Genomic DNA, 132,883 nt, shown 5'->3' with positions numbered 1-132,883 from the left:
TTGGCTGCTAATCAGATTTCATTTGTTCACTGGTAGCGGGAGTGTGAGACATATTTTACTGTTGTTTCTCCTGCTTATTCTTTTCTGTGAAGTCTGGTTTTCTCAGCCTTTTTTAAAATGTTTATTGAAACATACTAATTATAGACACCAAGAAAACGTTGCCATGAGAACATTACAATCCTGAAGCATGGATAAACAATTGTGTATTACAGTAGCAATAACTAATACACTTACTTCTTTCGAGCTGAGCCGGCAGACGCTGAGGTGCAGGAAGATCCCGCAATGACAGCGTCTGCTGGTTCTGTTCAAACTAAATAAGTGACGTTGATGCCGGGTGGGGGTGGGGTGTCTTGTGTCGATGCTGGGGGGGGGGTCCATTGCCATTGCCGGGGGGGTGGGGGTGGGGGGCCGTTGCCGATGCTGTTGCCGTAAAAAAAATAAAAAAGTTGAAAAACTGAGTCCTCTGTTTGCCCTTCTTCAGCGGGCCCCCCCTGACGATTTCGGGCCCTAGGCACGTGCCTTCTGGGCCTATCCTTTAATCCGGCCCTGTGTGTGGGGGCCATATTTTCATCCCTCCAGTGGTCATCTGATCAGTTTAGGTATCGTTTTGGCCTTTATTCATTTTAAAAACAGGTCTAGCCCAAAACATCCAAATTGTGCCCTGGACGTTCTGTAAAATGTTTATCATTGTATAACATCCAAGTGCTCCGTCTGCCCAAAACATGCCCCCTTAAGATTTAGATGTGCTGTATACAGAATGACCAGAAAGAATCTAAAAAGCCAGTTTCAAAAATTCCCTCTTGGACATTTTGACTAGTAAGGTCCAAGTTCCCAAGAGGAAGGGCTGTGGTGCTCTGGTTGAGTTGCTGCCTTTGCACCCAGAGGTTGTGAGATCAAACCCTGGTGATGCTCCTGGTGACCCTGGACACGTCACTTAATCCTCCAGCCCCACCGCTTTGAAATGCCAAAGCAGCAAAAAGGTGGAATACATAGGGTTATCAGATTTTCCCGATGGAAAATCTGGACCCATGGCCATACCCCTAGGCCTTCCCAGTTCCACCTGTGTCCTGCCCCCAGCCCAACTCCCTTAACTTGTTCGTGCATCAGGACAGCATTCACAGATGCCATCCTGATGTCGGAAGCTTTTCAAAACCTGGACAAAGTACCAGGTTTTGAAAAGCCATCCAGACCCTTGGACATGTTCTGAAAAGGCGTAATGAAATTTTTTCAATCACTGTGCCCCAGCTTTGGAACTCGCTCCTAACTCATTTCAGAGAGGAGCCCATACTCGGAAAATTTAAGAATTCCCTGAAAACTTTTCTCTTTAAGGACACGTTTGAAACCTAAATCTACTTTCCTCAGCATGTCTAAATAACTGATCAGTTAATTATTCTTCTTTCCTCTATTTTCTTGAAATTTTTATCTAGTCAGTCCTCTTCCCTTTGTCTTCTTCTGTATTGTAGTTCTTCCCCTCTATTCCTTTTGTTCCTGTAAGTTACATTACATTACATTAGAGATTTCTATTCCGCCATTACCTTGCGGTTCAAGGCGGATTACAAATGGAATGTCAGGACATTAGAAGTAATTAGGGAGTAGTTGTCCATTGTGTGTCATGTATGTATTTTTATATATTTCTCTGTAGGCTTGGTACCCTATTTTTAAAATTATGTACAGGGCTTAGAAATTTGTATAAGCGTTTTATCAAATTTTAAATAAACTGTAACTGTAAACTGTCTGGTAACCCTAGGTATACAAGTCCCCATTCCCTTCTATATATTTATGCTGTTTTTTGGACATCTATGTTTTTTTAAAATGAGCTCCATAGGTTTTAATTTTCCAGATTCTCAGATCACTCATATCAGAGGTCACAAATTATATGTCTTTGCATTTACTAAGGGTCTTTCTTTGAACCTTGTTCCCACTGATTTACAGTGGAAACTTTTTTGACTGATATAATCATTCCTCACTAGAATTCACACTTGTGATAGAAAATGTGAACCCTCTAAAAACCACAAAAAAACACTCAGGGGATTTTCACGTATGCGCACTCCTACCTGCGGTGTCCTACAGCGCACGGAAAATGGGAGCATGCAGGTGGGAGTGCGCATGCGTGCTTAGGGCTTTATTATATTAGATTTTACTGAAACTGGATATTACATTACATTACAGATTTCTATTCCGCCATTACCTTTCGGTTCAAAGCGGATTACAAAAAGAGTTATGGAAGAAGGGTTACAACGTTAGATCAGAGAAGGTTTCCAAGAGAGGGAAAAGTAGGATCTGGGGTTAGGGAGGGGATGGTAAGAGGGGGGTTAAGCTTTATCATGGTATTAAGCTTTATTAAGGGATTTCTTGAAGAGTATAGTTTTTATTTCCTTTCTGAATATCTTGTAATCTGGGGTTGTTGTCAATAGGTTGGAGACTTGGTTGTCTATCTTCGCTGCCTGAGTGGCCAGTAGTCCGTTGTATAGTTTTCTCCGTTTTACTTCTTTGATTGGGGGGTAAGTGAGTGGGGTGTGTGTTTTTCTATGCCTGGTAGAGGTGGTTTGGATGAGGCGGTTGTTTAGGTAGGTTGGGCTGTCTCCATTTATAGTTTTAAATAGTATACAGTAGAATTTAAATTGTATTCTTTCCTGGATTGGAAGCCAATGAGAATTGATGAATGCCTCAGTAATGTGATCATGTTTTTTCAATGAATAGACGAGTCTCAGAGCTGTATTCTGAATTGTCTGTAGTTGTTTAATCATTATTGCAGGGCAGGGGAGGTAGAGGATGTTGCAATAGTCTAGGATACTTAGGATTAGAGATTGTACTAGGAGCTGAAATTGTGTTTTTTCGAAGAATTTTTGGACTTGTCTAAGGTTTCTCATAACTGCGAAAGATTTCTGTATTGTTTTGTTAATTTGTGGTTGCATGGTGCAGCCTTTGTCAATAGTCATACCTAGAAGTTTTAGGGTGGTTTGCAAAGGGTAGTTGATAGAGTTGATTTCTAAGTTGGTTATGGTTGGGATTTTGTTATTTTCTAGGAGGATGAATTTAGTTTTGTCTGGGTTGAGTTTCAGTTTGTGGTCTTCCATCCAAGTCGTAACTGTAGCTAGAGTTCTGTGTAGTGTGTCTGACATTAAGAGCATTGGTTGGTCAAAAGGAATGAGGATGGTGATGTCATCAGCATAGCTATAAGAGGATAGGCCTTGTTTGTTCAGGTAAACGCCAAGAGAGGCCGTATATAGGGGACCCTTGTGGAATGCCGCAGGGATTGGACCAAGGTTTGGATTTTTCTTTGTCTGATTTTACTTTGTATGTTCTGGATTTTAAGAAATCTTCAAACCATGAGTATACTTTATCTGAGATGCCTATTGAGTCCAAGATTTGCAGTAGGATGCCTATTGAGTCCAAGATTTTGCAGTTATGGTCTGCCAGGTCAAATGCCGCCGTCAGGTCCAACTGTATTAGCAGCATTTTTTTTTCCAATGCTGAGGTGTTGTCTTGCTGTGTCGATAAGGGAGCCTAGTAGTGTCTCTGTGCTGAAGTTAGTTCTGAAGCCGGATTGCGTGGGATGGAGTAAATTATGGTCCTCGAGATAGTTGGTGAGGAATTTGGCTACTAATCCTTCTGTTAGTTTGATATATAGAGGTATTGAGGCTATTGGTCTGTAGTTGGATGAGAGGTCTGTTGGTCCTTTTAGGTCTTTTAAGATTGGGGTGATGATTTCGCTGAGGTCATTCGGGAAAATGCCATCTGTGAGCATGGTTTGTATCCAGTGTAGGAGTAAGGTACGGAACTTAGTGCTCGCTGATGACAGGAGATATGGCGGGCAGTGGTTGAGTTCACATGATGCGTGGCTGTACTTATTGTAGAGTTTGTTGAATTCGGTCCAATGTATCTTAGGGAATTGGGACCAAGATCTGTCTGCAGCACAAGATTCATTTTCTGTGGGGAGTATTGTGACTTCGAGTAGGTGGGTTGGGTTACTAATGAGAGTAGCTCTGGTGTTTGTAATTTTATTCTTGAAGTGTTCAGCTAGGAGGGAGGCTGAAGGGGAGGAGTTATTGTTAGTGGTCAAATAGGGTATGGTGTTAGTTAGATCTTTTAATATTTGGAATAGTTTTTTGGTGTCTTGGGTTTCCGTGCCTATTAGGTTGGTGTAATGTTTTTTTCTCTTTTCTTTTAATAGAAGTTTGTATTGTTTGTTAATTTTTTTCCAGGCGGTTTTCGTGTGATCTTGGTTGGTTTTTCTCCATTTTCTTTCCAGACATCTACATTGTCTCTTGAGTAGGAGTAATTCTTCGTCGAACCAATATGTTTAAGGTTAGGGAGTCTTTGAGTAAGATTGCTAATCCACCTCCTTTTTTTTTCTCTCTGCAGGTCACTGTAATTTTGTATCCTTGAGGGCAGACTTCTGTAATTCTTGGGTCTGTGTCCGATGTTAGCCAGGTTTCTGTGAGGAAGAGGCAGTCTAGGTTTTCGTTTTTTATCCAGGTTTTTATAAGTTCTGTTTTTGGACCTAGGGCTCTGACGTTTAAGTAGGCACAGTTAAGGGTGGTGGTTTCTGTTTGGTGGTTGTGAATCGTTTTAGGGTAGATGAGTGAATATGGATTATGGTGCGGTTTGGTCTTGGGTTGTGTTGCTCTTCTTCCCCATGCTGGTGTTATGGGGTGTTGAACGCTTGTTTGGTGGTTGGAGTTTCTGTCTATTGGAACTCTCCTGTTAGGGTGAAGGGTTTTGATTGCAATTGAGCTAATGGGAATGTTGGGTAGGTTGTTTGCTTCTACCTTACAGCTGGATATGAGAAGGATTATTAATAGGATAATCTGGGTGTTTGTTTGTGGAATTAGCTTCATTGTGGAGGTGGGGCTGCTGGTAGAGGCAGTGTAGTTTTCAGTGGTTAGGTTGTTTGCTGTGTTTAGTGTCTGGGTAGGGTCCGTGGGGGGAGGTGTTGAGGACCGGCGAGAAGGTAAAAGAAACTAAAACCGGCAAAATCAAACTTTTAAACTGTTGGGGAGATCCCGCTGAGCCTTCCAACTGGCTCAGCGGTGCACCGTCAGGAGGGGAGGGGGCGGAGTTCACTCCCACACCCAGAGTGTGCCTTACTCTGCTCCCGCTCTGCCCTGAGTGCTCCCGGTCCGTGGGGGGAGGTGATGAGGTCCGTCGAGAGGTAAAAGAAACGGAAACCGGCAAAAACAAACTTTTAAACTGTTGGGGAGATCCCGCTGAGCCTTCCAACTGGCTCAGCGGTGCACCGTCGGGAGGGGAGGGGGCGGAGTTCACTCCCACGCCCAGAGTGTGCCTTACTCTGCTCCCGCTCTGCCCCCAGTGCTCCCGGTCTGTGGGGGGAGGTGTTGAGTTCCAGCGAGAGGTAAAAGAAAAAAACCCCCAGATAATTAGAATTCCCTATTCTTTATCCCACCCAAGCTTTTATAAAACTTCTTTATTACTTCTGATAATTTTCTGAATCACCCAAAATATAATATGAATAGGTAATCATTACCAAGATTAAAAATATATTTAAACAATACTGATGAACAATGGCTCTTCTTCCAATTTACCCTGACACTTTATAACTTCCACCCTTAAAACCCAAAGTAAAATCCACTTTAAATCAAACAGTAGTATACCATAACAAATACCAACTTAACCAGCTTCAAACCACCAGACAACTCTCCTTACACAGCTGTCTTCTCACAAAAAGCACTCCAAACTGTCAAACCGGCAGTTTAGGACTTTTAGAAGCACTGCTGACTTCTTCACTTAAAAATCCAACCTGGTGCAGTGCTGCTGCGGCCTGCAGCCACCGACAGCCGCCATGGCCTTCAGCCACCGACAGCCGCCATGGCCTGCCGCCGCCGACAGCCGCCGTGGCCAACATCCGCCTCGGGGGATTCTCGCGCATGCGCACTCCTACCTGCGGTGCCCTACAGCGCACGGAAAATGGGAGCATGCAGGTGGGAGTTTGCATGCGTGGCTTAGGGTTTTATTATATTAGATATATCCTAAATAATTGAACGCTAGCCGCGCATGCGCACTTACCTGCGTGCTTCCGTGATCCCTGATCTGTGATCAGTAGGTCCGTGGCCAGCAGGAGTGCGGATGTGGCGGCCAGACAATCGGGAAAGCAGAGAAACAGCATAGCCAGCGACTCCCCCCTCCCGCCCTCACTCAGCGCCAAAACCACCACCGGCAAAGCCTCCTCCTTCTCACTGACTCACCTGCGTTTAAATTGAGAAATGCGCTGCACCGCGCTAACGCTGGCCTCGCCGTCTTCTGTCCACTGCGGCCCGCCTTCTCTGACTACTTCCTGTTTCCGCTAGGGTTGGCCGCAGTAGATAGAAGACGCCGAAGCCAGCGGTAGCACGGTGCAGCGCTTTTCTCAGAATATAAACGCGGCGGCTGGGAAGGGGGCGGTGGGAAATGCTGCTTCTGCACAGGGAAGGCCGGGAAATGTTGCTGCTGTACAGGGAAGTGTGTGTGTGTGGGGGAAATGCTGCTTCTGCACAGGGAAGGCCGGGAAATGCTGCTGCTGCACAGGGAAGTGTGTGTGTGTGGGGGGGAAATGCTGCTGCTGCACAGGGAAGGCTGGGAAATGCTGCTGCTGCACAGGGAAGTGTGTGTGTGTGTGGGGGGGGAATGCCACTTCTGCACAGGGAAGGCCGGGAAATGCTGCTGTACAGGGAAGTGTGTGTGTGTGTGTGAAATGCTGCTTCTGTACAGGGAAGGCTGGGACATGCTGCTGCTGCACAGGGAAGTGTGTGTGTGGGTGGGGGGAAATGCCGCTTCGGCACAGGGAAGGCCGGGAAATGCTGCTGCTGCACAGGGAAGTGTGTGTGTGTGGTGGGGGGAATGCTGCTTTTGCACAGGGAAGGCCAGGAAATGTTGCTGCTGTACAGGGAAGTGTGTGTGTGGGGGGGAAATGCCGCTTCGGCACAGGGAAGGCTGGGAAATGCTGTTGCTGCACAGGGAAGTGTGTGTGTGTGTGGTGAGGGGGGGATGCTACTTTTGCACAGGGAAGGCCGGGAAATGCTGCTGCTTCACAGGGTAGTGTGTGTGTGTGTGGGGGGGAGAAATGCTGCTGCTACACAGGGAAAGCCGGGAAATGCTGCTGCTGCACAGGGAAGTGTGTGTGTGTGTGTGTGGGGAAATGCCGCTTCAGCACAGGGAAGGCCGGGAAATGCTGCTGCTGCACAGGGTAATGTGTGTGTGTGGGGGGGGGGAGAAATGCTGCTGCTACACAGGGAAAGCCGGGAAATGCTGCTGCTGCACAGGGAAGGGTGGGAAATGCTGCTGCTGCACAGGGAAGTGTGTGTATGGGGGGGAAATGCTGCTTCTGCACAGGGAAGGGTGGGAAATGCTGCTGCTGCACAGGGAAGTGTGTGTGTGTGTGTGTGGGGAAATGCCGCTTCAGCACAGGGAAGGCCGGGAAATGCTGCTGCTGCACAGGGTAGTGTGTGTGTGTGGTGGGGGGGGGAAATGCTGCTGCTGCACAGGGAAGGGTGGGAGGGAAATGCTGCTGCTGCTGCACAGGGAAGTGGAGGGGACGGAGAGGGAAAGGGGGCCTGGGAGCAATCTTGGTTTGCTTTGGGGGAGGGGAGACCGAAGGGGGCCATGGAGAGACAGAAAGACAGGCAGGCAGGCAGCACATTAGAACGAAAGACAGAAACACATAAAGACAGCAGGCAGGGAGAGAGATAGAAAGAAAGAAAGACAGACAGGGTGCCAGAGAGAGAACCAAAAAGAAAGAAGGACAGCAGGAGGGAGAAAGACAGAAAGAAAGGAAGAGAGAGACAGGGGCAGGGAGAGACACAGAAAGTAAGAAAGAAAGATAAACAGACATATATTCTAGCACCCGTTAATGTAACGGGCTTAAACACTAGTATATATATATTTGTACATACTACATGTGTTGTCTTTTTAATAATTTGTTTATTCCCATAGTTGGTTGATTGTGTCCCTTCCTCACTCCTTTTTTTGATATTACAAGTCACTTGGTCTCCCATTGCCCCTGATATATGAGATAAATAGATCGTATAATCGCTTTTTTATGCAAGTGAAGCAGTTGATTCGGAGTGTAGAGCGGAAGTTTGGAAGCCATGTAGGCCAGTACCATGTTGTAGAAAAGTTTGTAGGCCATTACTAGTTCTTTGAATATACATCGTTTGTCAATCGGCAGCCAGTGGGCAACACGCAACGCCAGGGTGATTGACAGCTCAAATGTGGAGATTCTTCAGGAGTCAAATGGTGGCATTTTGTACTTGTAGTTGATGGAGGTTTTTTGTAGTGCGCCCATCTAGGAGCGCGTTGCAGTAGTCAATACGGAGAGGACAAAGGCATAGAGTAGCTGAGAGAAGTCTGGTTTCGAGAAGTATCGTCTGATTTTCCGTAGTTGCTGGAGGTAGTAGAATGAAGCGGATTCTACTTGGGAGATATGGTCAGAGAGCAAGAGGTCATCGTCAAGGATCACCCCTGGGCTGCATATTTTGTTTTTGGCTGTCAGAATGCTCCTCCATGTCTGATGATCCCATAATTACGATAGAAGATTAAAATCACAGAATCAAGGAATTTTTAGGTACCATAGCCCCATTAGTAAGATTACCTATACTATTGGAAAAACAGTCATCATGGTTTAATAATAATACACTTTGTTTAAAACAAAAGTGTAGATGACTGGAGTGTGTTTGGAAGAATACTATGGATTCTATGAATTATGGAATACTAAATACTTATAAACATCAAGTAATAGATACAAAGAGCTTATTATTAGGCCATGGTTAGGAATAGTTTTTAGATTTAAAGAAATAATTTAGGATAGTTGATAATATTGGTCAAACAAAAGTACTAACCTCATGAAATTCTCATACTATTTCTTCATCGACTGCAAGTGTTTGTTATTTTATGAAAAAAAATAATTAGCATAAAATATAAAATTAGTTTTTTCTACATCATATGAGAGCTGATGAGCTAGGGGAGCTTTTTCTCCCTTTCCGACAAGCAGATGTATATTTGCTGAAAAGAAAGTTTGAAGCCTCTCATTATAACTTGGATATATGACCTAACATATTTCAAAACTTCTCCATCCTTTTAAATTTGACTTTTATCTTGACTAGAGGGTTTTATCACATTCTATAAGCATCAGACCAGTGTTGGAGCATTTAACGCTCTGGGCTGCAGTAGAAACCTCTACTGTGGCTTAGTTTAATAAGGGGGAGCTACTTATACTAGTCCACTGTACAATAAATGGGCCGACATATATATATATATATATATATATATATTAAAAAAAATATGTTCTGTCTAGATGACGTTGATAGCTATATAATACAAAATAATTAATACAGTAACTGACTGACCCTTTGTTTTTGTATGGACAAGAGTTCCATTATAAAGGGTATCAGTTAAAAAGAAGACACTACATCAGTTACCAATGACAAAAAGCAAACTGTTGATTAAGAAATTGTTTATTGAAGTTCTTAAAGTATTAAAGACTACAAATCATTCAACAAAAGTAATATTTAATAAAATGCTAGGCTGAGGCCTATAGTTTTACTGTCAATCATGAACAAGTGCTCAAATGTATGTACTGTATTTATATATGATGCTAAACTCTTGAGGGGACTAGCATGCATATTCATTCACAAAAAGGGCCCCAATAGCTGTGTGGTATGCACTCTCCAATCACCTAAAATATTTAGTATAAATCAACACAAAACAGTCATCTAGGTTAAGCCGTAATGGGAGTACAAGGGGTACTGAAAAATTCTCAGCCTAACCAATGAACTTCGTAAACTCTGAGCATTATTTTGCCACTGTAGCTGAAAAGAGTGTTATCTTATTTTGTTAAGTGCCAATCTGTAGAAACAAAATTTTATGTTTTGACATTGTTTCAGACCATTGATTAAACCAGTGGTTGGCAAACCGCGGCTCACGAGCCGCATGTGGCTCTTTAGCCACTTGAGTGTGGCTCGCGGCTCTGCTAGCTAGAGCAGGGGTGCCCAACCTGCTTCCCTGCCCTGTAAAAAGGACGATAAAACCAACCTTCCCCACCCAATGTCAATGGAGAGGAATTTCCTGGCCAGCCAATCACTGCCTGGCTAGCCCAGAACATCCTCTCCGACATTAGAATTGACGTCGGGTGGGGAAGGTTGGTCGGCCCGGCGCTTCAGCATCTTCTTTACAGGGAAGGGAAGCAGGGAGAGCTCAGAACTTGATGGCGGCCTGTTCCCCGATGGCGGCCTGTTCCCCGATGGCGGTGGCTTGGGGGAAGGCAGGGAGAAAGAAAGAAAGGGGAGTAGGGAGACAGAAAGAAAGAAGGGATACGGGAGACAGAAAGAAAGAAAGAAAGGGGGGTAGGGAGACAGATAGAAAGAAGGGAGACAGACAAAAAGGGGGCATGGAGAGAGAAAGATAGGGAGACAGATAGAAAGGGGGCATGGAGAGAGAAAGACAGAAAGAAAGAAAGGGGGCATGTAGAGAGAAAGAAAGAAGGGAGCAGGGAGAAAGAAAAAAAAAAGTTGGGGGGAGGGAATGAGGTCTGGAGGAGAGGAAGCATACAGGAGGGAAGAAATATTGGATGCAATGTCAGAAGAATGAAGTACAACCAGAGACTCATGAAATTACCAGACAACAAAGGTAGGAAAAATTATTTTATTTTCAATTTAGTGATCAAAATGTGTCTGTTTTGAGAATTTATATATGCTGTCTATATTTTGCACTATGGCCCTCTTTTACTAAACTGCAATAGTGGTTTTTAGCGCAGGGAGCCTATAAGCATCGAGAGCAGCGCAGGGCATTCAGCGCAGCTCTCTGCGCTAAAAATTGCTATCGTGGTTTAGTAAAAAGGGAGGGGGTATATTTGTCTATTTTTGTATATTTGTTACTGATGTGACATTGCATACAGTCATCTGCCTTGACCTCTTTGAAAACCCGCGGAATATAAATGATAATTAACATTTTCTCTGCGTACAGTGTGCTTTGTGTTTTTTTAAATTTTATTGTTGGTAGATCATTTTGACTTGGTCATTTTAAAAGTAGCTTGCAAGCCCAAAAAGTGTAGGCACCCCTGAGCTAGAGAATGACACGTCACCGATCGGGCATCTCCTTCCCTCCCCCTTACCTTCATGGCAATTTTCTATTTTTTTTGTCTTCCAGCTGCCTGAGCCGGCTTTCATCAAGTCGCATGTGGCTGCCGAAACTTCTCCTCTGAAGCAACCGGGAACAGGAAGTTTTATCAGAGGAGAAGTTTTGGCAGCCACATGTGGCTTGATGAAAGCCAGCTCGGGCATCTGGAAGACAAAAAAAAAAAGAAAATCACCATGAAGGTAAGGGGGAGGGAGGGGAGCTGCTGAAATACATCTAGTAATCCATGCAGGCTTGACTGTACAGGAAATTATTTTTGTAAAATGATGTTTTGTTATGTGACTGGCATTATTTAGACTTTAATTTCTATGCATGAATAGAATAAAAATGACATAAAATTGCTTGCTTGATTTTATGCGCTTGCACTGAAGGGAAGTAGAGAGAGAGTGGACTGAGGACGCTGAAGGGAAATGGGAAAGAGAAGTGGAGAGTGGGGGGAAGATGCTGAAGTGAAATAGGGAAGAGAGTGGGGAGAAGACGCTGATTTATAAATTGACAATTGTACAGGATATTGTTTCTTTTTATACTTTAATAAGTTCAGTATAAAACTATTCAAGGCTTGTGTGGATGGGATCAGATGGTATGTGGAGATGGGGACTGAGCTCATATGGACGGGGACAAATTTTTTCCACGTGTCATTCTCTAGGCTCTGTCACGAATCGATTTCGACTATGTGTGGGCGAGCGGGGTGTCATTAAATATGTGTTTTGTCATATTTATATTTTAATGTAAAAAATATTTTTTTGTCAATAAATAAGATTATTATGATATCTGATTTTATTGAATGTTAACAGCTAGTTTGAAACGACTCCTAAAAACATGGTTCTTGAAAAGAAATTTGGCTCTCAAAAGAAATCTTAATCGTTGTACTGCTGATCTTTGGCTCTTTTGTCTAATGAGTTTGCCTACCACTGGATGAAACCATATCCATGTCATTCTCTTCTTGGTTGGGCTGAGAACTTTTCAGCACTCCCCTCGTTTATTAGCCTAAGTGATTTGCATGGTTCACTGGTGGACTGTACGCCGCTGTATTACATTTGAACATGCCCACCCGTTGTATTGTAGAGATTCAATATATTTCTAAGGGGAGCAGTATCTACCATAGAAGAGGATTGCTTTAGTTGTGTTGTCTATAATTAGGAAAATGAAAGGATGGTCTGCAATGAACTGAAAGCGAATTGGTAGACTAAGTGGAACTATAGTTATACCGGTGGCAGCAGCTGCTTCTGTGCCTTTTTCATCGACTTTAATGACGGTTTTATGGACTGCCTTAGAAACTTTCAGTCCAATTTTGTTGGATATACCAGACAAATCAGCTTTATTTGAAAAAAGATCTCTCATTCCCATTTCTTGTAAATACAATTTGAGATCATAAATCTCCTCAAGCTGGAAGGTAGGAAAATACACATCAACGTCAGTTTCCTGTAGTGCTGAGGTCCATTCTGCTAATTTTTTGGAGGTTAGTCCATTCTCAATCTATAAAAGCAAAGGAAGCAAAACAAATTAGTGTAATGTTGACAAAGTAGTGAAGGTCCAGATATTTTTTTTTACCATATATTTAAGAACATATGAATAGCCTTACTGGGCCAGACCAATAGTCCATCAAGCCCAGTAGCCCATTCTCACGGTGGCCAATCCAGATCACTAGCACCTAGACAAAACCCAAGGAGTAGCAATATTCCATGCTACCGATACAGGGCAAGCAGTGGCTTCCCCCATGTCTTTCTCAATAACAGACTATAAACTTTTCCTCCAGGAACTTGTCCAAACCTTTCTTAAACCAGTTATGCTATCCGCTCTTATTACATCCTCAGGCAATGCGTTCCAGAGCTTAACTATTCTCCTATTAGTTTTAAAAGTATTTCCCTGTAACTTCATTGAGTGTCCCCTAGTCTTTGTAATTTTTGACGGAGTGAAAAATCGATCCACTTGTACCCGTTCTACTCCACTCAGGATTTTGTAGACTTCAATCACATCTCCCCTCAACTGTTTCTTTTCCAACCTGAAGAGCCCTAACCGTTTTAGTCTTTCCTCATATAAGAGGAGTTCCATCTCCTTTACCATCTTGGTCGCTCTTCTTTGAACCTTTTCTAGTGCCACTATATTTTTCTTGAGCTAAGGAGACCAGAATTGAACGCAATACTTCAGATAAGGTTGCACCATGGAGCGATACAGGGGCATTATAACATTCTTAGTCTTGTTAACCATCCCTTTTTTAATAATTCCTAGCATCCTGTTTGCTTTTTTGGCTGCCGCCACACATTGGGCAGAAGGTTTCATCGTATAGGAGACACCAGAGTAAGTTCGTGGAAGATAACATTAGCTGAGACTAGTTACCTTTTAGGGGTAATTAAAGTTTAAAAGAAGGGGTAAGAAATGGGTTAGTTTTTGGTGCTGATGGGCAGGGAATTAGAATGCAGGTTGTTGGGAATGAGGAGATAAAGGGTTGAAGGTAGATGTAAACAAATGGTGATTGGTTGAGCTAAATAAGGAGATTGGGGGAGGTGTAGTTTGGTGATTGGTCAGGTGTTATGGCGGGTTGGAGTGTTAGTGTGAGGAAACAGGGAAGTATAGGGTAGGTCTAGGAAAAATTTATGACTGAGAAAAAATTATTCCTTAATGTCACAATTCTCAAAACTTATATAGGGTGGTTTGAATTGCTTTAAAATTTTGGTATTGGTGTTTGAGGTGAGATGGGGATGTCCAGTTCAGGGTTCTGCCTTAACCTGTGAGGGGTGAGCTAGTTTGAGGAAAACAATGAAGGATAAGGTTTGGGTTATATTTAAACTTTTTAGTACTAATTTATTTGTTCGGGGATGGTGTTAATTTCTGGGTAGGTTAGTTATCATTATTGGGGACCGACAGGGTATGAGAAGGTGCCCAGTTAGGGTGGGTTCGGCTTTTACCTCCAGGTGTGTTGTCCGGCTGTGTTTTTTCTTCTGCAATGATGTGTTCCGGCGTGATCAGAGGTGGTAGAGTGATTCGAGGTGCGACAGTGGACACTTTATGGAGCTTGGGATTCCTTAAAGTGCGGGCTGTGATGTTGGCTCCATGTGGTGGGGGTAGTGTAGTGTCTTGCCATTTGGGCTGTGAGAGCTGGTGGGGCGGGTAGATTACTGGCTTTTGGGGCCTTTGCACGCTGCTGTTTTGCAGTGCTTGTGATGCCAGTGTTTCGCTCCTTTGCTTTGGGCTTGTTGAGTGCGGCCACATTTTATGTATTTATTTATATTTTGGTGCTACAATTTTTTGTTGGCGGGGAGCTGCCTAGCTTTGCACGCTTTGAGTGCTGCTGCATGCACAGAAGACATCCTGGGGGGCCCGGGCTGTGCCTTTGCGCATTTTAATTTTTCTGCATTTCTTTATACTTCCTGTGCTTTGGGGAGCATTGCTTGCTGGGATCAGGTAGGATGACTCCTTTGGTGGTGTTTTTAATTAGGTACTTGGCCACTTGTAAGCCTGTGTGGGGCAGTTTTCTTTTCTTGTAAATTTTACTTGGGGCATTTGTTTTTGTGTGTGTGTGTGTTGGGGGGGGGAGCGGGGTATGGTTGGAGTGTGTGCCTATGAGGGAGGTGTCAGCAGGGAGGTTTCTGTTGTGTGGGTGGGAGGTTGAACGGTGTTAGGCTGGGTGGTGTGTATGGAGAGAGGAGTGTTCTGTTTTGGTTGTTATGGTTTGGTGGGTCTGGGTGCTTGGCAGTACAGTATTCCCCCGGTCATTCGCCGTCGGTGGTTCGCGGTCCCGGTCATTCGCGGTATTTTCCAACCGTGAACCGCCGACCAGGAGCGGACAGCTGGAGAGGCAGGAGAGAGCAGCCGGAGCACCGGCGAGTGAAAGAAATCACTTGCTGTATGTTCCGACCGCCTTTTCCTGCACTAAAATCAGGCCTTACCAATCAGGAGCTCCTGATTTGTAAGACTCGACTTTAGTGCAGGAAGAGGTGGTAGGAGCATATAGCGAGTGATTTCCTTCACTCGCCGGTGCTCCGGCTGCTCTCTCCTGCCTCTCCCGCTGCCCTCTCCAGTCTCCCCCACGAAAAACCATATTCGCGGTTTTTCAAGATTCGCGGGGGTTCCTGGAACGGAACCCCGACATATATCAGGGGAGTACTGTATATCGTAAGATGGTCTGTGTTTGCACAGTGTGGGGCAGATATTGGCACCAGGGACAGTTCTGGGTGGTCTTACTGGGGAACCAAAATTGGGACCTCATATGAAGTAGGACTTGTAAAGCTTGAGGATTAGTGTGCCCACTGGCTGCTACTATTTTAATACATATTGCTGCCGGATCATTGGGCTATAAACTCAAGGGGCCTGTTCAGCTTCGGGGGTGATGGACATTGGTGCATAACAATGGGTTGGATCTTGGGTGTGACAGTATGTTGTGCTGTTTTGGTGGGCAAGGCACTGGGACCCCTAGAGGGATATTTGGGTGCATATGGAGGAGTATGGTTGGAGCAAGGATATTTAGAGTGCATAGGGAACGGGAGGCTCAGTGGAGGCAATGGAGGTTTTATTGCTCTGTATGTGATTCTGATGTGCCCTTTGTTAGTATGGATTATGTACTATTCTGAAGTCCGCACCTTCCAAATGACTTTTGGAAGGCTTCTAACAAGGTCAGTGGGTTCATAATTCAGTATGTGGGGTGGAGAGAGATGATAAAGATGTTTGTTTATCTAAGTGGCATATATGTGGATGTGGTGAGTATTTTTTCCTTTGTAAGGAAGATCCGATATGAAGGACATTGGGGAAAGGATTCTTACTACTACTATTTAACACTTCTATAGTGCTGAAGGGTATTCACAGCACTATACATTTTGACATCAAATATGCAGTCCCTGCTCAGAAGAGCTTACAATCTAATTTGGACAGACTGACATGACATAGAAGTTGGGGATGCAGAACCCAAGTGTGGTCAAGATCGATGGCATATGATTACTAGGGACCCAGCCTTGAAAAAGCTTTCTGCAGCGAAACATGTTGGCGAAAGAATGTCCCTAACAGAGAGAGACCACGAATTAAAAAAGCTAAGTTAATACATTTATTTATAAAATATTTAAAGCACTGATTAAAATGAGAGTGGATTTTAAATATATTAATCTAATATAATAAAGCCCTAAGCACGCATGCGCACTCCCACCTGCGTGCGCCCGTTTTCCGTGCGCTGTAGGGACCCGCAGGTAGGAATGCGCATGCAGAGCCTGTCGGCTGCCAAGAAGCGTCGAAGGACCGGCCAGGTAACACACCGCGACTCCCCCTCCTCCACCCCCCCGCCGCCGACCCTACCCGCCACACCACTAACACGGCCACGACTCCCCTCCCCCCGCCGACCCTACCCGCCACACCAGATACCTCCATTGACCCTCCCAGCCGACCCGTCCACCGCTACACAGCCAACAAACCTGGTAGCTCCAGCAGCGTCCCAGGCACATTAAACACGCTGCTTCGGCTCTTCTACTGGCCTAATTTCCTCTGCTGCGTCCCTGATGACATCATAGAGTGCGCTTGTTTTCATATCCTTCCATAAAATCCTGTCATTATAAGAAGTTCCTTGAGAGAACCCTCTCATTTCAAGCCGCTAAATTTAATGTATGGCGTCTTTTTTCAACATCAAGTGTGTAGACCAAAGGACTCAGGTACTGCACACTGCAAACAAAATCAATATAAAAAGCTTCCTGATGTAGCATAGCAAAACGCAGACTGTGTTGGAGCCGTGAACTGACCTAAGTGGTCTACTATTAAACAACTTTTGTAGAGCCATAACATTTGCCACTCCAGTAGAAGCAAGTATCCTTGCTCCATTCAATGTGTTTTGATTAAAATTCAAGCACCTTTCTAGCGACATTGTACCGCTGCTGTGGCACCTTGCTGAAGAGCTTATGAGCACATTTAAATATTTAAAAGCCTTTAAATGTTATATAAAGATACTATTTGAGAAACTTGCCCAGTATTGATGAGAGGGTTTTTTTTGTGTTTTGTTCTATATATATCTTTAGCATTAACTTTACATATTCAACTTCCTTCCCAAAATCTATCTACTTTTCCATGTCTTCCCTTCCCATCTATCCATGGGTACCAACTCCTCCCTCATTCTTCTCTCTTACTCCCATCTATCCATAAGAAGCATTTCTTCTTATCTCTTCCCTGTCGCACCCATCGCTGTGCACCAACTCCTCCCTCTGTCTCTCCTTCCCCTCTATCCCTATGCACCATCTCATCCCTCTCCTATGGTCAGACATCTCTGTCTTCCCCCTTCCCCCTCATATGGTCTGGCATCTTTCTCCTCTCCTTCCCAAATCCTGGAATCTCTCTCCTCTCCCATTGTCTGGCACCTCTCTCTCCTTCCCTCCCTTTTCCCAAGGTCTAACATCTCTCTCTCTCTTCTCCTTTCTGCAGTTTGGCATCTCTCCTTCCTGCAGTCTGGTATCTCTCTCTGTCCCCTCCTTCCCTTCTATTCCATGGTCTGGAATTTCTCTCTCCTTCACATTCCAGTGATCTGACATCTCTTCCTTCTTTCCTTGCATCACTCTTTTCTGGAATCTGACATATCTTCCTTCTTTGAGTCATCTCTCCTCCATCCCAGTGTAACATTTCTCCCTCCCTCCTCTCCATCACTATCATGTCCAATCATTCTCCCTCTTCCTCATGTATACCACAATCTCATTTCATCCCTTTCTCTCCCTCTCCTGTAGTCAGACATCTCTGTCTTCCCCCTTCCCCCTTTCTATGGTCTGGTATCTTTCTTCTCTCCTACCTTTGTTGTCTGGTGATTTTGGTTTTCAAATAGAGAGTTGCGCAGGGACAGAAGTCCCACCTGTCCCCACCAAAGTCCCACCCGTCCCCACCCATCCCCGCGAGGAATCCCCTCCGTCCCCACCCGTCCCCGCGAGGAATCCCCTCCGTCCCCACCCGTCCTTATAAACTACAGAAATAGTTAATTCATTTAATTATGCTACTGAATTAAAGGCTCTGGTAGAACCCATTTACAAATAAGCAAAAAAACTTTGTTAATTTGGAAATATTAATTGGGAAGAATACATACTTTGTAAATGGGTTTCTACCAGAGCCTCTAATGTTTATAAATTTTTATCAACACAACTAATATACTACTTTATCCTAAAAAAAAAAAAAAAAAGAAATAGAATTTTTTTCCTACCTTTGTTGTCTGGTTTCTGCTTTCCTCATGTTCTCATTCAATTCCTTCCATCCACTGTCTCTCTTCTCTCTGCGTCTTCCATTTGCTCTGTTACTGTGCCTCCCTTTCTCCCCCCTTCCAAATTGGTCTGGCACCCATCTTCTTCCCTCCGCTCCCCCCATAGTCTGGCATCTCTGTCTTCTTCCCTGCCAGTGTCTTCTCCCCACTCTCTCTTCCCCATTTCCTTTCAGCATCCTTCTCCCCCCCATCTTCCCCATGTCCTGTCAGCGTCCTTCTCCCCCTCTGTCTTCCCCATGTGCTTTCAGTATCCTTCTCCCACCTCTGTCTTCCCCATGTCCTTTCAGCGTCCTTCTCCCCTCCGTCTTCCCCATGTCCTTTCAGCGTCCTTCTCCCCCCGTCTTCCCCATGTCCTTTCAGCATCCTTCTCCACCCCTTTGTCTTCCCCAGTGCTTTCAGCGTCCTTCTCCCCCCTCAGTTTTACCTTAAGTGCCTTTTCCTCTCCACTCCACTCCACTTTTCCTCCCTTTCTCCCTCCCTGCCCCTTACCTTTGTGACGCTTACCCGCCCGAATGACAACAGAACAGGCCCGGTCCAACAAACCTCCCTGCCCTGTAGCCGCGAATCTAAATTACCTTACTGTAAGAAAGTAATTTAAATTCGTGGCTACAGGGCAGGGAGGTTTGACGGACCGGGCCTGTTGTCAGTCAGTCGGCGGACCTGGCTGGCTGTGCTGCACCCAGGATGGACCGCCCCCCGCCTTGTACCACTGCCTTTTCCCTGCCTTCCCTGCCGCAGCACACAGCCGAACGGAAGTCTTCACGATGTCAGCACTGACGTCGGAGGGAGGGAGGGCTTTGCTTAAGCCATCCCTGCGATGTCAGCGCTGACATCAGGAAGACTTCTGTTCGGCTGTGTGCGGCAGGGCAGGTATGGAGACGAGCCTCGCGGCTGAATACATCCAGCCCCGCAGGAACCCCGCAACCCTCGGAGGCGTTCCCACGGGATCCCCGTGACCCGAAGGGGAAACCCGCGGGATCCCCGCGGGATTCCCGTCGTCCCCGTTCCCGTGCAGCTCTCTATTTTCAAACCTTCTTTTCCCAGTCTCTGGCTGTACTTCCTTCTGTCTGTGCTTTTACCTGTGTATCAATGGCCACCTTATCCATTTGCTGTTTTTCTCTCTTTCACTTTCAGCCATACATCCATTTTTAGCATTAACTTTTAACATTCAACTTTCTTCCATTTTTCTGCTTTCTTCTCAAAATCTACTTTTCCATGCCTTTTCTTCCCATCTATCCATGTGTACCATCTCCTCCATCTTTCTTCTCCCCTACTCCCATCTATTCATAAGAAGCATTTCTTCTTATCTCCTCCCTGCCGCACCCATTGCTGTGCACCATCTCCTCCCTCTGTCTCCTCTTCCCCTCCATCCCTATGCACTATCTCATCCCTCTCCCCTGGTCAGACATCTCTGTCTTCCCCCTTCCCCCTCATATGGTCTGGCATCTTTCTCATCTCCTTCTCATAGCCTGGAATCTCTCTCTTCTCCCATGATCTGGCATCTCTCTCTCCTTCTTCCCTCTTCCTGCAGTCTAACATTTCTCTCTCTTTCTCTCCTCTCCTTTTCACAGTCTGGCATCTCTCTTTTCTCCTTCCCTGGTTTGGCATCTCTCCTGCCCATTCCAATGGTCTGATATCTCTTTCTTCCCTCCTTCCATTACCCTTCTCTGGAATCTGACATCTCTCCCTTCTTTGAGTCGTCTCTCCTCCCCCCAGTGTAACATTTCTCCCTCCTCCGACCACCATGCCCAATAATTTCCCTCTTTCTTCCTTTCCCCATGTATACCATCTCACTTTTCCTCCCACTCCACTTGCCTATGTCCAACAATTCACTTTTCTCTTTCCTCATCTACCAGCAGCATCTCTTTCCCTCCCTTCCCATCACCACACCCATGCATTCTCTCTTTCCGTCCCTTCCTAACCCCCAGCCCATGCAGCATCTATCCTTCCCTGCCTTCCCAAACCCCTTCCAGTCCATGCAATATCTGTCCTTCTTGCTTTCCTTCCCCCCCCCTCCGCAGCCCATGCAGCATGTGTCATTCCCATCCCAACCCACCCCCAAGCTGGAACCTGTTGTACAATCTCTCCCCTGTTCCCCACTCCCCCACCTGCCACCTTCCCACTACTGTAATTTAAAAGTTTCAGGCAACTGGTGGCACAATGAAGCAAGCCTCCCGCTGTCAACTGGCCCTGGAAGTGTTCTTTCTGCAGCGTCCTGCCTACACGGAAAGAGGAAGTACTGCAGAAAGAACACTTCCGGGGCAGGCTGACAGTGGGAGCCTCGCTTCTTGTGCTGCCAGCAGCCCAAAGATTTAAAATTACAGTGACGGGGAGGTGGTAGGTGGGGGAGTTGGAAGAGCCATACTTCTGATTGCCAATTTTTCAACGCCTATGACCTAACCTTCATTGCCTTAGGTACAAAAAAACTTAGCCCCCCCCTTTTACAAAGCTACAGTAGAGGTTTCTACCACAGGCCGGTGAGGTAAATGCTCCAATGCTTATAGGTAGGGTTACCAGACATCCGGATATCCCCGGACATGTCTTCCTTTTGAGGACATGTCCGGGGGTCCGGACGGTTTTTCAAAACCCAGCACTTTGTCCAGGTTTTGAAAAGCTGTGTTGGGCAGGGAGGAAGTCTGCGCATAGGAAGCCCTACACATTCTGTGAATGATGGAGCATTTCCTACGCTGACCTGCTGTAGAAACCTATACCGCAGCTTTGTAAAAGCCAGCATTAGATTGTGAGTCTACTAGGGACAGAGAAAGTAACTGCATACAATGTGTACAGTGCTGCATATACCTAGGAGCATAATAGAAATCAGTAGTAGTAACATTTTTAAGGCTGAAATAAAAATGTACTTAGCACATGGGAAACACTGGTGTAAGGGCATACTAAGGCCACTTCTTACCACAGCTTAATAAAAGGACCCTTAAATTTTCAGCTGAAAACATATCTTAATTAGGAGTTTAAGTTAGGCTTACAAATTTAGACCTACCATTCAATTACCTTGATTTATGAACCTAATTTATTTGCCTAGGACCAAATTCTTTATATAGCACCAAAGCACCACAAAAATGTGCACTAAGACCCAGAATCTTTAAAACATGCCTAAAGTAAGGTGCCTAGATTGGTGCACCTAGGCAGTCTAGGTGCCTACTTATTTAAAAAGCTTAATTGACGCTGATAACATGCAATTAGCACCTCCTAATTGTTTTAAACTAAAATTAACTGGATGGCTGGCGTCTAACTGAGTAGGTAGTTTAAGGTGCCTCCCAGAAAATAGGTGTGATTAGGAGGCGGATCATGGGCGTATTGTGAGTTTGTTTTGCATATAGGTACCTGTTTGGACTTAGGCATCGGTAAGCATCTAGCTTAGGTGCCAGTATTTAGGCCAAGAAAACCCTGGACTAGATAGGGTGTGCCTAAGATGACATGCACTATATACTTCATTCCCCAGTGCCTCTTATAGGATTGGGGCCTAAGGGCTTTTCTATCAATGACACTCTGAGTTGGGTGCTATTTATAGAATAGGACTAAGCACTAATATTGCATCAGTTGAAACCTATTATAAATCCCCAAACCTAAATTAAGTGTGGATTGGGTGTATTCTGTAATAGTATGCTCAAAACGTTAGAATGCCCACAATCTACCCTTGGCCAAGCCTGTTTTGTGGGATCCTCGTACTAGAATTTACATGTACAGTACCTTTTTATAGAACATACCTAACAAGATATGTGTGCAAATTGTAATTATTGCCAATTCGTGCCAATAATTGATCATGCTCAAAAATAGTTGATAATTGGCTTGTTATTAAATTAAATTATGCACACATACAAATTTGTGCTCAGAATTTTGTGCGCCTTATATAGAGTCTGGGAAGTAGCACTCAGGCAGGAGGGAGTGAGCATCTCTCCTGCCGATTGTTACTTGTGTTGGGGCTCTCCTACCCGCTTTGTCTGTTGCTGCTCTCCTGCGGGCTCAGCTGATCGCAATAGGGGAATCCCCAATCAGCTCAGCTGGCAAAACTCCGGCTCAGTTGATTGGGGATTTCCCTGTCACGATCAGCTCAGCTGGCTGAGAGAGCAGCGGTGGCAGACAGAAGAAAAACTCTTGTGCAGGCGCCAGGCACAGTTCCTCCCCCCTTTGACCAGTTGTGCTCTGTGTAAATAGCATGCAGTGGTATAGTAGGGGGGTGGGGGGCGTGGTCCGCACCAGATGTGGTACCCCTCCTGCTTTCCACCACCCCCTTCCTTTTCTCCCGTACCTATTTATCTTTGGCATGAGCAGTCACAAACTTGCTGCTCACGTTGGCTTCGGCGCTCTCTCTGACATCACTTCCGGGACTTGCACCTAGGAAGTGATGTCAGAGAGAGTGACGGAGCCAATTTGAGCAGCAAGTTTGTGGTTGCTCGTGCCGAAGAGAAAAAGGTATGGGAAAGGGAGGCATACGTGAGGCAGGGGGAGGGGCGCCACTGCCCCGGATGTCACTCACCCCCGCTACGCCACTGATAGCAGGCATATAATTTGCAGGCTCTTCATGCAGAGCATCACCCACTGCGGAAAAATTGCTCTCGCCATGGTATTTTTTTACCCTGGCATTGGAGCATTATACATAGGGGCCTGAGGCAGCCGTTTTAACAACTAGGCCTCTCCACCAATCCTTAATTAGTTAATGTGTAGCCCAAGAGCTTGTCTTGACGGGCGTAAAGTAACACGGGTTCTGGGAGGCATGTGTGTCGCCTGTTGAGACAAGTTGGGGGGGAGAGTGTTGTTAGGTAACGTTAGAATAGAGTAGGGCAGGAGTTATTCGCGCCGAAAGGCTGCGATGGGATTAGTCTGGGGACTAAGTGATGGCATGGAGGGATGTTATAAAGCCGGGACCTTGGAGGACTCGGTTCCTTTGCGGGGTCCTCCAGGGTGGATTTTTTCCCCACCTACCCACCCATGTTTGGGTGGCTATAGGGTAGCTCGGGAGGGCGGGTCTCCCGAGCTACTGAGAGCTATTTAACCTCTTCATAAGAGATTTGGCTGAGGGGCTTCGAGGTAAAATTACATTATTCGCCGATGATGCCAAACTATGCAACATAGTAGGCAACCGCACAACAGATGAAAGCAGAGTGCCCGACAAAAGCTCAATGCCCGACAGTATGACGCAGGACCTACTCCTGCTGGAGCATTGGTAAAAGACTTGGCAACTAAGTTTCAATGCCAAAAAATGTAAGGTCATGTACCTTGGCGGCAAATATCCATGCAGGACTTACACCCTAAATAGTGAGATCCTAGCAAGGACTGTAGCAGAATGTGACTTGGGGGTGATTATTAGCAAAGACATGAAGACTGCCAATCAAGTGGAGAAAGCTTCATCCAGGGCTAGACAAATCATGGGCTGTATCCGTAGAAGTTTCGTCAGCCGTAAGCCCGAGGTTATAATGCCGTTGTACAGATCCATGGTGAGACCCCATCTGGAATACTGTGTACAATTCTGGAGGCCGCATTATCAAAAAGATGTGCGGAGAGTTGAGTTGGTTCAGCGAATGGCCACCAGGATGGTCTCAGGATTCAAGGATCTCCCGTATGAGGAACGACTGGGTAAGTTGCAGCTGTACTCACTCGAGGAACGCAGAGAGAGAGGAGACATGATCGAGAAGTTCAAATATGTCACGAGCCGTATCAAGGTGGAAGAGGATCTCTTTTTCCTTAAAGGACCCACGGCAACAAGAGGGCATCCGTTGAAAATCAGGGGTGGGAAATTTCATGGCGACACCAGAAAATATTTCTTCACCGAAAGGGTGGTTGACTGCTGGAATAATCTTCCACAACAGGTAATTGAGACCAGCAGCGTGTCAGATTTTAAGAAAAGATGGGATTGGCATGTGGGATCTCTTCATGGAGGTAGTTAGGGGTGGGCCATTAGTGTGGGCAGACTAGATGGGCCGTGGCCCTTTTCTGCCGTCATTTTCTATGTTTCTATGCAGGGGCTCATCCGGCGATGAGCGGTGGGCAGGCTGGGAGCCGTGCCTTGGGATCAGGTGACCCGGTTAAAGGGGGGCATGAGGTCATGCCACCACCTCAGACACTTGCTGTTTGTGGCGGGGTCGGGGGCAATATGTTGCTGCGTACACTGGGTAGCTCAGGAGGAGCTTGCTGATGTTGTTAATTGATGTTAAATTGATAATGGACGTTAATATATGCAATGTTAATTTATTTGGCATGGTTGATCAATAAATAGAGCTGCGGCTATGTACCATAATTGAGTGTGCTGTATTATTAGTTGGTGTGGGCAAGAGGAAGAGGTGTGGGGTGTGGGGCGACAGTTGGGACTATCCAGATCCCGCTGTTACTTTTGGTCATTATACAATACACAAAATTAAAAAAATTGTTACCTTTTCCAAGCCAGTGGAATCATCAGCAAGTTCATCTGGAAGTAGTATAACCATGCTTAATTTCTTCTCACAATAAAAGAGTTCAAGGATCTTCATGTGCATCTCGGGTATGGAGGCCACTTTAAATTTACCATTCTGATACATCATTTTCACCAGCTTGCTCTCTCTCTTTAAAACACGCAGAAAAAAAAAATAACATTGTTAATTTTTTTTTTATTCAGTTATTCTAGGATGTATAAAAAAAAAACCCACACTAAATCCTTAAACAAGGCTAGAGCACAAGACGAAAAATCCAAACTGGATCTAATGGAGAGATTTTTTGAGGATCTCAAGCGCTCACAGCTAAAAGCCCGATGTATCTTACAAGCAGAAGCAGAGGTCGCAGGAACAACCGCAACAATTATTAAATCAAAGGACATCAGATTCAACTATTATTAACATCTCTGATCGTGTATTGACTCAGGAAGAGGAAAAAGTTCTGTCTAAGGGGCTAGCTTTTGTTCCTACAGCCCCGTTTGATTATTTTCAATTCCAAGTTGACTTGGAAAGATTTATAAGATCTTTATCTTTAAAAAAATTCTTTTATGATAAAGAACCTCAATGTGACAGATCGATAGTGACGAAGAAATCTACCTGGTGCCCTCCTGGCCCCCTGGACCCTCTCTTATATACTTTCAAACAACTGGTACTACAAGACGTAGCTAAATTACGATATAAAAAAATTGAAACTCATAATTTGACTAAAGATGAACATTATGCTCTACTTAAATTACAACAAGATCATTCTATAGTGATTAGTAGAGCAGACAAAGGCGGAGGAACAGTCATCTGGAATATGACGGACTATCGAAATAAATTGACTAAACAACTGTCAGATAGTACCACCTATGCTCTGTTGGATACAGATCCGACTCCACAATTGAAAGCTACAATTCTGGCCTTAACCCAAGAAGGGTTCGATGAAGGATATGTGACAAAAAGAGAATTTCAATTTCTAAACAGAGAACATAGTACTATCCCATGGATATACTTACTTCCGAAAATACATAAAAGATTAGATAAACCTCCTGGAAGACCAATCATCTCTTCGATTAATTCTATTCTCGAGCCTCTTTCCACATATGCTGATTACTTTTTGAAACCTATTGTAATGACAGGTAATTCTTACATTAAAGACACATCTCAGTTTCTGTTATGGCTACAAACTTTTGAGCTAGTTAATAAATCTATAACCCTGGTGACTTTGGATATAGTATCGCTCTATACATCATTACCTCAGGATAAATGTTTAGAAATTGCACATAAGGCGCTTCAATCTAGATGCCGCCCTCATCAAAGCCCCACTGCTTTTATTATGTCATTATTAAAATTGGCATTAACAAAAAATTTTTTTACAGATGGCAAAGATCTGTACTTACAAACAAAAGGGGTAGCCATGGGCGCTACTTGCGCTCCATCTATAGCATGTCTATACATGAAGCAGTATGAGGAAACGTATCTGGCATCTCACCAGTGGAGTCATTATATACTGGGTTGGAAAAGATACATCGATGATGTTTTCATGATCTGGCAGGGCTCTATTAACCAGCTACTAGAGTTTACAGAATGGTTAAATACCAATGATACCAATATTCAATTCACCAGAAATCAATCCACGGAAGGTATCAACTTTTTGGATACGTGGGTGAGTGTTAGTGATAATCATTTTGAAACCAAACTTTAAACCCACCGACACTACCAGCTTGTTACATTATGACAGTTGTCACCCTACTCCACTCAAAAATAGCTTGCCACTAGCCCAGTTTTTGCGTTTTAGACGCATCTGCACCCACAAAGCTGATTTTAAATCTTCAGCTAACAAATTAGCCAATAATTTAAGACACAAGGGGTATCCAGAAAAATATTTAAGAAAATCATACCGAAGAGCTAAATATAATCACCAAGAATGGTTATTACAACCTTCCAGTAAGAATAATTCTCAAAAAAGTTTCTCTACGGGAGAAGGTACTTATCCAGAATATGTTGAAGAAGTTCAGACTTTTGTACTTAGCTACAACATAGAATCCGAACATGTGGCGAATATCATTCATAACCACTGGAGGATAGTTCAAAATAATTCCTGTTTTGAAAATTCGAAGTTACGACTAACATACTCGAGGTCACGGAACTTAAAAGAATATCTGAGATTGCAACCCGATTCAGTACAAAAAGATCTTAGTAGAACCGTTGGGTTACACTCGAGCTGTGGGAAGTGTCAAGTCTGCCCTTTAAACATCCAGGGTGCAGTTTTCGTGAACCCTCTGGACCATAGAAAATATGAGTTAAAACATGTTACTACCTGTAGATCTGACCATGTGGTTTATTTAATCATATGTCCTTGCCAAAAAATCTATGTAGGTAAGACTACCAGGCAGTTCAATATACGTATGGCAGAACACAAGTCTTGTTTAAAACTTAAAAGAAAAGAGGCTCCGCTCGTAGCACACTGCTTAGAATATCACCATGTCTTTAAAGAATTAAAATGTATTATCATTGACTTGGTACCGGCATCTATAAGAGGTGGGGATAGGGGGAAAAAATTGTTACGATTAGAACAAAGGTGGATAGATCGCCTTCATAGCCTGCAACCATCTGGCCTAAACATAGCCATTAATTGGCAGGTTTTTATCTAATAGGTAAGCGTCACTAAGAATAACATTGAATTAAAACTAAGGGTTAAATTCCGGATATGACATCAGCTCCAATGTCTAAATGGCTCTGAATTTGAATAGAGTATTCTATTCCGGATGTGACATCAGACGCCTTCATATTTAACCCTCGAAGCCAGGTAGATTTTCTGAAGACGGCGAGAGATAAGTCGGGCACGTTGTGCCTCTGTACCATGGAGTCTTTCATTTGTTAGAACTGTTGCCGAGATAAATAGGTATGTTTAAAATGCGTAGTCCGACTGGCTGCTATAGGTTAACAACAACAAAGAAGTTTAGCTTAAAGTTTAACAACTGACGTAGAAAATGTAATACTTCCTTAGTTTTCGCAAGTCTGATATATTTGGCATTTCTATGAAAGTAGTTGCTATAAATCTTACTTCTAAACTATTAGAAAAGTGTTCAGATTTGGCTGAATGTTTATTAGTATAACCAGAAGTATCGCCATAGAGCGTTCATTAATACAAGCATTTAACACTATAAATTATTTATTATATTAACTAAGTTTTAAATATTATTCTGTTTTATTTTATAGTGCTACTGTTTGCACTTTCCCTGATGAAGCTCTTCTAAAATTTGTAAGAGCGAAACGGAGACCTTCCGTCGTCATCATGTCATCAAGCTAAGTACTCTATGACTTATACAGTGGAATATAGGAGTACCGGCTGTTAACCGAAAATCAGAATAATTAATAAATAATAAGTTTTTTCAAAAAAAGAATTAAAACAAGAATAAAAGAACAAAAAGAATGTTTTTGATAAATAATAAAGTAAATTGGAGAATTTAAAAGGACCGATGATAGCTCACTCTATGGTTATCAGCTTGTAAGATACATCGGGCTTTTAGCTGTGAGCGCTTGAGATCCTCAAAAAATCTCTCCATTAGATCCAGTTTGGATTTTTCGTCTTGTGCTCTAGCCTTGTTTAAGGATTTAGTGTGGTTCACAAAAATTTAGAGGTTACTTAAGATTTCAAAAAAAAAAAACCCCAACAACCTTGTTCACGCATCTAGGCCTTTACTATGAAATGAAAGCTTCATTGTTTATCTGTGTTATTTTATGAAACACAGTGCTATGAAGATTTATATACATATAAGTACATGATATGTACATATTCTGAGATACAATAGCATAAAAAGTAAGAAAATTTGATTGCTATCATATTTATTTATTCATTGTATTTGATATACTGTACTACTCTTATAAACAAGGAGACAGTGGTTTACAAAGACTCAGATCAAAAAGTCTTAAAATAACAGAATTTTCTAAACAAAAGCCTAACTTCAAATTCAACTTTAAAAAATGAAGACATAAATGATGGGAAAAAGACAAAGGGGAATAATATGGAATTGGCCCATGTTAAGTTGGTGTTCTCTGGTTAACTGTCCAAAATATATCCCCCAGGCAGACAACTAATATGTTATTAAAAATAAAGCCTCATCATAAAAAAATAGGTCTTGAGGTTCTTTTATATTTATGTATTTGGTGATTAATTAATATATTTCTGATGGATTATTGTGTAATTTTTCAAAAACGAATAAAGATTTATTAAAAAAAAAAATCTAATCTAATCTTCTATTTGTGTGTCACGCATATAATATGCAGGCTCAAGGCGACTTACAGAAAGAAGAAGGTAAAAAGAGGGCAGAGCAGGAAAGGAAGGAGGGGAAGGGGAGGAGAAGGGGAATGAGACTAACAAGCGGGAAGGATATAGACAGAGATTCAATTAATGTTCAGGTGTCAAAGAGAAGGGTTTTTAGTTTCTTCCGGAACATGGTATAACTAGGCTCTGTTCTGATAGTTTCTGCCAGGTCATTCCAAGTTTTCACTCCCAGGAAGGTTATCATAGAGTGAAATATACATTTGTATTTGAGATTTTTTGTGGTTGGAAGATTTAATTGTATCCTGTTCAGGGTTCTACGAGAGGCAGACCATGCCGTTGAGAATAGTTGGATAAAAGGAGCCGCTGAATTTCCATGGAGGATGCGATGAATGATGCATGATAATGAAGGGAATAGACTTATTAGATAAAGGCAGGTTGTTCACCCTCTCCAAGGTAGGGAGAACGAAGGACACTCTCTAAAGTTAAAAGGGGATAGATTCCGTACAAACATAAGGAAGTTCTTCTTCACCCAGAGAGTGGTAGAAAACTGGAATGCTCTTCTGGAGGCTGTTATAGGGGAAAACACCCTCCAGGGATTCAAGACAAAGTTAGACAAGTTCCTGCTGAACCAGAACGTACGCAGGTAAGGCTAGTCTCAGGGCACTGGTCTTTGACCTAAGGGCTGCCGCGAGAGGGGACTGCTGGGCACGATGGACCGCTGGTCTGACCCAGCAGCGGCAATTCTTATGTTCTTACGTCCTTATGATGTTTTGAATTTTATTTCTGATGGGATGGATAGCCGGTGTAGTTGTTTGATGAAGGTTGAAATAGTCATAACTATCTAGACTAGCATCTAGGCTCAGGTTATGTGATAAGGAATTCTATGTAGTTCTTGAAACATCTGAAAACATCAAAATTTTACTATTCAGAAAAAGAACTTCTTTCAATCCAGAAAAAAGGTGAAGAAGTGCATCTTTTTGTCCTGATGAAATACAAATGTTACAAGATGTGTTGAACACATAATAACTTCCTCTTGAGAATTCTCTAATATATTTGAAATATCCAAAGGACTTTCAGACGTTGCTGGAGGCAAAGCTTCAGAATCAGAAGAGGAAGGCTTTTTTTGAGAAACTGGCAGAAAATATACTTTATGTAGAGGAGGAAGTCCACCATCGGGATATTTAAAAACTTCTTTCAAAAACTTGTGAAAAGTTTCCTTAGGTGTCATAGTCAGTGTCTTAGGGAAGTTTAATAATCTTAAATTCAATTGTTTGGTATAATTCTCCAAATTTTCTATTTTTCTCAACAATAGTAGTTTGTCCTGGACTATAGTTCCACAAGTAGATTTTACTCCCTGCACCGACTGTTCTAAGGAACTAATTTTTTCTCCCTGGGTGTTCAAGTCCTCTTCAAATTTTTTCAACCTTAAAGTTTAAGCCTGAGCAAGAGGAAAGATTCCCAGACATACATTGTAAAGGTGCTGGTCCCGCGGGACTGAGCGAGATTTCGCTTCCTAGAGCCGATGCTTCCTTCGTGTCTGGCTCAGCAGGAGCACCTCAGGGTGAGGATGTGAAGAAGCCCATGAGTACTCCCTGCTGTGTTAAGGTAGGTTCGGGCTGTCGGGCTGAAGCAGCTACTCTACCTCATCTCTTTGGCATAGCAAATTATTGCTCAGAATGAGCTGTAAAGCAGGAAAAAAAAAATCTCCTCTGGCAGAAGGGAAACTCAGAGCGTCCTACCACTACGATGCCATCTTGTCTCCCCGTATCTGAGATAATTTCACGGTAAGAGGGAATAACGAAGTGATTTTGGTCTAAGGATCTAAGGGCTCACGTTGGACAATAGGGAGTCAAGTATATATAAAGGTAGAGAGTGATTCAGTGGTGCGTATTTTCAAGATGCTGAAACATGGTACCATGTTTGGTTCTATATGAGATAATAAACATCATTTTTGGACACTGTACCCAGGAAGAAGACAGCGCTGGGGCCCCCCCTGGAAAGATTGGCAGCGTTGGCCTCCCCCCCGGGAGATCAACAACACCGCCCTCCCCCCGGCATCGACATCAACAAACCAGAATAAGTGACATCAGAGGGGGTGTACCGGCAGATGCAAGGAGTTGCAGCAAGGTCCCGCGATGACTGCGTCTGCCAACCATCCCCTCTGACATCACTTCTTCCCTGAGCAGAGCCAGCAGATGCAGTCATCGTGGGACCTTGCAGCAACTCCATGCATCTGCCAGTCCACCCCCTTCAACGTGACGTTCCTGGAAATGTAGACAGCGGGATAGTTCCTATTCAGTTTGCTGGAGTGTGGTCCGGGACTTTGCTTTCCACAGTGGTGATGGCCGGGGAGAGGGTTGGAGTTTGGTCCGGAAGTCGCTCACTTCCTATCGCTAGCAATTATACCGGTCTCCGCAGCACCAGGTGGACAGAGCCTGAGCCGACGCTGGGAGGAGAGAGGTGGAGTGGGCCAGGGATATTCGTATAGTTCTGACCTCCTCCCCATGCTCCCCACCACTACTAATGACAATGGCTTCCCCTTCTCAGGGCAGGTCCAGGAGAAAACTTTGCTTTTAGAAAGCTTCGGCGAAGGTGAGGGGAAAGGAGGGAGATGGCCCAATAACAGGAAGAGGTGCTTTAGGTTTAGGAGGACAGACGCTGAATGGAAGGGGGTGGGGGGTAAGTGAGAGAGTGGCACAGACACTGAATGGAAGTGTGTGTGTGTATGGGGGCTGAGTGAGGGGCACAGATGCTGAATGGAAGTGTGGGGGTGAGAGAGGGGCACAGATGGTGAATGGAATTGTGTGTGTGTGTGTGGGGGGGGGAGGTGAGAAAGGGGCACAGACACTGAATGGAAGTGGGGGGAAGACATTGAATGGAAGAGGGGAACTTGTGTGCCTAGGGGCCCTTGATGAATTAATCCTGCCCTGATCGTGGCAGCTTAGCTGCAGTGGCTATGCTCGATTAGCTTTTTTCCAGTGGTGTACCTAGCATATGTGACACTTGGGGACCATCATTTTTTGACACCCCCCCATCTGTAAGAAAAACATGATTTTTAGTAACAAGCCACAAGTCACACATGAGTACCTAGGAAAAGGCAGCATCTTACATATGCAGCAAGCAGTACAACATCAATATACCCATTGTAAAACTAAACAAGCCAGACTAGTACAAATCAATCCTGCAGTCAATTCTAACAAAAAACCATGTCTTTCAAACACACAGAACACAGAAAACACCTTCGCCTAGTATGGAATATGTCATCACAAACTAACCCCTCTCCCCTTTACAAAACTGTAGTGTGGATTTTAGCCATGGTGGTAACAGCTCTGACGCTCATAGAATTCTGAGCATCAGAACTGCTACCACCACGGCTGGTGCTAAAAAACGCTCCACAGTTTTGTAAAAGGGGGGATAAAATAGAAATACATAGATAAAGGTTAAATTGAACCAGTAAGAAGCTGGACTCTGCATACAGTGCACCACAGAAACAGTGACACATGTCTCCTAAGGCAATAAATAAATATAAAAATTTTTTCTACCTTTGACTTCTGTGGTTTCTGCTTTCCTCATCTTTTTGTAATTCTCTTCCTTCCATCCACTGTGTGCTGTCTCTCTTCCCCTATATGGCATCTTCTCTCCTTCTATGCCCCTTCCAGAAACTGTATGCCTCCCCCTTCCATCTCTCCTTTCACCCCCATTGGTCTGGCATCTCTCTCCTCTCCTTCCCTCTCCCACACCTCTCCTCTGCAATCCGTTTCCCTTTTTTCCCTCATTTTCCTTTTCAATTTATTTTCTGCATCTGTCTAGATTACGTTCTTACTACCCTCTCATCAATGTCCTTTTCTACTGTCTACCTAAAACTTGCCACCTCTTTCCCTCACCCCTCCAGTGTTTCCCTAACTCAATCTTTTTCTCCCCATCATGTGCCCTCCTTTTATTTATCCCCTCCTTCCATTATGTACCCTCTTTCTCCAACCCTCCCATCTAGTACCTTCTCCTCTCTCTGTCCACTTCCATCCAGCGTCTGCTCCCCTCTTTCTCTCCTCCCATTTCCTTCCTGCATTTGCTCCCTTATCTCTCCCATCTGCACTTCCATCCAGCATAGGCTCCCCACTACTATCCAATGTCTGCCCTTTCTCTCACCATCCACCCCTCTTCAATCAGCATCTGCCCCCTTTCTCTCCCTCCAATATCCTTCCCCCTTATGTCTCTCCCCTTTCTCTGTACATCAGTTCTATCAGTACCACCCTTTCAGACCACCCTGCCCCCTTTCTTTCCCTCCACCACTCTTCCATTCCAGCAATCCTGCTCCTTTCTCTCCCTTCATGCAGTAAGGTCCCACGATGATTGTAGCTGCCGGCTGCCAGTCCACCCCACTCCAACGTACTTGCTCTGGAGTGGACTCAGCAGCCGTATACTGGAAGGTCCCATGATGACTCGTCTGCTGACTTTGCTCTAGAAGAAGTAAGTTACGTCGGAGGGGGTGGACCTGGCAGACGCAGGGAATTTTGACAAAGTACCGCAATGACTGCGTCTGCCGGGTCCACCTCCTCTGACGTAACTTACTTCTTCCGGAGCAGAGCCGGCAGACGAGTCAGCGCGGGACTTTCCTGCACATCAGCACGGCTGCCCACTCTGCTGCAGAGAAAGTAAGTCAGAGGTAACGTGATCATTTATTTTTTTCATCAAAAGGGGACATCTATTAATTGACTGTGCATCCTGTCTTTCATTTCTTTCTTTCTGCACTCAGGCCCAACAATTGTCCCTTTCTATTCCCTCCCTCCTTCCTTCCCATGTCCTTAATGCCCCAGTGCCTCTTTCCTATGTCCATAGTGCCCTCGGCGCCTCCGTCCCGAGAACGGAGGAAGGAGCTCTATGGGAGTCTATGCTGACTGAGAAGCAGTCAGAACCACTGGCAGTGAATGACTGGGACATGGAGGAGGACCAGGTTGGAGGGGGGAGGTAGGATTGTAGCGGCGTGGCCAGAGGAAATGAAGGGCAGGAGGACCCAGACCTGGCCAGCTGTGCACCCCCCCAAGCCGTGTACCCGGGGCTGACATACCCCCCCGGCCCCCCCTTGGTACGCCACTGCATTTTTCCATTTCATCTGTCTGCTTCTTCAGGAGCCATCCTTTAAATTTTAGCTGCCAGCAATTTTTATCAGAGCTCATATCTCCCTGTGCGAATCAAATAAGAAACTGCTAGATTTGGAGCACCATTCCATAATAAAGATTCTTACAAAAGAAGGGGAAAAGCCAAAGGAGATCCATGAACACATGACTGCAGTTTATGGTGAGTCTGCTCCATCATCCTACAAAATAAAATTTTGGAGCAAGCAGTTTAAGTGGGGTAGAGAGTCCATTGGAAATGACCCTCACACTGGATGGCCTGTGGAAGCAACAGAAATGTGCATGAAAGTTGAGGATTTAATTTTGTCACACAGATGAATTAAGGTTTCCCTAATAGCTGAAGAAACGGACATCTTGAAGGTACAGTTTGGAAAATAATTAATGAAAAGTTGATCAAGTTCAAGGTTAGTGCAAGATGGGTTCCAAGAATGCTGATGCCGTGTCAGAAGGCCACGAGGCTCCAGTGCTGTCAGGAGATCTTGGAGATGCTCCGTGAAGACCAACTCCCTCTTCTATTAAACTGCGCTAGCAGTTTCTAGCACAGAGAGCTGCGCTGAATGGCCTATGAACCCTATGAGCGTCGGGAGCAGTGGGGGCCATTCAGCGCCATTCCCCGTGCTAGAAACTGCTAGCGCAGTTTAATAGAAGAGGCCCCAAGTGAATTTTTTTCCATCATTTGGTGACTGGAGATGAGATTTGGGTCTATTACAGAAATCCTGAGTCCAAAATGGAGTCAATGCAGTAGATACACAAATCATCCCCTACCGCAAAAAAGTTCAAAACAGAAAATTAGCAGGCAAAGTTTTAGCAACTGTCTTCTGGGATGATGAAGTACTTTTGCTTCTGGAATTCTTGTCACAAAACAACCATAACTGGGGAGAGTTACACCAACACAATGATCACTTTGCTGAGTCAATTAAGGAGAAAAGATGAGGAAAATTCACAGCAGGTGTGCTGCTTCTTCACGACAATGCCAGTGCACATGTCATGACAATTACAGGCTGCCATCTGGGAATGTAGGTTTCAGCAGCTGTACCATCCACCCTACAGTCCTGACCTGGCTCCCTTGGATTACTTCCTGATCCGAGTTTTGAAGAAATCTCTCCGTGGGCAGTAGTTTTCAAGTGACGAAGATGTCAAGGAAGCTGTGACATCCTGGTTTGCAGGTCAAACAGAAGAATTATTTTCAAGAGGGTTAAAATCATTGCAGGAAAAGTGGATGAAGTATATGGAGCTATCAGGGGACTATATTGAAAAATAAAACAAAGGTTTTTTGAAAATGCTTTTCTTTCCTACTAAGGTAGATAAATTATTGAACACCTCTCTTATGTGCATAAGTACTAGACACAATTCTGAAAACAATGCACCTAAATCACATGGGCATAACAAAAATCTATACCACAGCAAAAAGGAAATGTAGCCCCACGTGTAAAAATATAAAACAAGAAAGGAGTGGGGAAGGGACACGATCAACCAAACTTAGGAGCATTCAATTGATTGAGAATACAAAAATAAAATAATGCGTCTACACCACTGGTCCCCAAACCCTGTCCTGGGGGACCCCCAGCCAGTCGGGTTTTCAAGATATCCCTAATGAATATGCATGAGAGAGATTTGCATATAATGGAAGTGACAGGTATGCAAATCTCTCTCATGCATATTCATTAGGGATATCTTGAAAACCCGACTGGCTGGGGGTCCCCTAGGACAGGGTTTGGGAACCACTGATCTACACAAAGGTATGCAGGTCTAACATAAGAGTTTCTCAATCCTTATGGAAATGGACCCCAACATGGTCTGTGTTTCGGCTGTAAAAGCATTCAGCAGCGACATCATTCGGCTTTAGCAGAAGCTCGCAGCATTTTCCGGTCTTACATTTGGACTCAGATTAAGCAGCAAGCTCCTAACAAGATGGTTAGAGCAGTGGTTCCCAACCCTGTCCTGGAGGACCACCAGGCCACTCTGGTTTTCAGGCTAGCCCTAATGAATATGCATGGAGCAGATTTGTATGCCTGTCACTTCCATTATATGCAAATCTCTCTCATGCATATTCATTAGGGCTAGCCTGAAAACCCGATTGGCCTGGTGGTCCTCCAGGACAGGGTTGGGAACCACTGGGTTAGAGCATTGCATTAGTATTCTATAACAGCTGTCATAGTGGAACTGGAAAAGATACACTTCTCCCTCCGTATTCGCTGTGTTAGGGGATTAACAGAACCGCAAATATCTTTTTCATACGTTATTCGCTGTTTTCTATTAAAAACCATCGTGAATATGGTGAAACCGCGAATAACATGGTGGGAGACCTGGCCTGTTCCTGAAGGAGAGGCAACACATGGTGAAGAAAGTGCTGGGAATCGGCGATTTTCTCTGTAAATGCTTGGAATCGGCGATTTCTCTATGCAAGCTGACGTAATTTGGGGGGAGGAGCCAGCAAGCTAAAAACCGCAAATAATCGAAACCGCGATTGCTGAAACCGTGAATATGGAGGGAGAAGTGTATAGAGATTGGCGGTCAAAATGATTATGGGGATGGAATGACTCTCATATGTGTGAAAGCTAAAAAGGTTAAGGCTCTTCAGCTTAGAGAACAGAGGCTGAGGAGAAATATGTTAAGAGGTCTAGAAATCGAAAGTGGAGCGGAATGGGTGCACACAAATTGCCTGTTTACTCTTTCAAAAAGTTCAAAGTCTAGGGGACTCTCTATGAAGTGACAAAGTAGCATATTTGAAACACATAGGAGAAAATATTTTTTCACTCCAAGTATAGTTATGCTCTGGAATTCATTGCCGGAGCACGTGTACAAACAGTTAATGTAGCTGGGTTTCAAAAAAGGCTTTGTCAAATGTCTGGAGGAAAAATCTAGAAACTGTTATTAATGCAAACCTAGGAGGAGCTACAGCTAATCCCTGAGGTAAAGTAGCATGGAATCTTGTTAATTTGGGGGATACTACCAGGTACTTCATACCCGGACTGGCCACTGTTGTGAACAGGATACTAGGATAGATTGACCTTTGACTCAGGACAACAACTCTTATCTTCTTATGAGATCCACTGTAGGTTTCCAGTCTTAATCTTTTTGTATTTTCTCTTCCAGCCAACTCCTTTGGAAACCACACTATTGTTTTTATTTTCTTTCATAAGTTAACAATTTGTACCCATATTCTAACCACTTTTGTTATAGCTATTGTCCTTCTACTGCCCAAATGTCCTCCTAAAGTGCCAGGGTTTCCTTAAGGTGCAGTTAAATTCACACATTGTTATCAGAAGCGTAGCCACGTTTGATATCATAGGGAGCAGGCCTTTTGCAAAACAGGCATCAGTGTGAAGATGAAAGGCCAATCCGCATAGGCCCCATTTTATTCAAAATCTGTTTGGGGGAGTGGCTGCTCCCCTTGCACCCCACCTAGCTATGCTTCTAATTGTTATATAAATACCTTATTCAGATGGAACTGCATTTCTTTTGTATTTTCTTTTTTAAATTCCTTGTCCCACTTTGCATTGAAGTAGACGGCATTCACCACGACAAGACTGGTTTCTGGTTGAATAGAACCTTGAGTGAACAGGTCCTTAATTTTACCTTGGAAAAAACCAAACATTTTTAAAGTTGCTGTGTGTATGTTTTCAATAGCAGTTCAGTGTTTCATGGCATGAAAAAAGACAAAAGGCTATAAATTCTAGGACAAACGATTTCTTATACTATTTCAATTTCTAGAGTCTTTTCTGCACAGTAGCAACAAGGCAAAGTAAGTTTAAACACATTATGTTATGTTATATTCCACCGAATCCTCACAAAATAGAGTTCTAGGCACATGCAACAGATACATGCAATGTAAAATAAGATCTCTAAGACCTAGATTCACTAAACTCATCTTTCCGATCCGATCCGTGGGCAATCTGTGGCCATCTTGCCGAGCGACCGATTCACTGAAGAGTCCCCATGCAAATGATCTGATCGGACGCACGCCCACAAGCGATCCCATGGATTACTGTAGAGCGATCGAGACGTATGCGCAGGAAGTATTTCAACTTCATGAGCTCCGCTCCCATTCTGCGTTTAGGCAGGGACCCGGGAAAGCCCCGCCCACTCTCTATAATATCCACCCAATCAGCACTACAGGAGGAAGGTTGCCAAGTGGAATGCACTTCATTATATGCTAGCAGTTATCTGACATAGTTAAAAATTGCTTGCCCGACAACTCAAATTACTGTTGTTTTAGGACTTTTGCTGTGCAGCCAGACTACGGAATAGAACATGCTTTAAACCCACAGGTTAAAACTGCGGGTTAAAACCGTGGGCTGGCAGAGAGCAGAGCGCTTTTTGCACAAGGGATGTGTTTTATTTTGATGGCTTCAGGGCTGCAGGGCTGGGAGTTCAGGGCGGCAGAGAGCAGGACAGTTGGCAAGGACATGAACGACTGATCCTCAGCAGTCGCTTCTTTTTGGATCGGCCAGCCCAATCGATGTTCCTTATTCTGTTTAGTGAATCGCTGCTATCCTACTTTGCATGCCATTTCCCCTCATTTGCATGTGTGGATCGGATTGGGCAGAAGGTTAGTGAATCAGGTCAAGGTTGCAAACTGGTTGGGACATGATCGGTAAGCTTAGTGAATCTAGCCCTAAGACAGCAGGCTTCTACTAATATTATGTTTACATAGAGTAAACATTCAGTTCAAAGTCTAAATTTCCTTAAGCCCCTAACAAGGGCTTCTTGAACAGCCATGTTTTTAAAACTTTGTGAAACAGTGCACATGTGGTAGTTGTCTGGTATTCAATGGGGAGAACATAAGCAATGCCTCTGCTGGGTCAGACCTGAGGTCCATCGTGCTCAGCAGTCCGCTCACGTGGTGGCCCAACAGGTCTAGGACCTGTGCAATAATCCTCTATCTATACCAGGGGTCTCAAAGTCCCTCCTTGAGGGCCGCAATCCAGTCGGGTTTCCTGGATTTCCCCAATGAATATGCATGAGATCTGTGCATGCACTGATTTCAATGCATATTCATTGGGGAAATCCTGAAAACCCGACTGGATTGCGGCCCTCAAGGAGGGACTTTGAGATCCCTGATCTATACCCCTCTATTCCCTTTTCCAGCAGGAAATTGTCCAATCCATTTTTGAACCCCAGTACCGTACTCTGCCCTATTACGTTCTCTGGAAGCGCATTCCAGGTGTCCACCACATGTTGGGTAAAGAAGAACTTCCTAGCATTCATTTTGAATCTGTCCCCTTTCAACTTTTCTGAATGCCCTCTTGTTCTTTTATTATTCAAAAGTTTGAAGAATCTGTCCCTCTCTACTCTCTCTATGCCCTTCATGATCTTATAAGTCTCTATCATATCCCCTCTAAGTCTCCTCTTCTCCAGGGAAAAGAGACCCAGTTTCTCCAATCTCTCAGCGTATGAAAGGTTTTCCATCCCCTTTAACAAATGCGTCGCTCTCCTCTGAACCCTCTCGAGTAACGCCATGTCCTTCTTAAGTTCCATACTTTTGCAATTTGATAGTTAAATGATTTGCCTTATATTTTATATTTTTCAGAGTAGGGAAATATAGGATCAGGTGGATGGAATTACGATGATCGACAGATCTTCCCAATATCTTAGTAAATCTGGGGAAGCTATATGGAGCATCTCCATGTAATGTTTTGAATGCCAAGCAACATAACTTGAACTGTATTTGCTTTTCTATTGATAATTAGTGTAGCTCTATAAGTGGCGGCATGACGTGGTCAAATCTTGATTTGTAATATATAAGTTATCAGCTGAAGTTTTTTCATTAATTTCCTGGAAATACATGAAAGCAGTGCATTGCTGTAGTTTGGTATAGAATGCATGGTCAAATGTACTAGTATCCTACAGTGTTGTTGGAAAAAGTAGGATCTGATCCTTCTTCATTTCTGTAGTGTATGGAAAGATTTCCGGACTATGTTGGTAACGTGGTCTTCCAAACTTAGAGAACTGTCTAAAATGACTCCCAGAACTTTTGAGGTTTTCTCAGTGTTGAAGTTGGTGCCATTTGTGAGAGCAATGGAAAATGGCCAACCACAATAGGTGTTGGTTTTTTTTTTTAAATTCTTTATTTATAGTTTCCAACAATTTTACAAGAAAAATAAACTTCTTGTCAAGCAATACAATATGAATTTGATACTAATACAAGCAAAATAAAAAGTAGTATAATTAATTATCCCTCGTTAGCCAACAAATACGGGGGGTGGGGGATTAAGCAGAAAAATAACAACTTGAGGCTTATAAAAGGAAAAATATTCAAAGAAAGGCTATAACACTACACTTTACTTGCTATCTCTTTTAACACTGGTTCAACTTCAAGCCATCTTTTTCAGTTCCAGGAAGGATTTTAACTGATCAGGAAGAAAAAATACATATTTAAGTTGTGCATATTTTACAATGCACTTACAAGGGTATGTTTAGTTTGAATGACATAGTGTGGTGACCGTATTAGTCTACTCTTCAGGATAATATGTAGAAATAAAACAAAAACGTAAAGGAAAAATAATACCTTTTTTTATTGGACTAACTTACCACCTCCTTTAGAAAGCCACGCTAGCACTCAGGTTGGAGGTCTTACCGCTGCAGCTGTCGCTAAAAACATTAATGCAGCTTTGTAAAGGAGGAAAAGTTAGTCCAAAAGAAGGATATTTTTTCCTTTATGTTTTTATTATATTTCTACATATTACCTTGATGTTTAGTTTGAGATTGTACTGTATTAATCATCTTTGCACTTTAGTTAATGCTTTTGATAGCATGGTGGTCATGACTGCTTGATTCAGGCCTGCAGAAATTAATAGGGAAACATTACCTGCATATAAAAAGAGCCATTCCCCAGGTCTGAGAGCAATCAAATTTAGTGTGGACTTAAAGATGTTGTATAATAGTGGTGAGATAGGAGATCCTTGTCGTATACCGTAAGCCATGTCAAATGCCGCTGAGACATCAAATTATAATAGCAGCATTTGTCCTCCCATACTTAATACTGATCTTACCCTAGATACCTAATCAGTCAAGCATGTTTGTATACTGTGTAGATTTCTGAACCCAAGTTGGGAGGGTGACAGTAGATTCCAGTAGTTTCTTAGTAGATACTTTGATTTTTTTCTTGTGCATGAAAAAAGACTGGGACTTGGGTGTGATGGTATGTGATAATGATCTTTAGGTGACCAAACAGGTTGAAAAGGCAATGGCAAAAGCTAGAAGGATTCTAGTGTGCATAGGGAGAGAAATGGCCAATAGGAAAAAAGGAGGTATTGATGCTCCTGTGCCCATTTAAAAAAAAAAAAAAAAAGGTTAGACAGGAAAGTGTCTGGTCTTGAATAGTCGCTTTTTTTGGATCGCTAAAAACGATCACTTTTTTAGTGCATTGGGAAGTCATGTTAGAGCATCAATCGCTCTACTAGTTTACATGACATTTCAATGATAATGAGCTTATTTGCATGGTCAGATCGGGGAATGAGCGATTGTGCAGAAAACCACTGGTGAGCCGCTTTCTTCATCGGGTCGGTAAAAGTGATCACTGCTAAAGCTGTTAAAACAGGTGTAGTGACGATCGCTGGCTTTAGTATGTGAATGGAGTGTGGGTTCTCCTTTGTCTGGTTGAGGTGGTTTGGATTAGGCAGTTGTTCAGGTAGATTGGGCTGTCGCCGTTCATGGTTTTAAATAGTAGACAGTAGAACTTGAATTGTATTCTTGTTTGTAGTCTTCACATATTGAGGAAAGTGAGATCCTGCTTCCGCCAACAACATTTTGCTGTCCTTGAACAATCAATCATTCTTTCCAGACTGGACTATTGTAATTCCATCTATCTAAGTCTAACCAATAAAAATCTTCAAAGATTTCAGCGAATCCAGAACACTGCGGCTAGGTTGATCTTCGCCAAAAGCAAATTTGACCATGTTTCCCCGCTTCTGTCAAAACTTCAGTAGCTTCCGGTGATTTCTAGGATTCACTTTAAATGTACCTGCCTAATATTCAAGATCCTACATGGCATTCTTCCTCCCCTAATTCCACTATCCTGGAATTCTTCGAGACCTGACACTACCAGATCCGCCCATAAACTCAAACTATCTTTCCCTCGTTAAAAGGCGTCATGTATGCAGGTAAATTAGGGAAATCCCTTTTCTTCAAATTCATTGAGATTTGGAATAACCTCCCTGCCCCGAAAGCATCTGAAAACCTGGCTTTTCTCCAAAACATAAAGCTATCTATTTAAAATGTAAAGCTAGCTATCCTCTTCATAACCTCTAATTTCTTATTATGTTCTTCCCTCATTTATTGAATTTACCTGTAAACCTTGCTGAGCTCTATCTTTATGGAGATGATACGGTATACAAACTTAAGGTTTAGTTTAGTTTAGTTTGTATTGGTAGCCAGTGTGAGTGGAGGTACGCCTCGGTGATGTGGTCATGTTTCCTCAGTGAGTAGATGAGTCTCAGAGCTGTGTTTTGGACTGTTTGTAGTTGTTTAATCATGGATGCAGGGCAGGGGAGATAGAGAATGTTGCAATAATCTAGAAAACCCAGCACTAGGGCCTGGATTAAGATCCGGAATTGTGTTTTGTTGAAGAATTTTCACACTTGTGTTAAGTTTCTCATGATTGCGAAGGATTTCTGTATTGTTTTATTGATTTGTGGTTGCATGGTACAGCACCTGTCTATCGTCATTCCCAGTAGTTTTAGAGTGGGTTGCATGGGGAATGTGGTTGAGTTAATTACTAGGTTTGTTATGGATGGGGTTTTATCATTTTCGAGGAGAATGAATTTTGTTTTGTCTGGGTTTAGTTTCAGTTTGTGGTCTTTCATCCATGTTGTTATTGTTTCTAATGTTTTGTGTAGAGTCTTTCGTGGAGGGTTTTGGTTGATCAAAAGGGAGAAGAATGGTGATGTCGTCTGCGTAGCTGTAGGAGACTAGGTCTAATTTGTCTAGATAGGTGCTGAGGGGCGCGATGTAGAGGTTGAAGAGTGTGGGGGATAAAGGGGATCCTTGGGGTACGCCGCAGGGGTTTGAAGTGGGCTGCTGTTTAGGCCTACCTCAAAGATGACCTCACACGCTATATACTGATTTCAATAAGTATATATTTATTTAGTCAATCAATAACAGCTTACAGCAATAAAGTATTTAGCATATAGCGTAACAGAATAATGTGATCCTCAGGCCTGAGGGTCCTCTGGTGTCTGTTCTAATCACTTCCTCTTAAAGGCCTGTTTTTATACATTTCCTAGTGGCCAACACCACGTTGGCCTAAATCACATGATACATCCTTATTGGCTATTTTCCTATGCATTACTGCATAACTACATTCATTTATTGGCTGGTTTACCTGCGTCATGTTATACGTTCGCTCTGTTTACCGTAAGACCTAACCAATTCCGAGCATCAAACCCCCTCCCAACTGTAACACATTTCTGACACCTGCCATTAGATGATAATTCTTAAGAATTCTATCTTCTGAGAATTCTATCTTCTGACCATGGTCTGTGTTTACCTTTTCATGATATCTGGCTGGGTGGGCCCTGGTGCCAAACCGCAGCATTAGGACCTGTTATTTTCTCTCAAGCTTCACTGACACAGTAGTTAACTTAGCTTAAAGACTGGGTATTTCCCCATCCTTGTATGCCTTCTGGTAAATGGTGTGAAATATCTTTTCACAGTTAATCTACTGTTTCTATCAGCTGCAGAGATAGATAAGGTAGATGTCAGTTGCAGGGAGAGAGACAGAGAGAAAAGTTTCTGTGAGCTTTGGCTTTTCTTAGTTATCCTACTTCACCTGTTCTGTCTTCAGGACTTAAAAGGATTTTCCCATATCAGAATGTTTCCATGATTTCCCTTCTTTCCATCTTCCTCCTCCTCTCAGGTTGGACCAGGGTTCTGACTTTTCATTGCTTGATTTTACTCTGTAGGATCTGGACTTTAAGAATCCTTGAAACCATGCGTGCACTTTGTCCGTGATTCCAATTGTATCCAGAATTTGTAGAAGACTGTTATGATCTACCAGGTCAAATGCTGTGGTGAGATCTAGTTGTATGAGGAGCATTTTTTTGCCTGTGCTGAGGTGTTGTCTAGCTGTGTCCAGGAGGGATCCTAGTAGTGTTTCAGTGCTATAATTGGTTCTGAAACCAGATTGTGTATGGTGGAGTATGTTGTGGTTTTCTAGATAGTCGGTGAGGAGTTTGGCTACTATGCCTTCCATTATTTTGACATAAAGTGGTATTGAGGCTATGGGTCTGTAGTTGGATGCTTGATCTGTTGCTCTTTTAGGGTCTTTTAGGTCTGGGGTGATGATGATTTTGCTGAGGTCTTGTGGGAAAAGGCCGTCTGTGAGCATTGTTTGCGTGCATTGTAGGAGGAGAGAGTGGAATTTGATGCTGGCGTTTTTAGTAGATATGGAGGGCAGTGGTTTAGGTCACAGGCTGCATGACTGCATTTTTTCTGTCTGCTGCTGTTGATTCTTTGTCTGAGGGGGTTATTGTGATCTCATCTAGGAGTGTTGGGTTTCCAATGAGGTTAGTCCTGGCATTAGTGATTTTATTTTTAAAGTGTTCAGCTAGAAGGGTGGCTGAGGGGGGAGGAGTGTTTTTGGCCAGGTAAGGTTTGGTGTCTGAGTTCTTTCAGTATTTGGAATAGTTTTTTAGTGTCTTGGGTTTCTCTGCTTATTAGGTTGGTGTAGTGTTTTTTTTTTTCTTTTAGTTGTAGCTTGTATTGTAGGATGAGTTTTCTCCATGCGGTTTTCATGGGTTCTTGGTTAGTTTTTCTCCATTTTTTTTCCAGTTGTCTGCATTGTCTTTTGAGTAGAGTAATTCGTTGTCGAACCATTTGTCAGATCGTCTGCCGATTCTGGTTTTCGTTTGTATTGGGGGCTAGCTCATTTAAGGTGGCTTTACTTAAGCTGCTCCATTGTGATCTGAAGTCTATGGGTCAGAATCTTGGATTAATTAGTCTGTTTTTGACCAGAATTTGGAGGGGTCGATATGTTTACGTGAGTTGTAGGTTAGTTTTTGGAATTTTGGTTTGGATTTGCTTTCAGCCCAATTGATATTGAAGGAATATGTGTAGTGGTCTGACCAGAGTAATTGAGACCATTTTCCATTTGATGTCTGAAAATCTGGGAGAAAGGGCTGTTGCGTCATGAAGACTGCGATGTCAATTTGATGACCTTTTTCATGAGTGGTTTGTGGATCTAGGATCTTGTATGTTAAGGTTTCGAGAAAGGATAGTAGGTTTTCTACTTGTTTGGAGGAGTGGTCTTCGAGGTGGAGGTTTAGATCTCTAGGATTAGGGTGTAGGATGTCGTTAGTGAATTTGGGTATATGAAATCTTCAAACTCAAGTTTTGCTGTGTTCCAATTCCCTGGTGTTATGCAGCATAGCATGCAAGTTATGGATCCTTTAAGCGTGGAGCATGAAAGTTGGCATGCTAGAAGGTACGTGTTCAAATCCAGACTTAAAACCCACTTTTTTGAAACTATGTTTATCCGACCCTAGCAACTTGTAAAAGCACACATATCTATGGTCATTCTCTCTTTACTCCTCTACCTCTAAGTCAGGGATAGGGAACTCCGGTCCTCGAGAGCCGTATTCCAGTCGGGTTTTCAGGATTTCCCCAATGAATATGCATTGAAAGCAGTGCATGCAAACAGATCTCAGGCATATTCATTGAGGAAATCCTGAAAACTCGACTGGAATACGGCTCTCGAGGACCGGAGTTCCCTACCCCTGCTCCAAATCCTTTGTGTTTTCCCACCTGAGATACATTTATAAATCACTTTTGTCCTGCATGTCTGACATATTTAGATTATAAGCTCTTTGAGCAAGGATGATCTCTTGTATGTTTGTTGTACAGCGCTGCATGCATCTGATAGTGCTTTAGAAATAATAAATAGTAGCAGTAGTAGGATGGAGTTGGTCCAGAGGAAGGCAATTAAAATGGTTAATGGTCTATGTCAGCGATGGCGAATCTATGGCACGCGTGCCAGTTGTGGCACGCGAAGGCCTTGCAGCTGGCACGCGGGAAGGTCCGCAATAGAGAGCTGCACGGGAACGGGGCTGGATGTACTAAGTCGCGCGGCTTTTCTCCCTACCTGCTCTGCTTGCAGCACAGAGCCGAATGGAAGTCTTCCCGACGTCAGCGCTGACGTCGGAGGGAGGGAGGGCTGACGTCGGGAAGACTTCCGTTCGGCTCTGTACTGCAGGCAGGGTAGGTAAGGAGGAGTAGCCTCGAGGCTACCAAGGGAGGGGGGCGGTCCGCCCCGCCCCGTGTGCAGCACAGCCGGCCAGGTCCCCTTACTTTTGTGGCGCTAACCCGACCAACCGGGCCGCCATCAGGGCAGGCGGGTGCAATGCCCAGCAAATTTAGATGCCCGCCCGACTGTCATCTGCCGAATCCTGCTGCCGCCACTGCTTAATGCACAGCCTGAAGAGCCGCCGAAAAACCCGCCGGACTTTAAACAAAAAAACCCCCCAGCAAGCGACTCGAACCCGGCTTCCCTCCGAAACCGGAAGTTACGTTACTTTGGGCCTTTCTCGCTGCCAGGTCCTGCCTACTTTCTGTTTCCGTGAAGGCAGGACCCGGCAACGAGAAAGACCCGAAGTAAGCAAGAGCAGCAAGTTGTAAACTTCCCTCTGTCGCTGCCCTTTGGGAGATAGGTCAGTGACCAAGGGAAACTTGCAACTTGCCTTTGTCTGTAGCGAATCTGCCGGGTGTGTGAGACGGGGGGGGGGGGAATGGGAGGAGTAATGCTGCTGCACCCAATTAGGGGGGGAGGGGGAAGAGAAATGCTGCTTCTGCTGTGCCCAATTGGGGGGGAGAGAAATGCTGATGATACTGCTGTACTCAGTGGGGGGAGGGGGAAGAGAAATACTGCTGTACCCAATTGGGGAGAGAGAGGGAGGAGGGAGAAGGAAGATCAGGAAAAGGAGGAAAGAGATGCAAAGACCATGGGACGGAGGGAAAGGAGATACCATACCATGGAGTGGAAGAGAGAGATGTCAGGGCATATTGGGGGGGGAGGGGGAAGCAGGGCCAGATTAAAGGATAGGCCCTGTAGGCACAGGCCTAGGGCCCGAAATAGTCAGGGGGGCCTGCCAGTGCTGTGCTTTGGGGCCTCACCCTTGCTGGATTCGCTGGCAGCAGCAGCAGCCTCATCATCATCCCGGGCGAATCCCAACCCGATCCGACCCTCCTATCTCTCCCTCCTTCCCTCATCAGTGACGTGCCAGAGGGAATCACGGCAGGAGAAAGTCCTGAAGCAGCATGTTTAGAGTCTCGTGATGGGAGGGAGGGAGAGTTAGGAGGGTCGTGGGGGGGAGAGTAGCAGTCTGCCCCGGGTGTTCGACCTGGCGTCATGAACTTCTTCGGCTAACATCAGCATTTACAATTCACTGCTGTTGCCAGCTTCAGGCCTTCCTCTCCGCCGGGTCCTGCCTACTTCTGTTTCCATGAAGGCAGGACCCGACAGAGAAGAAGGCCTGAAGCTGGCAACAGCAGCAAATTGTGAATGCTGCTGCCTGAAGAAGTTCATGACGCCAGGTCATGGGTGACAGAAGGAGGAAAGGGAGCAGAGGGGGAGAGACTTGCTGCACCCAACTGGAGGGAGAAAGAAGATGAGGGAGGGAATGGAATGAGATGCCAGGGATTGGAGGGAAGGGAGGGAGGAAGAGATGCCAGGGCATGGAGGGAAGGAGGAAAGTATGCCAGACCAAGGGAAAAGGAAGGAGGAGAAGACAAAGCATGGAGGGGGAGGGAGAGATGGAAGAAAAGGAAAGGAGTGAGATGCTAGAGAATCAGGGAAGGGAAGATACCAGACTATGGGGTGCGAAGGAAAGAAAGGAGAAGAGAGAGATGCCAGAACATAGAGGACGGAATGGTGACAGAGAGAGAAAAATGGAGAGGTGGCAGAGCTGAAATCAATCATGTACAAAGGAGAAGAGAAGGGGCACAGGATAGACAGTTTATTGAAGGAGCATAAAAAGAGGGAAGATGCCATATGGAACGGGGAGAGGGCAGACAGTGGATGGAAGGGGCTGATGCTGTATGGAAGACAGAGCGGACAGAAGCTGGCTAGAAAGAAGAGTGAAGACAAGATGATTAAAGCAAAAACGACAAAAGGTAGAAAAAATTGTTTTGTTGCTTTACGTAGAATCAAGTAGTATTGTATCTATTGATTAAAGTTTATAAATAGGAAATAGAAATAGGGCAGTTTTTTTGGGACTAAACCCTTTTCCTCAGGTCAGGACAGGATACCATAACAGCAGGGGTGCCCAAATGGTCGAGTGCGATCGACCAGTAGATCGCAAAGGCAATGTGAGTCGATCGCGTTGCCTTGGCAATCTTTTTCTTCCTGCCTCCCTGAGCCAGGCCAGGCGTGTAGAAGCGCCGGACTCACAAGACTTCACTTCCGAAGTCAATTCTGACGTCAGAGAGGAAGTTCTGGGCCAGCCAATCGCTGCCTGGCTGGCTTGGAACTTCCTCTCCGTCGTTAGAATTCACATCAGACGTGAAGTCTTGTGAGTCCGGCGCTTGTACATTCTTGGCCTGGCTCATGGAAGCAGGGAGAAATCGGCATGGTGGCTTAGGGGGTAGGGAAAGAATCGGGGAAGTGGAGAAATTGGCGCGATGGCTTGGGGGGGAAGGGGGGAGAGAGAAAGAAAGAGACAGAAAGAAAAGGGGAGGGGCAGAAAGAAAAATATTGGATTTATAGTCAGAAGAAGGAAGTGCAAACAGAGACTCATGAAATCACCAGACAAAAAGATAGGAAAAATGATTTTATTTTCAGTTTAGTGATCAAAATGTGTCTGTTTAGAGAATATATATCTGCAATAGTGGTTTTTAGCGCAGGGAGCCTATGAGCATCGAGAGCAGCACAGGGCATTCAGTGCATCTCCCTGCTCTAAAAACTGCTATTGCGATTTAGTAAAAAGGGAGGGGGTATATTTGTCTATTTTTGTATAATTGTTCCTGAAGTGACATTGCATAGAATCGTCTGACTTGACCTCTTTGAAAACCCACGGAATATAAATGATAATTAACATTTTCTCTGCATACAGTGTGCTTTGTGGTTTTTTTTTTTTAATTTTATTGTTGGTAGATCATTTTGACTTGGTCATTTTAAAAGTAGCTCGCAAGCCCAAAAAGTGTGGGCACCCCTGCTGTAGAAGCAAGGGCAAAGTGGAAATGTCCAATCAAGATGGTGCACAAAAACAGTGTCTTTCAACTCATCTGATAAATCCAATGGTCTTTATTAATCCAAAACAAAATCGTACATCCAAAGCAACTCAATGACTCGACATGATCACGTTTCGGCCATCCGGCCTGCATCAGGAGTCTTAGAAGTCTTTGGGTAGCAAGTAGTCTTTAAATGGCAAATGGTCAAAAGTGAAACAATCATACCATTGCTCCAAGTCTGTAAATGCTGCAAAACCACACAACCTCATGTTCTTTACAGATTTTACTAACCACTTTGATGTACTAAACAAAAAATTGCAAGGCATGGGAAAAACAGCAGAAAGCATGTTTAGTGACATCAAAGCTTTTGAGAGAAAATTGCATGTTTTTGAAAAAGACCTTGAGAGTGGACAGCTAAAATATTTTCCCAACCTAAAAATACATTTGGATAATTCTACAACATTTGTGGACAGTCATAAAAAACACCAGGAAATCCACAAAGCATATTCCACCATTGTAGCCGAAGCAAAGGAGAATTTTAGTAAAAGATTTTCTCAGTTCCGTAAGATGGAGACAACCCTTTCATTTATAACTTCCCCAGAAAAGTCCACATTTGAAGATCTTGATCTTTCCTGCTTACAGTGGTTGGATATTCAAAATTTGGAAATGGAGCTACTGGAATTTCAAGAAAGCTCTATCTGGAAAAGTAAATTCAATGACCTGCGTGCGGCTCTTGAACGTATTGAGTGTGAAAGGGTGACAAATGAAATCACTGCTAGCAGTTCTGAAAATGAAATCCTAAAAGCGTGGAATTCTCTGCCAGACAATTTTAAGTCCATGAAAGCACTTGGGATTGCTCTTCTTACTTTGTTTGGGTCATCCTATGCTTGTGAGCAGCTGTTTTCCGCTTTGAATCATATAAAATCTGATGCTAGAAACAGATTAATGGATGACATGAGTGCTGCATGTGTTGCTCTGAAATTAACGCACTAGAAGAGAATCTAGCAAAGGACATTAAGAAAAGGGATAAATCCTTCTTCAGGTACATCAGTGATAGGAAAAGAAACACAAATGGGATAGTACGCCTTAGGAAAGCAGACGGGACTTATGCAGAATCAGATTCCGATAAAGCCGAACTACTAAACGAATACTTCTGCTCAGTCTTTACCTGCGAGGCGCCAGGGTCCAGTCCACAGTTGCAAGCAAGGCATAGCTCAGATGACCAGTTCTGGAATTTCGAGTTTACACCCAGCAGCGTCTACTGCGAACTATCAAGACTCAAAGTGAACAAAGCCATGGGACCGGACAATCTACACCCCAGGGTGCTTAGAGAGCTGTGTGATGTCCTGGCAGAGCCATTGTCTGTGCTCTTCAATCTTTCCTTGAAGGCGGGAAAAGTCCCCTTGGACTGGAAAACAGCCAATGTAATCCCACTCCACAAAAAGGGCTGCAGGACAGAGGCTGAGAATTACAGACCGGTGAGTCTCACATCCATAGTGAGTAAACTCATGGAAACACTAATTAAGCATAAATTAGATACAATCCTAGACGAGAAGAATCTACGGGATCCCCGCCAACATGGATTTACCAGAGGCAGGTCCTGCCAATCCAATCTGATTAGTTTCTTTGACTGGATAACAAGGAAACTGGATGTGGGTGAGTCCCTGGACATCGTTTACTTGGACTTTAGTAAAGCTTTTGATAGCGTTCCGCACCGCAGACTATTGAACAAGATGAAATCAATGGGACTGGGAGAGACGTTAACTACATGGGTCGGTGATTGGCTAAACAGTAGACTTCAGAGAGTGGTGGTAAATGGTGCCCCTTCAAAAACGTCGGAGGTGATCAGTGGAGTGCCTAAGGGCTCGGTCTTGGGCCCGATCCTCTTCAACATATTTGTGGGAGATCTGACTCAGGGGCTTCAGGGTAAAATCACATTATTCGCCGATGACGCCAAACTATGCAACATAGTAAGTGAGAACACTTTACCAGACAGTATGACGCAGGACCTACTTCTATTGGAACATTGGTCCTCGACTTGGCAGCTAAACTTCAATGCTAGAAAATGTAAGGTCATGCACCTCGGCAGCAGGAATCCATGCAAAACTTACACACTAAATGGTGAAACCTTAGTTAGGACCAAGGCGGAACGTGATTTGGGGGTGATCATTAGCGAAGACATGAAGACCGCCAATCAAGTGGAGAAGGCTTCATCAAAGGCAAGACAAATGATGGGTTGCATCCGAAGAAGTTTTATCAGCCGGAAGCCCGAAGTTATAATGCCATTGTACAGATCCATGGTGAGGCCTCATCTGGAGTATTGTGTACAATTCTGGAGGCCACATTACCAAAAGGATGTGCTGAGAGTTGAGTCGGTTCAAAGAATGGCCACCAAAATGGTCTCGGGACTCAAAGACCTCCCGTATGAAGAAAGGCTGAATAAATTGCAGCTATATTCACTTGAAGAACGTAGAGAGAGAGGAGACATGATAGAGACGTTTAAATATATCACCGGCCGTATTGAGGTGGAGGATGATATCTTCTTTTTAAAGGCCCCTCTGCCACACGAGGCCATCTGCTGAAAATCAGGGGTGGGAAATTTCATGGCGACACCAGGAAGTTCTTCTTCACCGAAAGGGTGGTCGATCGTTGGAATGAATTTCCACCTCAGGTGATTCAGGCCAGCAGCATGAAGGATTTTAAAAGGAAATGGGATACACATGTGGGATCTCTAGAGGGGTAAATTCAAGGGGGTAGGGTTGTTGGAGTGGGCAGACTTGATGGGCTGTGGCCCTTTTCTGCCGTCATCTTCTATGTTTCTATGAGCCAAGGATTGACAAGTTATCAGCATGCATGCAACAACAAAAATCACATTAATTTTTTTCAGAGCATGCCCAATGCATATGTTTACATGAAGCAGTATTTTCAGTTTGCAGTTAAGACACTTTCTAAGTTATTTAAATATTATTTAAAGATGTTATTTAAAAAAGGGACTTTACATGGCCCTGTTGTATTCCAATCTGGAATTTCCAATAAAAACAGCCAAGCCAAGGAATAAAAACCTCAGCCAAGGAAACAGATTGCTAATCATCCAACTTGATCTCTCAGCGGCTTTCGATCTAGTGGACCATTCCATACTTCTCCAGATTCTAGACGCAATAGGAATCTCAGGTAAAGTGCACAACTGGTTCCAAGGCTTCCTTAAAACAAGAACATATAGAGTCAAGTCAAAAGAAATACTATCAGAACCATGGTCTAACCACCCCTGCGGAGTGCCACAAGGCTCTCCCCTCTCTCCCACACTTTTCAACCTATTCATTGCTTCCCTAGGCAGCACCCTAGATGCCCTAAACATAACTTCATTCAGCTATGCGGACGACATAACCATCCTCCTTCCATTCGACATCCACGACCCCATCTCCACAGGACACCTGAAAACTACAATGGAAACAGTAGAAAAATGGATGACAAATCATAAGTTGAAGCTGAACACGGACAAAACTAATTTCCTACTACTAGAGAAGGACAAAAAACCATCCCTAACAGAACTGGAAGTAAACTCAACCAAGTACCCAATACAGAGTTCCCTCAAAATCCTGGGAATACAACTAGACAGATGCTGCACTATGCAAACACAAATCCATAAAATCATCCAAAAAGCATTCTTCACAATGCGAAATCTGAGAAAAATAAGAAAATTCTTTAATAAAGACCAATTCAGGATCATTGTCCAATCCCTCGTGCTAAGTATGGTAGACTACTGCAACAGCCTTTACCTACCTTGCCCAATCAACACAATAAAAAAACTACAGACCGTCCAGAACACAGCCCTCAGACTCATATACTCACTCAGCAAATACGACCACATTACCAAAGCATACATAGAATCTCACTGGCTACCAATAAAAGCAAGAACACAATTCAAACTCTACTGTCTCCTATTCAAAGTAACCCACGGCGCAGCACCCAGCTACCTAAACAACCGTTTTCACTACTATCTCTTATCCAGAAGAAGGAGAACACAGAACATTTTCACCTACCCTCCTCTCAATGGTACTCGACGTAAGAAACTTTATGACAACCTACTAGGAACACAGGCAGCTAATATTGACTCCGACATCTCAAAATTACTGATCGAAATTACAGACATAAAAGAATTCCGAAAAGAAATAAAAACACTACTGTTCAAAAAATATCTCCCATCAATCTAAACCGCCACCTAATGAGTTCCCAACCAATTCCATTGGGAATTAGAATCTCTTTATTAATAATAATAATAATAATAATAATAATTTATTCTTGTATACCGCCCAAACTAAACACCCCTACTGTCCATATCATCAACATTAATTAACCAACATCATGCAATCATCAAAACAATAAATACACCTCCACTTATAGGCAAATGATGCTACTCTCCATCCGAAGAAACTTGACTCAGCTCATGTAACATCTTTTGTAATCTAGAATATATTGTAATTCTTATTCTCCACCAGTTGTAAATTGACTCAGTTGCTATGTAACATCTCCTGTGATATTGAATGTACTGTAATTCTTCACTATTACCTGTAATTAACACTTCTCCTGTAATGTAATTCTACTGGAAATGCCCAGATATCTTCTTTATTGTAATCCGTGGCTATGTTACATCTGCTGCGATATTGAATGTATTGTAACTCTTCACTGTTACTTGTAATCTACTCTTCTCCTGTAATGTAATTCTACTGGAAATGCCCAGATCTCATCTTTATTGTAATCCGCCTAGAACCGCAAGGCACAGGCGGAATAGAAATCCCTAATGTAATGTAATGTAATGTTTAATTGAAAGCTCTTTTGTTTTCTTTACATCATATTATTAGAAATGTAATGATTTAACTATTTTCTAATTTGATTGTAAATTTTACAAAAAAATATGTATAGACTCTTTGGGAATACACACCGAGTCTTGACACAGTTAACAGTTTAAAAAATTTTTTTTTTTTTTTACTCAGGATACATTTGACATGTTATGTGAATAATACATTTAAAATATATTGTGTAACTGAATCAAATTCTTCCTAAATTCATTAAATTGAATGAAATCATTAAAACATTATAAATTGCCAATAAATTGAAATGAAAACCAAAGGATTGTGAATCAAATTAATTCTCTGACAATACAAAGATTCCAACCTTTAAAAATGATGTTACATAGTTCAGGCAACTTTATAAAGAGTTTTTAGATACTAAAATCTTGTTATTAAGGTTTAATTGACGTGCTGGCACTTTGAGGAAATTCTTTGGTTTTGTGCGGCAGTTTGGGCACTCGGGCTCAAAAAGGTTAGCCATCACTGGTCTATGTCATAAGGCATACAGGGACAGATTAACCCCCTCTTCTATGAAACTGCGATAGCAGTTTCTAGAGCAGAGAGCCACGCTGAATGGCCTGCACTGCTCCTGACACTCATTGAGTTCCTATGAGCATCGGAAGCAGCGCGGGCCATTCAGCGCGGCTTTCTGCGCTAAAAACTGCTAGCGCAGTTTAACAGAAGAGGGGGTTAAAGATCTCAATATGTATACTTAGGAGGCAAGACGGAAGAGAGGAGATATGATTGAGAAGTTTAAATACCTATGTGGCATAAATACACATAAGGCGAGTCTCTTTCAACTGAAAGGAAACTCCAGAGTGAGAGGGCATAGCATGAGGTTAAAAGGTGATAGGCTCAGGAGTAATTTAAGGAAATACTTTTTACAGGGTGGTAGATACATGGAATAGTCTCCCAGTGGAGGTGGTGGAGACAAAGACTATGTCTGAATTCAAGAATGCATGGGACAGACACGTGGGATCTCTTAGGGAGAAGAGGAGATAGTGGATGCTGTGGAAGGGCAGACTGGATGAGCCATTTGACCTGTATCTGCCATCATGTTTCTATGTTTCTTCCTAGTAAAAGTCAACATATAAAGCATTAAGTGGTATAAAAATTGGCAATGAAAAATGCTGAGTGGTATTCTCTAGTTCTAAAGTTTGTAGAATGGCACTTATGCCCAGGGCCTGCGCCTAATTTTAAGCGTATCCAGGTTTACCAACTAAAATGTGGTGCAAATCCTTGAGCTTAACGTAGGTGCAGATGCTCTTATTCTATAATCATGCCACTTATTTGAAGAATGCCCTTCGATCTGTCCATGACCCTACCATTTCTGCGCTCTGTTTTTGGCCCCGCACATAAATTTTAGGCATGGATCTGCCACCTAAATTTACACATTTAAATAAAATCCAATTAACATTAATAGTTGCTTGTTATGAAACTAATTATCAGTGCTAATTGGCTCGCTGTTCAAATAAGCTGCACATACCCAAACTTGTAATAGGGGGGTAATACATTACATTACATTAGAATTGGGAAGAGTCTTGCAGTGTTAATTTGTCTTCAAGGATTTCTTGAATAGCATGGTTAGTCAAGTTAAACTACTTTATGTAATCCCATAGGTTAATTCAACATTTTTAAAGCAAACACGTTAAACATAAACATACTCAGAACAAATATTTATGACTGACCTTAAGATAAATGTTTTATTCACTTGTTTTACCAATTCTAGGGTTTGTACAACTTACGACTTCACTATTAAACAGTTACATAATACAATATACATAATACTTAGTAATCAGGTGCATTTTAATTCTCATTCATCTTGAGTAAGCAGACTTGTTTAAAAGAAACTAGCTGTCTATCAGATAATCATGAATGGTCATTTCAAACCTCTGCAATTATTCTTTCAATGGCAACTTATCACTAATGACTACCATGGAAAGTTCTTTAAAAATGTTTGTGTTAGAATGCTGGATAGCGTATTTTATTTTGCATTCAATTAGCACAATAGTAATATGAGAACTGCTTTAGTTTTAGGAACCGCATTATCAGTGTGCTCCTAATTTTACTTTTCATTACTTTTATCCATAAAACACATCCCTTACCGTTTGTCTCGGTTTCGACCCATGTATTAATCTTCTTACGGACTTCTTCTGAATTTTTAAAGTCAACAGTTTCGAGCATTGCCATGTATAATTTCTGAACGCAGCTTAGATATTGCTGTAGGAAAGATAAAAAGAGTATCAAGGATTATTTCTACGAGAGAAATGCAACCGGAAAATTTGTAATCTTGGGTGTTTTCTAAACAGACTTTATTGCCCACTTGTAATGTGATTAACAAAGAGGCAGTGGTGTGCAGTGACATATATAGCAAGGGATTCAGGAGATGAGCTAAACCAGGGGTGACCAACCTCGGCCCTTGCCAAGTCAGGTTTTCAGGATTTCTTCAATGAATATGCATGAGATGTATTTGCGTAAAATGGAGGCAGTGCACACAAATAATCTCATGCATATTCATTGCAGAAATTCTGAAAAGCCAACTAGATTGAGGTTCTTAAAGACCAAGGTTGGACACTCCTATGATAAACATTAGTGCAATAGCACACTTAACCAAGGCTTATATGCTCACTGTTTGTGCTGAGTGATGTCAAGTCTGGGACGGGTCTCTTTCTGAGAGCCACTTATAACATTTGCTACTTCTTCTTTTGACTTCTGTTTTGATGTGAAGAAACTTAAGTTCTATATCACTACCACCTTTCTGAAATCTATCTTTCAGAGATTCACATAGACTGATATTATCCCTCCCTTTTATAAAACCTTGGCACGCTGAATGCTTTGTGCTGCTCCCGACACTCATAGAGTTCCTATGAGCGCTGGGAGCAATGCAGAGCATTCTGCACGCTGGCCTGTCCTAAAAACCGTTTGCGCTGTTTTGTAAAAAAAAATACTTTGAGCAATACAGACTTTGTGATATTTAGAGGCTGAAGCAGCAAATTGTTGTAGACCCAAACAAGAGGCATAAGAGAGAAGCAGACATATGACATGTCACCTATTCCTCCTTCAGGTCATACTTAAATAAGAGTGACAGTAGACAATGCAAAGTCATTGTCACTATGAGCCAAACTGATGGTACAGATGCCTGAAACATCCATGAAAAATGACAACACTGGAAGCAGAAACAGTTAACAAGATTGCAAACCCTGTGGCTTTGGGATGAACTGATGGCCTGAAACATCCATCAAAATGTTCATAACACATGAAAGAGAACCAGTTAACAAAATCTCAACATATAACACCTGAGAGAAGCAAAAGAACGGGCTCCTAATCCTTCCCTCCTTTATGTTACTGCATTCTACATTTCACAATGTAGCCAGTGGTTACAAATAAACAAAAATTTTAAAAGACTATTTTTTAAAAACATCGTTCAACACTATAGTACTGTAAATGTGGAGGCATGAGCTTTCTATAGTATCTCAATGCATAAAGTTGGTTGGCTGCACAAGTTAGGATGCTTGCTGTGAGAAGACAGTTGGTGAGAAACCTAAGACAAGTTTGAAAATTAAGAACATAAGAATTACCGTTGCTGGGTCAGACCAGTGGTGCGTCATGCCCAGCAGTTGGCTCACGCGGCGGCCCTCTGATCAAAGACCAGCGCCCTAACTGAGATTAGCCCCACCAGCGTAAGTCCTTATTTAGCAGGAACTTGTCTAACTTTGTCTTGAATTCATGGAGGGTGTTTTCCCCTATGACAGACTCCGGAAGAGCGTTCCAGTTTTCTACCACTCTCTGGGTGAAGAAGAACTTTCTTACGTTTGTACGGAATCTATCCCCTTTTAACTTTAGAGAGTGCCCTCTCGTTCTCTTTGACAGAAAACAATTCATAGTCCTAGGTCTGCTAGAGTACTGCAACATTCTCTATCTCCCTTGCCCTGCAACCATGATAAAACAACTATAAACAGTACAAAATACAGCTCTAAGACTTATCTACTCACTGAGGAAATACGACCACATCACAGCAGTATACCTCGACTCACACTGGCTCCCAATGCAAACAAGAATACTCTTCAAATTCTACTGCCTACTATTCAAAGCCACAAACGGAGACAGCCCAGCCTACTGGAACAACCAACTAATTCAAACCACCACAACCAGACATAGGAGAACCCAAGCACCATTCAATCAAAAATGTCAATTGGAAAAAAATGTACGATGACCTCCTAGCCACCCAAGCAGCAAAACTTGACCACCAACTCTCCAATTTACTGATCTCGACCATAGACTACAAAACATTCAAAAAAGAAATAAAAACCCTGCTATTCAAAAACTACATAAAGACCAGGGGTCTCAAAGTCCCTCCTTGAGGACCGCAATCATAGAAACATAGAAATAGACGGCAGATAAGGGCCACGGCCCATCTAGTCTGCCCACCCTAATGACCCTCCCCTACCTTTGCCTAGTGAATAGAGCCCACGTGTCGATCCCATTTGGCCTTAAAATCAGGCACGCTGCTGGCCTCAATCACCTGCAGTGGAAGATTATTCCAGCGATCAACCACCCTTTCAGTGAAAAAGAATTTCCTGGTGTCACCTCGTAGTTTCCCGCCTCTGATTTTCCACAGATGCCCTCTTGTTGCCGTGGGTCCCTTGAAAAAGAAGATATCTTCTTCCGCTACAATGCGGCCCGTGAGATACTTGAACGTCTCGATCATGTCCCCCCTCTCTCTGCGCTCCTCAAGCGAGTATAGCTGCAGTTTGTCTAACCTTTCTTCGTACGGGAGATCTTTGAGTCCCGAGACCATCCGGGTGGCCATTCTCTGAACCGACTCCAATCTCAGCACATCTTTGCGATAATGTGGTCTCCAGAATTGCACACAGTATTCCAGGTGGGGCCTCACCATGGATCTATACAATGGCATAATGACTTACGGCTTACGGCTGACGAAACCCCTGCGTATGCAACCTAGGATCTGTCTTGTCTTGGATGAGGCCTGCTCTACCTGACTGGCAGCCTTCATGTCCTCACTGACGATCACCCCCAAGTCCCGTTCTGCTACCGTTCTTGTTAGGATCTCACCATTAAGAGTATAAGTCTTGTATGGATTATAGTTGCCTAGGTGCATGACTTTGCATTTTTTGGCATTGAAGCTGAGTTGCCAGGTCCTAGACCAGCTCTCCAGTAGGAGTAGGTCATGCATTATGTTGTCGGGCATTGAATCTTCGTCCGTTGTGCATTTTCCCACTACATTACTTAGTTTGGCGTCATCGGCGAATAAGGCTATTTTACCTCGAAGCCCTTCTGCCAAGTCTCTTATAAAGATGTTGAATAGGGTCGGTCCCAAGACCGAACCTTGTGGCACTCCACTGATCACCTCCGTCATTTCTGAGGGGGTGCCTTTCACCACTACCCTTTGAAGCCTACCACCAAGCCAGTTCCTAACTCATTTCGTCAATGTGTCACCTAATCCTATAGAACTCATCTTGTTCAGCAACCTGCGGTGTGGTACGCTATCGAATGCTTTGCTAAAGTCCAGGTACACGATGTCCAGGGACTCACCAACATCCAGCTTCCCCGTCACCCAGTCAAAGAAGCTGATCAGGTTGGATTGACATGATCTCCCCTTAGTAAATCCATGTTGACGGGGGTCCAGTCGGGTTTTCAGGATTTCCCCAATGAATATGCATGAGATCTATGTACATGCACTGCTTTCAATGCATATTCATTGGGGAAATCCTGAAAACACGACTGGATTGCAGCCCTCAAGGAGGGACTTTGAGATCCCTGATAAAGACAAACTAACATAGCAAGATTCATCTCAAGCCCCATTTGAAATCCACTTCACCTTTTAGCACCTCTGAAAATGTCCAGACAACTCCTAATGTACTCCTAAATGTCCTGACAACTCACTCATATGTAATCCGCCTTGAACCACAAGGAAATGGCGGAATAGAAATCACTAATGTAATGTAATGTAACTGCCCTTGTGGAGAAGAGAGGAAGTACATTATAAAGCTGATAGGTGTGTGAGATATTTCTGACTGGAAAAGGAGGAGTATCTGAGTTGTTTGAGAGAAAAAGTGATTGAAATGAACAAAGTTCATACGCTTGTAATGAGTGAGAGGAATCAAAGTGATTTTTCTCACTTTTACTTCATTTGTACTTCAAATAGGAGACAGAGGGTAGGAGTTCCTATTCAGAAAGCAGTTTGTTTAGCCAGGGAATGTAAGCTTGGGAAGATTTGACAGTTTGTATTAATTTCTGAGAGAAGGGAAAAATACTCTGTTTCAAAAGGTCTGAATCTAGTTATTTTGAAGCCTTTTTGAAAAGCTCTTTTCTGCTGACATTTATAAAACTGAAGAGCAGATTAACTTCCACTACATTTTAGAGCAGTTGAAAAAAAAAAAAAATTGGGTCATAAATGCTCCTCAAGAGAGTAAAGAAAGAAAACTTTCTTAGGACAAGTATTGATTTAGGAAAAACTTTGGAGTGATAAGAAAACTTGGACTTTTCTATATTTAAGAGAAATAAAAATATTATCTCATCTCTTTTCTGAGTTTGGAAAATGGGAGTGTGAGAGTGACTGTGAGTGGGTTCCTGAGCAGCCAAAGCCAACAACTCTATAGGGTTCTAAACAACACTGCTCTGCAGACTTCAAAGCCTCTCAAATAGAAAGGATAGGGAATTAAAGTGACAGTATAGTCAGGAATTCTAGTCAAAGGTATTGAAATTATTTTATTTCTTTAGTTAACTTTTTTCAGTAAAGTATCCTGTTAGGCAGGCTTCTGCCCTAGGGCAGGGGTGCCCAAATGGTCAATCACGATCGACCAGTAGATCGCAAAGGCAACGTGAGTCAATTGCGTTGCCTTTGCAATCTTGTTCTTCCTGCCTCCGACGTCAATTCTGATGGCGGAGAGGAAGTTCTAGGCCAGCCAATCGCTGCCTGGCTGGCTTGGAACTTCCTTTCCGACGTCAGAATTGACGTCGGAGGTGAAAGCTTGTGGATCCAGCGCTTGTTTTCACCAGGCCTGGCTTGGGGAAGCATGGAGAGAGAATGATTGGGGAATTGTAAAAATTGGCACGATGGCTTGGGGGGGCAGGGGGGAGAGAGAAAGAAAGACAGGGGGGATGACCAGCTTTGCTGGCCTGGGAGCATTAGGTCACAGTTTTATAGCCCGATGTTCCCAGACAGTAAAATAACCCCAGCAAAAAGCTGGGATTTTTTTTTTTTTTTTTTTTACTGTGTTTGGCTCAAGTGCAACTTGTGAGTCTTATTATGTTTTCTATCTCATTATAACCTAACCCACAAAAAATTAACTTTTGCTCTAGTGTTTTTGGTCAAGCAATTTTAGGGCCTCTTAAATATCACCATTGTGTGACAACTGTGTCTCCATTCTCTCACCCTGGGGCTATGAATTCCAGGGAGCAGAGCACTAATTTGGGAATCAAACTCCCCATGAGCCCCTTGGATGCTCATCACACTTTTTTCTGATCAGGAAGTGCAGATAGGAGGGGTGAAGAAGGTGAATGCCAAAGGACTATGATCACCACTGTAGAGGGGTTACAAAGCCTCAATCTGGAAATTGTAGTATTAGTGGAGTGTAACCATTCTGCATGTGCTAAAAGCAGAGATTTTTGCTACTTTTCAAGCAGGGGGGTCTAGCCACAGGGCGGTCCTGGCCTGCCCAGTTTGGGCTCAAGCCATCTCACCCAGTAGTGGAGGACTTTGATTTCACAGGCTGAAGTTTTCTCTACTCCTCCGTATCCCCCCACCTCTCTCTTTCCCTCCCCTCTCACCTTCCCAGTTTGTGCAGCAGCCTCTCTCTTTCTCTCCTCACTTTCCCAGACCATGCAACCTCTCTCTTGTTCTCCCTGCCCCCTCCCCCCCAACTCATGCAGCATTCCTTCTTACAGCATTTCTATTTAGGTTGCCAGCTATAAAATGCTGGCAGCTGATCCAGAAGTCTTCCCTCTGATGCATTTGCGTTTTGCATCAGAAGGAAGGCTTCTGGATCAGCCACTTGTAATGTGTGGGAACCATTGCTGGCGACCTGAAGAGAAACACAGTAAGATGGAATGTTGTAAGCAGCTTGCTTTGAGTGCTGCCTTCTGCTGACCGGCTGCCGCTTCGGGTAAGGAAGGGAAGGGGGTTCACAGCTCAGTACCACCACCTGCTTCTGGTGCTTCGGGGCTTGAGGGAAGGAGGGGATCCACTGCCACGCTGTTGCTTTGGGGTGGGAGGGAGGGGGGAATTGAGATCTGTGTTAGACAAGATTTCTAACACAGCACTCTCAATCAATCAGAAAAACAGTTATCCAGCATCCACCAATCTCCATGGGTGCTGGATAACTGAGATTCTACTGTACTTTCATCGAAAATTCACTTATATATTTAGCAAAGGCTGCTAAGCATTAACTGGCCAATATTCAGCACTATTTGGCAGGCCAGGAATGTCTCCTGGCCAGCCAAATAGAATATAGCCAGCTAGCTGCTGTTAATGGGAGATAGTTGGCTAGTCACTGATACTCAGCGGGAGGTAGCTGGTTATATTCCATTGAATATCCCGTTCCCTAGATTGGCTGGTGAATGCGCGACAGAGATGGTCACCGGCAATATTCAGTGGCTGGTCTGTTAAGGGTAGTGGCTAGATAGACTGGCCTAAAAAGCAGGTCTATCTTCGGCCGCTAGGCCTTAACTGGCCAGCTGCTGCATATCGGTTTGGTCTGTGGTGGCGAATCTTGTCCCGGATATTCAATGCCAGTGGTCAGACACGGCCCTGTCGTTGAATATCTGGGATTGCCACAGACTGCAGGAGGTAGCCGGGCTATTTCCCATGGTCTCAATATCAAGCCCTATGTCCTGTTGAAACGTGAGTACCTATGGCTTTGCATTGCTGGCCTATTGCTGCATTTTCACTGTCGCAGCTAGGGTTGGGTGAGAAAAGGAGAGCAGCAACTCTTCTGCACTCTGTGAGATGGACCATAAGAATATAACCAAACAATTAGGGGAAAATGAAGATACTGACTATTTATTCTTTATTTTTTTGAAGTCTTTTTTATTTCATTTTGGAGTCATTTTTTTTTTTTTTTTGGTTTGTTTGTTTGTTTTCACATTTTGGATTTTCTCACTTGGGGATTGAAAAGCTATTTTTAGCAATGGTGCCACCAGCTCACACTGACCAAGGAGGAATTGAACTTTTACAGCTATCTGAGATAAGTGGTTTTTTAAATTAAAAAAAAACCCCAAAACATTGTTTCTCTGGTGGTTAATAAATTGATATAAATATATTCCCCAGAAAAAACTTGAATCCAACCAGTACGTTGACCAACTGGTATCAACTGGAATAAATTTGACAGAATTTTTAGAGGATAGTCATGATATGATCTAGACTCGGTCCACTCTGGTAATAACCTGCATGAGGCATGAGTGAGATGGATAAGATAATGTTAATGAAATTATACTTTAAAAATAGATTGACAAAATTTTGTGGAGACTTGGTGAGAATTTTTCCGGATGTCTCCAGAGCCACTCAATTAAAAAGAAAATAATTTTTGAAACTAAAATGTAGGGTGATTGCTCTGGAGACTTCCATCTACCTAAATTGCATGATTCGGAATTTGTGTTCTGGAATCCTATACAGTTACAACAATTTCTGCTGGCTAGAGAAATGAAATGAGTACTGTTTATCTACAACAGATTTTAGAGGAATAAATAATTTGGCCCTAGATATTATTAATTGAATCAAGGTCCATTTTATGTACTGGATTCAGTTAATTGTTTACCTATCTAAAATAATAAAGCCCTGAGCGCGCATGCGCACTCCCACCTGCGTGCTCCTGTTTTCTGTGAGCTGTAGGAACCCACAGGTAGGAGTGCGCATGCGTGCGGCGGCGCGGATCCTGTCGGACGCAGCGGCTCTTGCAGTCTGAAGGATGTGAACTGGCCAGGGCGACATCAGCAGGTGCCGGAACGGACTTTAATTGCTGCCTCCCAGGCTTCTGCTCCTGCTCTGGCTGGGCCCGCGTAAACAAATAAACAAACCGCAGAGCTCGCTTTGGGTCCAGCAAGGGCTGCGGGTCCTGAAACCTTCCGATTCAAGCAGCGTCTGCAGCACTCTACACACGCTGCTTCGGGGCCTTCTACTGCAGACGCAGATGTTTTACATGGTCTAAGTCACAACGTCCAAGTTCCGTCTAGACTCTGTTGTAAAACTTTCGGTTATAAATGCTGTACGACTAAGTCTAAGCCGGCCCACGTCCCGCCCAACTCTTGCCCTTGACACGCCTCCCGAAACGCCCTGTTTATCTTTGGTCATTCAGCGGCACTATGAAGGCCTAGGTCGTTTAGAAATACGTCCAAAACCCGTTTTTACTATCAGCACTTGGACGTTTTTGAGAAATGTTCATCGAAGAGTAGACTTAGGCCGGTTTTTGGACGTTTTTCTCTTTCGAGTATGAGCCCCATAATTTTTATCTATTAAATACAGTGAAATTTTTCTACGGTTTTTGATACTTAGAGATGGAACCTAAGAACATAATAATTGCCATACTAGGGCAGACCTCAGGTCCATCAAGTCCAGTATCCTGTTTCCAGTGGCTGGAGAAAAAGTCCATAATCTGCTACTGAGAAAGACATGGGGAAGCTACTGCTTGCCCTGGGATCGGTAGCATGGAATGTTGGTAATATTTGTGTTTCTGCCAAGTACTTGTGACCCGGATTGGCCACTGTTGAAAACAGGATTCTCAGCTAGATGGACCAGTATGTCTATTCTTATGTTCTCATTGCAGCTTAGTAAAAGGGCCCCTAAGACACCATATTTCTACAGCATAGAGGAATTAAAAACTGCTGTAAAGGTCTAGTTGTTAGATAAGTTGCACCCGGCTTACCTCTACAAATGGAAAACTGTTTTGTCCATAAAGCTTGTTGGCGATGCGCAGCTCACAATCCTGATCACTCTTGAGAAGGTTTGAGAGCAGTTCATGGAATTTGGAATGGACAGTTCCTTCCTGGCCACACTGTTGCTCCTTTTAATAAGAAGAGTAAAGCACGTCAGCTTTAATATCATGTACATTTACAATTTGTATAAAACATATTTGGTGAACACTGCACTTCTTTTAGAGGTCATTATCAAAACCCTCAGGGTGGTAGAAAGAACCTAGGCAATTTTTTCATGTAGACATTGCATCAGCTTTCTGTGGGTTCTTTTTTCAGTGAAAGATAACACGAATTGAGCGAACAACAAGCATGATTGCCTCTTCTGACCTAATTCTTCCCCGAGACTGTCTTTTGCTTAGGTATGAAAGTAGGGTTATCAGATGTCCGGATCTTTTTGAGGACTCTGTTGGAAATCCAGGTGGATTTTCAATTTAACAACTTTTGTCTGGGGAAACCGAACATCTAATAATCCTACAGCAGCTCAACTTATCTAGAGTCCTCCTCACTTCTCCCCCCCCCCCCGTACATCTATGCAGAGTCCATCTTCCTCTCTAGCCCCCCCCTCACACACCTATCTAGAGTCCTCTTCCCTGCCCTCCCCCCGGGATCCTGTGCTTGGTCACCCGAGCGTCAGTGAACTAAACACACTGCCTTCGACAACCCGCAGAGAAAAAACTTCTGCATTGCCGAAGGGGGTGTGTTTAGTTCACTGATGATGGCCAAAGAGTTACAGCAGCGCCGGGTAAGTAAGCACAGGATCGGGGAGAGGGGGTGAAGAAAGATGCTGGACCACAGGAATGGGGAGGGAAGAAAGTTGCCCTAGACCTTCAGGGGAAGAAAGAGAAAGGCAGATAGAGATATCAGACCATGGGAGGAGAGGGGAGAGAAGAGAGAGATGTCAGACCAGGGAAAAATGAGTAGAAAAATAAAATCACTAGACAACAAAGGTTGGAAAAGTGATTTTATTTTCAATTTAGTGATTTCAGTTTTCAGAATTTACATCTGTTGTGTATATTTGGAATTGTTAAGGAAAAAATATATTACATGCAGAGCCTGGCATCTTTGGGTTTCATTTGTGTATATTAGAACTTTTGGTTTGTGGTCCTATATTTGCATAGGATTAATCTGTGTTCTGCACATGTGACCAAGGCCAGGCGTTACTCATGTCATGGCCCCATGTAGGAAGATATTTGTCGGCAGTTTGTCCGTGTTTTGGAAGACCCCGAGCTCAGGGCTGCATCTGGAGGGCTTCTGCGCAAGTGCGTTAGTTGATGTGATGACATCACATGCGTGCGTGCATGAGCATGATGTTATCGTATCGATGTCCATGCATGCGCAGCGGCCCTCTAGACACGACCCAAAGCTAAAAGAAGGAATCATGAGATTTGGTGGTGGGGGGGGGGGGCGTGTCTTTTTTTTTTACTTGTAACAATTTTTTATTGAGCACATCAGAAATAGAGAAAAAAGACAATGAATACAACAGAGAACACAAGAGTGCACCAAAAGCCATATAGCAGATATACCCTAATCCCCATAGCCCCCACCACCACCACCATCCAACCCGCCTTCCCACTCTCCACCCTCCACCTCTATACAATAGTAACCAGAATAAACAAAATTAGAAGAAACTGCCAAAGGAATCCAACCCAGAAGAGAATACAACATCGAATACAGTAGCGAATGCTGCTAGCAGAACAAAAGAGTTACCGACAATAAACTAGTAGAAAAAGAACAAGCCACCCAACCAATCCAAGTAAAGAGGTCTGAACAAGAACCATGCAAAAGTAGAATCTTCAGGGCCCTGGACTGATGAGCCCCAAAGGATCATATAATGGACCTCCCAAAGAAGAAAGAAAGAAAAAAAAAAGGAAAGGAAAATAAATAAAGGGGAGAGAAGCTGGGGATAGGCCACCCCAAGGCCGCAAACCCCTAACCACTCAGTATAAATCAAATAGGCAAAGTATTAAGAATCAAACTGCAGGTTTGAAGAGACAAAGAGTAAATTTAAGGACCCCACATCTGCAAAAAAAAACTTCGATTGGCGGAAAGAATGATGCGCCCGTCTCCTCTCAAACAATATCAACGAATGCAAACGGTTACGCCAAGCCCAATAAGAAGGAGCACGATCCGAAACCCAGCCCCCCAAAATAATTTTCTTAGCTACTAAACCAGCCGTCCTAAAAAATAACCAACCTACCCCTGGGGGAAAGCGAAAAGCCTCATGTTTATCTAACAGAAACCCTGCCGGAGTAAGAGGTATAGAACGACCTAACAGAAGCTCCAAATAGCGAATCACCCATCTCCAGAAAGCCTGGACCATAGGACAGCTCCAAAAAACGTGGAAAAAGGACTTAGGAGCACTAGTACATTTCTCACATTGCGCCGACTCTGCTAAACCCAAATGAAATAGTTGAACTCGTGTACAATAAGCAGAATGCAGCATCTGAAACTAACACTCCTGGAGCTCAGCTGAAACCGAAAGGGTTGGGATACGCTTAATAAGACATGCCAAATCCAAATCAGTGGGCTGCAAGCCCAAGTCTGGAGCCCAACGAACACACAGGGAGTCTCACAACCTGGGCGGGGCAATACAATACAACGCCTTATGTAACGCCGAAACAGACAGGCCATCCTCCGAAAAGGGATCAAAAAAGGCACGGAGCTTACCTCCCAAACCCAACTGCAGACTCTCCACCTCCAAAGAGCGCACAAAATGATCCAATTGTAAATAAGCAAAAAAATCAGCTCCGCAAATCCCATTGCGGAGCTGAAAAGTGCGCCAAGGTGGATGTGTGCCTTCCGTGGTAAGGACGTGCTCCAACACTGTGAGACCCAACAGGGTTCAACGTCTGAAGGGGGCAGATGTCCGGCCAGGCAAGAACTGAAGATTCCCTTGAAGAGGCAGCAAATCAGACACTCCCGGGTTCGCCCCCAAGCTGATTACCAAAACCCTCCACGGTCACGTAAAGAACCCAGTAGAAGACTCGATTTCAAAAGGGGAGAGAAGATCGAGGAGCATGTAACAAAGAAGATAAATGCCAGGGATGATAGAATGCTAATTCATAATCCCCCAAGTAGCGAAGTAAGCAGGCCTGATTGTATTTCTGCAGATCGGGAACACCATGCCTCCCCGTGACCAAGAACCCAGCAAGTAACGAAAAGCTATATGAGGCTTTTTTCCCCTCCCAAAGAAACCGAGAGAGAAGCTGATACAGCGCACAGAGATCCTTCTGCAGAAGACTGATGGGCAGCACCTGTAGAATATAAAGCCATTGAGGAAAAATAACCATATTAAAAAGGTGAATTCGACTGTGCACCAAAAGGGGAAAAAATTTCCAACCATCCAAGCAGTGACGTGTTGTTGCAAATAGCAAATGCAAATTAGCCTGTTTAATGGATGAAACTGAAGAAGTCAATTGTATGCTGAGATAACGGAAAGCCCGGTCAGCCCATTTCAGCGGTAATACCACCGGCCAGGTATCCCGAAGCTCCGGGATGGTAGGAAGTGCCAAGGACTTCTCGATATTCAGCCGAAAACACGAAAAGTCCCCATATTCAGCTATCACCATCAAAAGAGCAAGCAAAGCCTGGACAGGATGAACCAGGAGATCATCCGCAAATGCCAATAATTTGAATCCCACTGTACCAATAGGCACCCCATGAATGTCCGGATTGTGCAGAACATCTTGCACTAAAGGATCCAAGGTAAGAACAAACAGCAGGGGACAAAGGGCACCCCTGCCTATTACCCTGCTGAATGTCAAAGGGGTCAGAAAGCAGCACATTAACCCAAATGGCCGCCAAAGGCGAAGCATAAAGAGCTGAGATAGCGTATAAAAAATCCCGCAAAACCATAATGTCATAATGTTGCAAACATGAATGTCCAGAAGACCCTATCAAAAGCCTTCTCCGCATTAAAGCTAACCAGCAGAGAAGGCAAACGATTATGAGCCACGTATTCCACAGATGTTAAAATACAGTGAATATTGCGTGCCACCCGACGCTTGCGGATGAATCCTACTTGAGGATCAGCAATAAGATCAGGAAGAATTCAGGCCATCCTGTTAGCCAGGATCTTAGCAAAAAATTTTGCTTCAGTATTAAGAAGGGATATAGGCCGATAAGAACTAGGCAAGGTGGGATCCTGTTCCGGTTTCAAAAGTATCATGATATGCGCATCCCGCAAAGACTGTGATAAAGACCCTCTCATAACATACTCATTGAAGGTCAGCACCGGTGTAATTTCCATAGAAAGCAATTTATAAAACTCGGTGCGAAAACCGTCGGGTCCCGGGGCTTTCCAAAGGGCGCTAGACTGGATCACCAAAGCAACCTCCTCAGCCAAGATAGGAGCGTTTAACATCTGTTGATGAAGAGTAGACACTTGAAGGGTTTGGTTATTGTTGAGATACAACTCACTCAGCATCTCTGGGGCTGCAGAGCGAGTATATAACCTCTGATAAAACTGACGAAAAACTTTCACAATCGCCGCATCAGAACAGACCGGCCCCACTTCCTCCTCCAGCACCCGGAGTATCCGTCGAGTGCCATCTGAAGTGCACACCAGGTTAGCCAAGAGTCTCCCACCCTTATTACCATGTAGATCAGGGATCTCAAAGTCCCTCCTTGTGGCCGCAATTCAGTCGGGTTTTCAGGATTTCCCCAATGTATATGCATTGAAAGCAGTGCATGCTCATAGATCTCATGCATATTCATTGGGGAAATCCTGAAAACCTGACTAGATTGCGACCCTCAAGGAGGGACTTTGAGATCCCTGATGTAGATGAAATTGATGTTTAAAATATTGAAATGAGCGGGCAATACGGGCCTGCAAGAGCTCATTTAAAGAGGCCTGCAAGGCCAGCAGAGTGCTCCGCCGGGAAGAGGTGAGATGGGTCTTCTTTTTTAAAAGAGAAAATGTGGCAACCCTATGTGAAAGTATGTGTAGTCCTTGTCCCGCTATGCGGCTATTTTCTTTTTGCCCTAGGCCCATCCTCCTAAAACGCATTGCTAACAAAACACCTTGAGCACACATACATAGACTCTCACTAAGTACAGAATAACTTTCACTAACAAAATAATTAAACAAACTCCAAGAAGCCAGGCTCTGCATGCAGTGTAATACAAGAGAAATAAAGGTGCCTTTCTTTCTACACTATGTAAAATATAAAGGTAGCAATCATATGTATTTTATAAAACTAATAAAGCCTAACTAACATGTTGAACCACGTTGATTGGTCTCTGAGAAAATTTACTAGGGCTGAGTACTAAATTTATACTCCAGAATTTAACTAAACTAATTTAGGACCTTAAAAAGTTAGAGGTAACAGAAGTGGATTTAGAGAAGGAAAAAAGTAGCATTTAGCAATGATTTTTTAGCACAAGGCTCATAAATTTAGGCCTCGGGTTCTCAGGACACCCACAAGCAAGATAGAAATTTGCATACAGTGGAGGGTATCTTGAAAACCTGACTGGCCACGTGTGTTCAGAGGACTAGTTTAGAGCCCCTGATAGCTTAGGAAAGAGATGTTATAAGTGGTGTGCCTCAAGGTTCTGTACTTGGGCCTGCTCTTTTTAACATTTTTATAAACGCTATTGCTGAAGGGATATTGGGTATGATTTGCCGATTTGCGGATGATGCCAAAATCTGCAGTAGAGTTGACACCCCGGATGGTGTGAATAACATGAAGAAAGACCTAGCAAAGCTTGGAGAATGGTCAGAAATTTGGCAGCTAAAATTTAATGCTAAGAAATGCAATGTCATGCATTTGAGCTACAAAAATCCAAGGGAACAGTACAGTTTAGGGCAGTGTATCGCAAAATGTGTGCCACAGCACAATAGTGTGCCCCGAGATTCTGGCAAGGAGGAGAGATGCTTGCTAACTGCTTAAAGGACGTGCCTCTCACGGCAAGTAGTCAGTCAGCTGGTGCCTGTGCCTCTCCTCCTCACCGGCGCCTCTGCTCCTTCTCCTCACCTCTCCTTCTGCAGCACCCCCCCCCCCCCCCCGGCAGTAATAGGCGGCTCAGGGCCGTGGCTGGAGGACATCCGTGAATGTGCGGTTGCTGAAATGATGTCATCACGCATATGTGTGACATCATCACATTGACGTCCATACATTTCTGGGTGCCCTCCAGCCACAGCCCTGAGATTAGTGTGCCAGCAGCTTAAAAATCTTGCGACACACAGGTTTAGAGAGTGAAGAACTTATATACATGACAGAAGAGTGGAACTTGGGTGTGATTGTATGTGATGATCTTAGGGTGGCCAAGCAGGTTGAAAAGATGACGGTGAAAGCTAGAAGGATGCTAGGGTGCATAGGGAGAGGTATGGCAAGTAGGAAAAAGGAGGCATTGATGCCCCTGTATAAGACTTTGGTGTGACCTCATTTAGTATTTTGTGTACAATTCTGGAGGCCACACCTTCAAAAAGATATAAAAAGGATGGAGTCGGTCCCGAAGAAGGCTACTAAAATGGTACGTGGTCTTCGTCATAAGGTGTATGGGGATAGACTTAAAGATCTCAATATGTATACTTTAGAGGAAAGGCAGGAGAGGGGAGAAATGATAGAGATGTTTAAATACCTACATAATATAAAAGGTGAGAAAGGGGAAATATGTGATTTACCAATTTTTGTGAATCCAAAAGCTACTTAAGTTTTCCTGAACATCCACAAGTGCCTGCCCCGTTTTAGGGGACTTTTGAATCGTCAAAGGAGAGCCTTTTTTCATCAGCGGCTACACTACAACGGCTCTGCTTAGAGCCTTCTTCTACTTCTGGGCGCAGGAGGGTGACCGCTCTCCCAATCAGCTGACTGATATTACCATCTATCAGCAGCTAGGATTCAAAAGGAACTGCGCTAACGGCGTGCAGCTGTACGGCGTGCCATCCAAGGCGTGTGCGCCTTAGTTTGCGCCTTTGTGAAGCGACTTGAAGAAGTGACATACAGGACTAACGCAGGTCAGGGAATTTCATAATTCATGTTTATTAATTTATAGTTGATGCACAGGACAATTAGCGATACAGTTTGATAAGCCATATACATTTAAACCAACAGTTTGCTTTAATTCATTTATTCTCAATTGTATAACTTCACAATGGCTTCGCTGAACCACCGTTTGATGTTACTGCTCTTCTTTTTATATTTAATCAGTTCTAGAAAGGTAGCGATTTTGTCTTATTCTGTCCCTATCCCTGTATATTACTTGATAACTCATGTTCCTAAGACCAGACTTCCAACGACTCAATATCGGGTTCTATGTGACTATTCAGAATCTGGTCCTTTCTCAATTCCAGTCTTACCAACATCTCGTAGACCAAACAGACCCTATATTAAAACACAACGATCTTTAAAAAATCTAACTTATTCTCATTTTACCCCTATGGTTCCTTCTTGTTATCTAAACCTAAGTGGGTCCTACTTAAATATAAGATCTTTGAGAAATAAATCCCTGTTAATTAATGACTGGTTGAGAGAAAATAATCCTGATTTTGTTTTATTCACGGAGACTTGGGGGTCCTTTTATCAATACGTGGTAGGGGTTTAATGCGGTTAATACCGTGCATTAAACCGCCTGCCGCGCTAGCTGCTAACGCCTAAATTGAGCAGGCATTAGTTTTTTAGCCGGCCGCGGGGGTTAGCGTGTGATGACATGTCCGACACGCTAACCCCGCTAGCGCGACTTGATAAAAGGACCCCTGGTTATTATCAGATGATGATATTATTATTCAAGATTGTCTTCCCCCAGTTTTAAAATTTTATTGTTAGCAATAGCATGAGGAAGGGGTGGAGGATTGGCTATAATTTTTAAAGATAATTTAAGTTGTACTGTTTTAAATTCTAAATCTATGTTAAATTTGGAAATTTTATCCTTTACACTAACTGCTAAATCATTAGAGGACGCCTTAACTATTATTTTGTTTTATATACCTCCGAAAAAGTGGAATCTAGCGAATTCTTGTTAACTAATTCCCTAGCTGGTTCATATAACCTATTAAGCGGGGATACCAGAAAATACAGAGTTCTGGACCTTTATATCCTCACTAGATTATTTTAAATCATCCCCATTAATAACTCACCAGAAAGGTCATCAACTAGATCTGATAACATTTTCTTCAAAGAATTTGATTAAACCTAAAATTTGCTGGAAACAGGCAAACTGGACGGATTCACTATGGTCTGACCATAAACTTTGTAATTTTGATTTAGAGTGGCAATCAAAGACAACACAAGCTACCAGTAAAAATTTTTAAAAAAAGAAATAAACAATTTCATGCTAGTAGAGGTAGGGTTAATCCCATGGAATTTTGGTCCCATTATGATATAATTTTCAAACAAGATGAAGAACTTGATCAATTTATGGATTCATCGATCAGAACTAGTACTTATATTTTAAATAAAATGACCCCTATGAAAGTAAGAAGAAAGAGGTCTAGAAACATAGATGGTTGGTTTGACTTAAAGCTTCTAATAATAAAAAGGGAATTAAGGAAATTAGAAAGATAATGGTTAAAATCAGGAATTTTAGAGCATAAAGAGGTTTGGGGGAGACAAAAATTGAAAATCTACAAAAATCTGACTATGGAGAAACGAAAAAATTTTTATGCCCAGAAAATTGGTAATGTATCTATTAATAGTAGTAGTTTTTTAAAATTAGTCAATGACCTTTATGATATTCAGACACTTACGGATCCCGCAGAAGAATCCACTGTGACTGCAGATAATTTGGCTGATTTTTTAAATTCAAAAGTACAAAAATTAAGGTATTCTTTAGTTGACCCTATTCACCATCATGGGGGTTTTGCTATGATTCAGGACTCGGATGCCCCTAGAGTAGACATGAGCTGGACTAACTTTTCTATAATAGATTGGCAAATTTTCAACAAATTCTACAATAAATATATCAAATTATACTGCAGACTTGATAGCTGCCCTCCAAATGTTATGAAAGCGGCCCCAATTAACTTCAAAAACAAACTCTTAGTTTGGATCAATTTTCAACTATCCATAGGGAAGTTCCCAGAGGAACAGGGCCAAATTGTGATAACACCAATTTAAAAAAATATTAAAGAATCATCAAATAATATATCAAATTTTAGACCCATTGCTAATATTCCATTGGTCACTGAGCTATTGGAGGGGATGGTTAATTCAGAATTGACTATCTATCTAGACAAGTCTAGTATCCTGCATAATAACTAATCAGGTTTCAGGTCTGGTTTTAGTACCGAAACAATCATGGCCTCTTTGTTAAACCACTTACACTCTCTTTTCAATCAAGGCACAAGTGCTATGATCCTGCAGTTAGATCTGAGCTGTGCCTTTGATTTGGTGGATTATACCATTCTACTGGATTGTTTGGAATCTATTGGCATTGCGGGAAAAGTTTTAAATTGGTTTTAGGGGTTCCTTGGCAAAAGATCCTATCAGGTGTTTAAGGATGACAATCTGTCCTATTGTTGGGATAACTCTTGTGGGGTGCCACAGGGCTCCCCTCTGTCCCCCTCTGTTTAACATTTATCTTATTTCGTTGGGCAATTTGTTACAAAGTTTAAAGCTTAACTTTTATATTTACGCAGATGACATCACTATTGTTATTCCGTTAATCTCTCTGTCATCTGATTTTACTAATTCTTTGGCAAATATTTTAAATCAGATCAAGCTCTGGATGACCATGTTTAAACTAAAATTAAACACTGAAAAAACTAAATTCTTTTTAGCAACGCCCAACGAAAAGATAAAAGAAACCACAATCCAAGTAAGTGGGCTGGAATTTAATATTGAACAATCCATAGATACTGGGTGTAACTCTGGATAAACATCTGACTTTGGAAAAACATACAGATCTATTGTTTAAGAAATGTATTTCAGTTCTCTGGAAGCTCCGCACCATTAAGAAGTTCTTTGATGAAGCTTCTTTTCATTTACTGGTGCAGTCATCCATTTTGAGTTTTTTAGATTACTGTAATATTGTTTACCTTGGTGCATATAAAAAAAACACTCAAAAAACTTAGACTGATCCAGAACCCTGCTGTTCACCTTATTTTTGGACTAAAAAATTGGGAGCATATTACTCCCTTCTATCAAAAACTTCACTGGTTGCCGGTAGAGTCCAGAGTTTTCCTGTATTTGTTACAAAGCAGTTTTTGGGATGTTACTTGCTTTTTGGGGACTATCTTGCTTCCCATTTCTCTTTGAAGTATCTCAACAAGAGTACACGTAGAATAAATCTATTTAACTATCCCCCTTTAAAATCCTGCCAATATAAGAAGTTTTTTGACAAAATATTTTCCTTCCAGGCCACCAAACTGAATATATGGCTAGGAAAACCTATATTAGAGGCTACTTCTTATTTTGATTTTAGGAAAACATTAAAGACCCATCTGTTTGACATGTCTATATCCTAGTATTACAACTGTTTAATTCACTTTTGTTTCTTAACTGATGTATTCCTAAGTTCTTCCTGGCAAGCCCAAACGACAAAATCAAAGATACCTCAATCTCCCTGAATGGCCAAGTCTTTCCCTTAACAAACTCCTTAAAATAACTCGGAGTGACTCTCGACCGCAACCTTACCTTCGAAGCTCACACCGACCCTCTGGTCAAAAAAGGCTTCGCCACCTTATGGAAGCTAAGATCCATCAGAAAATACTTTGACGCCCCCTCATTCCGCCTACTTGTGCAATCCTCCATCTTAAGTCTAGTCGACTACTGCAACATCATCTACCTGGGATCTTTCAAAAAAACCACACAAAGATTGCGAATTATTCAAAACACGGCAATCCGACTGATCTTCGGACTAAAAAAATGGGAACACATAACTCCCTACTACCACAAACTTCACTGGCTACCCCTAGAAGCAAGAGTGCTATTCAAATTCGCCTGCTTCTGCTACAAATCCATCCTTGGCTTGGCCCCCCTTTACTTAGTACCCCATTTTATCCTAGACCGCCCATCCAAACTCACACGTAGAACCCACCTGTTTAGCTACCCTACCCTAAGGACCTGCCGTTACAAAAGATATCTAAATAGAACTCTTGCCTTCCAAGCAGGTCATCACAATAACTGGCTGGCCCACATCATCTCACGCACTTCATCCTACTTAAACTTCAGAAAGCTACTAAAAACTAATCTTTTCACCCGATTCATACCCTAAGACCCTATGCTCACCCTGGCCCCTTCTATCTCTCTTTGTCCTTTACGCAGATTGTCTTGATCTTCTTCCCTGTACCATTTCATTGCCTTAATTGTACCCATCTTTCTTTCTGTTTGTACCATTTTTTCTCTCTGTTGTACCATTTTTTTTCTTTGTTATACCATTTTTTCTCTGCCACCTAATTTTCTCTGATTGTAACATTGTACCATTTTCGCTGATTGTCCAGCCCTTCTTCGTTGTAAACCGCCTAGAACTACTATGGCTTTGGCAGTATATAAGAAATAAAATTATTATTATTATTATTCCAATTTTAATTGATTGTTTTTATTATGTCATTTCAGTTTTATTGATTGTATGTATTTTACCTTGTTGTGAACCGCTTTGAACCTTTTCTGGTATAGCGGTATATAAAAATAAATTATTATTACTATTATTCCTAAATTAAAATTGGCTTCATTTTTGTAAGCTATTTGCCAGTCTATTTTGCAAAGAATTTTTCTTCAAAGTATGAAAAGGAGCCTTTGCCATTCCTTCTGAAGTCATAAAAGCCTATTGATAAAGATCCTGGGGATGTCATAGTATGTCCAACTTTATTCACCATTTTCAACCACAGAAAGTCCAATTGCAAAACATCCTAATCCAAACCATATGGACGTGGGAGGGGCCAGAATTGTAATGGACTGGCCACACAGACATGCCAATAGAAGTGTGGGGCACCTTAGAGGGCACTGCTGTAAATTCACATAAAGGGTACCAGATGTACATCTCTTCATAACCACATTATAATGTATGGTGAGCTCGCCAAAAACTCCCCCAAAACCTACTATACCCACCTGTCTCCCACCTTTATAGCCCTTATGGCTGCAGTTGGTATCTATATGGCAGTAAAGTAGGATTTTGATTGTTTGGGGAGGGGAGCTCACACTTTCCACCATAAATGTAGTGGTTAGAGTGGCTTATGATCCTAGATCCTCCTCTCTATGGCTCAGTAGCCCACTCACCAGGCTACTTAAGACACCTGTGTGGTGCTCTACTAGGCTTTCCCATACTAGGTGCTGCTGTTCTAGAGATAGGAATGTACTGTTTCATTCAGATTTTGAGGGTGGGTGGGAGGGAGTCAGTGATTACTAGGGGAGTATGGGGGAGGTCATTACTTAACCCCAGCATCCCAATCTAGCATCCCTAAGCATATCTCGACACCCTGCACCCCCTGTACCTTTCTCATAGAAACATGATGACAGATAAAAGCCAAATGGCCCATCTGCAGTAACCATTATCTCTTTCTCATAGAAACTGGTCAGAGGGATGCCTACTCCCTCTGGCCGGCCGGCCCACCTCTTCAAAATTGTGGGCCTTCCTCTTCCCAGTGCATCCTGGGATGCACAGGGGAGAGGGGCCTAAGGCCCTTATTGGCCTCAGGGCATGGCCTAAGACTCCGATTAGCCCAGATGCACCAGAAAAGCCTTACTTCAGAAAGATAAAGGGGTGGTTGTGGGGGTGTCATGGTGGGGTGTTGGGGTTTGGGGGCTGTCAACAGTTTGGGGGGCCAACAGCAGGAGGGAATGGGCATCCCTTCTGCCAATCTCTGATTGGGGGGTGTCGGATTTTATGGGGTCCAGCAACAGGAGGAAATGGGCAACCCTCTTGCCAATCTCTGATTAGGGTGTGTCGGTGGTTTTGGGGGGTGCAGTGGCAGGAGGGCGTAGGCATCCCTCCTGCTAATCTCTGATTGGGGGTATTGGAGGTTCAGGGGGTCTGGTGGCAAGAGGAAGTGAGCATCCTTCCTGCCAATCTCCGATTGGGGGAGGTGTCAGGGGTTCAGGTTGGGGCGTCGGCAGGAAGAAGTAGGCATCTTTCCTGCTAATTTCCAATTGGGAGGTGTCTGGGGTTTGGAGGGGGCAGTGGCAGGAGGGAGTAGGCATCCCTGCTGCCAGTCTCCGTTTGGGTGGGTGCCAGGGGTTCGGGGGGCCGGGAGGCTAGAATATATCTAGTCTAAGCTTCCAGGATGATATTTTTGACCTTTTGATTTGATTTTGTATTGATATTTTTGCCTGATGTATACAATATTTTTTGATCTTTGCAGTTACATCTTTAAGTTTCCATTTTACTATTCTTTTCATATTATTATAGTCTCCTGGGCCAATCAGAGTCTTAGGCCCCTCCCAATGTATCTCAGGGTGCACCGGGAAGGGGCCCAAGGCCCCTCCCAAAGCCACTAGGGGGAGGGGTCTTAGGTGCCTGACCCAGTCAGGGCCCTAGGACCCTCCCAGTGCATCCTAGGGTACACTGGGAAGTGGAAGGCCCACCATTTTAAAGAGGTGGGTCTGCAAGCTGGACGGAGTGAGCATCCCATCGTAGTGGAGGGAAATCAAATAAAGTTGAACTGAACATCTAGTAGTTTAAATTTTGCAACGTATAATTTCTAGAAAGTTTGACCCTGAAATGCCATTTTTCCTCAGTTATACATGGCAACCAGCAGCCTTTATTTATATGGCAAACTAAATGTCACTTTACTAGACCATGTCTAAGCAAGTAAAATAAAAAGTGGTGTTATTTAAACCTTCCAGGACTATGTGCCTCTACATATTTTGGGGGGGGGGGATAAACAGCTTAGATTCATATTTAGGTTTTGATGTAATTACAATACCGGCAGAGATGGAGGAGGAACGGTGGTTTGCTTGCAAACATTTTCTTCAGATGTATGTTCAGTTCCTGCATCTGCAATCCCTTTACTTTCACCAAGATGAAGCACCTGTAGTTGAAAACAAAGATAATATATTTTTCAATGATATTTAATTATTTTGATTTTAACGGCACCCACATAAGTTATAGTGCTTATGGATATCTCAAAATACCCAAATGGATGTTCATGTGCTTGAAATGTCCAAATCCTGATTGTACAAAGACAGAAAAGGGATGTCCAACACTGCAGTATGACCATATATGAAGCTTGTCCTCTGCAGCTGTACCAGAGCAACACAGTGAAGGATCCTTCTCTGCTGTTTAGTAGTTTTTTAAAAAATTGATATTTCACCCTGCATAATATGTCAGAGTGGTTACCACCCCAAGAATTTAAATTTGTCCCACCAAGACCCATCCCGTGCTGACTTAGCCCTGCCCCATTTTAACCTCACCAAATATTTGAGTCACCAAACGCTTATGGGGCTCATAATCGAAAGAAAAACATCCAAAAACCGGCCTAAGTTGGCACTTGGATGAGCATTTCTCAAAAACGTCCAAGCCCCGATAATAAAACTGGGTTTTGGACGTATTTCTAAATGACCTAGGCCTTCAAAGTGCCACTCAACGTCCAAAGCTAAACGGGACGTTTCAGGAGGCGTATCGAGAGCGGGAGTTGGGCGGGACGTGGGCCGGCTTAGACTTAGTCGTATAGCATGTATAACTGAAAGTTTAACAACAGAATCTAGACAGAACTTGGATGTTGTGACAGACCATGTAAAACATGGTCTAAGTCACAAAAAACCACCAGATAAGCACTGAAAACACATAACACAGACCCCCACACACTACCCCAGTGATTACCAACCCCCCCACCCCCATAAAACTTTTATTCATAACTTTAAATTTCAGCCTCCAGACCTTCATCACCTGGCCACCTGGCATAGGAAAGCCTAGTCGTCCAGCCCAGAGGCAGCTTAAGTGGTCTTGGGGGTGGGTTAGGAACCCATAGAGAGGAGGACCCATGCCCATAAGCCCCTGTAATCACTGCATTGATATTGAAACATGTGCACTGCCCTATACACCCCCAAAACCCTTTTTTACTGGCATATAAGTGGCTCCTGCAGCCTTAAGGGCTATTGGGGTGGTAGATAAGTAGGTCTAGGGGATTCTGGAGGTGGTTTGGGGGGCTCACCAAGACCTGTTAGGGAGCTGTAGGGAGGAGAAGCCATGGCACCCTTTTTGTGAAGTTCACAGCAGTGCCCTGTAAGGTACCACACTATTTAGGTGGTGCCCAACCCGGCCCATGTGCCTAAAGCCCCGCCCACAGGAGGGGCCTAAGGCTCCCTGGCCTATTCTGATTGGCCCAAGCACCTCAGGCCCCACCTGTGGGCGGGGTTTCTGCCGCTTGGGCCAATCCATCCCCATTCTGGACCCGGCTGGCCTGCCGGACGGGCGGGCTTGGCACCCATCCGTCTGGCCGACTTAACAGGTACGGGGAAGGGGGGTGGGCGGATGTGTCGAGGGCAGGAGGGCCTGGGATCCCTCCTGCCCATATTTTAGTGGGGGGTGGGGGTAGGGGGGTCGCCAGTGCCAGGAGGGCTTGGGCTCCCTCCTGGCCCAATCCAGTTTGGGGGGTCACCGGGGCCAGGAGAGCTTGGGGGGGGCACGATTGCCGGAGCAAGAGGGCTTGAGCTCCCTCTTGCCCCGATATCGTCGGGGGTGCCGCGGCTGCCGCAGGGCAGGAGGACTTGAGCTCCCTCTTGCCCCGATGTTGTCGGGGGGGGGGGGGGGGTTAGGTATCGCGGCAGGAGAGATTGGCCATCTCCCCTGCTGCGATGCGATCACTCCTGTACCCGAACTGCCACAACCCGTGGCAGGAGAGATTGGGCATCTCTCCTGCCGCGGGTCATGGCAGTTCGGGTAGAGGGGTGATCGCATCGCGGTAGGGGAGATGAGGCATCTCTCCTGCTGCGATGGTTGCGGTGGGTAGGTTGCCGGGCCGCTGAACTGATCGCGCCAGCGGCCATCAGCTCAGCTGCCCCTTTTTCGGCACTTAGACCTGGTTTGACTTCATCCAACTCAAAAAGGCCTAAGTGCCGACTAGGCAACCTGTCAAATGTTTTGGTTATGCCTAAAGTTTTGATTATACCTGCTGCACGCCTAGGTCTAGGTCGGCCCACCTCCCGCCCACTGCCTGCCCTTTCCCCTCCTCTAAAAACGCCTCTTTTCTCTCTGTGCGTTTAGAGGCAGGGGAAAGGCCTAAGCTGTTTTTAGATACGTCTAAAAACCAGCTTTGGTTATGGGTACTTGGACGATCAGGCTTTTTGATCGTCCAAGTAGCAATTTAGGACACTTTTTAGATGTTTTTTTTTATTATGAACCCCATAATATTTTGCACAAATAACAGACTATATATATTTCTTTACTTTAAGTCACTTTATTTGAATTATACTTCTGAACTTTAATTATGCTTTATTGCATAATCCAGAAGACCCATTATGACATCTTGTTAGCTGTTGTATTTTCTTTATCATTGTCTCATGAATTGTCCTCTGAAAAGACTTCTTTGTTTATCCTGTATTTTAAATTTGAATTTACTTTACTGTATTCTATGTACTGTGACACCTGTAACAGGTTATAAGCCTGTCACACATGTGGCAATGCTTCTCATTTGCTTTATTTGCTGACAAATCATTAGTTTCTTTAATGCTTTAATTTTATTTTGAGAAATTGGTTCTTGCACCACACACAGAAAAGAAAAAATATGCCCTGTGTGCACTCATTGCTCGCATCACCTCTACATGAGTTAAATTTACATATTATGCATATATTTGGGTTTCTTAGGGTTTACACTTTGCATTTATTCTACATCTTATTGCATTCAATTCTAGGTTACTATTCTAAGTTTAGTAATATTCTAAGTTTAGTAATATTGAGGTTCTCTTATTTTAGGGAAATCTAGGATTTTGATATGTCTTACATCTCTTAAGGTGTGGAGAGGCATAATAAAAAAAAAAAGTCTAAGTCCCCTTTTGGCCTAAGGCCTTAAACGTTGAAAGCAGAAGCAGGGAAAATGTCCATAATCAAAAAAAACATCCAAAAGGAGGTTTTTTTTAATATAATGGCCTGCCTCTACGTTCAGCTGTTTAAACTTCTAAACTTATACCCCATAATGAACCAAAAAAACACCTAAGCCCCAAACGTCCAACACAAGGACTTTTAGGCGAAGGAGAAGTCAGTCCTTTGCCTAAAAGCTGGATTCTGTAACCGGTGTCTGTCAAAAACAACACTGGTTACAAAATCCACACCCCCCACGACATTGGGGCAAGAGGGAGTACAAGCCCTCTTGCCCCGCGGCACCCCTGACCTCCCCGACGACATCTGGGCAAGAGGGAGTCCAAGCCCCGCGGTCCAAGCCCCGCGGCACCCCTGAACCCCCATTGAAGACTGGGGCAAGAGGGTGCCCAAGCCCTCCTGCCCCGTGATCTGTAATCCCCCCCGAGTCCGATGGGGCCAAGAGGGAGACCAAGCCCTCCTGGCCTCTCGACTCCCACCCCCTACAAGATTGGGCAGGAGGGAGCCCAACCCCTCCTGCCCAGGTGGACCCCCTACCCCCATCCCCCACTACAATACAGGCAGGAGGGATCCCAGGCTCTCCTGCCCTCGACACAACCACCCCCAACGACTGCCCCCCAAACCCCCAATAGCCCCCCCATCGACCCGAGACCCCTTGGCCGACCCCACGACTCCCCCCACCCCCAATCCCAGCCCCCATACCTGTTAAATGTTGGACGGACGGACGGGTGCCAAACCCGCCCGTTCGGCAGGCCAGCCGGCTCCGGAATGGGGCTGGATTGGCCCAGGCAGCTGAAACCCTGCCCACAGGTGGGGCCTAAAACTCCCGGGCCTATTCTGGTTAACCCAGGCCCTTAGGCCCCACCTGTGGGTGGGGTTTTAGCCTCCTGGGCCAATCCAGCCCCATTCCGGAGCCGGCTGGCCTGCCGGATGGGCTTGGCACCTGTCCGACGGCCAACATTTAACAGGTATGGGGGTGGGATTGGGGGTGGGGGGGGTCGTGGGGTAGGTGGGGGTTTGCGGGTTTGCGGGGGGCCGATCGGGGGTTCAGGGGGGCGGTTGTTGGGGGATGTGTCGAGGGAAGGAAGGCCTGAGATCCCTCCTGCCCATATTGTAGTGGGTGGTGGGGGGTAGGGGGTCCACCTGGGCAGGAGTGGTTGGGCTCCCTCCTGCCTGATCTTGTAGGGGGTGGCGGTCGAGAGGCCAGGAGGGCTTGGGCTCCCTCCTGGCCCCATCGGACTTGGGGGGATTAGAGATCGCGGGGTAGGAGAGCTTCGGTTCCCTCTTGCCCCGATGTCGTCGGGGAGGTCGGGGGTGCTGTGGGGTAAGAGGGTTTGGACTCCCTCTTGCCATGATCTTCATTAGGGGTTCGGGGGTGCCGCGGGGCAAGAGGGCTTGAACTCCCTCTTGCCCCGATGTTATCGGGGGGATGATGTATCGTGGCAGGAGAGATGCCTCATCTCCCCTACCGCGATGCCATTACTCCTCTACCCGAACTGCCACAACCCGCGGCAGGAGAGATAGGGCATCTCTCCTGCCGCGGGTCGTGGCATTTTGGGTAGAGGAGTGATTGCATTGAGTTAGGGGAGATGAGGCATCTTTCCTGCCGCTATCATTGCTGTATGGGGTAGGCAGGTTGCTGGGGCCGCTGAGCTGATCGCAGCAGCCACGATCAGCTCAGCGGTTCCTTTTTCGGCACTTAGACCTGTATTGACTTTGTCTAAGTCAAAACATATAAGTGCCGACTAGTCAACCTGCATAAGGTTTTGGTTATACATGCTGCACGCCTAGGTCTAGGTCAGCCCTCCTCCCTCCCACCACCCACCCTTTCCCCTCCTCTAAAAACGCCTCTTTTCTCTCTGTGCATCTAGAGGCAGGGGAGAGGCCTAAGCTGGTTTTAGATACATCTAAAACCAGCTTTGATTATGGGTACTTGGATGATCAGGCTTTTTGATTGTCCAAGTAGCCATTTAGGCCACTTTTTAGACGTTTTTTTTATTTTATTATGAACCCCTTAATCTTTTCTCTTAGCTATACCTTCTGTGCTTTTTCTTGACCTTTATACCTCAAGAGTACTAGTGTTTCACCAATACCTCTATAAATTAAAAGAAATGCAAGTTTAGTCTCTGTTCTGCTCTTCTGGTACTAGACCTATGACTATTGTACCTTGAAGATAGAACAGATACTGTTTGCACACCTGCCCATTTTAGGCACGAGTCTGGTAAGTTTTCCTGTATGGTTTTACTTGACCAGCAAAAGCACATAAATTACTGGTGAAGGGTTTTATCTAGGACAGTGGATGGGATTTGCTTGCTTTCTCACCTGAGAAAGCAAGCATACCATGGGTAAGAGATGTTCTAAGCACCTTTAGAGGCCTTGGTAGTATGTTTTTTTGGTCATTTGTGCAGTTAGTTCTGTCTAATTGGCATTAGGAGAATATACTTGCTTAGACTCACACTGATCCATAGATAGGCTATGCCCAAATAAACCCCCCTGAGAGCCATAGGTAAGACCACAAGTGCCCTAAGTGTGACTATCACATGAGTATCCTTATGCGATATTCAAGAGTGGACTGAAGAGTGGAACTCACAGACAGGGGGGTGCTGTGGCATGCTGGAATGGATAGTGTTTAGGATATATGAAAGACACCTACTTTTCATATCATTCTGGGTAAATCTAGTTAGTAATGCACATGTGAGAGACAGGGCAACGCCCAATTAGAAGCCTATGAAAAGTTAGGTACAAAGATATAAAAATTTGAATATGGATTACAGCCAAGGTCAGAAAAATACTAGGGGCTCCTTTTACTAAGGTGCACTAGCGTTTTTAGCGCACACACAAAATTACCGTGCGGTACGCTTCTAGAATAGTCTAGTGCATGCTATTCTGCACGTTAAGGCCCTAACGCACCTTAGTAAAAGGAGCCCTAGAGATTAATTGTAAGGATAAGTATAAGATTCTCTTTATGTAATTTACTGGATTAAGCAAGATCATAAGGAAATTGAGTATACGCATTTATAGAGTTATTAATCTTTTTTTCTCTCTCTGTTCAGTATTCTTTGTTTCTTTGTCTAAAACATTTCAGCCTTGACTTCATGGCTTTAATTAATACCAGACCTATCAGTCTGGCTGGTGGTAGTTGAGGGAAGATATAGGGTTTCACATTTTTGAATACAGATAGTTTATATGTACCTTAACAATAATCATTATATAGAAACATAGAAACATAGAAAGATGACGGCAGAAAAGGTCTATAGCCCATCAAGTCTGCCCACTCCACTGTCCCACCCCATTAAGTCAGAGTGCTGCTCGACCCATGTAGAGATCCCACCTGGATGTCCCATTTAGTCTTAAAGTCGAGCACGCTAGTGGCCTTGATCACCTGTACCGGTAGTTTGTTCCAGTGATCCACCACCCTTTCAGTAAAGAAATACTTCCTGGTGTCACCACCAAATCTCCCTCCTCTGAGTTTGAGCGGGTGCCCCCTTGTGACTGAAGGTCCCTTAGGAAAGAATATGTCGTTTTCCACCTCGACACGACCTGTGACGTACTTAAATGTCTCAATCATGTCACCCCTCTCCCTGCGCTCCTCTAGAGAGTAGAGCTACAACTTGCCCAGTCTTTCCTCGTATGAGAGACCCTTGAGTCCGGAGACCATCCTAGTGGCCATTCGCTGGACCGACTCAGCTCGAAGTACATCTTTACGGTAATGTGGCCTCCAGAATTGCACACAGTACTCCAGATGAGGTCTCACCATGGTTCTGTACAGTGGCATTATGACTTCAGGTTTACGGCTGACGAAGCTTCTATTGATACATCCCATCATCCGCCTTGCCTTGGATGAGGCTTTCTCTACTTGTTTGGCAGCCTTCATGTCTGCACTGATGATTACTCCCAAGTCCCGTTCTTCTGAGGTCGTAGCTAGTGTTTCTCCATTCAAGGTGTATGTTCTGCATGGATTTCTGCTGCCGAGATGCATCACCTTACACTTCTTTGCGTTGAAGCCCAGCTGCCATGTCGAGGACCAGTTTTCCAACTTGATCAGATCCTGCGCCATACCATCCGTGAGATCGCTTTCACCTACTATATTGCACAGTTTGGCGTCGTCGGCAAACAGCGCTACTTTTCCCTGAAGCCCTCGGGTCAAGTCCCTTATGAATATGTTAAAAAGGGATGGTCCCAGGACTGAGCCCTGCGGCACTCCGCTAGTCACCTCCGATGTCTTAGAGAGGGTGCCATTGACCACTACCCTCTGAAGTCTTCCACTCAGCCAATCATTGACCCATGCCGTTAGTTTCTCACCTAACCCCATCGATTTCATCTTGTTTAATAGTCTACGGTGTGGGACACTGTCAAACGCTTTACTGAAATCCAAGTACACTATGTCCAGAGACTCTCCCGAGTCTAGCTTTCCTGTCACCCAGTCAAAGAAGCTGATAAGATTGGATTGGCATGACCTGCCCCTAGTGAATCCATGTTGACAGGGATCCCTCAGATTCCTCTCATCCAATATCGTGTCTAATTTCCCTTTAAGTAGAGTTTCCATGAGTTTACACACTATTGATGTGAGACTTACTGGTCTGTAATTTGCAGCCTCCGCTCTGCAACCCTTTTTGTGCAGAGGAACAACATTGGCAGTTTTCCAGTCCAGGGGGACTCTCCCCGTACTTAGGGAGAGATTGAAGAGCATGGCTAACGGTTCCACCAAAACATCGCATAACTCTCTGAGCACTCTTGGGTGCAGATTGTCTGGTCCCATGGCTTTGTTCACCTTGAGTCTTGACAGTTCTTTGTAAACATCAGCTGGTGTGAATTCAAACTTCTGAAATGGGTCATCCATGCTTTGCTTTGCATCCAGCCGAGGCCCGTGCCCTGGTGCCTCGCAGGTAAAGACTGAACAGAAGTAATTATTCAGTAGTTTGGCTTTATCGGAGTCAGTTTCCACATAATTCCCATCTGGCGTTCTAAGGCGTACTATCCCGTTTGTGTTCTTTTTCCTGTCGCTAATGTATCTGAAGAAGGATTTGTCCCCTTTCTTGATGTTCTTCGCTAGAGTTTCTTCCATACGAAGTTTGGCCTCCCTGACTGCTGTTTTGACCGCTGCACACTTTGGCCTGTATTCAACGTTTGCTTCTTTTCCCCCCATGCGTTTGTATGATAGAAATGCTCTTTTCTTCTCCTTGACGAGGTATGATACCTCATCTGTGAACCATTGGGGTTTCCTTTTTCTTTGTTGTTTGGTTACCGATTTTATGTAGCGGATAGTTGCCTCATGAAGGATCGATTTCAAGGTTGTCCACATAGCTTCCACATTATCAGTTACTTCTTGAACCTGCAGCGTCTGGTAGACAAAATCTCCCATGCGTGCAAAGTCAGTGCCCCTGAAATTGAGTACCCTTGTTTTTGTTTGTGATCTAGGGATAAGATATGTTTGTGATATATGGGATATATATGTTTTTGTTTGTGATATATGGGATATATGGGATATATATGTTTTTGTTTGTGATATATGGGATAAGATATGACGTATTGCTTGTGTATGAATGTTTGAGATCCCAGAATGTGTTTGATTATGTGTGTGAATTTTGGGTGTGTCTTTACATATGAAATGTGCACATAAATTGTTATAAAATTTTAGGTTTTGAAAATTCCAGAGGCAACTATGGAAATGGTTCAGTTAAAGCCAGGGTCACTATTACCATGGAAATACCAGTCTTTGACAGGCTCAGTATAGGAATTCTCATTAAGGGGGGGGGGCTCAAGCACAGAAAACCCCAGGCTGTCAGTGTTTCAAGCAAAAGGGTCAGAGAACTGTTTTGATTTAAACTTTTAAAGACTACGGGGAGAGGAAGTTTTCTTTGGGTATATTATAATGTTTTATGCATATTCAGAAATTGCTGTGAACAAATATATAATTTGTAAAACTTTTCTTTAAGCCTGGTATCTATAAGAACTAAAAGGAATTCTATTATTTAAATAAGCTCAGCCTTATTTAGTGATGAGCTGGCTGACCATTGGTAGACTGGAGTGATATAATAATGGTCATTATGAGAGTACATAAGCAAGCACCAGCTTTTGTTCGGGGGAGAATCCTCTCTCTCCATATGGGCCACTTAGCCTTGGAAGAGACAGCCCCCCATATACAGAATGTTTTGCCGAATTAGTAATGAACAAAATTTTCAATGTAATCTTAATTCTAATTTGAACCTTAAGCTTAATTGAATATAAATTAAATAAAAATTATTTTGATGACATTTCCATGTCTGTGTATGAGTTACTAGCATGAAATACCCTGTATTTTGGGACATGATGCAAATCCGTGTACTCAAGTTTATAACAGCCTGAATATGTTGTGTATATATTTTTTTCACTATTTAGTGGGTTACACTTATGATTTATTGCCCCCACAAACAAAATAGCATTGCGCTGCCTATGCCCTGAATGTTCCTCCTGTTACCACAAGGGGTATACAGTGGAGCCCTGTGAAGGAGTGGTTTATTGGTTAGATCAGCTGCCTCACCTGGACATGCCACTTAACATATTATTGTACCAGTTACAAAATAAATACCTGTCTGAAATATAAAAAAACACTTTGATTGTGTAACCACACAGAAAAAGCAGTATATCAAGTCCCATCCAATCACAATCAGTAGACATTTATGCTTTTGTTCTGCCAGGCCCTTCTTAGACAATGAAATTGTAAGAGTGAGTGATGTGAGAGATTATGATGAAGAGAGCCCACAAATGCAGAACTCTGGAAGTGGCTCTCCTTCCAGTCCCCACATGGCCTCAAAGGTAAAGGAAGTAAGTGGAGACTGTTTACCTACACTGTACATTGGGTCCTCTGAAAAAGAAGTACCAGGGCAATACACTTGCTTTACAGAGGGAAAGGTACAGGGTTTAATGTTAGTGTTTAGTTCAGATTTACCATACCTTTTCCATTTCGAGTGCAGTATTTCGCTTGGCTCCCAGTAACACCATGCCAAATGCAGATAGGATACTCGGAGAGCAGAAGAAGATATTGTCATTCTTTTTATTTTTATTCAGCACTTTGATAAAGTCAGAAGTGAATGAAGCAATTGCTGCAGCGAGGGAATCCATTACGAAATCAAATTAGGAAACCCTAGGAATGAAAAGAAAAACAAGAGAGAGCGAGAAAATAATATATATAAAAAGAGCTGTTTAGATATTGTATTTTGCAAAAGTAACATTCTAAATATTTTGCAACAATCAGGAAAGTAATCAAATAGCAAATAGAATTATTGTAATGTATAGAAAAACCCTTTTATAGGCATATATAAAAGATTAAGAAGCTTTCCCTCCCCTATGCAAATATTATATCCCCAGGCAGCTGGAGGTGCTAATCAAATGTGGAGCTACAGATCCCAGAATGCACTGGGCTATGGAGCTCAGTGTTGAGTCACAGGGGCGGGACTCACAGGAGAGAGGTATTTATACTCAGGCTGGGTTTATTCTAGAGAGGTCCCCCAAGGGAAAAAGAGTTTTCCCTAGTGATAGGTGGAGGTAGGCCTTGGGAAAACAGACTGGTGCCTGTAGCAGTTTGGCTGAAGTAAGTCAAATTCATTCTATTTTGTGTGAGGCAAACAATAACAAATAAAAATTCTTTTTATATGCAATTGTGTTTTGGCTGTATATGTGCGGTCAGCCAAACCAGACTAGTCACCTACATATTGTTTTTCTGCCTGGGTTTTAGATTTTGCTGCAGGGAAGCTGACCAGGGGTCTGTAGAGGCTGGGGACCTCAATACAGAAAGTTTTCTTTTTCTTGTGGAACAATGTAAGGAGGCAAGCTCCTGCTGAAGTTTAGCATGGAAATTTATAACAGGTATTTAGAGCCAAACTAGCAGGAGTTGTTTTCTTTCTTTTTTGTTTTGTGTCAAGAGAAAAAAAGAAAAGATAAGAGCTTGTGTGTTTACAGCTCCTGCATGCTGCCAGGCTTAATTAAGCCACTGTTGGCACATGCTAAACCAGCAGCCTATCTGTGCATTGCAGCAGTGAGAGAGTGAGAGCTGCCTTAATTACCCCACTGAATTCAGCTGGGAATAGTTATCTTAGGCAAAGAAAAGAAACTGCTTTAGGAACAGGAACTGTTGGAAATCCTGGAGTGGACTTTCAATAAAGGCAGTACTATAGGCTGTGCAAGAGAAGGTGAAGATTGCTGCCAACAGGAAAAAAAGTGTTTACTTTGAAAATTGTGACTGCTTCCTATGTGTAAAATAAAACCAGTGGAATTTCTGCAGGGAAGTGCTGGTTTTAAAAGACAGTACTCCAGGTTACATCAGTGAGAGGCCAAAATCTGAGAACCTAAAATGGGAATTTGGAAGCAAGAGTGGCAGGAAACCTGGCTGATCTTGCAACAGAATCCTGGCAGGGTCAGAGGAGCACAAGAGATTAAGGGGGAAATTCTGTATAGGACGCCAGTCTCAGCAGTCGCCTAAGAAGTGGCTGAGAATCGGAGACTAGCAACTACCCATGGCGCTATTACTGCCACTTCACTTGCCACTGTCTCAGATAAATTGAATGTATTGCATAATGGCTTTCTAATACAGGCCTAAAATTCGACCCTTCCAAAACTGTAGCTGTATGTTTGCTAGGAAGGACTCTAGTCCCATTCCAACTTCTTTTTTATCACATGGCACTCTGATTCCTTTCTATGACTTGATGTTTCATCCCTAGTGAATAAAATAGTGCAGTAGTTGTGTTAGTCTATTCTTAAGGGTAATGAATAGAAAGAAAAGAAAAACAAAAAAAGAAGATAAAATGACACCTCTTTTATTGGACTGAATACATATTTTGACTAGCTTTTGAAGGCTACCTGAACAAATTAAAAAACATCAAGAATCTACCAGCTGGTGGTCTTCTGGTTACACTGGATGTAGAATCGCTATTTAGCAAAATTCCCCATACAGATGGCACAGCTGCATATAATAAACTCCTAGAAACATCTACCCCGGACCACCATTGCACACCAGAAATGATTACAAAATTAATCAAATTCACTCTAACTCATGACTATTTCCACTTCAATAATCATATCTATCTGCAAATCATGAGTACTGCTATGGGCACCAGAATGGCACCACAATACGTAACCCTTTTCATGGAAGAAATGGAGGAGACATTTTTTGAATACATATCAGACCAAACCCTTTAAATAGTATTGGCATACTGATGACATTTTTATGATTTGGACTGAGGGAGAAGAGACATACAATGCATTCCATCTTTCAATCAGATTCAGAATTGACGACAAAAGCTTTCTGAACAGAACTTTCATGCACCAACAAACAAACAACAACATTGGCTAGACAGTTACATTAATAAAGCTGAACTGACCTACAATGCTTTTAGAAAACTCATAAAAACTACCTTATTCGACAGATATATTACCTAAACAGAACCTCACCAAATATCTGTTTCTTTTCAAAATGCCCTCTGAAATCCTAATCGAGCAGCATTTGTAACTTCAGGACCTTTCTTCTAATACATCTGAATCTCTAAACAAACTATATATTGTAATTTTTGCTGGGTTTTTTTTTAAATCTCTAAACAAACTGTATATTGTAATTTTCGCTGGTTTTTTTTTTAAGCTCTAAACAAACTGTATATTGTAATTTCCTCTTTTTTTTCTTAGGAAACAGTATATTTTGTAATTTCGATTTCTTAAAGTCTCTGTACTCTGTACTCCTTCTACATATTGTAAATCGCTGAATGTCCAGCTCTCTTGAACTTGAACCGCCTAGAAGTCGCAAGATTGTGGCGGTATAGAAGAATAAAGTTATTATTATTATTATTACTCACTGAAAAAGGTCAACTTTCTAGACAATACAGTTTTGGTTTTGTTTTAAAATCAATGATAGGTACATACTGTGACAAAGTCATGCAACAGGTAAAGGTGTACCTGTGCTGGGTCACAAGGCAAACAAGTTAAACTGGTCCACAACAGGATATCCTATCCCCCACCCCAGTGCCTTGTAAAAAGGATAAAGGCTGGTTTTAATTGTGAATTCCAAATCAAACAATCTTGTCCATCATCCTTTTATCCAGGACGACAGTTACCAGGATCTTCAAAATACAAAGGCAACAACAGAAACAACAACCCTCCCCAACCAAGGCCCAGAGGGAAAAATGCTCCGGATGATGCTCTAACACTCATAGGAGTTCTAAGAGAGCTGGAGCATCGTTAAAGCATTTAGCGTTCCAGGCCACGGTTGAAATCTCGACCGTGGCTTAGCAAAAAAAAAAAAAAAAAGGGGGGGAGGGGGATTATGTATTAACACTAGGATTGTTCTCCCTTGAGAAAAGGAGAATGCGTGGGGATATGATCGAGACCTTCAAAATACTGAAAGGAATCGACAAAATAGAGCAGAGAAGATTATTTACACTATCCAATTTGACACGGACTAGAGGACATGTAATGAAGCTAAGGGGGGACAGGTTCAGGACTAATGTCAGGAAGTTCTGCTTCACTCAGAGAGTGGTTGACACCTGGAATGCCCTCCCAGAGGAGATTATTGCGGAATCGACCGTCCTAGGCTTCAAGAGCAAACTAGATGCATATCTCCTTAAGAGAGGCATATAAAGATATGGTGGACTATAAATTACGCCAGGTGTACACCTGGCGGGGCCTCCGCGTGTGCGGATCGCCGGACTTGATGGACCGAAGGTCTGATCCGGAGATGGCAGTTCTTATGTTCTTATAGAAAAGACTCCTAATAGATGCTCTCTGGGTGCCTGATGTTATATAATTGTTTCTCAATATAAATCTAAGGGAAGGCTGAAAGCATGAATCACACTCCTCTTAGAGCTCATTGAAAGCTCTTTTTACTGAACAATAGTGATAGATGAGGCATCAACGATCTAGAAATCATGAGTGACTTGTTCAAAGTACTACATGTTGTTGAGACATGTTTTAATTAGATACTAGTTGCACTGCAATTCATAGCACTTGAGTTCTCACAGACTTTTGCTTCCAGCTATTGCAGTTTGGGTTTCCTCCCATCTACTGCTCTCTTCAGCTTGATAAACATCTTACAGAGCATTTGCCAAAAACAGGCTAAGCTTCTGCTGCTGCAGTGATTTATATGGTTTTATTTGGTTCACGTTTTTTATCTGTGTGTTACAAATTTCTTGTCACTTGGTTGCCATCCATATTTTTGTTGTTTTGTTATATGTTTACATATTAATCATCATGGAATAAAAATACCAATTTTCTCTTTTGTATGTGTGAGGCTATAATATATTTAATTTTACTTGACACTGAGGGAGAAACACTCAAAAGTTTTTAAAGGGTAAATGCATGTTTACCCATTAAGTTTTCTATTTTTATTTAGATTTTCATATCACTCTTCATCATGGACTCCGAGGCCCTGATTCTATAAAGAGCGCCTAAATCCTGCCTAATGCTGAGCGAGCCTTAGGCATACAAACTAAGTGGTTAATGAGCCATTTAAGGGTCTTAATGAGTGATAATTGGCACATGGACTTCCAAAGGATGTGGATGTCACTTTGTAGGCGCATTCACAATTTCATGGACGCCCACTGGGAAAACTCATGCCTAACGGAATAGACGTGGGTGTGGAATGGGCAGAGTATGGGCGAGGCTTCGATATGGGCATCCTTTGATTCATTTGCATATCTTGGACAGCCAAACTGCGCCTAACTTTAGACGCACTTTGCAGAATCAGGGCCTAAAAGTCCTCAAGCCAAGATCATATGACATTACTTGAGGTGAATTTTGAAATCCTGCAAGATTCTTTATCCACACCCACTGTGCATTAAAAAAAATAAAAAAGGGCATCTAGGTATGAATGAAGATTTTCAGGTTGAGACTTAACAGTTCCAACCCTCAAGGAGAGAAACAGTATAACTTGAAAATCCAGTCAAACTGTTTCTTGTAAGACAGTAAAGTCTCACCAAATGTAACAACATAAAAGTGGAGAAAATAGACCTCATATTTTACATCTCAACTTGAGATAAACACAGGAGAACCAAACTCAAAATCGCAGGGCAAAGAGTGGATATGTCCTAATAAAATTGGTGAACACTATTTGTTACATAAAAGTCCTTTATTCATCAAATAATGGAACAGTTCAAACCCAATGATTCAACATGTACATGTTTCGGCCTCAACTGGCCTACCTCAGGAGACAAGAGTGTTATGGGTGAAAAAAATGCCCACAAACACACGAACTTCCGGTATTATGACGAATATATTGATTCTTTGAAACCTAATGCGTGCTGAAATTGAAACTTGTCCTCAGAGAAGCAGCCTGTCTAGATTGCTGCCGACTCTGCCAGATTGTTATAAGGTATTTATTTTGGTCTCGCGGTTCAGATGGGAAGAAGAGATGGGCTGGGGGGGAGGAAGTGCTGCTGCTGCTGCCGACAACTAGGGCTTATTTTCAGGAGCAGAGCTTATTTTCAGGGAAACACGGTATGTATGAGAGCTGTATTCCAGACAATTGTACAGAGTGGAGGAGTAGCCCTACTGGTTATTGCGGCAGACTGTGTTCAATTTTGCTTTATGCTGCCTGCATCACTTATGGATAAAGATTTAGAGAAAATGGAATAACAGGTTTTAGAAAAAAAAAAAAAAAATTAAAAAAGGAGGAAGAGGTTTTTCAGGATCAGTGAATGAAATGTGGAATCTTGTCAGTCTTAACCATCAAGCAGGTTTCTGAGATCCTTTTTCACCTCCACCAGTATACTTAAGCATTGATAAGTGGGCTTTTACTGCAAGTTTGGAGTGTGCCCATTTAATCTCACTTTCCATCTTTGTTAAACATTAGTGTGAACTGGGTTCATTGCCCACTGCAGCTCCTTGTGACCCAGGGCAAGTCATATAGCCCTCCATTGCCCCATCCATAAAAACTTAGATTGTGAACCCATTAGGGAAAAGTGCCCGCATATACTGTGTACAGTGCTGTGTACATCTAGTAGTGCTATAGAAATGGTTAGTAGTAGTTAAGGGGCAGATCCCCAAGACAAGAATTTGCATTTAAAGGCTATATAAGCACAATTGACCACTGAATCACTCAGTTATGCCCAGGCTGAAATGAGCACTTTGCTGAAATCTATGGGTGCCTCAGAGGATGTGTGAAAACCAAAGATGATATTTTTTAAAAAATATACTGTATACACCTATTCCCTTTGTATTTTTGGATCTCCCCAAAACATGCTCCCTTTGAATTGTGCATCCTGGGGCATATACATGTCTGAATATCAGTTTTCTGAAAGCACACTACCATTTACACTGTATAGACAATCTATATATATAAGTGCCACAATATACAGGTACACATATAGATGTCTCACAAGGCTTCCAAAAGATCTCCTATAGTAGATATGCCAGACATACTTTCATAGAGATATTCTGCAAAGAGTTTTCCTCTGAAAATTAGCTTGTAGCTCTGGGGGATAATATGACAATTGCCCTTTTGTATCTATCTACTGGTATATTTTTCTGTTTGCTTACTCTTTCCATTTGCCAGCAGCCTAACCTACTGTTCTGAATTTGTTGCTGAGCTGGAACCTGCTTCAGATAAGGCTGCAGAATCAAGAGCCATCAATCACAGCTACCCAGAGGTTTCTCCCAACTTTCCTTTCATCTCCTTCCACTTGTCTTTCTTTAAATTTTCTTGCAATAAAAGTCTCATAATGTGCTTACAGTACCTTGTCTTCACAGATGAAAGCAGCAAACTGTCTCTTCAGTATTTCTCTATCTGCTCTGTCCTCTGCACTGAGATATAAAGCTTGTCTTGTTGCACTCCCATTGGAACTCTTTCATATTTCATCTCAAATTGCTTGACTATTAACTAGCCGGTGTGAAAGATGCCTGCAGCTTTCATAATGATGAAATATCTTTTGGCAACAATTGTACCTCAGTTACCACACCCACTCTAACAAGACCAGAGATTTGTGACGCACCATAATTAGTGATGATGGAATCCTATTTCCATAATTTATAGCTCAGGATTTGAAATATGAAATGAAAATGTTAAGATACTTGTAATTTTCATGGGTGAAAGCCTCTGCCATTCTAAACTATAGTATACCGTATTTTTTGCTCTATAAGACGTACTTTTTCTTCCCCCAAAAAGTGGGTGGAAATAAGGGTGCATCTTATGGAGCGAATACCCCCGTACCTTTTTAAAAATCCTGCCATCCAGCGCAGTATGGCAGGCGCTTTCAGCGATCCTGCCCTTCCCTCCACTGACTCCTGAGCTGAACTCCAAGTGTCAGAGACAGTGGAGCACGAGACAGTCGCAAGCTTATCGAGTTCTTGCCTGGTCCCACTCTGCTCCATGAATGGCTGCAGTCAGTTCTCTATAGCTACTGTTCCTGCTTCCCCCTGCAGCCCATTGGACAGACATTCCTTAGTTAACCAATAGACGGCAAAGGAAGCAGGACCAGTAAATTAGGTTAGCCAGCTGTAGGGGAAAGAAGGACTTAAAGCTGATGTCTCCTAAGCTATTGGTCCTGTCTTCCCTGCAGCCTATTGGCTGACCAAGGAATGTCTGAGCAATGGGCTAATAGCAGGGAGCAGAGGAGAACAATAGTGTAGGTCAGACAAGTTTCCTGCCTTTTGTCTACCAAAGAGAGGGGAAGAAGTGTTGAGGGAGGCACTGGAAAAGGAATCAGGAAGGAAAGATAGCATAGTCACTAGATGCACAAAACATGGTCGTTAAGACCATGTGAGTTGCGGTTGGTTGATTTTTTTGGCCGATTCTGGAACAACAAATTCCAACAAGTTTGCATGCAAATAATTTGCATGGAGGTTCGCCATAATTCAGTCCGATCAGCCGCTCTGAGAGTGACTTTGACACATGCGCAGAGCCAGTTTGAGGAAGCCCAAATATCTGAGTGGCAGGGGAAGCTCCAAAGCGGCCTCCTGCCACTCAGCTGTTAAGGCTTGCTTCACACTTAGCATATGAATGCTTCACACTATTATATCTTTCAAACACATATAGCATCACTACTTTTTTTGCTGTCACCATTGTTACTTTGACATACATTTGCTCATACCAATTTCAATTCACTTACATTAGGACCCTGAGGAAGGAGTGTTTCTTCGAAACACGGACCGCGTCGAGTCCAGTCTTATCAGTCCTTTTGGAAACAAACTGTTTTATGTTCTCATTCTTTATGATTGTTTATTAAAGGCTTGGCGTCCTGTACACCATCACTGCAGTTTCTGTTTTTGTTTTAGCTCACTCCTCACATACTCATACAAGCCACAATCTCCTACTGCAGCCAATAAAATTACCAATAGGCACCCCTGCACTTTCACTAATCTCTTGATGACTGAGATGTGCTCAGAACCGTTGTCAGGTAGATAGACCACAAATAGGGCCAAGCCCCTAAATGCAGCTTCCTTAGTCTATCATTGCACAGCAAACAGTCTTTAGAGATACCATGTCAGTAAATCATTACTGCTTGTTTCGTTGAAAACTGTAAACTTTCTCAAATCCCTTTATTGGGTACTTAGCTGAGGTTGCTGAAATGATCGTCAAAAGCAAGCAGTATCGGGTCCTGACGTGTTTCGCCAGACCGGCTTTCTCAGAGAACCCACAATAAACTTTTAAATGTAACAAGGGATCATCTTCTTCCTTATACTGTACTCTGCTGATCTCACTTCCAACAGGACATGTATGGTATTTTTTTAATCTTTACATTGGCTATGATTGTTTCATTGATGCATATGTTTTATTGCTTTACATAGCTTGTATATGTTGTTCTTATTTCTATATATGCTCCTTAAACCACAGGCTGACCCCTGAGGAAGACTTTTCTGCAGAAGCCGAAATACAGACCGTGTTGGGTCCATTAGATCAATGGACTTTTCATAAGGCTTGGTTTTACATATATGTTTTGATTCTAAGTTATTTTCACTTACAATAAAATTACATTTGTTCCTTAAGTTGATGTGTTCAGTCCCTTCCCCACTCTTTCTTTGGTTACTTTATCCATGGGGTTTTCGTCCTTCCTTTTGGATTATTTTCAAGTAAACCTTTTCACAGCAGCTCAATTTCTCTTCACTTTCCATCTTATTTTTCTGTTCATTTAAACTGTCTTTCTCTTTCTGGCAATAAAGATCTCATATCATATCAGTAAGTATTGTGAACAGAATTTTTAATTTTATGTATAATACTTACAGTACCTTGTCTTCACACAGGGAAGCAGCAAATTGTCTCTTCAATCTTTCTCTACTTGCTCTTTCCACTGAGTTATAAAGTTTTGCTTGTTCCCCTCCCATTGGAACTCTGCCATGTTTCTTCCTAAGTTGCTTAATAACAGACTGACCCATATTAAAGATGCTTCTATTGTAACTTCTGGAATGGTGCAAAATCTTTTGTAAAAACTGCCTCTCCAATGCTGCACCCCATTTAAAAACTAAAGATTTATGACCCATTTATGATGGACCAATCCAATTGATGACTCAAGAAGTCTGAGATGTGAAATTCATTTGAAATGCATTTTTCCTTGTAATTGTCAATAAAATTAATTCCCATTTAACAACCCAATCTTGCTTGTTAAATTTGAAAACAAAATTATTACTTGGGGTGTGAATAACCCAGTTTCCTGCCACAGCCTTTAACAGGAAATAAAATCAACAATGTGTGCAATAAACAGCCAAAACACATTAATCAAACTGAATAATAAAAATCTCAGATGTATTATCGTTTATTAAACTTGATATTCCATCTTATTTACAGCACAATTCAAGGCAGTTTATAATAAAATATATCACATAAAAATTAAAACAAAAAAAGGAACGTCATTAAAATAGGATAGTACACTGCTTTCATACAGAAAACATAAAACCATTCATGGTCTATCACTGCATAGATGTATTCTCTACTAGTTTATAAAGTTAACAAAAAGCACGTTTAAAGACATGTTTTCAAAAGTGAGAATATGATGATTTCAGACGTAAACTAGATGGTAAAGAGTTCCACAAGGCTGGAGCTATTGCAAAGAATGCTGAATTTCTAGTTCTCTCCCATTTTGTTTTTGAGGAGTGTGGGATTACTAATCTATTGTCCCGTAAAGATTGAAGAACCCTTGATGAGGAATATGGAATAATTATTGATGCCAGATAATCAGGAATACCTGTATGTAAGGTTTTATACGTCAATGTTAATATCTTGAATTGTATCCTTGAATAGACCGAGAACCAATGTATTCGATCTTTGGCTTTTAGCTCTCATCAATGTACCAAATAAAATGATATCATATGTTAATTCCACTGAATTTTCCAATATGTTGTTCACTTGATCCCATATGGATCTCCAAAATTTAAGCATCAAGGGACAATAGTATAATAAATGATCCATAGTCCCAGCTTCAAGATGACAGTGCCAGCGTTTATTAGACTTTGAACTATCTAATTTCTATAAACGAACTTGGGTCCAAAATGCCCTATGTAATAAGAAAAACCATAAGAACATAAGAAATGCCTGCACCGGATCAGACCTGGGGTCCATCCAGTCCGGTGATCCGCACACGCGGAGGCTCAGCCAGGCGTACCCTGACGCATACATTAGTCACTCGTATCCCTCAATGTGTCCTGCAAGAAGATGTGCGTCCAATTTTCCCTTAAATCCTAGAATGTTTGTCTCATAGATGCAGACACCGTACATTTCATCCTCCAAATCCAAATTTGTGGCCATTGAGATGCAGTAATCTGATGCTTTATCTCAATGCTCCAAATGTCACGAAGACCAGTCTTTGGTTTCTTATTCAAAAATCCAGATATTAATTTATACCACTGAGCAGTGGCGTACCAAGGGGGGGGTGGGTGGAGGTCCTCTCCGGGTGCACGGCCCAAGGGGGTACATAGCTGGCCACTCACTGGAGAATAGGCTGCCGCTGGGGAAAGGCTGCCATTGCCATCATCAGAAAGAAGCTGGCGCCGAGTTCTCCCTCCCTACTTCTCTTTCCCAATTCTGACGTCGGAGAGGACATTCTGGGCCAGCCAATCGTTGCCTGGCTGGTCCGGAACGTCCTCTCCGACGTTGGAATTGACGTCAGGCAGCAAGAGTTGGTTGGCCCGCGGGAAAAGAAGCAGGGCGAACTCGGCGCCGGCCTGTTTCCGATGGCCAGTGGCAGCCTTTCCCCAGTGGTGGTGGCAGCAGTATGTTTCCCAATGGCGGTGGCATGGGGGAAGGCAGGGAGAAAGAAAGAAAGGGGGTGGGGGACAGGGAGCCAGAAAGAAAGAAAGAAAGAAAGGGGGGGGACACAAGGATCCAGAAAGAAAGAAAGGGGACAGGATGAAAGAAAGAAAAAAATAGGGCATGGGGAGAGAGAGAGAAAGACACACATAGAGAAAGAAAGGGGGCATGGAGAGAGAAAGAAAGAAGGGGGCAGGGTGAAAGAAAGAAAGAAATGAGGCACGGAGAGAGAGAGAAAGACAGACATACAGAAAGAAAGGGGGCATGGAGAGAGAAAGAAGGGGGCAGGGTGAAAGAAAGAAATGGGGCACGGAGAGAGAGAGAAAGACAGACATACAGAAAGAAAGGGGGCATGGAGAGAGAAAGAAGGGTGCAGGGTGAAAGAAAGAAATGGGGCACGGAGAGAGAGAGAAAGACAGACATACAGAAAGAAAGAGGGCATGGAGAGAAAAAGAAAGAAGGGGACAGGATGAAACAAAGAAAAAGTTAGGGGAGGGAATGAGGTCTGGAGGAGAGGAAGCATAGAGGAGGCTGAAAGAAGGGAAGAAATATTGGATGCACAGTCAGAAGAATAAAGTGCAACCAGAGACTGATGAAATTACCAAACAAAAGTAGGAAAAATGATTTTATTTTCAATTTAGTGATCAAAATGTGTCTGTTTTGAGAATTTATATATGCTGTCTATATTTTGCACTATGGGCCCCTTTTACTAACTGCAATAGCAGTTTTTAGTGCAGGGAGCCTATGAGCGTTGATAGCAGCGTGGGGCATTCAGCACAGCTCCCTGCGCTAAAAAACGCTATCACGGTTTAGTAAAAAGGGAGGGGGTATATTTGTCTATTTTTGTATAGTTGTTACTGAGGTGACATTGCATAAAGTCATCTGTCTTGACCTCTTTGAAAACCCGCGGAATATAAATGATAATTAACATTTTCTCTGCGTACAGTGTGCTTTGTGTTTTTAAAATTTTATTGTTGGTAGATCATTTTGACTTGGCCACGAAGGTAAGGGGGAGGGAGGGAGGGGAGCTGCTGAAAGACATCTAGCAATCCTTGCAGGCTTGACTGTGCAGGGAATTATTTTTGTAAAATCATGTTTTGTTATGTGACTGGCATTATGTAGACTTTAATTTCTATGAATGAATAGAATGAAAATTATATAAAATTACTTTTTTTTTAATGTGCATGCGCTGAAGGAAAGTGGCGAGAAAGTGGGCTGAGGACGCTGAAGGGAAATGGGGAAGAGAGAGTGGGGAGAAGACGCTGATTTATAAATTGACAATTGTACAGAATATTGTTTCTTTTTAAACTTTAATATAATAAGTTCAATATAAAACAATTCAAGGCTTGTGTGGATGGAATCAGGTGGTTTGTGGGGATGAGGACCGAGCTTACGGTGATTAGTCCAATAAAATGGTATTTTCTTATTTCTCATTATTTGTTTTATTTTTATTTGTTAATTTGTAAAGTGGTGATTGTTATGTATCAGTTTTTTTCAAATTTACATCTACTGTCTTTATATTTTGCACAGTATTAGAGGACATGTATTACTGTTTTTGTGGTGTTGGGTGTTGCATTGTATGCAGAGTCTGGTTTCTTGGCAGTTCAGTTTAACTTTTGTCTACATATTTCTATTTTTAGTTTGTGATTATTCCATATTGGGCGAGGGTGTATCTCTCTGTGTGTATGAAAGAGACATGGCTTTCTGACTGTACAGGATCAATTGACTGTGCAGGATCTGGTTTGTTTAGTTTTACAATGTATGTGTTGGTGTTCTAGTGATCACTGTAGTGTTTAAGATGCTGCCTTTTCCCAGGTACACTCTTGTTGTGCGATATGTAGATTGTTACTAAAAATCATATTTTTCATATAGATGGGTGGGTGTCAAAAAACGATGGGCCCCGGGTGTCACATATGCTAGGTACGCCACTGCCACTGAGCGGCCTGGTGACCCAGGAAGTCCACTTGAAAACACAAAACCGGTAAGCTATATTGATTTTTAAGATTTTTCCAATCAGGGAACCCTTCTTGAATGGCCTGCTTCAACTACAACCATCTATAACTTTGAGATTTAGCAAGACCAAATGTATGTTGCAATCGTGAAAAGTCAAGCAGTTTACCATCTAACATTACATCATCCAAAGTGCGTATACCTGCCTTTATCCAGTGTTTCCAGATGACCTTAAACATGCCTATTTGAATCTTGGAGTTCAGCCAAAGGGACTGACAGGTGGATTTATGAATTGGAATAGGTGTCAAATTATTAATACATTTTAATGTCTGCCATGTGTCCAGCAAAATTCTATTGTCCTTATATAACCTTGGAAACTTGATACTCAAAATATGACTTAATCTCAGTGGAGACAGGAGCTGCCATTACAACCATAACCAATCAGGAAGATTTTCCATGAGTTCGGGGAGGATCCAATACATACCTTGATGCATTATATAGGTTTGATGGTACCTATAAAAGTCTGGGAAATTTACCCCTCCCTCCACAATTGGTTTTTGTAAAGATACTAAAGCAATTCTCGCAGCTTTCCCTAGCCAAATAAATTTAATAAGAATATTATTTAATTTCTTATAAAAAGACCCCTGAAAAAACACTGGCAACATACCCATTTGGTAGCAAATCACAGGCAAAATCATCTTAACCATTTTTACTCTCCCCCACCAAGACAAATGTAAAGGGTTCCATTGCTCACACATTTCTGTAACCTTCAGCAATAATGATTTTTCATTTACTTTCATTGTTTCATCCAATGTACTTTTTCTCCAAATACCTAAGTATTTTATACCCTCTTCCTTCCAAAGGAAAGGGAATGAATCAAATAATCCTTTTGGACAATGTACATTCAATGGAAGAACCTCCGTTTACTCCAATTTATTTTCTATCCAGAAAATTTACCAAATCTATCAATCAAATCTAGTAAATGTGGAATGGTAGTTTCAGGATTCCTCAAATGAAGCAAAATATCATCTGGATAAGCAGAGACTTTATATTCCCGACCTGCATAAGGAATACGCTGTATCTCCTCTGCTTGCTGAATAGCCAATAACAAGGGTTCCAATACAATGTCAAAAAGCAAAGGAAATAACGGACACCCTTGTCTAACTCCCTTCTCCAGATGAAAACATTCAGAAAAAGTATTATTTATATATAATCTGGCAGAAGGAGAACTATACAAGGTTTGAATCATTTGTACAAATCTGGAACCAATACCAAACCAATCCATTGCTTGATACATGAAGGTCCACTCTACACGATCAAAGGCCTTCTCTGCATCCAATGATACAGAGAAGGCCAGATCATCCATGGCTTTTGTTAAATTTAACATGTGAAATTTGTCCCCCATTACCCCCCCCCCAAAAAAAAATGAAGCTAATCCCACAAACACACACCCTGGCCACCCTACTGATAATCTTCCTCATTACCAGTTGGAAAGCAGTAGCAAACAACTTACTAACCCCACCCACAAGCTCCATTGCAAACAAAATCCAACACCACAACAGAAGAACCCTAACAGTTAGAAGCTCAAACCACCAAACCACCAAACCAACGCTCAACATCCCCTCACCCAAGACCAAACCTCAACCTCCTCCTAAAATACTCATCTACCCTGAAACGACTCACAATTTCCAAACAGATATCACCACCCTAACATGTGCCTACTTAAACATCAGAGCCTTAGGACCTAAAACAGAACACATAAAAACTGGATAAAAACCGAAAACCTAGACTGCCTTGTCCTCACAGAAACCTGGTTAACCTCAGACGCAGATCCTAGAATAACAGAAATCTGCCCTCAGGGATACAAAATAACCTGCAGAGAGAAAAAAAGAGGAGGAGGACTAGCAATCTTATTCAAGGATTCCCTAACCCTCATATACTAGAAAAAACATCCACCCCACAAATAGACTTCCTTCCTGCCATCTCTCAAGCATCACTCTAAAAAAACTCACTAAACTGCATGCTCTGCTACATAACACCAGGAAACTGGACCACAGTAAGATCTGAATTTGAAAACTTCATATACCAAAACTCATTAACAGCAGAATACAACCTCATCCTAGGAGATCTAAACATACACCTTGAAGACCAAGCATCCAAACCAGCAGAAAACTGTCTATCATTTCTCAATGCCCTATTCTTCCAAATCCTAAACCCACAAACCACGCATGAAAAAGGACACCAACTTGACATTGCAGCCTTCATGACCCATCAACCATCCACCCCAGAAATTCAAACACCTAATGGAACCTGGTCCCCATCCCTCTGTTCAGACTACTACACATATACCTTCAACATCAACTGGACAAGAACAAAACCATACCTAAACCCCAAAAAATAACTTACACCTCACGCAAACACATTGACCCCTCCAAATTCTGGACAAAAATAGATGAAACAATCCAGGACTTTGACCCCAAGGACTTTATCTCACAGTGTAACAATCTGACCACCAACATCCTTGATGAACTAGCCCCACTACAAACCAAAGTTAGAATCAGCAGAAGATCAGATCAATGGTTTGACAATGAACTGCTCATATTTAAAAGACAATGCAGACGACTAGAAAGAAAATGGAGAAAAACTAACCTAGATCACACAAAAACCGCCTGGAAAAAAATTAACATACAATACAAACTACTACTAAAAGACAAGAGAAAAACACACTACTCTAATCTAATAGGCACAGAAACCCAAGATACCAAAAAACTATTCCAAATATTAAAAGACCTAACAGACACCAAACCCTACACGACCACTAACAATACCACACCCCCTCAGCCACCCTCTTAGCAGAACACTTCAAGAACAAAATTACAAATGCCAGAGCCACCCTCAATTATACCCCATCCTACCTAAACGAAATCACAATTCATCCCACAGATAAAGAATCAACTGCAGCAGACAGAACATGGTCTCAATTCCCCAACATGCAATGAACTCAATAAACTCTACAAAAAGTACAGTCACGCATCCTGTGATCTCAACCACTGCCCATCATATCTCCTTACAACCTCCAGCACAAAATTCCATACTCTACTTCTGCAATGGATACAAACCATGCTTACAGACGGCCTTTTCCCAACTGACCTCAGCAAAATCATCATCACCCCAATCCAAAAAGATCCAAAAGGACCAACAGACCTACCATCCAACTACAGACCTATTGCCTCAATACCTCTATATGTCAAACTGACAGAAGGACTAGTAGGTATGAATGAAATAGGTTTTTATTAAATTTTTTATTATAATTAATATATTTATTGATCTCTATTACTATTTATTAATTTAAGATGATAAAGACTAGATTTCAAGTTGGATTGGAGTATATTAGCTAATATTGCTTAGTATGCAAGTGATTTATTTTGGATTTTATTTTAGATGATGGTATTTTATTGGATAAAAGGTAAAGAATGATATTTAATAATAGTCATACTAATCAATTTGTTATTTGGGGTTTGGGTAATATAAGTAATTCAATGTTGATATATTAATTAATAGGTTCATAGTCTTAAGCGCGCAAGACTGACGCGCACCGACAAACAAGCGCCGACAATTCAGCTCAGGACTTCATCGTGCTGAATAAAAACCTTCTTTAAAAGGGCTCCGACGGGGGGTCTTGGTGGGGAACCCCTCCATTCTACTTAATAGTGATCGCGCTGGTGTGAGGGAGGTTTGGGGGGGTTGTAACCCCACATTATACTGTAAACTTAACTTTTTCTCTATTTTTTAGGAAACAAGTTAAGTTTTCAGTATAATGTGGGGGGGTTATACCCCCCACATACCCCCCCAATGCCAGTATGATCCCTATTAAGTAGAGTGGGGGGTTCCCCACAAACACCCCCCCAACACACACCCCCGTCGGAGCCCTTTAAAAGAAGGTTTTTCTTCGGCGCAATGAAGTCCTGCGCTGAATTGTCAGTGCTAGTTTGTCAGCGCGCATCTGTCTTGCGTGCATAAGACCCGTCACCAATTAATATAATGGGGTGTATTAAAAGAGATAATGATAGGAGGAAAGGGGGGTTTCTGTGGCTATGTGTAAGGATTGTTATTATTCCTTCTAACAACAGTCAGTTGCCAGCCTGTCATTTTTCAACTGACCAACCAGAATCCAAATATGATCACAATAGACTTGTGCTTGTTTGAATGTTGAAATGTAAGCACCAAATTCCATTCCCTTTACTAGTTGCTCAGAAAGTCAACTTTGTTTAAAATAAATTAAAAACAAATATAATAACAAGTTGGGTTTTTTTTTCCCCACAATCAAAGTCAGGAAACATAAACTAACTTTAAGACATAGGCTGCACTTGTTGAGAAATATAATGTCACAACCCACGGGCTCCTGATCACCGCAGTGAGCTGGGTTCCCCGCGACCGTAACTGCTCCCAGCGCGTTCCCTTCAACCAGGGAATCCTTCAGGCTATCTAGGCAACCGCCTAGGGTGAAAACAATAAGGTCCAATGTTCACATTGAATACAGGCAAGGGAAAATGCACACACCCAGGAATGTCCAAAAGTAAAGGTATACTTTTATTTTTGACCTCTGGTTAAACTGCCTGGTATTATTAGCAGTTTGCAGTACTTTTCAATACATTTTGTATAAGAACCAAAACATAGAGCTCTGGGCCAACCTGGCCATACTGGCTCCACAAACAACAGCCTGGCTCCAATTTAAAACCCAAAATCATACAAGACTTTGGCTGGACTTTAGTCTTTCTACCTCTGTCCTCTTCACCAGCCCTTTGAGATTAGGATAGTCCCAGTAATATCCCCTCACCAGGAAAGAGCAGGAGAAAGGAGCAAACAAAATTCTTGCAGTATGCAAAATAAAGTTTTACAAAACCAAAAAGGAAAACTGCTAACATTGAAGCTCTCCCACAGAATACCTGCAGATAGGAAACTCATTCACATGGAGCTCCTCTGTGTCTTACGTTCCTTCAGTATCTTATCTCCAACTAATTAGCCTCCAGCTGAGCTGAGAGGGAAGAACACAAACGCTGCATAGTTTGGAATGTTACACAGTCCAAGGCAACAGTTCAGGTTCTTGAGTGCTGCAGAGGCTAGCTCTGGGAAGCTCAAACAATTCAGCATACAAACAAACTTAGTCCCAAAACTTTCAGACAAAAAGGTAAGAAACAAAAATAGCAAAAACACTTCCAACCTTGCTCAGCTTGTGTCCATTGCATCCAGTCTCCATCTAGGAATAACTGGCACACTAATGTCCATGGGTTCCCAGTCTTCTAGCTGCCCCTTAGCTGTATTCTCAGGCTCGTCTGAAATGTCCACCATGTCCCAATCCTTGCCCAGGTCGTCAGAATTCAGCTGGAGAGGCAAGCCTTGCTGCCTCTGAGGCTCTTCTTGCAGCCCCCTTTGCTCTTCCCCCTCTCTGGGTCTCAGCTGCCCTGTTTTAACAGGTTCCAATTCGCCCCTCCCTGCTCTGAAGAGGGGGAAGAGAGAAAACTCTCTCTGCAGCTCTGTCTGCCTATGTGACCACTTCCTGCTATGATTCTGGCCTTTTGGGAGCTGTAGTTTCCTAGCTCCTGAGTTTCTTTGAGCTCTAATAGCAGGCTTGGGAGAGTAACCTGCAACTGGACTGAACTTTCCCTGGCAGTCACTGTCTGGCTCATCAAAGTTAGTACAAGGGAAGTCAGCGCTTTCATAATCGGCAGGGCCAACCTGGTCAGCTCTCCTGCATAGGGGTATACTGTTCCTTCTAGTTAAACCTGAGACAAAGCTAGCAGGAGAGCTAGATTTGTCACAATACTCCTTTAACTTTGCTGGATCATCAAATTGAACTGTATGATTTCCATGTTATTCTCATTATGGCTGGATATAAAAGACAATATTTTGCCCCAATCTATTGTAAATCAGCTCTTAACATCAAAAACTGGCTGTTTTCCTAGCAAAGTCTGGAACAAATAATAATTTTGATTCTTTATACTTTAGATTTCTATTTTCCTTTGCCAAACGCAAAATTGCTAAAGCTTGCTGAAACCTTAATACACTGAAAATCAGAGGTCTGAGTCCAGAATTACTATTTGATCTTTTTAATGTAATTCTGTGTGTTCTTTCAATCTCAAAAGGGGCTTTAAAAGATATTGGAAGCAGTTTGGGAATTAGATCTTGTAAAAATGATACATCTTTACCTTCCACTCCCTCTACGTGACCGGTTCTCATAATTTTCCAGCTGATTATCCATTTCTAGTAACCTTTTATGTTCTTTTGTGCAGTGCGTTTGTTCTTCTAATTTAACAACTCTATTTTCTAGCTGCTCCATTCTGTTGTTAGCCACTTCCATTTGCCTTGATAAGTTGGAAACTTCTTCTCTTACAGCTGTCAGCTGATCCCCATTACTTTTTACAATTAGTTTGATAGCCTTTAGTTCCTCTATTAAATCCAGTGCTTCATCACCAGCAGCAGGCAATGGAATCTTAGAGGGAGTCACTGGATCAGGTTTCAAGCGTTTTCCCTTTCCACCAGATGTAAAAGCTGCCTCCAATTTGGTCTGCTTAGTACCAGCCATCATCAGTTATTAGATTATATCAGCGTTTTGAAGAAAAATATACTTCCAGGTTGAAAAATTAGCAAATATCTTCCTGAATATGAGGAGCTTCACAGTCACCCAACCATTTCAGTTGCCCTTAAGTTCCAGAATATCAATTTGGGCCTGCTTTTACAAAGGTGCGCTAAGCGTTTTAGTGCAGATGTAGTGCATGCTAAATCAATGCATGTGCTATCTGCTAACGCATTCATAGGATAACATGCATGCATTAGCGTTTTGCGTGTGTTTAGTTTACACTAAAAAGCATAGCACACCTTAGTAAAAGAGGGGGTTAGTGAGAAGACCTCAGTGTAGACTGAAAAGCCAGACAAACGTCAAACGTTCAATATTTCAACCTGTGTGTGGGACACAGCCCAAACACTGCACCATCATAGCGTCTTCTGTTGTGAATTAATGTGAATAGTGCAAAACACACACAAAAAATTAAATGAAATAATGCATGATCCAAATTTGAAAACCAATCGCTGCACAGTCCTACCAAAATCAAGGAAAGGACTTATCTCAGTGTGAAGCACCGGAGACAAGCCGTGAAGCTTCCAAGAAAAACACGAATTGGCTGTTTCAGTTCATATTGCTGTCCGTCTATAAATGGTAATGTTGGTTCAACTGTGCATCAGTTTTGGAAAAAATCCTTCATCAGGAGCCTCCTTATCTTGTAATAGAACTTATTCCCAAGCTTGAACAGAGCAATGGTAAATTGTGTGAAATGCCAAGCTGGGCAGCAAGTTAAAAAAGTTAAACATAGCAACAAGTTTCAAGTTTATTAAAATCTTATACCGTCAAATCAGACTTCAAGGCAGTGTATATATCATATTAAAAATACAAATATTTAAAAAATACAGGGTACAACAAAGGAAAATCGTACAAAGACTTAACAATACAAGATTGACAGACAAACTGGTACAGAAGGGAGGCGGTAGAACTCCATTATTTAAAGAGAAAGAATAAGTGAAACGGACAATAGGAACGAAGCAGATATCACATGAATCAATCGGGTACAGAGAGAAAAAAATGTACTTAACAGGACGGTTAAATGTTAAAAGCGTCCTTGAATAGATAGGTTTTGAGATTTAGACTTGAAGTCTGAAATAGTCATAGCATGAGAAATGAAGTGATGCTACATAAAAACATTTGTTTTAGATTTGTCCTTGCTGTTTTCAGGGTACAGACTCTTTAAGACTGCCAGGCACCAGCCTTGTTCCCTTATTACTGAAGCTGTCATCAAAGCCCCACTCCAGGCCATGCAGATCTGTCCAGCCATGATCGTGGCACAGACCATAGAAGTCTGCCCAGCACTGGCTTTGTTTCCCAATTACTGGAGTTGCCATTTAAGCACTGCCAAGTTTGGTTCCATTCTCTTTCCAGGCAGAATTCTTTTGGGGCTGATATTCAGCTGGTAGGAGGCAGCCCGCATAAGTGCTGCAGTTGATGCTGACCTCGGATATTCAATGGTGAATCATTTCCAGAGACCAGCATTGAATATCTGGGGGGTTGGGTCCAGCCCCAACTGAACTGGCTAAGTGAACATGAACATTCAGTGATGGCAAGATAAGTTAATTGTAGTTTTGTTTTTTATTGACATGTATGATCATTTTTTAATCTTTACATTGGCTTTGATTGTTTCATTGATGCATATGTTCTTCTTATTTCTATATATGTTCCTTAAACCACATGCTGATCCTGAGGAAGGCTTTTCCGTAGAAGCCAAAACACAGACCGTGTTGGGTCCATTAAATCAGTGTTTTTCAACCTTTTTTGGGCAAAGGCACACTTGTTTCATGAAAAAAATCACGAGGCACACCACCATTAGAAAATGTTAAAAAAATTTAACTCTGTGCCTATATTGACTATATATAAAGTAATTCTCTTGAATAGGAATCAAATAAACACAAAGAAAGTATTTTATAATTACTTTATTATGAAATATTAAGTAAACAGAATAGTGAAAAATTATAAAATACTTTATTCAGTGCGAAACATGGGCCTGTTTGGCTGAACACAAAGCTGATATTCTGGCTGGAATCGAAGAAAGACACACACGTAGCTCTTCGTCAACAGCTCTCAGTCTCTCTCTGTATTTGGTTTTTATAGCATACAAAAATAGACAAATATACCCTCCATCCTTTTTATTAAACCACAATAGCAGTTTTTAGCGCAGGGAGCTGCGCTGAATGCCCAGCGCTGCTCTTGACGCTCATAGGCTCCCTGCGCTAAAAACCACTATTGCGGTTTAGTAAAAGGTGACCATATTGTAAAATATAGACAGCAGATATAAATTCAGAACTGTGCATAGTAAGTGAAGGGAAGTTTTCATCTCTGTGAATTTACCCAGTTAACTATTAAGTTATTTGGGTAAATTCCTTTGAAAACTGTGGTAAAACTGCCTCCACTTTGCTAAATTTAAAATAAAATCATTTTTCCTACCTTGTCTGGTGATTTCTGGTTGCACTTTCTTCTTCTGACTGTGCATCCAATCTTTCTTCCCTTCTATCAGCCTGTATGCTTTCTCTCCTCCACACCTCATTCCCTCCCCCAACTTTTTCTTCCTCTCTCCCTGACCTTTCTTTCTTTTTTTCTGTTTCTCTTCTTTCCTTCTGTTTCCCTGCCTGCCCCCTTTCTTTCTTTCTCCCTGCCATTCCCCAAGCCACTGCCACTGCCGCTGCCATCGGGGAACAGGACCAACCAATGGATAACAGGCCCCAAAGCCGACGCCGACGCATGCTCTCCCTGACGTCAATTCTGCAATCGGAGAGGAAGTTCCGCCCAGCCAGGCAGCGATTGGCTGGCCCGAACTTCCTCTCCGACTGCAGAATTGACGTCGGGGAGAAGAAGACTTATCGGCTCGATAGATTAGATCGCCAAGACAAAGTGAGTCCTGGGTGATCGACTCACTTTGCCTTGGCGAGCTACTGGCGCCCCTGCCTCGGGCCCCCTGTCAGCTCCGGGCCCCTGAATGCAGGACTGGTAGTACTGCCCTGATGGCGGCCCTGCGGCACACCAGGCAACATCTCGCGGCACACTAGTGTGCCGCGGAACAGCGGTTGAAAAACACTGCATTAAATCAACAAGACTTGCCCCCTGTCACCTGCCGGGCCCGCGGGAAACTGCAGAGGCCCGCCGACAGGTGGCAGCATAACCCGGGCGTGGCTCCCAATGTGGGAGACCTTACCACTGACTCAGTCCTTTGGGCTTCACTACAATAAACACTTAGCCAAAGTCCATTCAGACTAATGCAAAAGAGTTTAATTAGTCCAAAAGCAAAAATATGGAAAACAAAATACAAGGAAGTTATTTCAGCACTTTCCTTTTTCACAAAATCAAACAATAGCAATTCAATGGATAAACTGCAGTTTCAGTCTCAGGTAAGTTCATGCAAGGCTCAGGTATTACTCTGGCAGCTTCAAACCAGAAGTTCAATAATAATAATAATAATAATAAAAACCCCAACTATAAAGAATAGTCCCTCACATGGTCCTTGAGACCTGGACTTCTAACAATACAGTCCTGTTTCTTCACCAGGCTCTTGAGCACTGCATCACAAAAACAAACTTACTAAAAACACGCAGAATTGAAGATTGTGGTTTCTTTCAGTAATAGCAACTCTCCAGCCCTTTCCACGGCTGGGCAACAGAATTGCCGGGTCCCCTTTTGTAAATAGCTTTTACAAGCCCCCACAAAGTCCCAACCCTAGCTCTTCGGGGATCCTCCCCAATCCTGTAAGTTCCTTGGGTTTGTAAGGTAGAAAGAAACCCCCAAGCACAAAAAGAAACTTCCACCAGCTTTTCCCTGGCTTTAACACAGCTGTAGTGCAGCAGCTTAATTAATGCTGGAAACGGCTGCAGCACTGCTTACAGCCCAGTATTTGTCAAAACAAAACTTCTTCAAAAGAAACAGTTCTTAAGAAAATTGTCCCAACAAAATATTCTCCCTGGAAACAGTACCTTCAATCTATAGCGGGAGACTGCCAAGCTTACATCCATGGCTTCCGCATCTTCAGCTACAGGCATTTCCCATTCAGCAGTGTCCATGCTTTCTTAAGCACACATTTGCTCTGTTGAGTGCTGGGCTGTGGAATCTTCACACTCCATGGGTTCCTGAGTGAGGTCTGTCTTTTGCCTGGCCTGGAGAGTCCTTTCTGCCAGGTCCTCATGGGCTGTCTGCCTTACTGACTTGGAGAGCTGTTTGAGAGAGTTAGAACCACTCCCTACCTTAGGTGCTTGGAAGGCTGACTTGTGTGCTCTCTGGCTCCCCCCTAGGTCACTGGGCAGATTGCTACTAGGAAACTGATTAAATCTCCTAAGGGAGCTAGCTCACTATGCTGAGGAGCTGGATTGGATTCCGGCTCCTGGTCAGGTTCAAGTCCCTCAGGGTAGGCAGCTCTGCTCTCAAGATCCTCTGCCTCATCATGCACAGCTAGTTTCCTGCCTTGGACAACGGGTTTGCTACAGGCTTTAACTCTGACATTATCATTCTTAGGGATGGAAATGTCATACCCCTCTTTTACTAAGGTGCGCTAACTGATTAGTGCGTGCTAATCGAATTAGCGTGCGCTAAAAGCTAATGCGTCCATATACTAACATGCACGCATTAGCATTTAGCATGCGCTAAATTGATTAGCGCGCACTAATCGGTTAGCGCACTTTAGGGCTCCTTTTACTAAGCTGCGTTAGAGCTTTAATGCATAGAATAGCGCATGCTAAATTGCCACCCGCACTAAACCTTAACGCCAGCATTGAGCTGGTGTTAGTTCTAGCCATGTAGTGCGGGTTTAGCGTAAAAGGAGCCCTTAGTAAAAGAGGGCCTTGGACTTTTCATAAGGCTTGGTTTTACATATTTGATATGATTTTAAGCTATTTTCGTTTATAATAAAATTACGTACATTTGTTCCTTAGGTTGATGTGTTTAGTCCCTTCCCCACTCTTTCTTTGGTTCACTTTGTTTGTCTGTGGGGTTTTCTTCCTTTCTTTTGGATTATTTTCAAGTACAGCTGCAACTTCATGAAACTTTTTTACAGTTGCTCAAGTATTTCTCCTCTCTTTTATTCCATCTTATTTTTCTTTACATTTAAACTCTCTCTTTCTCGCAATAAAGATCGCATATCATATCAGCCTGATTCACCTGCTAAACTTAGTCAGTGCTGAATATTGATGGTTATCGCGTGACATAGCCAGTTAACTTTTTGGCATTGACTGTGACTATTATGCTGAAATAACTGATTATCTCAAACTCAAATTCATCCTCCTAGAAAACAAAAAAATACCAACCATAACCAACATTGAAATCAACGCAATCAACTACCCCATACAAACCACCCTAAAACTGCTAGGAATAACTATCGACAGATGCTGCACCATGCAATCGCAAATCAATAAAACAATACAAAAGTCATTCTTAGTCATGAGAAACTTAAGACAAGTTTGGAAATTCTTCAAGAAAACTCAATTCCAGCTTATAGTTCTGTCCTTAATACTAGGCCTACTTGACTACTGTAATATCCTCTACCTCCCATGCCCTACAACCATAACAAAACAACTACAAACTATCCAAAACACAGCACTAAGACTCATCTACTCATTAAAGAAACATGATCACAATACAGAAGCATATCTCCAATCGCACTGGCTTCCGATCCCAGCAAGAATACAATTTAAATTCTACTGCCTACTATTTAAGACTTTATATGGAGACAGTCCAAACTACCTGAATAACCGCCTCATCCACAACACCGCAACCAGACATAGGAAAACTCACACCCCATTCTCGTACCCCCCAATTAAGGAGGTCAAACGGAAAAAACTATATGATGGCCTCCTGGCCACTCAAGCAGCCAAACTAGACAACCAAATCGCCAATCTACTGACGGCATCCCTCAACTACAAGACTTTTAGAAAAGAAATAAAGACCATACTCTTCAAGAAAACTCTGAAAAAAGAAATAATACCGCAAGTCTCAAACTCCACCTCTCACTAAAGCCAACTACTCTAAACAAATAACCTTACCCATTTCTTACTCTTTTTGAAAATGACCAATTTTTTTTTTTTTTTTTGTAAGTTCTTGTTGTAATACATCTTGGATAATTCTTTTGTAATCTGCCTTGAACTGCAAGGTAATGGCGGAATAGAAATCCCTAATGTAATGTAATGTGATGAATATTTGTGGTTAGGTTCCTGAATGCTATTTAACTGTTCCTGAATCATCCTCCCTACAACTTCAATTCATGTCTTTTAGTTCTACTGCCTTTCTGTCTCTGGAAAAATTTGGTTGTATATTAATACCTTTCAAATATTTGAATGTCTGCATCATATCACCCCTCTCCCTCCTTTCCTCCAATGTATATATCTTAAGGGCAAAATATGGAAAACAAACCAAAGGAAGAGAACCCCACATGGAGCTAATAAAACAGTATAGGAGTGGGATGGAACTGTGCACATCAACCCAGAGATAAAATTGGTAAATCAATATTTATTAATTGAAAATTCAATAAAACAGTCTGACGATTTGTCCCAGGAGGGATTTCACTTCTGGCATTGCTCCAGCATTCTCCTAGGACAAGCAGGATGAGTCAGCCACATATGGGTGTTGTCCCAACAGCTCCCAATTTGCGGATAAGCTCTCCAATAGCTCAGAGAGATTTTTTTTTTTCTCTGAGCACGTGCAGTGCCCGGGCCCCACTGGGCATGCCCGAGCCCTACCCATTTCCCCCTGCTTCCCCCTAATCCCCAGTCTTTAGTTTCCGCCCGTTTCCATCGGTCGGATTTTCTACAGCTCTCCATTACAACTTTTCTACTCATCAACTTACAGATGCCTGAATCATCTAAAGAAACAACTGGGATGCAGGAGGAGGATGAACACACTGGATCCTCATGAATTGTGCGCCCACTGATTGGATCCGGCGCTCAAGGTTTCCGTGTTGCTTGCATTGTGCGCACATGTCACCACGTGCACGCAAGCTAAGGAAGAGGGCACTGAGAGACTTCATGAAGAGAAGTGAGGCCCGAGAATCTTCCTCCAGCAGCCATCCTCATCGGATTGCAGCAGCGGGGGATCCACAAGCTACAGTGGCAAGGAGCCTCCAGGATGCCCTGGCTCAGCTAATCCCCCCGCCTGCACTTGGCCCGGTAGAGAAATATCTCCCGGAGTCCCTGCATGTTGCCGCTTACAGCCAGCCTCTGCAGGGCAGCCGATAGGAGTCTCACCAGACTGAGAGATCTCTCCAGGAGTCCCTGCATGTTGCTGCTTACAGCCAGCCTCTGCAGGGCATGAAGAGAAGTGAGGCCTGAGAATCTTCCTCCAGCAGCCATCCTCATCGGAATGCAGCAGCGGGGGATCCACAAGCTACAGTGGCAAGGAGCCTCCAGGATGCCCTGGCTCAACTAATCCCCCCGCCTGCACTTGGCCCGGTAGAGAAATATCTCCCGGAGTCCCTGCATGTTGCCGCTTTCAGCCAGCCTCTGCAGGGCAGCCGATAGGAGTCTCGCCAGACTGAGAGATCTCTCCAGGAGTCCCTGCATGTTGCCACTACAGCCAGCCTCTGCAGGGAGCTGATCGGGGGTTCAAAGATAAGTCCTATCTGCTTGTTTTTGGGAAAACCTCTGATAATCTGTTGCAGCCCCAGGGCTCTGCCCCACCCTCCTCCCAATCTGAATTTAAGGAGAAAGAATCTCCCTTGCTTCTTTCCCTTGGAGGGGACCTGCAGACCTCTCCCCCCAGTAGGAGACATGCTGACCCAGAGTTCAGCTTGTAAAGGACATGCTGAAAAAAACAAACAAAAATAAACTCAAATCGATGTTTCTTTCCCTCATGGGGTCCTGCAGAGTCTGCAATTCACACCTCTCCCACCCTGTCCCCCCTCCCCCTCTCATGTTGGGAACCAGGAGTCTGCCTTTCTCAGCAGGGTGCTGATATCATCAGAGATGTGGCAGGTCAGACCATGCCTCTCCAAAGATGGGGGTTTGAAACTCCTCAGTCTAAAAAGCTGTTTGCTCTTCATAAAACCTAGGCAGAGTGCTTTTCCAGCTAGCATGAGGGACTATGATACTATTCATGATTTCTATAGCACTGAAAGGCATATGCAGCGCTGTACAGTTTAATATACAATAGGCAGTACAGCAGGAGAAGCCCACTCAAGAGGCATTATCACTCCTCTTTCTCTGCCTCCAGGCACAGTGGGAAACGCAGCCAGGAGCACTGGCACAGATGAAGGGGTGCATCCTGCCCCCTCTCTGCAGGCTCTCCCCCCTCTCAAGAAGGACAGAGAAGGGCGGTGGGGTACATGGAGCCACCCAACCAGTCAAGTGGAACAGCACATGAACCTGCGAACCACCAGGGGTGGGACCAGCAGCCACAGTTAATCCTCCTGCTGACCCACTCCTCTCTCAGCGTGCTACACTCCCCACAATGCCCCCCTTTAGAGGGAGCCATGCACAACAACATGGCGCGGTCCAGCGGCATGCTATGCACCCAAGCAACGGAGGAACAAGCTACACACCAGCCTCCAGCCACGCCCCGAGTCACCACCCACAAAAATAAATAAATAAATAATTCACTAAAAAAAAAAAAAAAAAGAAAACCCACAAACGAGGACTCACCCCCAAGTCCCTCCAGAAACTCACAGCCTTTCTCAAGATCCACATGGGTGGACAACAAGTACCCAAGACAGAGTACTACAAGGCCTGAACTACCAGTACCAGTACTTCACGCAGGCAGTGGCGATTCCAGTCCACAAGAACCTCCTGGACTGCAGAGACAAGATTTGGCTGACTCCCTCCTCAGGGCAACCAACATCAAGGAGACTGGGATTGAAGTACTAGATCTTTCCAGCCCAGGGATTCGACAACCCGCAGCAGTCATAAATGGACATTGCGGTAGCTTAAGAGAAACAGGGCAGCACGACCCCCCCCCTCCAACCCCCGTCAGGGAAGGACCTGAAAAACCCTGGTTTCCACGGGGGAAAAGACCTTTGAGGGCGCAATGCTGAGCGCACGAATTGCTGTGCTCCAGTTCCAGATGCGGCTTTATCAGGAGGCAAGTGAGAGGAAATAAATAATTAAATAAAATAGGGACTCCAGCTCACTACTGAGCCAGTCCACACTGGCAGCAGTCTGTGCCCCAGCGCTCGCAACAGTAACATAACTGCTACACAAACAAGCAACGCCCGAGGGGCAGGGGCATCCAAGGGTAGCCCTCTCCCCAAGGCAAAAACAGAACCTTGACCACCCTCCGGCCCAGCAGAATCAGATTGTCTGCGAAGGCTTGGCCCAGGATTACCAACCAGTGGGCCCTCAGCATCATCAAGCAGGGATTCCGAATTCGTCTCCACTCCCGCCCCCCCCCGAGTGGGCGGGGCACCCTCCATCTGACGACCCAATTTTCCTGCAGCAAGGAGAGGACCTGCTTCGGCAGAATCAATAGAGGCGGTGACGAACAGAGGAGATCACCAAGGGGTTTCTATTCCAGGAACCCCCGAGTCACCATGGACAAGGACAACGCTCGTTCCTGGATCTCTGCAAGCTCAACAGGTGCATACACAAGGTCCAGATGCACTCTCTGGGTACAGTCTTGGCCCTGTTACAGCCCGAGTATTGGCTAGTATCCCATGCACCCAGCCCACAGTAGGCATCGTCGCTTCTATAGCCAAGACAGACGCCTCCAGTACAAGGTCCTGCCCCTTGGACTTTCAACGGCTCCAAGAGTGGTCACAAAGTGCGTGGCAGTGGCACATCCTCGCCTTCAAGGAGTGCGCGTCCTATCTTATCTCGACAGCTGGCAGCCCCGTCAATCACCATAACCCTCCTCCAAGAACTGGGGTTCCTCATCAACTACATGAAATCTCACCTGATACCCACCCAGGGGATATCGTTCATCTGGGTAGTCATCGACACCACGCAGACCAAGGCCGTCCTACGGGACTACCAGATCGACGCCATGACATCCCTGGCCCAGTGCATCCCTGCCTGCAGCTCATCATCAGCACGCTCCAGTCTTTGTTGTGCAGCACACCAGACTACTCATGAGATCCCTGAAAGGGCACCTCAGACGTCACTGGGACCAGTGTGCCCAACCTCTGACCACCCACCTATTGGAGCTCAGGGCCATAGGGAATGCCCTCGAAACCTTCAAACAGGCAGGGCAGTACTCACCCAAACAGAAAACCAGATGGCCTTGCACTATATCAACAAACAGGGAGGGACAGGGTCAACCTCGCTCTGCAAGGAAGCTTGCCACATGTGGGAGTTCTCCAACTCCATTCAATGCCCCATCCAGGCAACTTACCTCCCGTGGGAGCAGAACGACCTGGCAGAAAGACTCAGCTACCAGCTGGATCCCGATGAGTGGTGTCTCAACCCAGCGGCGATGAAGAAGATCTTCAGCACCTGGGGCACACCGAGCATCGACCTGTTTGCAACCGAACCGAACTCAAAATACTCGACCTTCTGCGCAAAAAGATCAACCCATCGCCGTCTCAGCCCCGATGGCCTGTCTGTGAGTTGGAACCACGGACTCTTATATGCCTACCCGCCACACCCTAAGTCCTGCAGAAGATTCTTCAGGACAGAGCAACGGTGATCATGATTGCCCTGTTCAGGCCCCTGCAACCATGGTTCCCGTTCTGGCAAGGGATAGCGGTTCACCCACCTCTCCCCCCTCCCGATCAGTGCAGTTCTCATTACACAACGCGGGAACCTTACCCTCCACCACGACCTGCATTCCTTAGCCCTGACCGCATGGATGATGAGAGGATGAACCTACCACAAGACGTGGAGCACCCACTTATGGCAGCCAGAAGACCTTCAACCAGAAAACGCTATGGGTTGAAAGGGAGAAGGTTCCGCTACCAGTGCACAGACACGCAGCGAGACCCCTACAACTGCCCCATACCGGACATCCTGCAGTACATACTGAGCTTATCTCAGGGGGACCTAAAACCCACTTCCATCAAGGTCCACCTAAGTGCAATCGCGGCATACCACGTGGCCTAGACAACAAACCAGTGTCGAGGCATCCAGTAATCACAAAATTTCATGAAAGGGACTGTCCAATCTGCACCCACCGGTCAGACCACCACCGCCCGGATGGGACCTCAACTTGGTGCCGCATCAGCTCACCTTGACCCCTTCAAACCTTTGGGGGAGGCAGATCCCGTATTCCTGGCCCGGAAAACCCTGACCATCGTGTCGGCCGACACACTCCTCCATGAGAACAGGGTGGTACCCAGAACCCACCCCCGATTCTTGCCGAAGGTGGCTTCAGCGTGCCTCCCGGCACTCTACATCTCCCCACAGGGAGGCACACTGCCACCTCAGCAACACCTCCTGGCCTGTGTGCGGGCCCTGACTATGCAGCAGATTAGACAAGCCTCAATTGTTCGTCTCCTACGACCAAAACAGACCAGAACTTCCGGCCACCAAACGCAGGTGCTCGCGCTGGATATAAGAGTGCACCCCCTTCACCTATAGAAAAGCGCAGCATCAACCACAGGTGGGAGCCAACGCCCACCAGCGCAGAACCATAGCCACCACAACGGCTCATCTGCACCACACACCAATAGGGGACATCTGCGATGCAGCCACTTGGTCCTCCATGCACACCTTCACCAAGCACTACTGCCTCGACATAGCATTCCACGCTCCAAATGCATTCGGCCGAGCAGTCTTGGAAGTGGCTCTTTCCTCCCGGGAGGGACAGCAACCACTAGCACAGCCTTGACAAACACTGATCAAGTAGGGTGTTATAAATATCGACAAACACTGATCAAGTAGGGTGTTATAGATATTGATTAAGTATGTCTTCCAGCACTCCTGCCTAGACTGAATGTGGAATAGGCAAGTATGAATTCTCACATGCAAGTATGAATTGTCACTGTTGACCAGTTGATTTCTCACTGTTCATTGATTGTCATTGACCAGTTTCACTGTTCTGTGAGTTAAGTAGGTCTTCCAGCAATCCTATCTAGTCTGGATGTGGAATAGGCAAGTATGAATTCTCATATGCAAGTACGAATTGTCACTGTTGACCAGTTGGTTTTCTCACTGTTCATTGATTGTCATTGACCAGTTTCACTGTTCTGTGAGTTAAGTAGGTCTTCCAGCACTCCTGTCTAGACTGAAAGTGGAATAGGCAAGTATGAATTCTCACATGCAAGTACGAATGGTCATGTTGACCAGTTGGTTTCTCACTGTTCATTGATTGTCATTGACTGTTCTGTGTTCACTGTTCTGTGAGTATTATTGCTCAGTTAACACAGCACTTTATCTAAAACCTTGTTTCCACAACTTCACCTGCTTTGCCTGATTACCCTGCCCGGCTCGGCCTCCACAGCCAGGCGAGGGATGCACAAAGCGCTAAGGCGCAGGTCCAGTCGATACATCCCTCGGCTAGGGAGTCACCCATATGTGGCTGACTCATCCTGCTTGTCCTAGGAGAAAGTGTAGTTACTTACCTGTAACGTAGGTTCTCCGTGGACAGCAAGATAGTCAGCCACACAACCCACCCGCCTCCCCATACGGCTGACCCGGCCACAGCTAGGAACATCCTGGGGATTAGGGGGAAGCAGGGGGAAATGGGTAGGGCTCGGGCATGCCCAGTGGGGCCCGGGCACTGCACGTGCTCAGAGAAAAAAAAAAAAATCTCTCTGAGCTATTGGAGAGCTTATCCGCAAATTGGGAGCTGTTGGGACAACACCCATATGTGGCTGACTATCCTGCTGTCCACGGAGAACCTACGTTACAGGTAAGTAACTACACTTTATCGAATAAGGAATTTTGAATCTTATTGATAGCACAAAGCTGCAATCTATTGGATGTGTTTTGTACACCTGAGGCAGGCTTTAATGCTGAAACCCAGACCGTATCGGGTCTGCAACAAAGACTGACTTCAACACTTGATAAAAGACTGTTTTATTGATTTTTCAATTAATAAATATTGATTTACCAATTTTATCTCTGATTGATGTGCATAGTTCCAGCCACACTCCCTTACTGCTTATATTTTAAGGTTATCATGTCTCTTATAAATCCTGTGGTGCAAACCCCATACAATTTTCATCACTTTTCTCTGAACGGCTTCCAGTCTTTTTACCTCCTTAACAAGATAGGGCCTCTAAAATTGAACACAATAAGAGCTGGTTGAGTGGAAGGCAGCAGAAGGTATTTTTAAATGGAATTCCTTCTAAGGAAGATGACTGGCTTCTCTTGGGCTGCCTGTACTGAGGAATCCTTAAAGGGCCCAGCTCCCATTTCTCCCCCAAAACCTTAACAGGCTTCTTAGAAGTTTTATTCTGGTATGGCACCTTCTGCTGGGTGACACTGGGCTCATACTGATCCTGCTCTGTCTCCCTGTCTGAGGGGTAGTCAGCCAATTCCTGAACTTTGCTGCTGACCTGGTCAACTCTTCTGACCAGGGACCGTGTTTTGATTCTACTTTCCCCTGAGACAAAGCCAGGGCTGGCAGTGGGTTTGTCACAATGGGTGACAGGATTTATGTTTTTAAAAAGTTTAGGAATTGCAACAGTAGATAATATGTGGTGTATGAGGGGGCAGAGGGATCTGTTAAGCTATCATATCACATGTGAGGAAGGAACACATATTTGGAAGCTGTTGTGGCTCAATGGGTAAAAGCCATGTGTTCATCTTCCAGAAGTCATGGGTTCAGCTCCCCCAGCACATATTATAGTTGTTGCATTCTACCTTGCAGGTATACCTTGATGATCTCACAATGAGGTCACCATTGTGCAGTTACAAACCTCCATTTGCAATGAATGAACTAGGTCTGTATCTGGTTTTTTTTCTGTTTTTAACCTTTTGCAAATGAAGTTATGTATGCAATCTCTATATTTTTGTCATGTGCTGAATGCATCTCTTTCAAGAATGAGCTCATCCGCAGTAGAGAGACTGGTTTTTTTTCACTGGAGAAGCGGAAACTTAGAGGGGATATGATAGAGACTTACAAGATCATGAAAGGCATCGAGAAAGTGGAGAGGGACAGATTCTCCAAACTTTCGACAACTACAAGAACGAAAGGGCATTCGGAAAAATTAAAAGGGGACAGATTCAGAACCAATGCTAGGAGGACCTTCTTCACCCAATGGGTGGTGGATACCTGGAACGCGCTTCCAGAGAGTGTGATAGGACAGGATACGGTATTGGAGTTCAAGAAGGGATTGGACAATTTTCTGAAGGAAAAGGGGATAGAAGGGTATAGATAGAGGGCTACTATACAGGTCCTTGACCTGATGGGCTGCCGCGTGAGCGGACTGCTGGGCATGATGGACCTCAGGTTTGACCCAGCAGAGGCACGGCTTATGTTCTTAAGATCCCATTTTTAGTATGAGAGAATTATATATTTATTCCCTACTGATATCAAGTCTTCAATTCTGTTTTATTCACTACTCTCTCACAGCATCAGAAACTCTTTCACTTAGGGGCCTTTTATCAAACAGCGGTAAAAAATGACTTTAGTGCAATCTCACATGGGTCATAGAAACATAGAAACATGACAGCAGATAAAGGCCAGATGGCCCATCCAGTCGGCTCATCCTCAGTATCTACTGTCTCCTCCTCCTCTTCCTCCTGCTAAGAACATTTGTACTGCTGGGGTAAGATGTGCAATTTTAAAATTTTTCTTATTTATGGCCACACATTAATTTTCCCATTATTGCATAAACCCCTACCACCAACTATTTTGTAGGTTTAGTCAGAGAAAAAGTATAGCTTTTTAGCAAGAAACTTAAAGCTATGTTTTTCATATGCAGTTAATGGATCTTTTCTTCTAATTAGCAAATACCATTGCTGTTTGCCCAGAAAAATAGATGGTTTTGCATGCAATATATCTGTATTGATGTGCCCTGTTTATGTGGTGGCTTATTAAATGTATTTGTGCTTAATAAAGCAAAAATAAAAACTCAGAATCCTATTTAGCAGATCACATCCTTGGAACTTACGTCTATCTGCAGCCCAAACTCCACTGAAAAGTAGACCTGCTTTTCATTTGCCTACATTATAGGCGTGAGATGGATGAACTAGGGTGCCCAGCGATTTGTAAATGAGTCAACCAACATCAACATTGAAGCATCTTCCACACCATGCCCATACCACGCCCACGCCTATTTCTTTAGGTGCAGCTTTACCCAATAGACATCCATAAAATTGTGGATGCACCTAGGAATTTGCGTCCACATCCTTTGGATGTCCAAATGCCAATTATCGCTCGTTAAGACCCTTAAATCACTTATTAACCACTTAGTTTGAATGATTAAGTCCCGCTTATCGTTGGACGGGACTTAAGACTTAGAAACAGAGCCTTTGCTGAAATCTTCTACCTAGTGTATGTGGTGGCAGCAAGAAAGCAAACAGGATGCTAAGGCTTATTTGGAAAGGGATGATAAATAAGACCAAGAATATTATAGTGTCTCTATATTACTCTATGGTGCAACCTCATCTTGAGTACCATGCACATTTCTGGTCATCATGTCTCAAAAAAGATATAGCAGAATTTGAAAAGGTTCAAATAAAAGTGACCAAAATAATAAAGCGGATGGAACTCCTCTCGTATGAGGAAAGACAAAAGAGGTTGGGGCTCTTCAGCTTGGAAAAGAGATGGCTGAAGGGGGTCTACAAAATCCTGAGTGATGTAGAACAGGTAAGAGTGAATCGATTTTTTACCCTTTCCAAAAGTACAAAGACCAAGGGACACTCAATTAAAACAAATAGGAGGAAATAATTTTTCACTCAAAGAATAGTTAAGCTCTGGAACTCGTTGCCAGAGGATGTGGTAACAGTGGTTAGAGTAGCTGGGTTTAAGAACATTTTGGATAAGATCCTGGAGGAAAAGTCCATAGTTTGCTATTGAGGCAGACATGGGGGAATCCACTGCTTGCTTGGAATGTTGCTACTATTTGGGTTTCTGCCAAGTACTTGTGACCTGGATTGACTACTCTTGAAAACAGGAAACTGACTTAGTAAGGATATTCTTATGTTCTTAACTGTAATGTGAAACATCCAAATTCTGTTTTTTCCCAAATCAGGATTTGGATGTTTTTAGCAGATGGACTTTATTTTAGGCATTTTAAGACATCTCTCTGCTTTGAAAATGAGCACTATTTTCTCTCAAATTGTATTAAATAAAAAAAATGCACCAATTTTATGTTTCTCTGCTTATTTTAGATGCATCTACTTTTCTTCATCCAAGGGGAAAAATCAATTCTTGAATGTGTTGGTCAGCATTTGTTGTCTTCTGGATCTGGAACTCTCTGGCAAATCTTGACTGAAAATTTACAGCTGGCAAATCTTGACTGATGATTCACAGTAGATCCTCGATACCTACTACATATGCTTAAATAAAATAAAAGGAGAGAAACTAGCACACCTTTTGTTAGTATATTCAGTGTGCCTCATTCACAGGTTACCTTAGAGATTATTGGTTTATCTAACTACTTTAGGAAATAAAATACAATCCTCATCTTAATTCTTGGCTACATATGTCTAGCAGAAGTTACCTAAGAGACTTTGGGCTAGATCCACTAACCTCCGATTTGTGTCCATTTGCATGCAAGCTGACGAATTCACTAAAGACTTGCATGCAAATGGAGATGATTGTTGGCACACTTGTTTTTGGCCAATCAGGGACTTCCTTAGACTCCCCCCTAAGGAAGTCTCTGATTGGCTGAGGTGCCCCAGGCCCCTTCCAAGGGAGGAGCCCAAGTCTTCTCAGCCAATCAGGGCCTTAGGTCCCTCCTCATGTATCACATGATGCACCAGGGTGGGGCCTAAGGCCTCAGACTCGTCAAGGGAGGTCTGGAGCAGGAGGGACTGAGCACCCCTCCTTCTCCCAATGATTTCAAAAGGTACGGGGAGGGGGTGGGCAGACCCAGCCCGGCTTAACCAGGATGGCTTTTAGATGGCAGGAGGGAGTTAGCATCCCTTCTGCCTTTTGTTCTTCGGCAAGGGGGGGGGGGGCAGGGCCGGATTAATCACTAGGCCAACTAGGCACGTGCCTAGGGCCCAAAACTTTGAGGGGGGTCCAGTGAAGCAGGGCAACTCACCTTGCTATTTTTCAATGGCAACAGGCCCCTCCGCAGTAACGGCAATGGTCCGCTCGCCTGAAGCAACAGTAATGTGACCGGATGTGTTACTGTTAAGTCCCGGGATGACTGCTTCTGCCGGTCCAGCCCCCTCCGATGTCACTTACTTGCTCCTGAAGAAGTGACGTCAGAGGGGGCTGGACCGGCAGAAGCAGTGAGTGAGGGACTTTCCTGTAACACATTTGGCCACTTTGGTGTTGCCGTTACTGCGGGGGGTGGGGGGCCCATTGCTGTTACTGTGGGGGGGGGGGCCCATTGCCGTTGCTGCAGGGGGGCCGTTGCCATGGGGAGGCCCGTTGCCACGGGGAGGCCCGTTGCCTTTACTGGGGGGACTATGCTGTTGATACGAGGGAGAGGCGTTGCCGTGGGGGAGAGAGAAAGGAGAATGGAAGGGTGGTGGAGGAAGAGAAAGGAAGCAGGGTGTATGGAAGGGTGGTGGAAGGAGAGAAAGGGGCTGATGGAATTGGTGTGCATGGGAAGGGGAGAGATATAAGGGGAAGGATACTGGATGGAATTGGGTTGAAGGGAGAGAAAGGGGGCAGATGCTTATGGAAGAGGGGAAAGAAGAGAAGAGAGTGAAATGCCCAAACATGGGGATGTGGGAGAGGAAAGGAGGAGAAAGATGCCAGACCATTGGAGAAAGGAAGAGAAGATGATGAATGCCACACCAATGGGTGGGGGGGGGGGGAGAGAAGAAGAGATGGAAGGGAGAGGCAGACAATTTCTGGAAGAGGCACAGAAGGACAGAAGATGAAAAGAAGATGAAGAGAGCAGAAACCAGAGAAGACAAAGGTAGAAAAAAAAATTTTCTATTTATTTATTTATTTATTTGCTTTAGGGGGCATCGCTGTTGTTTTAGGGGACATCGCTGTTTGCTTTAGGGGACATCGCTGTTTCTGTGGTGTTGCTTTGTATGCCGGGTCCAGCTTCTAGGTGGTTTTATTTAACCTTTGTCTACTTATTTGTATTTTATCCCCCTTTTACAAAACTGTAGAGCATTTTTTAGCGCTGGCCGTGGCTAAAAAACATACTACAGTTTTGTAAAAGGGGGAGAGGTTAGTATGTGATTACATATTCCATACTAGGCAAAGGTGTTTTCTGTGTTCTGTTTGTATGAAAGACATGTTTTTTTTTGTTAGCGTTGACTAGCCTTGTTTGGTGAAATGCATCAGGCATGATTCTTGGGAGCACCTTGAATTAACCTGATTTGAATCTCCTTATTTTTCTGCCAGTCTTCTTTTGTTTCATGTTGGATTCATTGGTGGACTGCTTGCCTTGTTGTTTCATTGCAAGTTAACATACATGAAATGGAACATGCTAGAGGAGTTACAGATTTGGTTGTTTATACATAGTAACATAGTAGATGACGGCAGATGAAGACCCAAATGGTCCATCCAGTCTGCCCAACCTGATTCAATTTAAATTTTTTTTTACATTTTTCTTTTTAGCTATTTCTGGGAAAGAATCCAAAGCTCTACCCGGTACTGTGCTTGGGATCAATCTGCCGACATCTCTGTCAAAAACTAACCATCTACACCCTCCCAGCCATTGAAGCCCTCTCCAGCACATCCAAAACTTACCAGTGGACATCTCAGCACACCACGCGGTAAGCCATTTTTTTTTTTGCTGTGGTGAGAACGTATTAGTGCTTTCTGCAGTTTTGGAAAAGGGCCCCTTAGTCTTACTCTAAATTTTGGCAAGTTCAGAAAGCCAAATATTCTAAAATATATTCTAATATTTTTACGTTACTCACTCTATCCAAGCAGGATGTGGAGCTAGAGATGGAACAGGATGGGACTGGAGGTGGAACAGAGCAGGACTAGAGGCAGAACGGGACGGGGCCATGCGAACAAGTTTAACATTGCTAAATATGGTAACCCTATCCCATACACGCTCTGACTGCTTTCCAGTACCACCTCTGGCATCTCTCAAAATGGAATTTCCTGAGAAAGAGGAGAAAATGGACTGGGGGGCCTTCATCAGAGCCTATTTCTGAGCCTGCTAATAATTCTCCTGATATGGAATATGCTTGAAGGTAATTTGTTGGAATCTTTGAGAACTGTTTTGAGCTCTGACTTTTTATGTGGGAAACTACAACCACCTGGTTGAAATACACTTCTCCCTCCGTATTTGCGGTTTCAGCAATCGCGTTTTCAATTATTCACGGTTTTTAGCTTGTTGGCTCCTCCCCCCAAATTACGTCAACTTGCAAAGAGAAATCGCTGATTCCAAGCGTTTACAGAGAAAAATCGCCGATTCCCGGCACTTTCTTCACCATGTTTTGCCTCTCCTTCAGGAATAGGCCAGGTCTCCAACATGTTATTTGCGGTTTTACCATATTCACGATGGTTTTTAATAGAAAACAGTGAATAACATGAAAAAGTTATTCACGGTTTTTCTGTATTTGCGGTTCTGTTAATCCCCTGTCACAGCGGATACGGAGGGGGAAGTGTGGATGATCTCAGACACAGATGTCATTATGAAGGAAATGTTACCACAGGGCTATAAAATCGTCCCCAATAACTAGAAGCTGGAAAAGAGGAGGGGGCCTAGCGATAATCCTTAAATGCTACTTTGACTTCACCAGAATGGACTCAAAAATCACAGAAGATCTGGAAATCATCACCTGCAAGATCACCAACCCCGAACTGGAAGAATCTCTAATAGCCACACTATTCTACATCCCCCCAATAAATGGTCAAGTGCAAAAGAAGAATTCTTTGAATACCTTTCATCCAATACCATAAAAGGCCCATACAACTTACTTCTGGGAGACATAAATGTTCACCTAGAGAAAAAGGTAAAACGGGAAGTGACAGAAATCGACTTGTTCCTAAATACCCTGGGCTTTGAAATTCCTGACAAAGAGGAAACACATGAAAAGGGACACCAACTGGGACATCGTCACTTTTTCCCCACAAAGACCCCTATGCAAAAAAAATACAATACCATGCAGGAAAATGGGTTAAGAACATATGGTCAGATCACTATACTTTCAATTTTGAACTATGTTAGCAAAGAAACACTCAACAGCAAAACATATAAACAAAACCAGTTTGAAAAAAACAGTCACCTGCAGAAACATCACCAATCCAACAGAATTCTGGACCCATTATGAACTACACCCCAAAATAGAGGAAGAGCAAGACTTCCCCACTAGACGGGACAAATTCACAAAAGACACACTAAATCAAATAGCTCCTGTTCAATCATACAAAAAGAACACAAGGGCATCAAAAGAATGGTATGACGCCGAATTATTAGCCCTCAAACAAGATCTCAGAAAACTGGAAAGAGTATGGCAAAAAACAGACAAAGTGGAAGATAGAATTAAATGGAAACAAAAAATGAAAAATTACAAGAATCGGATCAAAGAAAAGCGTTATAACTATTATGCACAGAAAATAGGAACAACCAATACAAACAGTAGAGAACTATTCAAACTAGTAAGCAAAATAACAGACACCACACAGATACTACAGAACCATCACGATCAAATCCCAGAGGTCTCCACCCTAGCCAACCACTTTAGGAAAAAAATCACCGACCTCAGAGCCTCAATACCCCCTCCTCCACCCAATCTTGAATTCAACCTCAAATCGCAAAGTAGTGAATCCAAAGGCGATATGAGCTGGAACCACTTCGAGCCCCCAGATTGGAATAACTTCCTTGCACTCTTCAACAAATACTCCAAATCAAATTGGCTACTAGATGAATGTCCGTCTAAGATCATGCAAGATGCAATACCAGAATTTAAGAGGGACCTATTTAACTGGCAACTTACTCTCTCATAAACGGAACCTACCTGGAAAATATGGGACACATCCTAATAACAACCATACTCAAAGACCAGAAGATCTCGCTCACACTGGTTTCCAACTACAGACCTATAGCGAGCACCCCCTTTTTCACCAAAATGATGGAAGGGCTGGTCAACTTGGAATTAGTAAATCACTTAGATAAGTACTCTCTCCTAAATGACCACCAATCTGGATTCAGAAAAGGATTCAGCACTGAGACAGTCCTAGGCTCTCTCCTTAACCACCTATACGACCTTTTCAATCAAGGTCCAGCGCCTTGGATCCTACAGTTAGACTTCAGCAGTGCCTTCGATCTCGTGGACCACGAAACTATGCTTAGGTGCCTCGACGAAATGGGAATATCAGGAAGAGTGTGGACCTGGTTCCAAGGTTTCCTAACCAAACGATCTTATCAAGTGGTCCATGAAGGAAATTACTCTGAACCCTGGAAAAGCCCCTCAGGAGTCCCACAAGGATCCCCCCCTATCTCCCACCTTGTTCAATATATACATCTCTTCTCTAGGCCACCTTTTACAAAAGCTTAACCTAACTTATTATATATACGCAGACGACATCTCCATACTAATACCAATAACAAATGTGACCTCAACCAACTCAAAACATATCTCCTCCATCATGCTCGAAATAAAAAAATGGACTTTAAACTTCAAACTGAAATTAAACTCAGAAAAGACAAAGATTTTCCTTGCTAGCCCAAACGAGAAAATCTCCGCAACTACAATATATGTAAACGGCCATGATCACCCAATACTAAAAACCATAAAAATACTGGGAGTCACCCTGGATACCCACCTGACCCTGACCGAGCACATAAACTCGGTGACTAAAAAATGCTTCTTCATCCTTTGGAAACTGAAAACCATAAAAAAATACTTCGACCCGCTATCCTTCAGAATATTGGTACAATCACTGATTTTATCCACCCTGGACTACTGTAACATTGTCTACTTGGGAATACCTAAAAAAAATGTGAGAAAACTGAGAATAGTTCAAAATACGGCCATCCGTCTAATATTCGGACTAAAGAAGAGCGATCATGTTAGTCCATTCTACAAACTCCTTCATTGGTTACCAATTGAAGCACGAATTCTATTCAAATTCTCCTGCCTCTGCTATAAACTAATCTGGGACTGGCCCCCAGCTACCTACTACCTCACTTCGAATTCCACTCCTCTATTAGGCCTACCAGAAACCGTAACCTCTTTACCTACCCAAATATCATAGGCTGTAGATATCGCACCTTCTTTGATAGAACATTCAAATTCCAAGCAGGTAGACTGCAAACTTGGACAGGCTACTTCACTGATGCCGCCAGAGAATCATATAGTATCTTTAGGAAAGAACTAAAAACCACCTTGTTTAAGAAATTTATAACCTAACCAGACTTCTCCCCTAAAATCGGAGCCTCCTCCCATCCCAAGGAGTCCGTCTACCCTCTTCTGCCAAAATTTCTATCTTTAATTGTTACCAGTTTTTCCCACTGGTGCCCGTCCTTCGTTCAAATGTACCAAGTTATCAACTTACTTCTCATCAACATCTTATGTTATCTTTTTCACCTTCACAGTCTTGCACCTTTGTAACTCAAAGCGCAATCTCATTTCTCTTCTCCTACTTATGCTCTGAATATCGTCGACTGTATAATGCTACTCATTGTGAAACCGTGTAATACACAGACCCTGTAACTCTCCTGTTACTATCACTAGATGTTCAATGCTATACTCTGTAATTCGCTGTCTGTACAGTTTCTCTTCATTGTAAACCGCCTAGAAGTCGCAAGATTGTGGCGGTATATAAGAATAAAGTTATTATTATTATTATTATTATTAGCTATAACAAGAAAGGAAACTGCAGACCACTGTACAAGATGCAGGCAATGTTTATTACAATAAACAATTTGTTGCGTACAAATAGACCACCTTTTACCCATTTACCTGTCCTAAGGTGGTCTATTTATACACAAAATGAAACAGGGAAACAAAACCACAAACACAAAAGCACAGAACCAAAGTGGAATTGTCCCAATCAGAATGGTGCACGCCAAACAAAAGTGTCCTTCAACTCATCTGATAAATTCAAATGCCTTTATTCATCGAAAGCCTCGTAAATTCATCCAGTGACTCAATGACCCGACATGCACATGTTTCGGCCTAACCGGCCTGCCTCAGGAGTCTTGTGAGTCTTCAACGGGTGTGTTGAAAAAGACGTACAGGGTACAAAGATACACGCACCCTCTAAATGCAAATGCTAAAGTTCAAGTCGTAAAGCAGTGAAAAACACTGTGACCATGCTGTAACAATGCAGGCATTGTTTATTGTAATAAACATTGCCTGCATTTTGTACAGTGGTCTGCAGTTTCCTTTTTTTGTCTTTGATTTACTGTGCCCGTACTGCAGATTTGTTTGATTCTGTTTCTTTGTTCAACTTCTGAAATAGCTATGCCTTGTGGGATGGTTCTGGCCTACACCTTACTAGAGGAGATCCCTAAGCTGATCTTTGAACTAAGAGGAAGGGATTCAAAGGGGGAGGAGGGGGAGGATGTAATCCCCTTTTCACAAGAATGTGATTAATAAGTCTTTGGGGCTATTTGGATGCCACCGATTCGGTAGGCAGCTGTATTGTGGGGATAAGAGACTTGGTTGCTACTTGAACTGTTAGCGACACTGTTTATTATTTTTTTTCCAAGAGAACTTTTTGTGACAATATTTTATATGAATTAGGGGCTGAGAAGTTCGCTCAGCCCTGAAGAACTCTGGGGTATTTATGGTTTAGGCTTTTGCCTAAGGACTTTGTTGGAACCCATAAGGAAAAGAGGTGAGGATTATCCCTAAGATTGGAGAAAATTAAGAGGGCATAAACCCTTTTTATTTTTGTCATTGATTAGAACACATCCAGGGAAGGGTGAGGGGATGGGGGGCGGGACTATCTCTTTGCTTTGTTTTAATCCTTGATGAAATGTAATGGAAGGAAAGGGGGGGGGATTTATTCTTTATGCAATGTTATTGAGTATGATTATAAGTGTCTAACCTGCTGATTAATGTATATAATACGGTTCCGCACTTTTGTTGGCCTTAAAAATCAATAAAGATTTATTAAAAAAAAGAAAAGAACAGCTGCTGTCTTTTCAGCTCCCATCTGGGATTTGTCTCAAGTTTTCTTATTGGGTTTCTGTTTTATACTTAAAGCTTGTTTTGACCAGTTACATTTTGCTTC

The 132,883-nt window shown here is 43.3% G+C and overlaps 1 protein-coding gene across 3 annotated transcripts; it reads right to left on the bottom strand.

Moving 5' to 3' along the window:
* Nucleotides 1–11,580: 11,580 nt before the first annotated feature.
* LOC117353647 (serpin B4-like) lies at nucleotides 11,581–98,250 on the bottom strand. Of its 3 annotated transcripts, none has more exons than XM_033929825.1 (8): nucleotides 98,185–98,250; nucleotides 88,941–89,130; nucleotides 78,898–79,002; nucleotides 65,048–65,185; nucleotides 56,273–56,387; nucleotides 37,592–37,734; nucleotides 24,718–24,885; nucleotides 11,581–12,603 (listed from the first exon to the last, which is right to left on the bottom strand). In XM_033929825.1, exons 2-8 carry the CDS (start codon nucleotides 89,106–89,108, stop codon nucleotides 12,208–12,210), a joined length of 1,233 nt encoding a protein of 410 aa, XP_033785716.1. In that variant the 5' UTR covers nucleotides 89,109–89,130; nucleotides 98,185–98,250; the 3' UTR covers nucleotides 11,581–12,207. The 3 variants fall into 3 exon arrangements, with proteins under 3 accessions (XP_033785716.1, XP_033785717.1, XP_033785715.1); XM_033929826.1 differs by having other exon boundaries at nucleotides 98,190–98,215; XM_033929824.1 differs by lacking the exon at nucleotides 98,185–98,250 and adding an exon at nucleotides 95,702–95,839 and having other exon boundaries at nucleotides 11,582–12,603.
* Nucleotides 98,251–132,883: the final 34,633 nt, after the last annotated feature.

Source organism: Geotrypetes seraphini, chromosome 2, assembly GCF_902459505.1.
Source record: "Geotrypetes seraphini chromosome 2, aGeoSer1.1, whole genome shotgun sequence".
Classification (NCBI taxonomy): domain Eukaryota; kingdom Metazoa; phylum Chordata; class Amphibia; order Gymnophiona; family Dermophiidae; genus Geotrypetes; species Geotrypetes seraphini.
Note: the sequence above shows the minus strand (reverse complement) of the source record. Positions and strands in the feature narration are given on the sequence as shown.

Coding starts and splice junctions, on each gene's coding strand:
- LOC117353647 (XM_033929825.1), bottom strand. CDS start 89,108: ATGGATTCCCTCGCTGCAGCAATTGCTTCATTCACTTCTGACTTTATC. Junction 65,186..78,897: donor TTCCTCCTCCATCTCTGCCG/GTATTGTAATTA, acceptor TCTTATTAAAAG/GAGCAACAGTGTGGCCAGGA. Junction 24,886..37,591: donor TGCAGTTCCATCTGAATAAG/GTATTTATATAA, acceptor CGTGTTTTAAAG/AGAGAGAGCAAGCTGGTGAA.